Source organism: Semicossyphus pulcher, unplaced genomic scaffold (assembly GCF_022749685.1).
Source record: "Semicossyphus pulcher isolate SPU_LCO1_2020_fin unplaced genomic scaffold, fSemPul1.0.p SCAF_10, whole genome shotgun sequence".
Lineage (NCBI taxonomy): Eukaryota > Metazoa > Chordata > Actinopteri > Labriformes > Labridae > Semicossyphus > Semicossyphus pulcher.
In genome coordinates this window covers 24746160-24875478 of record NW_027211604.1, presented here as the reverse complement: position 1 = coordinate 24875478, position 129319 = coordinate 24746160, and the positions used below count along the sequence as shown (strand labels likewise).

General features: G+C 42.0%; 4 protein-coding genes across 4 annotated transcripts in view; 1 reads left to right on the top strand and 3 right to left on the bottom strand.

Annotated features, from left to right (window-relative positions):
- The window catches only part of ywhag1 (3-monooxygenase/tryptophan 5-monooxygenase activation protein, gamma polypeptide 1), a 17143-nt gene extending 15170 nt beyond the window's left edge, over positions 1-1973 (bottom strand). The window contains exon 1 of the mRNA XM_069666151.1: positions 1744-1973. Coding sequence (XP_069522252.1) covers positions 1744-1830 — 87 coding nt within the window. The 5' untranslated portion in view covers positions 1831-1973. The remainder of the gene's footprint in view (positions 1-1743) is intronic.
- A 5842-nt stretch (positions 1974-7815) lies between these two features.
- Positions 7816-18526, bottom strand: LOC138605111 (scavenger receptor cysteine-rich domain-containing group B protein). Its single transcript, XM_069677210.1, has 11 exons — positions 18391-18526; positions 16608-16640; positions 14911-14949; positions 13442-13744; positions 13249-13317; positions 11594-11908; positions 9830-9898; positions 9468-9536; positions 9043-9357; positions 8236-8319; positions 7816-8132 (listed from the first exon to the last, which is right to left on the bottom strand). Exons 1-11 carry the CDS (start codon positions 18524-18526, stop codon positions 7816-7818), a joined length of 1749 nt encoding a protein of 582 aa, XP_069533311.1.
- Positions 18527-30280: 11754 nt separating this feature from the next.
- On the top strand, positions 30281-96889 carry LOC138597770 (peripheral-type benzodiazepine receptor-associated protein 1-like). The gene is made up of 33 exons (XM_069669276.1): positions 30281-31129; positions 37113-37331; positions 56116-56223; positions 56560-56688; positions 58829-59005; positions 59634-59843; positions 69201-69368; positions 71839-71922; positions 72071-72160; positions 72306-72428; positions 72518-72622; positions 72839-72889; positions 73627-73659; positions 75628-75808; positions 76183-76272; positions 76724-76929; positions 79636-79742; positions 79836-79945; positions 80033-80908; positions 82911-83062; positions 83191-83667; positions 83900-84277; positions 85959-86114; positions 86397-87209; positions 88113-88212; positions 89842-89984; positions 90090-90258; positions 90962-91030; positions 91643-91690; positions 93601-93719; positions 93816-93887; positions 94379-94498; positions 95009-96889. The coding sequence occupies exons 1-33, from the start codon at positions 30281-30283 to the stop codon at positions 95345-95347; spliced, it is 7071 nt and encodes a 2356-aa protein (XP_069525377.1). The 3' UTR covers positions 95348-96889.
- Positions 96890-109925: 13036 nt separating this feature from the next.
- Positions 109926-111693, bottom strand: supt4h1 (SPT4 homolog, DSIF elongation factor subunit). Its single transcript, XM_069675652.1, has 5 exons — positions 111531-111693; positions 110947-111053; positions 110806-110861; positions 110291-110344; positions 109926-110150 (listed from the first exon to the last, which is right to left on the bottom strand). Exons 1-5 carry the CDS (start codon positions 111597-111599, stop codon positions 110083-110085), a joined length of 354 nt encoding a protein of 117 aa, XP_069531753.1. The 5' UTR covers positions 111600-111693; the 3' UTR covers positions 109926-110082.
- Positions 111694-129319: the final 17626 nt, after the last annotated feature.

The following is a 129319-nucleotide window of genomic DNA, read 5'->3' as shown; positions in this document are numbered from 1 at the left end:
ACCCCGCTGCCCAGTGCTGCAGAGAGACTGGCTGGGTGAGGGGCAGCTCTCGCTCTGACTCGGCAGAAAATGGGAAAGGGGTGGAGCCGGGCCCCCTCTGGCATTACCACTACAGCCTGGTCCTAGGGAGCGGCGCACAGCGTGGCCCTTAAACACGCTGATGGATTACTTGTTGACTCTTGGAGAAGGAACTGATGTAGAAAAAGTAGCTTCTACTAATATTTGTTTTGTCTTCTATTAAACACAACCAATGGCCTTTACAGGTTGAGTTCACTCTGTAGCTGCTGCCTTAATAAGCAAACAGATACCAGATGGTAGAAATAAGGTACGTAATTATAAGGAAAATATAGAAATTTGACATGAAAGGCTGCTAAAAGAAACCCATGTTACCACTGAAAGGTCATAATTAGCCATTACAGATATATGAACCGCTGCACAGATATTAGGGCCTTTCTTTTCTTCTCACACTGCACAACGACTCCCCTGCCAACCAATCCATTACCCCATCATCTTATTGTCCACACAGTGCCCATACAGAGAGATGCAGCCTTTGTGGAGCTGTGATAAAACGCTGCCTGTGAAATGGTGCACTACGGGTGGGCCTGTGCTGCATCTTGGCAGATGCTGCGGCACGCCTCTGTGTGGGAACCTGCTGGAAGAGGTCGAGGACGCAGGGATGCGGTTGCTACACACAGCATCGATTAACACAGGCGGTCCTCCATGCTACAGATTGCACACACACACTAAAAAAACCCCGAGCCATTTTTGCTGCAATATGACATCCACAGAGCTTTCTGGAAAGCTGTCCGTCCACCAACACCCACGTCTGAAAGAAAGGTGAGCGCTCGGTAGGTTTTTGTGCGCTGCTTCTGCGCAAATCGATCAACCTTCAGCCAACATTGCTCTTCGTCAATGCGCCAAATGTGGAGCAATATGAGGGACACTGCCTTGTGTCCTTGTTCTCAGCAGCAAAATGAGGAAAATAGGTTTTCCTCAGTAAATCAATGGAGCTGAGCCTCATGTAAACCGGAACACGACCATCAGCTCAGCCTACAATGTTACTCTCATCATCATGGTACCACCTAGCCCGTCCTCTGCTCCGCCACTATGCGCATCTTTCGACGTGATAATTCTGACACTCTTTCCTTATTATGAGCATATTTGATCGGGAAAGGCGGTTAAATGGCGTCTTATCTCATTTTACTGCTTTATTTCCCTCTTGTTCTTTCACAATATGGCAGCCTGGTCGTTTGTAAAGGAGCCTGTCGAAAGGCACCGCCCCAAGATCAAACAGACCGCAATTCAGACAACCACAATCCACCGCAGCACCAAGACAACCAAACCAAATGATTCGCCGTCAGTTAATGATTTTAGTTGAGCCTTAAGTTTTTTAAATGGTTTCACGATTACATCTAAAATGTATGAAAGAAATGGTGTCATATGTAAGCGCAGGCTTTACGGGCCTTGCAGTCCTGTTCAAAATGATGTTGCCCAAACCTTATTATAACAGCCCTTCATCCTGCCCACAGGTGAGTATTTCTTATAAATGTAGTCTTTAATCAGAAGTTTAATACACCATTTTTGTCTGGCTTATCCGCTTATGTGGAAATGTGCCCCAACACAGAAGCTCGTCTGCGTAACGCTGCCCCTCAGGCTTTTACACATTCATCATAAATAAGCCCACATATGTGAGGATTTTTAAATGTATATGTATAAAAAAGGAGAAAGGTGGTTCCTACTCACCGATTTCATGGCAGCTGCCATATCATCGTACCTCTCCGCCTGCTCGGCCAGCCTGGCTTTCTGCACCAGTTGCTCGCGGTCTACCATTTTCAGGACTGTGTGTGTTGCTGCCGGTGTGTTTCGGAGCTAAAAATCGTAATATGAATGTTTTAATACAGAGTAAAGGGTATCGGTCCTCTCGCTGCAGCTGCTGCCTGCTGTCTGTGTGCCTGCCGACGGGACACCCCTCCCCCTCCGAGCACTTTCCCTGCGATTGTGTCACCACCCAAAAAGGCGTGTCTTCACCGGGTGATGTAACGAGCCAGGCAGTCCAGGGAGAATGACATTACAGCCTATTGCCCTACAGTCAGGCAATGTAGGCTTTACACTACTGATATCTAAGAAAAGTAGGTGTTTCATAAAAAGATTTGGTTGTAGGTCCTTTGCTTATGCTTTCAAAGCACAGTTTTTACACGCCAAATTCAAGTCCTGTCAACCAATCAGGCAAATGCTTACTCCTGGACCCTCTTGCACCATATTCACGCGGCAGCCATCTTTCTCTGACCTTAAAGGGGACATTTTTTAGCTCCAACAAAGGCTCAATTAATCTTGTTTTTAAATCATGTTGGTAAAGTTTGTTTCGTTATAAAAATGGTATACATATCTTAATTTAATTCTTTTTCTGAGCCTCTCCTTCCTCCTGAAACGAACAAGCCATTCAAAGGTTAGACCTTAGCCACCAGTGGCTGACAGTATTTGGAGTGACCGCATGGCCCCTGTGCGATCCCACGTGGGGGAGTGCACGTACTGCACTGTCACTCCAAAGTTGTAGAAAACATGGCTGCTCAAGGATCGGTTATTCAGCCTTATATGTACGAGCCAGAATCAACAGGAGGTATCAGAATGGTATGTTGAAATCTTGACAACGACTTGACTCGAAGCTAGTGCAAGAAGGCAGGTGAATGCCGGTGAATGACGATTGGTCGGTTTCTGCAAAAGAAAGGTTCTACGTAGAAACCTGCAGCCATTCTGGAACGGCCCATTTCAGAGGCGACCTTTTTAATCTGGAAAAACTTTTTTCACTGTGAACAATAAACGCCCAAAAATGTGAAACCCATGCAAAATATGAGAATATCCATTTAAAAGATATGGCCCTGTTAAGTTAGGGTGGGAAGCTCAAATGCTCTTTACATGTTGTAGTCCACAGTTTGAGATTTGCAAACTGTATGAATGTGAAGCATTTGGCCAATCTTCACCATTTCACTGCTTCTCTAATGATCAGCCACTGAAAAGACAATGGTCAGTGTAGGAACATCCTCTGAACAGGCTAAAACAACAAGTTTAATTCCCTGGACTCCCTATCTGTCTGTCTGTCTGTCTGCCTGTCTGCCTGCCTGTTTCTCTCCCTATGGCACTTTCTTGGCCTAGCCGGGTGTGGCAGATACCATTACACAACAACTAACATTAGCATCAACACTTCCTAGCTTACATTGCTGTTTGACAGTGTTATGCTACACTTTGTTATCTAACTGTCCATATTTGGTTGTTTGATATGTTTGTCTTGTTTCATCTCTGTCGCAGTCTTCAGTTATCTTTTCCTGTTTTATTTTGACACTCACCCTTGCCTCTCTTTTATGTTGTACTTCCTGCCTTTGTGTGTTTTCCCGCTTGTGTGAATATGTGCCCGACCCATTTTTTTCACCTGTGCCCTGATTGTCTCACCTGTCCCTGATTACCCTCACCTTCCAAGTGTATTTTGTCTCTATCTTTTCGTTTCTGTGTCAGTTCGTTTGGTCACACCTTGTGCCGTGATGGTTGTGTTGATGTCTTCCTGCCTTTATCTTAATGTTCCCTCTAGTGTTGTTTCTCTACTGAACCTTGTTGGTTTTTATTTTGGAGATCTCATGCTTGCCTGCCTCTAATAGACAGTTCAGGAAGCCTTTTTGTTTCGCCCTTTTCGTTATTAATTTCATGTCATAATTGGCCTTCTATATTTCAGCATTGTCATGGTTACATAGTTGCTAATCCTCATTTAGTTTGGATGTAATAAGATTACCACACACCCATACAAAGATAGTAGCCTATATAACAAGTGGACATTGCAAATGTCATCCATTGCATTGTGTAGTAGGCTGACTGTTTTGATACCTCTGATTTGGCCTTTTGGCAATCACCATCTTGGTATTTTGGTGCCTGAAGCGACCATATTTGGACTAGAGGGTGGAGCACGAGGGGTTAGCAAACACTAAACTTGGGGCTAGCTTGGGTTATCTTAATTAATCTGTAATTCACTGTAACTGTGATATTAATATGCATGCTAATGGCCAGCAAAAGCATTCTTTAAACATAATTTACTTGCCAAAGAATTAACAGCCCACTCCTAAGAGTGTTTTAACTGTGTCAGTCTGAGTATCATTGTCGATAATCCTAAATTAATTTACTTGTCAGCTGATTAATCACACCAAAGCTCGTCATGCAGTATCAAGCATTTGTTGAGAACTGAGAGAGGTGGAGGGAGAAAAAGGGTGTTGATAGGAGCACAGCAGCTGATCTCAGTCAATGTTACAGACCTCATATACTCAGGTGTAACCGGCTGAGTCAACTCAGACTGTGTAGCTGATAAAGACACACCTGAGACCATAAAGCAATTCAAAGCTTATGTTTGACTGCAACATTGTCACTTGGCAGACGAGAAACATGTAAAAGCTAAAGTTTATAATTCATCATAGAAGTTCCTTAGTATTATTAGTGCTGTATTTTGAATGTTGATATGAAAAAACCTATTTGAATGTTTAAGACAAATTAGTTTTGTTTCTCCTGAGTCATCAAACACACCCTACTCTGCATGCTGTTTCCTTGCCTTGTGCATGTAGACACTGCATGTGTCTGAAAATGATCAGTCAGCTTCAGCTTTGCTGTCAAGCCTGTCAGACCAGAAAAGGTGGAAGAAGGGAAGCTTTTTGAGCATCCCTAAAACGCTCCGTTAACCACATTCATTCTGAGTGTATACACTGCTGTAAGCCATTTACGAGTCAAAATGAAAACTTGTTGTACTACTAAACTTGTTCAAATATTGTACATCAAATTGTGTTTTTTGTGTTAAATGCTAATGTAAGATGCAGGATAAAGCTTTAAGTACAGTCTGATTAATAAAAACTAAAGCTCCTTTCACCATCACAGTGTATGAAACCTCCAGTTACAGGTGGTTCCACAGGCGGATTCAACCTGTCTGAAGGCTGGCTTGTCCCAAAACGGACAGCCTGTCACTGGCTCTTGATATTCACATATTTTGCTTGTTTTGTAACCACTGAAGGTTCTCTTACCTGGAGGGGTAGGTGAGGGGAGCAGGTATCAGTTGTTTGCAATCTGCAACCTCAACACTAGATGCCACTAAATCATACACACTTTAAAGTCAGCATTATATATATCTTATAACTTATATTAAAACTTATATTAATCAGGTTTTCTCCACTGCAAGGGCACCCTGGGGCTACCTTATGACATTTTCTTGCACATTTGGCCACAGCAGAGGGCACTCTACTCCAATTCATGTGGAGCTAAACACAGGCAAAAAGTGAATTTTGGTTTTTCTTTACCTATATTACATTTCAAGCACTTTCCAGTTTTATTCCTTCACTATTGGTAAAAAAAACAAAAACTTTCTGTTGTAATCAGTCTTGCAGTTTTTCTCAGCTCCCCTGCCCACCTCCTCACCTGTTCCACTTCAAACTCCAAACATCATCACTCCAAACATACCTGACCATTTTCTTTGTTTATTTGCCAATTTATACGTATTGTTTTTCACATTGTGTTTGTGCTTTCTTGTTTTTTCTTACTTGGGCCTTCCTGCCTGTTTCCTGTGTCCTGTTTCCAACAACTGCAGACACAATTCCTGATGACTATCCAAACTGATTACTGACCTGATGTGCATCAAAAACATAAGGGAAAAAGTATACTCCGAACATCACACACTTGATTAGTGCCCCTGCATCCCAGCCAGCTAACCTCCAGCCTGCTAGCCTCCAAAATGCTAGCCCTTAGCCTGTACATAGGCCATCTACCATGCAGTCTACTAACCTTCATCCAGCTTTTCAGCCAGCTCTACAATCAGTTCGGCTCCGTTTTCTGAGCCTGCAGCCTTTTTCTTCTACCCTGAAATACAGCTATCTCCTTGGGGCAGTACAAGTTCATCATCGGCCAGTACACCAGAGCTTCCGTTGCCTACCTGTTCCCAGTGCCCTATAGGCAGTTGGGCAGACACATGCTCCTGGCTCCCTGTTGGCAATTTGGCCAACACCTTTTCGTGGTGCCCCGCAGCAGTCTGGCTGGAATCTTTTCCTGGTTCTTCCTTTGCTGGTCAGGCCAGGACCTCCTCTTGGATCATCATTTGCTGTTCCTGCCGATGCAAAGCCTAAACTCTCCAAACCCAAGTCTGCCATCCCTGCTGATACCCTACCTGACAACACCGTCGGTCTTTACTGACCCACAGTGTTTCTTTTCCTGCTGTTCTGAAAGTTGTCCCCTGTTCCTGGTGTTCTGCAGTTGTCCCCTGTTCCTGCTGCTCTGCCACAGTTGTCCCTTGTATCTGGTGTTCTGCCACAGTTGTCCCCTGTTCCTGCTGCTCTGCCACAGTTGTCCCCTGTTCCTGGTGTTCTGCAGTTGTCCCCTGTTTCTGGTGTTCTGCCACAGTTGTCCCCTGTTCCTGGTGTTGTGCCACAGTTGTCCCCTGTTTCTGGTGTTCTGCCACAGTTGTCCCCTGTTCCTGGTGTTCTGCAGTTGTCCCCTGTTTCTGGTGTTCTGCCACAGTTGTCCCCTGTTCCTGCTGCTCTGCCACAGTTGTCCCCTGTTCCTGGTGTTCTGCAGTTGTCCCCTGTTCCTGCTGCTCTGCCACAGTTGTCCCCTGTTCCTGGTGTTCTGCAGTTGTCCCCTGTTTCTGGTGTTCTGCCACAGTTGTCCCCTGTTCCTGGTGTTCTGCAGTTGTACCCTGTTCCTGCTGTTCTGCCGCAGTTGTCCCCTGTTCCTGGTGCTCCGCAGCCGACCCATGTTCCTGCTGCTCTGCCGCAGTTGTCCCCTGTTCCTGCTGCTCTGCAGTTGTCACCTGTTTCTGGTGCTCTAAATCAGTTGTCCCCTGTTCCTGCTGCTCTGCAGTTGTCCCCTGTTCCTGCTGCTCTGCAGTTGTCCCTTGTTCCTGCTGCTCCAGTTGTCCCCTGTTTCTGATGCTCTACAACAGTCTTCCCCTGTTTCTGGTGTTTTACAACAGTTGCCCTGTTTCACAAAAAAAATTGTTTGTAGTTTGATGTGTCATGTGACAGTTTAAATGACATCTCTTTAATAAGGTTGCGTTTTGGGGGAACATGCTTGGCCAGATGAGTAAATGAGCTGTCTGTAAAGTAAAAGAAGGTAAAAGAGGACACCATCATTGAATAAGATCTGCTTTTACATCAAAACATATGGATATATCAAAAAATAAGAACATTTATTTTGTCACATGTAAAGGATTATAAGTTACATTTATTTATGTGTTTGTTTACAGAACACAGGTAGCACATAATTTATTTGCAGATGAAATGTATATTGACAAGATATAACACATTTATAAATCTGTTTTCATTTTCTTTAATTCTTTTTGTAGGCTTTAAATTTTCCTTTTTATTTCTCAGTTTCTTTTATCATACAAATCTAAGCTTCTAAGCTGGTCCACAAAATCGTCTCCTTTTATCAAAATAATACAAAAAAATTAATGGACTTCTACCATTAAACTGTACTTTGATAATCATCACATATACAGTAAATATTTTAACATTTTGGGGTAAAAAACAGAGAGACTGTTAAATGTTTTGTTTTTCATTGTTTATCAAATAAAAAACTGTGTACATTGTATTTATATCATATATTTACTTATAAAGTGCTTAATAGGCATAGATAGTTTATAGTATCTAATCATATATTGTTATATTAATTATTTGTAAGTTGTTGGTGGTGAGGTAATCCTTCAGCAATGTAAAAGCTGTTATTTACATAATGTGTACAAGTCCCATGTTGGTACGCCCACTTCCTGTCCACGGTGGAGATGGGAGTGTGGTTCTGCTGAAATCACGAGAGTGAGCAGGTGACGCCAGCATCCTCAGAGTGGTCACAGTTGTGCACTTTCCAGGATATATGGGAGCAATTCTGCAGGGAGACTTCTGTCCCACTGCACTTCAGATTGTCCAGCAGGATGGTTCCTGTGCCAGGTCCGAAGAACGCTTCCCCCCGAGCTGCTGTGGCATCTCCACAGCCCAGTTGGCGACACACAACCTGAGCATCAGGGAGGTCCCAAGCATCATCGCATACTGTGCCCCATTCAGAATTTGAGTACGTCTCCACTCGACCCTCACATCGGTGTTGGCCATCCACCAGTCGCACCATTCCTACAAAAACAAAAAACAAAAACAAAAGTCACATGAATTCAGACTTTGAATTGTTACTGAGGTCAATTCAACGGGAAATGAGGTTAAGGTTTTTTATATCTACCTTCGGAGGGCGGAGCTGTGGTGGTGGTGGGTATCCTTTCTGTTACTCTGAATTCTCGTCCATATCCAATGTAGTATTCAAAAGCTAAGGAAAGCAGAGGAAAAGAAGTGATGCATCTTGGCTGTGGAAATATTTAAGAAATTCCATGTCACAAAGGTAGTTGCAAGGCTTTGTAGGTAGCCTATTTCAGCCCAAAAGGCCACAATGCAGAGGCATACTTTGCAGCAACATTTTTCAACAATTTCATCACCTGTTTTTTTAAAATATGGTGTTTATAGCCCATTTGTAATGCATCGATTATATCCCATTTGCCAACTGTGATTCATTTTGTGCCAGGACTACCTTTTAAAAGAGTTTTCTCTTGTTTCATATAAATGGGAATATTCCTGGTAAAAATTAATTTTAAGTAAAAAATGAAAATATTTTCATCCTTAAATTAAGAATGTACTATCTAAGTAAAGTGTAGTCTGTATGTGCTTTTGGTTTAGCCTCAAAGCAATGAAATTTTGCCTGCAGGCATGCTGTGACACTGATGTGCTTTGACTCATCCACTGTATTTTTTATGCTCCTCCTCCTCCTCAGAGTACTACAGTCATACATTGCAACTGGACAGCTCAGCAGGGCGGGTACAGATGACTGGATGAAGAGCAAGCTCTCAGTGGAAATGATGACTACAGATAGAGGTTTGTGATACAGACATTCCCTATGTTCAGTGTTTCTGCTTGATATAAATGTAGGCTTAAAGGAGCCTGCTTTAGCCGCTCCTTTAAGCCTACATGTTGTTAGAAACGTCCAGTCACTACTTACGTAAACAAATGACTCCAGCATCCTCATGATGGCCGCAGTTGTGCTGACCCCAGCCCAGGTTAGTGCACAGGGACAGATCCACTTCATTGCCGTTACACTGCACGTTGTCCAGCAGGATCGGGCCAGAACCATAGCCGAAGTGGGCCTTGTCTGTGGCTGCTATAGCCGGGCCACAGCCAAGAATCCTGCACACCACGTTGGCGTTGGCCATGTCCCAGCCGTCATCACACACCGTCCCCCACTTTCCTCTGAAAAGGACCTCTACACGACCCTGGCAGCTGCTGTTACCGTTTGTCACACGGATAGCTGGTTTGCCTGCACAGGAATAAATAACCACACTGCATTAAACAGTCTAGCTCAGTCGAGTATTAAAACATACTGTATTTGGGTTTAAAAGCAGTTTAATATTGTATTAATATTGTTACCTTTTGTCTGAGCAGTTGTGGTTACAGTTGTTGTAGTTGGTGAATCTGTGACTGGAACCTCCTCTGTTGCTAAAGGAAAACATTCAACATATGACAAAATGACTTGATGTCTGAATACACCAGAGTACCTGTTTTTGATTAACATGGTGAGGTTACACTTTCACTGCCTTGTTTTGTAGTGAATTTAGAAACCATTGAGGAAGAAATGGCTCCCCCTGATGGCCATTTGACAAAATTACAGTTTCATTTTTACAAAGGACAAATACCAAGCTAAAACAAGCTGACATGCTGATGCTAAGGAGAATTTTTTTACTGTGTGCTTGCTTACAGATAAACACCTGCGGTATACAATGTATGAGTACCTTCAGTGTTGACTGTTGCCCAGAGCCCTCTCTTTAGGTCTGTTACTGGAGGAGAAACAGTAGAGATTCCTAAAGTGGGTAGAAATAGAAACACTGATACGTCACGGATCATTATGATGTCTTTTCTTTTTCCTTATTCAATATCGACCTGAGAATCAATACAAATATTACATTTCAGCATATTTTGATCCACCAGCCTTGCAAATGTAATCATGGTCAACCGTAATATTTCCATAAGTCCAAAAGACTAATATTAACTACTGAGAACTTCTGAATATGGACAGAAGAAAAACAAGTTCACAGTAGAAAGTCACTGTAATAAATGGTTCTCATGCAGTTTATATTCATCATATTGAATAGATTTGAATGAAATGTTGTACAGACATGTATCCTCAGAGCAATATTTCTCCTAAGTTGCACTATGAGTTAGTAATTATCTCATGCACACCAAGTAAAAAAAAAAAACAACCTTTGGGGCTTGGTAGACATTATTTCAGGTAATGACATTCTCTTCGACCAGCCTCAGCCATACTTTGTTATAAGTGTAGTTAGTTTAATTTTTTCTGTATTATCAATTAAAAATACACATAGAAATTACATAGATTACAAATTACAAATCATTATTGTAAGCATGTTTGCATGCTGAGGTTAGCATTTAGCCCAAAGCTCTTCTGTGACTAATTAGAAACTTCCAGAGAAGCTAGCACTGCTGTACGCTGTTATTTTCATTTAGTTATCTATAATAATAATTCCTGGTTAACACCTGCATTTTCTATGTAAACACAGGCAATTTCCTCTGACCCTCTGTTTAGGATGGACAGATAAAATACTGATAAGATGTCTAACTGTTCCAGGTTGCATAAACTTTGGGAATTTGACGAATCTTTTTCTATTGCTTCATTGATCAGAAACGGAGACAATGGTCAGTGAAATCTGAAGAGACGTCGTCTGGCCAATTTCAAACAACATATTTGATTCCTCCTACAATAGGACAACAGCTAACACTAGTTTCAACTACTTTTTTGCAAACATAACCGTTTGACACGACTGGAAAGGATATTTAAATTCATAGCTAATGGTATTGTAGGCTAACTAACATTGTTAAACAAAATATATGATAACTCTTTAGCTAGCCTACAAGAAGACAACAGCTAACGTTAGCCTTCAACCACTTCCCAGCTAATTAAGTCTTCAACTCCTTCCAAGCTAACACTACCATTTGATACTTTATAAGGACTTGAAATGATAAACTCATGGCGAATGGTGTTGGAGGCTAGCTAACATTGTCAAACAAAATATATGATAACTCGTTAGCTAGCCTACAATAAGACAACAGCTAAAGTTACCCTTTAACCACTTCCTTGCTAACACTACCATTTAACCAGACTGGAAATGATACGTAAATTCATGGCTAATGGTAATGTTGGCTAAGTAACATTAATGTTATGTATGAAATGGTTGACATAGCTGTTGTCTACTGGTAGCTAATGGGTTGATATGTTGTTTTAACTAGAAATATGGCTCTATGTTCCTCCAAATATTTTTAGTTTTGATTGTCTTTTCAGTTGCTGCTCAATCGAGAAGCAATGAAATGATAAAAACATGTCAGATTCCCGACAATTATACGATTCAATTCCAGAAAAATGGAGTATGACGTGAAGCAGTGTTGAAGCTTTCCACCATGAGCGCAACAGAGAAAAGTGGCTGCTGCGTGAACATGATGTAATACTAGTGTTGTTGAATTTATGACTGAGATAAGCATACCAGTACATGTGACCCCAGCGTCCTCATGGTGGCCACAGTTGTGTTTGCCCCAGCCCAGGTGTTGGCAAGACAACAGGTCAGCTTCATTGCCTTGGCACTTGACGTTGTCCAGGAGAATCCGGCCAGTTCCATAGCCAAAGTAGGAATTTGTGTGTGCGGAGACGGCACTGCCGCAGCCTATCTGCTGGCACACCACCATGGCGTTCTCAATGTACCACTCATCGTCACACACTGTCCCCCATTTTCCCTGGAAGTAGATCTCTACACGGCCCTCGCAGGAGTGCTGTCCATTCACCAGACCAATGTTGCCGTCTCCTAAACCAAGAGGGAGATTGAGAGGAGGTTACAGCGACTGATGTTTTTATGCATTTCTTTAGATTCTGAAGATTTTTATTTTTATTGATGTCAGAGAAAAGACCAAGAGAGATAGATACAGAGAAAGGAGTTGGGTGTGGGCCTGTACAATACAAACTATGGCTCCAGACCAAAACCAAAGCTGGACAGTCAAGGTGAGTATCTGGTGTTGCTCTAAGCAAGCACAGATGTTGTCATGGCTTGGTCCAGACAAAAACCCACCCATAACTGAGACAAAAGACATTCTCATGTGTCCATAGCTTAAAAATACTCTTCACCTGAAAGGAAGACGTGTACCTGGATGACTTCACTGCACTCGCATTGGGTTTTATGAAGGCCTCGGGACAATTGGCTTCAAACGTCACAAGTTAACTAAATTAGATTCTGTTCAAGTCTCTCATGATCCTCTTGGGAATTAAGGAAGAAAAACAACAGGGAGGCTACAACAAAGGCAAGCCCAGCCAACAAAAAGGGCGGCCTGGAATTCAAGAGGCCTTTGAGTCCTATTGTACCTGAAAATGTGCACAGATGCCTTCTACTGAATTGAAAAGCCTTTGATGTCGGCTCAAATGTGCTTAAAGTTTCGCAACACTGAGAAATACATCAATTATTTTCAGTTAAAGTTGTTCTTCTTATTGTTAATTTCACAAGGATTTTTGAATTTTGGACACACACGATGACAAATAAAACCATCAACATTATTTACTTTGGTCACTTTGGTCCACTGAAAGGGTTGTTGTAAAGGGCTGTATAAATAAAGAACATTTACATTTACATTTACATTTAATGAAAGCTGCCCTCGCATTACTATGATCTGGCATGGCATCTGTCTAGATTTGTGTGCGTGTTCATGTTTGATACTGATCATAGACCATACAAATATTTATCCTCACAGTGAAAAGCTGCAAGTTTAATATTTCAGACTAAATAGTTTTTGAACATTTAGTGCTTAATTATGTTTGCTAGCGAGTTGCTAACTCTGCCTGTATGCTGTTTGGTGCCGGGAAGATACTGTTCACTGGGTTATTTTGAGCTTTTTGCTGAACAAAAGTCAAATATGACAAGTAGAGTTATTTCCAAGTTTAACTACTGTTTGACTATCTGGGCTTACAGTAACATATCTTGTTTACATCAGTTTTAATGTTTCACGTTGGCCCTGGTTTATTATCTCTAGAATTATCGTATTTGTTTCTGGACTTTGGCCATTTGCCTGTATACCTTTTCCAAAGGTAATTCGTCCCTATGACATTTCAGGTTGGCAGTAGTCCTGTCTCATTTTGATAAAAGCAGAGAACACTTACGTAAACCAGAGTTCTCCTGGGGTGGTGTGGTGGGATCCTCAAACCCTTTAGCCCCCAGCACGGCTGGTTCTGGCAGCAAAATGAGAATGAAGCAGGAATATTAGTCACTTTGTTCTCTTTTGCTCCCAGGGTATTACATGAGGAGATGATTCATCACTACCTCAGCTAACTTTAAGTCTAATAAAGGCTTTACCTCTGCAGGTAACACCCACATCCTCATAGTGGTAACAGTTGTGGATGCCCCATCCCAGACTTGGGCACTCGCTGAGGTCAGTTTCACTTCCTGTGCAGTCCACGTTATCCAGCACGATGAGTCCTGAGCCTTGTCCAAACTTAGAGCTGCTGCCCACCGCCACAGCCACTCCACAGCCAAGCTGCTGACACACCACGTTGGCATCCACCATGTCCCACTCGTCGTCACACACCGTGCCCCAGGAGTCATTGTACTGTACCTCCACTCTGCCCTCACACCTGTTGCGTCCATTCACCAGTTGTACTTTGAAGAGATGAGCAGAAAACGTGTGTAAGTGCTTCTTTTTAACAGATACAAATGTATGTCAAATCACAACTACATAGTCTGGATGAATTATGAACCCTCACTTATGTGATTTATTTTATTTGTTTTTTTGATAGTGACAGAGCATGCAAATACCATTTACCACTGTCATAAACAGGATGTAAACATACCAGAGTTAGCAAGAATGCTCAAATGTGTAAATTAAATATTATAGTGTCTGATACAATTTTGCATGACTTTTAAAGCTTAATGTGAAGTCCAAAATGACCCAAAGATACTTGATCTTTTTAACAATGTCAATCTTATTCCCTCTCAGTGACACATTACAATGTGGCCCTTTTTTAAACATCACACACACCATTTTTTTTGTATTCAGTACAAGAAATTATCAAGCAAGATGCCCTGAACATGGCTTATTGCAGATATGAGAACTAAAGAGGCTTAATTTATGCTTTTGCACCAATTATAGCATCGTCTACTTACATTTGATGAGTGATTTTTTTAGGCAAGTCAATTATGTAATGTGAATAGAATTGGTCCGAGAATAGAGCCTTGTGGGACCCCTACAAGACAGTCAAGGTAAGGCGATTTCTTGCCGTCCACAGTAACAAGTTGCTTTCTATTGGATGGATATGATTTTATCCACATGATAATTATTATATGTTAAATTCAATAAGAGAACACTTTTGTCAATGTTATTAAATACATTCTTTAAGGCTAAGAAGACAGGACTTACAGTCTGAAGCCCATTAAAGCTCTACTGTCTGTGCAACATGTAATATTTTTCTATTAGAAAAAAAAGATGAGAAAAGAGAGTCATGTAATGACAGTTAATAGCAGCACAAAATCCTTCTGGACACAATAAGCCAACATGACTCCTTGGAAGTGAGTGAGGTGGATGCAGGAGGGTGGGAGGTTACATAGCAAATAAGTGGGGATTAGCGAAATGGAGAGCTGGGAAAGTGACCTTGTTTTAAAAAGCCCCAGGCACTGATCTACCTTCTGTGCTCTGTTTCAGTGACACATAGCCACTGATAGGTTTCCATTCTGTGGCCTGGATGCAGACATCTTTTTCTGAACAAGAGTGTCTGGGCAGGTGTGGGGGTGGAGGTGGAGGTGGAAGTAGCTGTCTAGATCATGCTTACCTTGGTATTGTGTCTTTACAGAGGTTTGCACACCAGTGGCTGAAGGGGGAGAGAGAGACAGAGAGAGAGTATTGTGAAATGATTTGTTGAAAGGAGGCTCTTGGCCTTCCATAGTTACTGAACTCTAGATCTACTATATCTATTTTCCTGTAACACTAGACTCAGACTGAAACCACAACAGGATGCCTGTTCAGACCAGTTAGTGTATCAGCAACAACAGCAATATGTTAGCTATTCTATTGTCAACACGTACTGGATGGATTGCCTTCAGTTATTGAGCAGATATTTATGGTGTCCAGAGGATGAATCTCATAAAAATGTGGCCATCTGTTGACTTTTCGCCTTGCGCTACCTTGATGATGACATTTGTGCTTTGAGTCAAATTTCTCAACAACTATTGAATCAATGTCCATGAAAAACACATAGCATGCTAACCTGCTTAATTACGATGGTACATAGTAACAAGGTACCACATTACCTGCTAAACATTGTAATAGTAGCATTGACACTGTGAGCATTACAGAATGCTTACATTAGCATTTAGCTCCAAGCATGACTGTAGACTCTGAGGAGTTTTATTTTGAATGTGAGAGACAATTCTGTGACACTCCAGCCCTTTTTACACTGGGGCGCCGCCTCAGCGCCGTGACGAAGCTCCGCCATCATGCACATGTGCACGTACACACACAGCAACACAGAACAACTTCGGCCCACCATTCTGCCTCTGTGTGTTTTACACTGAAGACGAGACGTAACAGAGGTGTAATAATCCTGCATTGAGCTGGCAGTGTGAAAGGGGCTTCTGAGTGGGGGTATACAACATCTTATTCATAGACTGTATATACAGTATGTAGTGGTTTATAAGTGAAGTCAACATGGAGGGGCTTCTAACTTGACTCCTCTGGTTGCAAAAAGAAATAAGATGTGTGGAGTCTAACGATAACTATCACCTAAGTGATCTTTTTCCGGATGAGTTTATGGTCTCCGTGGCAACAGTCTTCTTCAGTAAAGTATTATGTTCATTTTGTAAATTATGGTATGCTTTAGGCGTGGCTAACTGTGATTGACCACATGACATCAACATAGCCATTTTTATCCAGTCTCTCGACCATATATGGTCACTAGTGGCTCCCAAAAACCAAGATGGCGACGGCCAAAATGCTAAACTTGAGGCTTAAAAATGTTTGTCCATAAACCAATGAATGATGTCACAGTGTCCACTTTTTAAATACAGTCTATAACCTATTCCAAATGTTTCAATACCACTTTTATTATATGCTTTTCTTTATCTTATCGTATATGTATTTCTTTATTTGCAGAACATAGAGGGTCCATACATAGCTCTCCTGTTTGTGTGATACATTTCTCCGATGTTTTGAGGAACACATATTGTCCCGGGTCTCACACTGAAAGATTCTGGACCAGTATGGAGGTCAGTCTCACACCTGAAGAATAATATCTCAGGTTTCAAAGATTCAAAAAAAACACCTCAGGGACTTTTCTTAACGTCACACCCAATCTAGGTCAATTCACATGCTTCTCCCATTTGTTTGTGACACTGACACATGTACATTACACATACAACTTCCTGTTTTAGCTCAAGGGGCTGGTAATACATCTGTTTATGGTGTCATGACCACACAAGAAGCTGTTTAAGAGGGTCAGAAAAGTCAAACAGGATTAAATTCAATACTTACTGGTTACAGCTCGTCTGCTAATTTTCACATCTCCTGAAATATTAACACAAAAAGAAGTTAGTAAGGCACTCAGCTGCTGGCTTTATCAAGAGACAGAACCTACACACTGCAGTCAGCACATTTGAATAGGCTGTTTTCTATGTATTTGCGGATCATTAATGTCCACTGAGTGGAATTGATCCTGTCTCCCTTTAAAATAACTGCAGGGCTTTTGGCCAGCTGTCTGTAACAGTAACTGTGGACACAAAAGCATCATCTAAAGGGAGTTCAGTTGCAGGTACACCTGGTTCTTTAGCATTAATATGCCACAAATATGTGGTTAATCTCCGACACACAAGGAAACATCTCACGTGTACAATGTGGCCATCAAAATGTGGATGGTTAAAGACGAGAACAAACGAGTTTGTTGAATGATACAGTAGAAGCTCAGATACAGTTTGGGACTCTGTTTCAGTCTCCGACCTCTGGTCCTGAGCCAGAGTATGAACATGACCCTTTGAGGAGAGCATGTAGTTTAATAAGCTGGTCTCTCACTTGCCACAACTTGATCAAGTGCACCACACTAGTTAGGCTTACTACCTTTCCTTATATTTCACATTGTTCCATTTATCAAAGAGAATGCGACACAATCCCTTCCTTTAATTAAAGGGTGTAGTTTTCATTGTAACATTGGTGGGGACGACACATTTTTTTACGTTTTTGTAATTATAATTTTTTTCTATTATTCTATTATAGAGAGAGAGAGAGAGCGCATGCATGTGGACAGCACGGACACGGTGCAAACAGTGGTCATTTGAGCATGAGACACGTTGTTCTGCTGAACTGTAGACTGGAGTCCTTGTTTACAGTGACAGACAGAGTCTCACATGCACGACTCCTCCGCAGGGTGAAAGTGCATCAGTTCCGCGTATCATATATTCATTTTTGGACAAAATTATTGGTGGGGACAATTCGGTCGTTTCTGTATATTGATAGGGACGTGTCCCCACCATCCCTATCCAAATCTACACTCTTGTTGCAGACCTTTTTTACTTCATAACTGCAGGGTAAAATACAAATGCCAAAAAAAGAGCATATCTCCTTAACTGGATCTATTTAAGACTGGGGTTACTCTAATGCCAGTCAGTTTACTTAATCACTGTGTGAGAATGTGTCCCAAATATCTGACTCGTTCCAATAATAATACAGGTATTGAAAATCCCTCCCATACAGCCTAAAATGTCGGATCCATTATCAGCGAATACATCAATCAATTTACGTTGTTTATCAGGCATGCCCATCAGGCAGTTTAGCAGAATAAAAAATGTAAGTTAGTTTCAATGTATCTGATCACGACGATGAGCGAATAAAATGTCTATAAAAGGATAAAGCACTTTCATATTCAATATCAGAATCTTTTAATCTTCATTCTATTTGTGACTGTCCAGCGAGACAGTAAAAGACATTTCAGTGGCATTCATTCCTGTTTTATAAAGGGTTTAGCCTGAGACAGGCCACACAACAATGAGCAATCATTTCCAGGCCACACAGGGTGAGTATAATGCAAATGTCAAATTTAACAATAATAATGTAAAGTTTATATTATTGGCTTGTATGCTGGTATCAGACCAGTATGGGTCAGAAAATAATGCTCTATCTATGCACCCAAATAAAGAAAAGCATCTTTTGTCTGAGTCAAAATGCTGTGTGGCAGGAGGTCAAGCAGAAAGGACCAGTCTTGAGCTGTCACAGTTTTTCGGACAAATCCAACATGGCGGCCCCTGCCCCCAACCCACACACTCACCGAGTCGCAGCAGCACGCTGAGGGCCACCAGGACGAGGGATCCCAACAAGGACACCAGGAGCCAGACGGCCGGGTTCCAGCACCTGCACTCGCTCTCCACCACACGCTGTCCTCGCATGGCTGCCTGGCTGACCATCCGCCTGCAACACACACATTCACACATCGTCAGTCCTCAGCTGCGTGTCTACACACTTCTACATGTAGTAGGCTGGGTAGTAGTAGACTATTTTCTACTACTACAAAACAATCGCTATTTTCTGTCCTGGTTTAGAGTAGCCTAATTATAGTATTGGATTGTTTTCTCTAATGGAGCCTGCAGCTGTTGTTATTGTCCTGTAGTGGGTATTGATGATCGTCTGGGGTCAGGCTTAGTGTGTTGTTTAAAAAGAAATAATTTCCTCAGATCATGTGATGTACATCGTTCCCTGTGGACGTTGGAGAGCTGTAAGGAAGTTTGAGAGGCAAATTCACAGTGCAAACCAGGAACACCCCAGTGTCCGAGTCATGGGCATGTGTCACCAAAAAGTGCTACTACTGCAACAAAACACCAGGAACAGGGAGTCCAGTTTCGCTGCTGTTTTATAAGCACAAAATGGCCGCCGTGCACCATCCTGGCAGCAGGAAAGATGAGGTAACAGACCTCTGATTATACGAGATGAGGAAGTTTAACTTCCAAAACTTTCAGCTTCAACAGCTGGGAAAGGCTTGTGTTACAGACAGATGCAGGCACCTGTTGGGCGTTTGTGATAATCAAGGGGATTTTCCCTCAGACAAGGAATATTGGGATTCACCAACAATCACTCAATAATCAGAGGTAGATAGTCAGACGGTGAATTCCCTACATTCCTTACAGGTCAGAACTGGGATTAATGACATTTATCTCATACTGCAAGGGATTCAAATACTTCAAATAAATGCTATAGTAAGAACATAAAATGTTTTATGCAACAGTAACAAGCAGGTATAGTTTCCATGATTCTGGGATTTTTAACTGTATGTATAATCAGGATTCTTCAGAACCGTTTATCAACATTCTCAGAATCACACAGGCCAACAAAGCAACGGTCAGTCGACTCTGGTTGCAGATAAATAGACTCATACAGATAAATGTGCAGTGGTTACATGTAGACACACAAAGTATCAAGAGTGCAGCAAATGGTTTGTGTTGATGAGCAACAGTCCACTTCCAGTCAAGCTGAGGAACCAGTTGAGGAGTCGGAGCCAAAAAATATTTTTCTGTTAGTTGTCAGTTTTTTCCTGGTGTTTGCTGTTTGTAGAACTGTTGTATAAAATCGATATCAAACTACAGGTTGTGCTGTTATACTGAATATCGGCACGGCTGTCTATATTCAGTACAACAGCACTCCCTCTTGTGTGATATTTCTTCAACATCTGCCAAAAGAAAAAGCAGTACAGTATATTTTTAATTCTTTTTAGATTGTAATGAGTAAAATGTCATAAATTCTTTCAAAGCAAATATCCATGAAATGATTTGAGCAGTGCTGTTAGAAGCATGCTGTCATGTGGAGACCACAGTGTGTGGCTTGGCCTCGGGTTGTTTGTCTCTTGGCTGATGCAGAATTCCCCCTGACCTTACACAGGAATGTGTATTAGGGGATGATGAGGGGAGAATTTGATATTGGCCCCTCGAGATAGTGGACATTCCGAGCCCAGGGGGCACAAAAAGACATTTCTGCTTTCTGTGGTCCCCATCGTCAGGAATAAACGCTGCTTCCTGCAATCTGTCAATAGAACCCTCCAAAACGCTTAGGCACCTGATGACACTGCAGGGGCGCCTCTCGTCTCCTTGGAGTGCAGGAGGCGGGGGGAGAAGGGGGGATGTTTAAATCTTGAGCCAATATACTGTACACATTCAGTTTAATCAAACCTGTGGAGGTGTTTTTAAAACTCTACTTTCGAGGGTTCTTTAAAGACAAGCAAACACTCAAAAGCTGCCACAGCAACAACTCTGGGCCGTGCAGTCTTCATCCAGGCCCCGTTCATTTTCACTGCCCTGTAGCATTGTCTGAAAATGTGCAGCACAGAAGGCCAGAGGCCCACAGAGAGGTCATTGTGCGTCCAATTGGGAGGTGGGGATTTTAACACCAGCACAGCGCCCAAGAACCACGGCTGTCTCATTTGCAGACTGTACCAACAAACCACTCGAAACTCCGGGACAAATGGCTCAGTTATGAGGGATGAAAAATAATCTAGTCCCCAATGTTATGTTTTTCAATACTCCATTCATAGTAGGATGTAGCGCAGATCCGCTGGGGAATAATGTTGCCTTTTGTGTGTCAGCTCTGCTTCCCCTCCCTTCTCACTGCCCTGCGCTGAGAAATAGCTGAAAGATCTCGGCCCCACAAAAATACCCCTCAATGCCTGAGATAAACCAGAGAATAATACTGTCAGTCTCTTTAAATGGGAGATTTTTGTGCTATTCAAACAGAGAATGAGTGCATTTGTCAGCATGTATGTCTGACCACAGCCTTTTAGCAACAACATACTTTCTCTGCCAGAAGTATTATGTTTGTTTTTTTGTGGAATTTGATAAAAATCACAGAATAAAAGCATATTTTTGAAGATAATGGAAATGTCCATGTTGAGTAAAAGATTGAATTTAAGGTAATTTCAACATGTCTGACATTGCATAATCTCAAATTATGTCTGACATGCAACAAAATAATACAATATGAGCATTTAAACATGTTTCTTCACATTATATTGATGCTAAATTTAAAGACTTAGCTGTCCTCTGATGTGTCACAGAACTATGTTAAATTAATCATGATCAGCAGTTAAAGAAAATGAATAATAAAAAGCAAAAGAACATTTTATAATAAGTACATACCTGTTATAAAAGTAAAAATCGTCAGCCACAATAATAAAAAAAATTAATAAAAATAAAATAGGTTTCCTCACCCTTAAAAAAGTAGAAAAAAATGTCCTCAGAGCTCAAATAGCAACCAAATTAATTCCACGGGTCACACCGAAAACCCAGAAAGTTTGAGTAAATATGGAGGCAGGAAACTCAGGGTGTCCAGCACTACTTTAAGGTCTTTCATCTCCTTAACCCTGCATGACTATAAGTACGTGGCTTCGGTGACAGAGATTACGTAAAACAATAAATCCCACAGCATTGTATGTTAATATTCTAACGCCCTGTACCTGTCCACGCTTAAAAGCAGCAGGAGGGGCCAAACAACAAAAAAAAAAGACAAAGACAATGAAAGCTAACCCTTCACTGGTACCCCCGCATCTCCAGTTTCAGGTAGCGCTCACAGAAGGTGCGGTCCTGCTCATCTCTGCACACACTCGCAGAGGGACACAAGGCTGGGGCTCAGGTCCGGTGTCCGTGTGTGTGTGTGGCTGAGGTTGTGTGTGTGTGTCCAGAAGGAGTCTCCCACACTGTGGTACTCTAAAGCAAAAGATGTGCAAGTATTAGGGTTTTAAAGTGAGGAATGAGAAAATAGACAAAATAGTTCCTCGAGAGCTTTGAATGTTTCATTTGTATACGCACTGAAAACGGGTGACTGATGAAAGACACTGAAGCTACCAAAGAGAATGGAAAGACAAGGCAAGACAAACATGAACATGAAACATGATGGTGTCTGAATGTTTAATTAAGCAGCTTTAAACAGCTTTTTGTTTAAATATTTTAAAATATTGTCAGTGTGGATTCCCTGAAGTCTAAAAGTTAAAGGAAGGAATGCTAGAATCCTAGTTTTTACTGTCACATAGATATCAGCATGACATCCCCGGGAGAGAAATATAACTCCAGAGGCTCCATATTCCCTGAATTCCAGCAGTCATACTTGTTATTTGTTTCCCAAAGAGACTCCATTGAGCCACAAAGAAGCTTAATATATCACAATGTGTTGTATTTCAGACATACAAGATATTCTAGAGTTCTTTCATGGGTCCTCAAATGGAGAGGCCTCTGAATTGTGTGGCTGACTAATAGCAATTGCTTCCAAATGCTAATCCTTCCTGAGCCGTGGAGAAGCGTGCAGGCTGTCCGTGGCCATTGATGGACTTTTCAAGGACCAATTCAGGGCTCCTTCCCGGGGTGTCACCCGAATCCATGGTGGAGCCAAAACACTAGGATTGTGTTACGCTAATCTGAACCCCTAGGATAGCATTGGGAAAACACCACAAATCCAGAGTTACAGCTTTACTATCAGCCGTGTGTTGCTTTAAAACCTTGCACCTTTTTCTTTACCAAAAAACAAGCTAAACTGCTAACAAGTTACCAGTGAATGAATCCAGTTTAAAGGTTGAAATAAAGCCTAAGAAATATTAATTTTAATATGTCCAGTATATGGCTTTGAATACGTTTTTTTCAAAGAAACTTATGCTACGGTTGACTAGCATATAGCCCTGAGTACAATGGCATTAGTTACAGTAGAAATACCATCCATTGCTAACATTACACACACATATACAGTACACATACTTATCACTGACTTAAATGATTACTTTATAGCAATATATTATATATAGCAAATTGCTAGCATACAGCTTATTGAACCTGTTAGCAAACAGCTGCCCTCACACTTAAAGATAATATGAAGCAACATGAAGTTGTTCCATTCATGGAGTTATGTTTGTGACCAGCTGATAAATGTTAGTCCTATATTTACTCTCTGTTTAGTTCTATTTTTAGTCCGGCTCATAAGGCCATTATTTGGCTATTTAGCTGCTAAAGCTACAATATCTACTAGCTAGCGAAAGTAGCTAACTTTGTCTATCGGCTGTTTTAGTGCTGGTAATGTAGCAAACTGTTGGTTTATAGCAGGTATTTTAAACAGCTGGCAGCTCTAGCTGCAAACAGAGCTAATGGAGCAGTTCCAATGCATAAGAAAGTTAAGTTGTGGGCCGTGAAAACTAAAACATTAACCTAAAGCACACTCAGATGCTTACAAGTGTGGATGGATTGTGACTTTGTGTGACTGCTTCTACACTACCAGTCAAAAGTTTGGACACACTTTCCCATTCACTTGTATGAGAAAAATGTGTCCAAACTTTTGACTGGAAGTGTATCTCCCATATAAGTCAATTGATCTCTATTTAATTAAAAAAGAAACATTTTAGTCACTGTAAAGTCACATTAAATGTACCTTGGTCCAGGTAAATGACACACTTATATAATAATCTATTAAAATATTTGCTGTAGGCCTAATAAACCTTTTATTAATTCTGTGTGTGGATAATCCTTCTTACACAAATCAAGAAAACTTATATGTAACTTCATTTGGAGTCATGTCTGTGGCTGCCTGACGATCACCAGTCCAATTTTAGCTCTGTTTATGGTCTCTACCATCAACATATAAAACCAAATATTCTTTAAAGATGTGTCACTAACAGAAATACAAACGATAAATGTAGTTTATACTAGCAGTCGTAAAAAATATAGATTAGGATTGGGGGCTTATTGTACTACGCAATCTGTTTACAGTAAAGACAGAAACCAGCTGATTCTTAGAAAATAGAGACAAACGCTTAAAGATTCAGACCATTATATTCTGCCCCCAACATACACAAGGGAAGATAGTGTTTCTCTGCCTTTATGACTTCTCTGTCTACTGAATAACAACACTGCTGGCCTTTTAGACACAGAATAACCGGGGTTATAAATATGATGTCTCAGAAAACAGTCCTCAAAAATAATTTTCATTGATGCCAGTGCTTGTTCTTTATTGACAAAAACTACATAACACACAGTGATATGTCCTCCACAGGTGACATCCCCCTCTTACAGTTTACATTATACAAATAGTACAAGAACTCTCAGCTGTACTAAGACATACAATAATGGAAGATGGTCATCAGCGATTAGATTGACCTTATTGATCTATGGCTGTGATTTGGAGTTTAAAAGCTTCCTGTCTATTTAAGTTCTCTGAAAAGGAATCTCTGTCAGATAGACATTTTTTCCTCTAGCTCTATTCTGCTGCATTCCAGTTTATCGACCAATTTGATATGTCAAATATGTCAAATATGCTTAGATGTTATAAATATTTTGTTCAGCTGTTTGTCGACTGAATGAAAAGAGGAAACAAAACTGCTGCAAACTAAAGGCCTGTAAGGAGAAAGGCTCAAGGAAGACCAGTCGCCTTATCTCCCAGTTGAATTTCCGAGCAGAGACGAACACAATGTGCGCTAGCGGGCCACTCTCACTGGGGAATTAAGAAGTTTCCGGAACAAACGTCTTGTTAGTGATGATTTTGTCAGGTCGGATATTGTACATGCACTTGGCCTCTGTTTTACATAACTCGAACAGAGCAGGGGGAAAGTGTCAGCAGGTTTATAGATCACCTTGGGTTATATGTCATGGTGTCCATCTCTCACAGTGTAACAGGCGTCTTGAATTTGAACTTGACACAAATAGTGCAGGGTGACATCCTGTTAGCTTTGTCTGGGACCATTCTTTAAAATGGGTCACGATGACAGGTAGTATTCTGTATCGCAGGTGGTGAACACTGTGACACTGATCTGGTCATATCATTCAAATGTCAAGACTCATATGTAAAGACAGTGTGGATTTAGTGCAGATTGCAACTAACTGATAGCAACTAGTCAGTGTTTGCGCAATGGTTGTGCAACATAGTGGACATGGAACAATCCCCCTCCCCTCTGTAGAAATATATAACTCATTCTGATGTAACAAAAACACAACACTTCTTATTTCAGGTGATTATACACTAATGAAAACACACTGATGGATACAATATTTTATTGTTGCAACAAAATCTGTCTGTGGATCCACTGATTTTACACCTGAGACCTTTTGATCATTTATTAGCTAGAACGTGCAGCTTTAGCTCTGATTGGTTGTTTGGTTGGTAGAAACAAAAAGGCTTTAATTTGGCATGGATGTCAAGTGTCAGTTTACAGGAAGTTGAAGTAGCATCTTGGTTTCAACCATAAAAATGTGGACAATATGACTACCTAAAAGAGAAGCCAGAACATCTCTAGCGCCCCCTGTTGACTGGCTGCAGTATAGGTCATAAAGCCCGCCTCCTGCATGTTAACAGATGGGAATTGGTTTAGACGATAAAATCAAAATACACTTCAAATACATTTTTGGTTCCCATCATTAAAGCTGGTTTTTACTGTGACGTTTTATGTCCAAGTGTTTGTCAGGGATGTTCAGTTTTAATACATTTGTACGGCGTACAAATACAACTCCTGTCCCTGAGTAGCAGAGTAGAGGAGGAACAGCGGGAGGGACGTAACTAAAACAATCACTACAGTCATTGAAGTTTCCATGGCCATGAAGATCTGCTTCAGACCCACACAAGAAGCTGTTCTGCTGCAGACTGAGACACCTAAGGGAAGTAAAATGTTTTAGATGGCAGAAGGGATGGGACGTCAATATTGCAGCTCCAGATAATGTCAGATAAATTTGAGCCAACATTTTTGATTGATGATTTCAGCAACCAAATGCTGCTGGTATATTACATTACCTCCTGGGTATTATGGATGAGGTGAGGTAAGAGGCGTGGCACAATATATTCATTTGAAGCCTTATGTCCCACACAGACAGTGCAGGGTAGTGCCATCACACGACAGGATGCCCGCTGAGTCATGAGGATAAAAAAAGGAGACTCAATAGATTTTGATATAAAGGAGCGTAAGAGAGCACCAAAGCGCCTCTGGTCATTGGGCGTGTGTGAATAAAACAATTTAGGGGGACTTTATTTGAAACACTGTAACACTATAAATTACTGATTGTAATACATCATGTTGAATCAAATGTGGAGACAAAAAGGAAAAATAAATGGTAACAAAAGACCCTTTTCTTCTCGCAGGGCATCAGATGATATCAGATTGAACCACAGAGATAATGATACACACGTTTCAAATACAGGAAAAGATATATTCAGTGTTTTCAAATCATCAGAATTGTGTTGTGGATGGGTTAAAAATAAATCCAACATGTGCAGTCATGGATGTCACACTTACATAAATACAGAAAGATGTTCAGAAATTAGTCTGGGTACATGTGGGCGGATTGTGCTCACAGATGGTCTCATACTGAGTAGTGTCCACTAATGCAGAAGCCATATGTACCAGGACACATTGCATATGAAAATATAGGGACAGAAATATGCATCTTCATCATGTGCATGGCCTCAGATCAAACTGCAGAAGCAGAGCAGATGCATGGAGTGTGCAGACAAACAATATGTCTAAAAATGTATATAAGTTCAACAAGAAATACTGTAGGTAAATATACAGTGAAGACACACGTACAGATACAAGATGTTTGCAGGGAAGTCTTCAGGAGTGTCATTTCCGTGGATGTAAAATGCTGTTGGAAGCAAACTGTGTTGAATGATTGAGGAGCTGCAGCAGGGAGGCAGTGTGTGTTTTTTTTGCAGTGCCTCTGCTCTCCCTCTCTCTCTCTCTCTGTTTCTGCCTCTTCCCAACAGTCTGCCGCACGTGAGCAGACAGAGATGGAAATGAGAGAGGGAGCAGCCCAAGGACACCCTGATAACACACAGACTGGTATGCTCAGTCTCTCTCTGTCTACCTCTGTCTCTCTCACACTCACAATGTACATAAAAAAGCTCTCGCCTAAAATACACATTAGTGATGTAAAATAATTCATACTACGACTAAAATAAAGCGTATAAATACTTGGTTATTCTTTGCTTTTATGAATGCCACCTAGTGGTCAGACATGGTACACTCTGCCTCTTTAGCTGTGGCAACATGATATTGAAAAGGTATGTACATACCTCTGAGGATTTATGCATTTCAGTATCACTGACTTTGCCAAATAATCGTATTAAACAGCACATTCCTGCTGATGATATCCTCACATGCACAACACAATGAGAAAGAACATTGGGATTGTAGTAGAAGAAATAACATTTTAGATTAAATGCATATTGTAAAATGTAGCATATAAAGCTGTAAAATATAACTGTGATCAGAATGTAAGAAGCATAAATAACAAGCATAAATCATTCCCTATTATCTCATTAATAAGAAATCAGAGATGGTATTTAGCCCTCATCCATCTGATGAGGTAATATAAGTGATGAGAAATCAGGCCTATTGAAGAACAAGCTGTCATGGTGATAAAAGCACTGTTTCTCTACTGCCACCTTCAGGCTTTCTCTCCCTCTGCATGTCCTGTTTGTCCTTAGCTGCTCCCCATTAGCCACTTAGCTTCCCCACCTGTCTGCCGTTAGACCCTGAACTTTTTTCCTCTTTCTAGTTAACAACACAGCTTCATAATCCTGTTTCCTCCCTTCTGATGTTTTTCACATCCTGTTTCCTGCCAGTATTCTCCACAAACTTCACTTTGAACTTAGATTTAGTCAAACTTACTTTCATCCAAGCCTGCTGTTATTAGTGTCTGCTGCTTGCTTTCTTCCGTCCTGTTTGCCAGTTATCCAAAACTGTGGCGCAAGGGACATTTTATCAATGCTATGAAACACATGCTGGTATTCCTCTGTCATGAAACACTGTGCAGACACCTGACATTGCATTTCAGTTTTAGTGTTTATATTTACAGGGAAATTTGAGTCAACAGAAGAGGCCCTTTTTACATGGCAAATTATTATTTACACCTGTGCTTCTCTTGCTGTATCAAAAAATAAAGACTTCTGCGGTCCTGCTGGAGGTATAACTGAACACTGATTCAATAAAATCAGATACTTCGATTAATCATTGTATTTTTTCATTAAGTGCATGTTCAAGCACTTTCACAAAATGTTTTTTCTCTCTTGCATACATTTATCATGAAAAATGCATACAATGCAGCAAATCTGTCTAACAATTAAACAAACATAAACAATGTATTGTAAAGTAAATGATGCATAAAAACGCTCTGATTAGGGTAACATATCCAGGCAATTTACAAACTCTAACAGCTCAGCACTAGCAGCCTTTCGCCACTAGTGGTCGTTCTTCTCACACAGGACGATTATACAGTGTTCATGTTGCCTTCAGGGATTGTCGGGTTTACTGCAAAAATAATTAAATAACAAATAAGCCGCATTAACAACTCCATAAATCTGCAAATGTAAACAACAAAGGAGGAAGTTAACTTAACTTAAATTTACTTGTAATTTTTGTAGCACTGGAAAACAAAATCAGAAGGAATTATTTATACAATAAATCCCGAGAGATTACATACTGATTAAAGTACAATACACATTCTCGTTTTGATTTTCAAGGCAGTGAAACCCCATGGCAATTGATTCTCAAAATGTAACATGAAAAAATGTGTGCGTTTTTTTTTTTTTTCTAGTAGGGGACGCACAGTATTACAGCATGTGTGTAATATGCGAGATCTGAGCGCACCTGAACGCATCACTGTTCCTGACCGGGCCAGCAGAGTGACGCTGGACAGGGACTGTGAATGTGACACTGGTGCCTGACAGATAAACAAACCCGTCGTGCGTGGCTCTGTGGACCTAAAACAATTACCATAACCAGTCTCAGTGTCGCTTGACAGCTAATCTAAATGTCGACCATATGACTTTGTTTAATAGAGAATTACTTCATTGCTGAAAAGTTAAATGCTTAAGAGTTGAGTCCGCTGAGAGGTGAGTTGTAGAAGTTGTTGCTTGAAAACTTAACGGTTAACGGTTAGCTAAAAGTCGCTAACACAACGTTGGTATGTAACGGTTAACAGCTAGTAGTCAGGACCTACAGCTCTTAGATGCTACAGACTCTTATTCGCGTTATTAAAGAGCGCTACTTACATTAGCAGTAGCTACTCTATCATATAATAGTTGGCGAATTTAGGCTAGTTAATTAGCCATAAACCAGAGACCCCATCCTCTGTAATATGACCCGTGTCCCAGCGCCCATATGGGACCGCTATGTCGAGCAGGTGATGGGTAAAATTGGCTACAGTATAGATAGCTAACTGCATCGCTGTTTGTGCTTTTAATTGGAAGTTCAGCAGTTCACTTGTTGCCACCTCAGCTGAGTGCTCCTAAACATAAGCTGCATTAATCTTATCAACTGAGGACATTGAGAATTGACAGTTTGTTTTTATGCTCTTACCTGTTTAAAAAGGTTTGTAAGTTAGATATGTGTTCATTAAGCCAGGTTTAGATAGAGGAAACTCCAAATTATCAGGCATAAATAAATAACCTGCAATTATTTTACGGTATTCAACCAAAAAGTAACACTATTGAATTATCCACTTTTGGACCAAACAAAGCTTAAGTCGCCTTTGCCACATAAATCACTGCTTCTTACCGCACGAAGATGATTTCTACAGCCTAATTCTCCATTTTTCACCTAAAATAAGTTACAAGTTTTCATTGTTTTGTTTTTGTGCTTGCTTTCTAAAACTTTTTGGGGTGCATCTCCTCTTTTATTTCCTGACTCCTCCCTCTAACTGAAAGCATCAATACTGTAACCATCACCTCTGCTTTCAACATGCTGCAAACTAGAGCCAGATCAATGTTTTTTTTTCAATACAAATACTGATTGGAGGGCTGAAGACAGTGCTGAGTTTATTGTAAGCTATGGAGTTGGAGCTGGACAAACTATATGATGTAAACATTTCCAAAGCATCCCAAACATCATCCTTTACAAAGCTCCGTAATATCTGTGATAGACTCATATCGGCCGATAGTTTCAGGCAGCCAATATATCGGTCATGCTCTCCTGGAAGCACTGCATTCTGTGTAACTACATCTAAACATTTTAAAAACAACTAACCATTTCTCCAATCTTTCTCCCATCCTCTGCTGTCTCATCTTTCCAGTGACCTGGTCTGATAATTGCATGCTGCATGTCTGATAACCACCCATCATCCACCTGCACATCCTCTCAGTTGTGATGCATGGCCCTTGTTTAGAAATGAATACCTCTCACCATTCTTTGCATGTTGTGCTGTGACTTTGGCATCATGAGGAAAGACAGGGATAACCCTCTGGCACTGTCGTCCAAAAATGTGTGCCAGGGCCAGACGGACTATGGAGGAGAGATAGAGAGGCTAAGAGCTGAATTGCAGACAGAGAAGGGCCGAACACAGCGGGCCCGTGGACTTCTCTGTGTGGAGCTTAGGCACCTGCGGGAAGAGGCAGAAAGGGAACAGCAGAGGGCCGTGAAGGAGCTGACTGCACGGCGAGGGTGCCAAAAGGACAGGCACTGGTGTCTGCTGGCTAAGGAGGTGAACATTAAAGACAGCGGACAATACAGAGAGTCCACAGGGAAGGAGGCTTTTTGTTTGTACAGTGGAGAAACGTATGCAAAGCTGGAGCAGTTGCTGCTGACGCTGTATGAGAAGATAAATGGTGAGCAGGCAGATAATAAACTGCCTCACAGGCAGGAATTTGAGCTAGAAAAGGCCCTCTTCCTCTGCCACCTGCTAGAGGCCCATGGAAGACTGTTAAAGGGGAGGAAAAGAGCAGGACACCCCAGAAAAACAACTACGTCAGACAGCATCACCTCCTCTCAGACAAAGCCTCACCTGCCCTGCTCCAGGGCCCTGCAGCAGACCTCCCAGAGAGCCTTCAAATCACAGAAGAAGAAATCCAAGCAAGATCAGCAAAGGCAGACCTCAGTGGGTGCCGTCAGTGCAGCTGACCCCTGCACCACCGTGGCAGTCGTGGACACCTGTTGGAGCAGCTCTCTGAAAATTTGTCACCCTACCGACACTCCCCATGCAGGCTGGGACGACCAGCCCCCCTGCTGCTCTGAGTCCACTGGGTCACACGGGTCACCACCCTCCAAATGCATGGTCAGAAACATGGAGGTAAGCTTTTTCATGTTTTGAATTCCACACATGGCTTCTAAATGAAATACTTATTGCTTGCATTTCCTCTTAATTTAGAAACTGCACCCGAGTGCACTGACAGACTCTGATGGCCTTGCTTCATACAGAATATGAAGCCCTGAGATCTTACATTTACTTAAGGAAGATTCATAGGAAAAACAACTCTCCTTCCTCTAATTGTTTTGTCACATGAAAAGAGGAAGTGCCTAGATCGGTTTGCAGTGTTCACATTAAGTGTTAAGTAGATGGAGCCAGAGTGGTATGCAGATTATGACCTAAAAATTACATATTGGCATCGGCAGATATGTCACGCATGAAGACGGGTGCAAGGTATCTGCGCCATGGGCCACTACAATAAGAGTAGAAGTGATATCAAATCCACTACAGGGGAGAACTGATGTTCTTTGCTATTAGGTGGACAAAACATGTGCCTAATATATCGGTAGAGAAATTGGCAAAAACGGTTGGACAATATCGTCATATCGTGCATCCCTGGTTATAAGCATTAAGATGTAACTCTATATATACTACAAGTGAAATCTATTGAGTAAACATGACAATTTAGTTAAAACAAGAACATGAGTTTTTTTTATTGTAGCACGCTTTTATGTTCATCAAATCATCAAATGATTACAAATCCAAACCTCTTATCTTGAAATGTATGAAGCATCACAGAACATAGCAAAGTGTACATCATATCCATAGCAAATCAATGACCAGCTTTTAATCAATAGATATTGGCCTGTACCAGGAGTTGTTGTGATCACATTACATCACATCACATGTGCTAATGGGATAAGGCAAAGAAAAGCATTAGAATATATTAAAAACACAGCAGGCAATGAAAACTACAATAAAATCAATGGACAGTTTAGGCTGTCACAGTTCTGTCTTATTATTTCAGCTTAGCCTCAATCAAGTGAAGACAGTGTGTCTGTTGAGCTGAGCCTAGTGTGTGGAATTATTTCAAGGCAGCATAATTATGTGTAACCAGCAACAGTAAGATGGAAAGTATTTATGTATTTTCTTTATCTTTTTTTTGTAGCATTTGGAAAAGGACTACATTTTAGATCAACAAACACAAGCTCATGTTTCAGCCTCTTTAGTTTGAATGTTTTTAAAACATTTAATAAGACTGGTGTGGTTTGGTGTAAAATACCTGTTAAATCCAGCTGTCAGAAAAGGAGAGCTGTGCAGGGTATTAACAGAGCGGGGTGTTTGCAGAGGCGGGTGTTTGCACGTGTGGGTGTCGGTGGATCTGTTTATGCCTCTCGTTGGAGTGGCAGAAGTGGGTCAGTGTGCTTCCGTCTCTTTAATTTTGGATCCTGTTTTTATATAAGGAGATTGAATAATTAATCAAAGCATCATCTGTCTGAACAGCAGTGCCAGCTTGCCACACCTCATAGTTGTTGCATATTTCTTGCACAGCCCTGCGTCTGTAAGGCATCTTTATTATTGAGCAACATTTTTTTTTTTTAAATTAGACTCCAAACCCATCTGATGTCAGTCATGTTAATCTCTGTTGTTTAGTTTTAGACACAAACATCCCATTGCCAAGTGTGAAACCCTTTTTAGACAACACATTTGTGACATATTTGTTTTGATCTTCAGTCTCATGACAGGATGACAGGGAGACTTTGTCAAAATATGTCTCTGTGATAGGAAGTCAGTACCACTGACCTGACGAGTAAACGCTTCGTTACATGATGCTGCCTGGAAGCTTCCCTTTGTTGTATGCTCAGTGAGATTTTCTGCATTAACTGTCACGTGATAAGAACAGTTGCTGGTGGCGGTGGTGATGTGTGCTTGTTTGGTTTTTTTGTTGTTCTGGATCAGGGATTACATTTATATTACCAAAGGAGCTCGAGCAGAATGAAAATAGTGTTTGGTGGAGTTCACCTCGGGGTTGGTTTCAGACTTCAGGCTAGTAAAGCCCTGGTCTTGTGAGCACACTGTAATTAATAAAGGAATAGACCGCAGCTTTGAAATGTAGTTCAGGGCAAAGTTAGTGTCTCTTTTCTGTGGCATGAGCTTGATTTGTCTGGTCTAGGCTTCTGTGTAACAAGGGAGAGTGTTTATATTGACCACGCCTTCCTGTGCATTTTATATAGCCTATATATTATAGACAGTAGTGCTGTGTATGCAAGAATCTGACGATACGATCACATCACGATACACGGGTTAGGATTCAGTATATCGCAAATATATTGCAATTCCGTAAGCAAAGCAATATATTGCCAGTTTTTAATATTAATCCAATTTTAGAATAAATGTGATATATAAAGAACAAAACACAATATAGTATGCACAAAAAGATGACCTATATCTGTAAAAAATAAAGTAAAATCTCTGCATGTAAACAATCAATACAGTGTTTTTGAGAAATAGGCCAAAGTATAATTATAGGTAAAACACAAACATAATATCCCGATACTCCAGTGCATTAATATTGTCTTACACCAACCCTAATAGAAAGGAAGGAAAATAGATATCACTTTGGTATCATGAAAGAAAATAAGGGAAACTGTCTGTTTTTTAACTTTGCAGCGCACAGCTCTGAGTGCTGTGACCTTTGAAGGAACAGCAGGTAGACTGGTGCACTTCATCAAAGCAGCTGCACTCTAAAGCACGCTTTGTGACTGCAACAAAGAGGTCACAAAGTATTAAAAATACATCTGACCTTCTGTGTGTGAGTTAAGGCTGGAAAAGAGGTGTTTGGAGGGATACCTGAGATGGATCACTGAAACACTATTCTACTACATTTGACTTATTTTGACAGACAATATAGCTATTTATAATCGCAGTGTGCAAGAGTACATCCTTAAAACATGGTATCTGTAGTTTTATATTTCGATAATGTAATAGTACCATTACATATATTTCTGTTTGTAAATAGAATAGCTAGATGAGACAGCCTTTCCTTCAGTTGCAGGAGGCTCACAATGGCTTACAGATACGTTTACTCATGGTATATACTGTGTCCTATTATGTGAACAGTTATAATCCCATTCGTAATAGCTAGTGGTTGCAGATTCTCCCTCCATTTCTTCCCATGTAAACATGACAGCAGACATGCCCCTGCAAGGCGAGAGGGCTGCTGCCGCTCTTGTGAACACGACTGGCTGTTTGCCGCTCGAGTTGATTATTGTTTAACTTTTTTCAACGTGCCATTAGGGATGCACTGATCCCATGCGCCTGATCGTTTTCTGCCCCCATGCTGACCTTATTAAGTGTTTTGGCTATGGGCCATAACATGACCGATCCACATTAAATACAGTTACTTTTGTCAGTTCCACTATAGATCAGTGTTTAGTGTTTTTCCAGTTGCATTTATTCAGCTACAGCCTCACGTAACCTTACATGAACATGAGTCTCATCCAGTGAGATGTACATCATATAAAAGAAAGAAAATCACTGTTTTGATTGGTACTTAAAATGAGTTCAGGTTTAAATTATGATATGACAAAATATACATCTCTTCAAACGCAGGAAACATTCACCCTTAAAATGTGTATGATATCTTCTTAATGATTAGACTAGATGGATAGCAGCAGCCTGTAGACTATTGTACTTTACTCCCTGCTGTTGCTCCTTCAAAATGCACCTTAAAGTAATAATCTCAAAGATTTTCATTTAAATAAATGTCTGTAAGTCTCTCTCTCTGAATGAGGCAACACAATGCTGACTGAGCCTATGGCCCACTGATGAAAGCCTTTGCATTTGCAGTATATAGTATAATTATGGACTGGGTGTCTGTGGCGGCGCCCAGTTAGTGACGCGTTTTCCATCAGCCAGCAGTGGTTGGTCTGCCAGAGAGGGTAGGCGGAGCTAACCGGCTGCTTTTCCGCTCTCTGCAAGTGTTGCGAGTAAACAGTAATCTACTATGGCTGAACAAACAAAGAAAAGATGGATGACTACAGATACAACTTCAACAAGAAGTGAAAATCCAAAGAAAAAGAAACAAACTCGACGCTCAGATGAAGCAAAAAGTCTGAAAAGGAAAGCGACCGTCAGCCAGGAAAATCGACAGTTACAAATGGAGCCAACCGTGGACGTCTGGTTACATTGGGAAGTGTGCTCCCGCAATTACCGTATATCGGTATATATTATGGGGCGCTCATGAGAACAAAACTGAAATCTTCGAGTTTGTCAGTTTAAGTCTTCTATGTAATGATTTAACTGCTTAACTAATGATCCTGTGCACAGGCTGAAACCAAAGGGTTCCTGTTCTCGATCCCTTTAGATTGAAGTCTAGGTTTCTTTAAAAGACACCTCTTGTTTTTCCTAGTCACAAACTCAGAAGTACTTATGGTGATGGGGAAGCTAATCAAGAGGCACTAACATGATATAATGCTGTTATTATTTTATTTGTGTTGTATACATGCCTGTCGTAAAACAGGCGACTTTTACCCTAATATTAGTGTATTAAAATATTTTTTTTCCCAGCTAGAATGTTCCAGTGTGTTTCAGTTTGAGCAAGATTTTAACCAAACATTATCCCAAATAACTTTCTGAACCTCCAGGATGCAGACCACTGCTTGTTAAGGGGATTTATGAAGCTGCTGTGCTCATTTAATACACAATTAGCTGGAGTTAGGCTACATGTCAAGTTAATTTGTAAACCTGCATTGACTTGTGATGAAGTTTGTCTTTTGTAGCAGCAAAACTACAGCTGCAGTGTTTTTCGAGGGGATGAATTACTGCAACATTCATCACCTTGTCAGACTGCTCATTTGTTGCTTTAGTATAAAACTGCAGTAAAACACCAGAATGAGTCTGGACTGGACACACTTGTTCCCCTGCCTGCCTCCTGCAGCCTCCCCTGTGTTGCAGTCTGTGTGCTGCCTCTTCAACAATCAATAGGCAGGCAACATCATTCCAGCGTCATCTCCATGGAAACGAGCCCTAGTCGTGGTAATGATTGGGCCCCGTCTCAAAGCCTGCCTTTTTGTGATAGGACGAGGGGAAGCAGTCCTCCCTACCCCCTCCTCCCAGTGACACTCGCCGTCTTACACACACACATTTTTCCCTTCGTCCTCTTTCTTCACCTTTATGGCGCTGTAACCGAGACGGGATTAAGCTGCCTGTCGAGTCTCATTGAATCCGGATGAAATGCTTTTTGACACAGCAGCATCAATGGGGACAGACTCGCGGCTGAGGAGTCAACATGCCACCCACATATCAGGCTCACTGAGAGAGCGGGGACTGAAGTGGAGACCTGTTAGTTAGATCGCTGTGTTGTTTTTCTCTACATCGCACGTCTCGTCTTGTTTGCAGTTTCAGTTGGGCCTGCCTGCGCCGTTTAAGCGAAAAGAAGAGGCTGGTTTATCTTTTCTCGCTTCTGGACAAGTACCTATGACAACCCCCCTCAGACGACAGAGCGGTAAGGCATGAAGAAGCAGGCTATGTTAGTGCAGCGAGTTGGACTCTGAATCTGAAATGTAAACCACAGTTTGTTCAAGAATGCTCCCAGGACGATGACTTTCACTGAATTTCCTTCATAAGCGAAGGCCGGAAATCTGTAATATCCCTTTGGAGCTGGTCGTCCTCGTTTTGGAAAACGTCACAGCGCAGAGAAGAAGGAGGTACTCAGGGTTTATATGTTACACAGATCCATCCTATAACAGACTGAAGGCATTGAAAAACACCTTTACAAGTCAGCTTAAACCCCAACTTTACAGGGGTTTACACATTTGAGGCTTACTGACAACCACGGCTATCACAGTCCTTGCTGTGAAAAAACCCTCCTTCTTATGAACTGTCAGAGACAGAGAGGACAGTGACATCTTCATTATTTTGAAGTCAACCTGCCACCGCTGATCCCTGTTATTCTCTTCCAGCAAATGAAAAGCCTGCGATGGCTTGGCCTCGGCTGGTCACCCCATTTGATCATATTGATCCCATACACGCTGTGTGACTTTGACTCAGAGTGATGTATGACCTGTGCACTCGGCCCGAGCAGCCCGAGCCTGCACCGGCCAACGCAGCGATGGAGAGCAGCGAGGTGGCCGACGCTCAGCAGGAGTCGAGGAGGTCTGAAGAGCAGGATAATAAGCAACATGAGCTCTCAGACAAGGCAGTCCCAACCACGGCCAATATCACTTCAACATCACTGTTGGGAAAAAGACACCACTCACTTTATGCAAACCTCAATGGTTTTGAAGCAGAAGGGCTACGCAAGGTAAGTTTGGAGTTTTGCTGTGTTTTCCTTTTTTGGATGATTTGAGGCCTGGAGACACGCAAGGGGCATCTTGTACTTCTAGCGTCAAATTATCTTTGTGCTTTGATGAATTTCTTCACACTGCAAACTATAACATAACTTCTGTCTTGTTCCTCATAGCTCATAGAAACATTACATAGAAAAATCCTAAAGTTAAAGTTATTTGCAGAGTAAGTTTTACCCTTTGACATCTGAAAGCAAGTCGTTGGAACTTGTGTTGCATTACAGTAACATTGACACTAAACTTGTGTGCAGCACATGTTCTTGACATCAACTCTGGGACAGTGCTGAAGCTGCTGTGATAGAAGCAGAGGGTTGCAAGGTAGTCTGCAGACCAGTTGTGACCTTGTCGCTAATTTCACACCTCTGTTTATCCTGTTAGTGTGAGCAGAAGATCCACTTAATGGTAGCCAATTGAAAATCAATGGGGAATCAATGAGATTTCCATGTAACTAATGGATGCTCATATGGCTTGTACAGTGAGGGACATCAGTGCAAGGAACACAGAATATCTCTGCTTTGCACCATCACGGCGGCATGACAGGGGGGGGCGCGTCACCGCTCCTGTGTGGGGTTTTTTTCGTTTGGAAAATGTAGCAGGCGGAACTATGTTTTGACGTTGGACAACCCGGACTCATTTTCGGGTGGCACACTACACAAACGCGTTGCCCTGGTGATTTCCATGACAGATTTCACATTCAGACACACACAGAGAAAAAGTCCAGCATCGCCAATGGACAAATATATTACAGGGGCGAAACAGCTGACGCGTCAGATACCAACAAGACGACGTCGGCTGACGTTAACGCTGACCAACCGCCAAAATCCAAGAAGTCAAGACAATATGATGAGGCTTGTCTCGCTCTTGGATTTACAGTGAATATGGTCGGAGATGCAGAGAGATCTGTCTGTGTTTTATGTCTGAAAGTCTGACAGCTGCAGCAAAAATCTGTTTTAGCAGAGCACAGATTGAACTTTATTGTTATTGTTCTGAAAAAGTTATTGCACATTTTATTATATTTCTTTTTGAAAAAGTCTGATGGAGCAACTGACATTTTTTTTTTTTTGCACAGCAAAGCATCAGAGAAAAGTGAACAGAATGGTCACGATTGACCTTCTTTCAATAAAAGTTAAACCCATTTGTGACAATTTTGTTGGGGCCTGGAAGTTTTTGTCTTTCTCCAAAGGGGGCATGACAGAAAATGTTTGAGATCCACTGCTTTAATGTACCAATAAGAAGTAAATAAGTCGACTTTGGTGCACACAGCTGTGAGTGCTGTTACCCTAACACTTAAAGTTAAATCATTGATTGTAAGTACTATAATTGGTCTAAACAAGGCGAGCAGATACTGTCTAAATGTTGCAAATAGTGCCCTTTTAGTTTAACAGGCAGTGCCATATCATCATACGAGACTGTGAACAGCAACACATTAGGCAGCTTCATTCTGTATCTATGTTGACAGCCACTCATACTTTAACATGTACTTGTAAGTGTTTCTCTACACGGTTCATTCATAGTGTTTTGGTATTACATTAAGTTTATTCTCAGCTAATTTTGGTGTTGGCTAATTACTTGGCTAATAATAGGTAAAGTGCTAATCTCGAAGACCTCAGTATCGTTCTCTTTCACCTGTGGTGATAAACAGTCATTACAGGAGCACACTTCCCAGATATCCAGACAGTGCTGCATGTGTGACGTCCATGGTTGGCTCCGGTTGTAACTCTTGATTTTCCTGGCTGACGGTCGCTTTCCTTTTCAGACTGTTTGCTTCATCTGAGCGTCGAGTTTGTTTCTTTTTCTCTGGATTTTCACTTATTTCTGAAGTTGTATCTGTAGTCATCCATCTTTTCTTTGTTTGTTCAGCCATAGTAGATTACTGTTTACTCGCAACACTTGCAGAGACTGGAAAAGCAGCCGCTTAGCTCCGCCTACCCTCTCTGGCAGACCAACCACTGATGGCTGATGGAAAACGCTCCACTAACTGGACGCCCCTTGTGATTTTTTTCCATGAAAGTCGCTGCAGAGTCCGTAACACTGTAAATGTAAAGGCTTTCAACAGTGGACCGTAGGCTCAGTCACCATTGTGCTACCTCATTTGGCGATAGATGGAGACTTAACATTTATTTACATGAAAATCTTCCTAATTATCACTTTAATATCCATATTTTTCTTGCAAAAGTACTAAGCTATTTTCCATAATAAGTATTTTGACAAACCCTCAGCCCTGTTTTCCGTTATTTACCGGTTTGTATGTATCCTTAATTGAGGCAGAATTTCATCATTTAACTAAGGTAGTAATCTGTGTGCAACGTTTCCTTCTGTCTCCCCCACCCCCACCACTTCATTACCCAATCACCACAATCACAGTGTAGTAAAACCCCCTAATGAACTGTCAACAACAACATGGGAGAAGATCCTTTGCCACAGAAGCTGAGAGGGAGCAATAAGTGATGCATTAGAAATGATTATTTGGCCATTTCTGGCCAGTGGGGGTCTGCAGTCTTTCAGCAGGGGGCTGTCACTCTTAGACTGTTTATAATTACACCATTATTTATAGCGGGGGTGCCATGATTGTCCTTTTGTTTTTCTTATCACCAGTTCCACCCATGACTGATGACCGTGTGCAAGTGTGTTTATACTGCAGGTTGCATTTAATGAGACTACAGTGAATCTCCTTTGTGACGGTTAAACATTGCTGTAAGGAGCAGGTATTGTAGGGCAGAAGGAAAGTGGGTGAGACTGGAGCTGAAAATGGTATCAAGCTCAGCAAACTCCCATATGAATACTTTGGGTTATAAATGGAGTATATAGAAAGAACGCTGGTTTAACTGTGTAGGTGATGTTACTCATCAGATCTCTATGATCCAGTGTGGCTGAGCCCACAGAGCAGGAAGTTGTTACATGTATTGTATTCCGTATAAATCTGGTGAAGGACTGTTTTGGTTTTGTTAATTAGCTAAGTGTTTCTTGGTAATATATATTTAGCCTCACACCTCCCTATCACATGAAGTAATGAACATTTTTATCATTAGTGTAAAGCTTTGTCAGGATATTAACTGGGACATGATGTGAATGAAGCTTTGCAGAAAGAAGAGCATTCTCCTTTGTAACAGTAACTCTCGACTGTAAAGCATCATCAGCCAGATTTGACAGGTTTTTAATTCTGATTCCCAGCACATCTTTGATGCTTACCATAATAGTTGAAAAGGGTGTTTTATGACAACTAGACTTAAGTGTATACTATGTCTGTAGGAGCCATTTTGAGCGTGTGTGTTATGGTTGTCTTATGTTGTAAATAGTTTGATGAATATGTTGTTATAATGATTTACTTTGACGACTAGGGTGTGTATTTGAGTTGGGTAATTGGTCACATGACTAGGTCATGTGTTTATAGGTCACAGGTGTATGGAAGTTAGTTGGTGTAGGTGGAGGGAACATACGGTTCTTACCGTAACACATAGACATAACCACAGGATCACAGCATCATTGGAGCATTAAACATTCATCATCAACTGGTAATCACCACTCATCTGTACCACCATTGCAATAAACGGGAACATCACCCAAAGGCAATATCAATCTGGACATTTATTATTTGGATACGCGTCAAAACCTGTTTTCATACACCTACGCATGGTGACTAACTGAAGGTTGGAACATTGGGTTGGATAGTCACTACAATGTCACATTTCTGCATTAAGAATGTGTTTCATTTGCCCCCCGCCCTCAAGGGAAACAGGATAAAGCAGATGACTTTACAGAAATGAGGAAGGAACTCTGTAAACTGTTTACGTCCGCTCACGTTTCTTTTGGATATTTAAATCAGAAATAATACTTCATCAATGTGAGTAAACATGACTCAATGAAACAGGACAAGCATTCCCAAATCATCCCATTCATGGACATGGTTTTGGCCTAAATCGTATCATTAGAGAATTATTATGGCTGTTTCACAATGAAGACAACAATTCCCATGATCCCATGCTGCTTAACACCATCCAACTTTATCTTTGTTTTTTCATTTGATAGAGAGACCCCTGCTGACAGAAACAACATACTTTGATGAAGACGTACAAAAGTGTTCACTTGCTGCAGCTGTATGTAGTTATCTAGAGCCACTATAGAAAACCTGAATTACCTGTGTAAACCTGTGTGTTAGTGCATATGACATACAGCAGTTGCCAGTGTCAGTCTCTCTACCTCGTGGAAGAAAGAATCCTGGCGCCTCTGGAAGCTAATGAGCTTGTTGACTGTGTGGTCCTCTGTGATCCCAACCCTTTAACACCTGTCTGGATACCATATGTTCTGCTGCTCTAATGATTGTTGGGTTTACACACAAGGAGCTACAAATGGAGCTACAGAGAGATGATATAGAAACAAAACCCTGTTTCTCCGCCTCCACACGTTTTATTCATATTGCCCCTGTATGGTCATGTCATTATGAAGCTTTGAAAGTGGTCTTTTGTTTTGGGGTCTTGCTACCTTTGACGCACAGTTGAGCTTCTGTCGCTGCCCAGTCTGTCAGTGAATACAGTTATTCTTGATCTTACTAACATCTGGTTACACTGACAGCCCTGTTAAGTAAGTTTCAGCTCTCAGAAAACACTGAAGCTATTCTGTTTACACATGGGACTCTTCTCTTCATACAGGGAATACCTCTGCATGGGTTGATCCGGTTAGCGCAGCCTTTCCTGCCTTGTAAAAAAAAAACCTAGGAGGACTTGTCAGTCAGTCTGGCATGAGTCGTGCTCTACAGCCTGTAAATATAGCTTTTGTTACCTTGTTGTCAACGAGCTTCCCCCTGCTGTGGATGTCATGACATAACTCATGCTCAACAATTTTGGAGAGCTGTTTTACCCTCTCCACAGCCGCTCTATATCTGGTGCAGTTGGATTTCTAAGGGTGAAAGGCTGCATTGAAGGTCAGTAATGGTACTGATCTGTTGCTACATGCAGAGTGTTGGGTGTTTTACGAACTGACAGAAGCTCTACAGGTCACAGCTGTCCCACTTTGGACCTATGGGAGAACTGAAAGTGGAGCAGTGTGTCTGCATAGGAGGCCTGATGTTACTATAAGTTTGCTTGAGTCTTTGAAATGTGAGTCATCCATCGTTCTGCTCCTGAGTTACAAGATGATGAGCCTCGTATCCATGATGAGCACGTTCAATAAAACTATTCACTTACTTGTGATGGATGTCTTCATTCCTTTGCAGATGATTAAACCAGAATGTACTTTAGTTTTGTTATGGGACATTGTTGTGCCCCTCTCAAAATATATAATTCCCCAAACTGGCTGCAGAGTTGCAGTTAAAAAAAAAAGGAAAAACAGATGCATTATGTTATTTACCATGAAGTGCAATGATTATTGATTATGCAAAAAAACTGTTGCGTGTTCATGTGAAGGGGGCATGTTGAATACAAACATGTCTCTGTGTCTCCTCCTCTTCATTGTGCTGCTGTAGAGCTGAACTAGTAGGACTGCCACATAATATCTATATTAATCCATAAAACATAATCAAATGTAACCAATATCAACCTCAGTTTTCGAGGTGAAAGCTTTTGATGTTTTGTTTTGTTTCATTAACAGCCCCAAACCCAAATATATTCAGTTTACAGTGTTATAAAACACAGTGAAGCAGCACATTCGAGAAGCTGCAACCAGAGAGATTCACAATTGATCCTTTGAAAGAGTCTGCAGATACATTAATTAATTACATCAACTAATCATTAAAGTTCTTATATAGTCACAGTATTATGTTTTCGGGACATTTTCATGTAACAATCCATATAAAATGAACATGTAAAATCTATCCCTGTTGCTGCTACCTCTGTTTTTGCCTCAAGGTCTTATTTGTATGTGTGTGTGCACGTGTGTGTATAATATATGAGTGTTTTTTCTGGCTGGCGATGTAATGACTTGTGAATAATTAATGGAGCAGTGAGAGGAGAATCTCTGGAGTGTTTGTCTCTCAGCAGATACCAGCCACAACATTTCTGTCTGTCTGTCTGTGTATGTGTCTGTGTGTGTGTGTCTGTCTGCAGTGAGATGCAGACTCTCTCTAGGGAGCAGGGGTCAAGACATTGCTTTCACTGTCGCAGCCACTCGCCTCTGTGGAGCTAGGAAGGGTACACTGCACTGTATGTAGGATGTATATATATTCCGTTCATAAGCAGACCCTGAGGCATTGACTTAGCTCAATGTTGCACAGATTTTCTGCGACAAAGATTGAAATGAGAAGAGAAGTTGGAAGCTCCAGATCAGAGGAAAATCTTTTAGATATGTTGAACGAGGCTGGAGCCCGAATATTTCACTTTATCATAGTTGTGTTATCTGTTTCTGATCCCTATCCCACACGTTTGCTCCCTCGCCTTTATTAACCAAATGGGTTCTGTTTAAGTGCACATTTATTGTTTCCCATTTTCCTGTCATGGCTGCACCTCCTAATACTCTCATAAACCTAAATTATGACACCTAATTCACTGTGAAACATAAACAACATAGTAGTTACATGGTGGGAAATAGTTAGTGTTACCCTGTGTGTGCTCAGACCTGACCCCACACAGACTGTTGTTTAGACTCCATCCTCACATTTACATTCACCAGCATGCGTCCAGACTTCTTCGTACTTGGCATCCTCTGAGCACTCTCTGCTGTCTGTGACATTTCTGCATCATTTGGTCCGGCTCCCAGACCGCTGCCCAGATTAGACCCATGATTACCTGTGTTGTCCCCCCCCCCCCCCCCATCCCCACAATGGGAAATGCTTTTTGCCTGGAGGAGGAAAGGGAGACTCATTTAGATGAACTGCTGAATGTCAGGAAAGGTCATTTAGGCATTTCATTAGTGGAGTGCCTCGATACCAGATGTACATTAATTGAATGTGAGTAGTAAAAAGGGTTTGTGATGGGAAACTGTATCAGAGTTTAGACATTTGAATGGTGCTGTCAGAGATGTATTGACTCACTTGATTTTCTGCTGTGTTGTCCTGGACGTGTCTCTGTGTGTGTGTGTGTGTGTGTGTGTGTGTGTGTGTGTGTGTGTGTGTGTGTGTGTGTGTGTGTGTGTGTGTGTGTGTTTTATTAATGGCCCTTCCTTCTGGAAACACATTTCCAAACCTGTTTCCCAAGATTAAAAGAATATCTTGAATTTACAGTATTTGTCTTATGTCAAAGCCTCAGACCACAACAGTGGTTTTTAAAACGTTCTTCCATTATGTACCTTCTTTGAAATGTTTTGTTCCCCTGACCAGTGGAAAACATTTCTGGTAAAAGGCCTGAGCAGGGTTTAGAACGAGCAATAACACATCTTCCTGACACTGACGGTATTTGTAGGCTCTGGTTTTGTTTTGCTTTTGCCTAAATGTTAACTTAACAATCAAACATAAACTTGAACTTCATTCCGTTTGTTTCGACAGTTTGTGGCAGTTAACTAACGCATTGAAAACAGGAACATTAAACATTTTTTTCATATTAGCATTTTAAATACATCTTACATCACACCCACACCCACCTGCCACTTCATGAGATACACCTGAAAAATCTGTTGTAATCCAAAACACCAGCTCAGCCAGAAGATCTGCTGTCAGGTTGCCTGTAATGTTCAGGCTCTTCTCTAAGCTGTCACAGAGGTGTTAGTCCAATGAGATTTCAGAGTCAAACTCATAACTGGTGGTGGGGCTGCACTAAGCTGCTTTGTATTCAGAGGTGTTCCTAATGCTAAAATTAATACAAAATTAGAGACACATCTCAGTATAATGTAGTTCAGTACAACAGCACCTTTAACTGCAGCCTCAGTGATAATCATTGAATTTACACACTTCAGACTGTCAACAAAAACTAAACTTCATAAAGCAGAATCCATGTTGGATTGAACTGCATCAGATTGTACAGGTGTTCCTAATGAAGTGGTCAGTTAGTGTACATCGTGGTCGCTGCAGTTCTCTAAAGAGCCCCTTTGGGTTCTTGTGGAAAAGCAGCCACTTAGCTCCGCCTACCCTCTCTGGCAGACCAACCACTGCTGGCTGATGGAAAAAGCGTCACTAACTGGGCGCCGCTTGAGATTTTTTCCATGAATTTCGCCACAGACACCCAGTCTGTAATACTGCGAATGCAAAGGCTTTCATCAGTGGGCCAGAGGCTCAGTCACCATTGCGTTACCTCATTCAGAGACAGATAGATGCTTACAGACATTTATTTACATGAAGTCCAGTCACTATTTTGTAACATTGCTGACGCCAACAGAGAGACTATACTTTAACCATCAATAAGCTGTGCACTTGTCAGTAGATAAACCACTGAGTTAACACAAGTGTGATAGCACTCAGTCATTTAGTATGACATTAAAATGCCTCTGTAAATACCAATGGTCAAGCATGTTAGCACCTGACTGGTGATAGGTGAAGGGGACTTTCCGGTGCTCACTAAGATAATGTCTCTGCAGAGGAAACATCCGGGGGAATTTTCCGGCTCTTTATCAGTCAGCTCTGGTGATGAGACGCTGGCTGCAGTGATGACAGTGACAAAGCAGGAGGAGGGATTTTTGGCAACATCTAGGATGGCAGCAAGGTCCATGCGGGCCTCTTTGGATGAATTTTTCAATTAATTTCATGCACTTCCATTCCTGGCAGAGTGCTTTGTAGCTTTGGGATGTCAGCCCAATCTGTAGAATGAAATTGGCTGAGGAGTGTGTGTCCATTTTTGTCATTTGCTCACTTTGATTTTTTTTAATCAAAGCTCAAACAAAGGCAGTTATCTCTGTGTCACAATACGTTTGGTCCTCTGCTCTGTGGCTGCCAAACATACCTGCACGCCAGATGAATGTCTCCTCTGGATTGCTTTTCTACCCATCATGTCATGCCAATTGAAACTTGTTTTGAGCAATGCACAATATTCACTCCATGAGTAAATGTGTGCTTTAATAGTCCATTGTGATGCATAAGCACAGCAGAGTTGTGCAAAGAAGCATGTGGGCACAATGTGGATGTACTTGAACATGTCATCCTCCCACTTAATGAAGCTGAATACTGCCTCTTTTCCCCTTTATGATGACTTATGTGGTTTTAAATGTTAAACACTCTCAGAGTGTGTCTCTTGTGCTGGGCCACAAATAACATTGTTGCTGTTAGTATGATGGAGGAGGGGGTCGAGGGGCTCGTATGCATATGGAATTTTCTCTGACAAGATTAAGGGTTATTTTCTTTCGCAGCTCTCCGGGTTGACTCAGTGGAGGGTCGGGGGGGGAAACAAATCATCTCCACTCTTCTGTTTCCCCTCTGCCTGTGTTCTGCTGACACTGCACTAAATGGAATAATGTGGCGGCCCCTCCCTCTGTTCATCTTTTGACTTCTTAAAAAGCCAGATGTTCTCTGCATGTCTGACACCTTATTAAGACCTCGGAGGCTCAGGGGATTATGGCATTTTTATGTGCAGACTGTGAGATGATGAGGCAGCCAGGCCTGTATAGATTTTAATTACTGTATGTGTGGAAGTGTTGTAATGATTTGTAAGAAATGAGCTGCAAGCCATAATAGAGACACGATCTGAAGGCTGAGACGATGTGGTATCATAATTAATGTCACACCCGCCTGGCAGATATGGCAAAAAAAATCTTTACTTTAATATATATCAATATTTATCACAACATATGATTGGATATTCCTGCCAGTTTGATCATGATGGAGGCCTGAAGAGACTTTAGTTAATAAACATTAAGTCACACAGTATAAGGCTGTATTTTGTCTTTATAATCTAGATTCAGAACTCTAAAAACACTGAAAAAAAGGCAGTTTGGGGTTAAAAATCAGTGTGTTTCCGCTGCTGTTTAGAAGACACATTACATCTGGTGATGGGGCTTCTACCTTTGCCTAGCATTAGCTCAGCTTGTTACTTGGAAGTAAGCTTGTTTTGGGGTTTGGATGCCTTCAGTGTTCCATCTTTCAAGAGATTTTAACAGGAGCAGATTTATCAGCAGACATTTCCTCCTCTTCAGATCAAATGAATAAGTTGATGAAAGTTGCTGAAAGAATCTAAATAAAGCAGCTTCACAGTAGAAATCAGTTTCTCTCCAACGCTCCATATAACTGATGTTTTGTGAACAATTTTATCAGCTTTGAAGGATTAATGCTCAGGAGTTTACTTCTTCAGTCACTTTGATTATATTATATTTTTCCTCATCCGCTTTCTTTGCTGGTAACTCAAGCGATGCTTCGTGGTATGCAATGGACGTGGACTTGGCGTTACTGTTGTTTATTTCCTCTGTTTGATAGGCTGCTAGACCTAGCTGTATCTATACTTCAAAGTTAATCAATATCATCAACATAAATGTTATCACAACCCTATTGAGGTTGTTTTATCACCAAGCCCTCGGCTTTTCTTTTGTAAACAGAATCACGACTAACTAGCAGAAGTAGCCCGTTGCAACATAATACAGCTCGACATGACTCTGATGTTTGGCAATCCCATCTCTGGATGTAAACCTTTTTTTTTTTTTACCATTTAAAGGTCACATTCTGAAAAATATGCAAATCTTATTTTCTAAACATATGAAAGGAAAAAAGCTCTAACAAGCATTTCCAGACACCGCAAGTTATTTTTCCACAGCCTCGCTAACAGGACGCATCTCTGAGAGGTGGAATAGGTAGTTTGCTGGACGCCTGAGGGGAGCAAAGGGGTGTCTCGTGTTGGTTCTTTGTTCTCCAACGCTGCAAGAGAGACCCCCTAATCTGTCACCGCCAGGTACCCTGGGGGAGAAGAGTCGTGATAAATACAGGAGGGGATTTGAGAGGACACTTAAGAGGGCTTCTTCATGACTTATATATGAGTATGAGGAGAGAGCCGCTGTTAATAGAACACCTCAGGCCACAAACAGCTTTGTGTGTAGATTTTAAAGAGATGTTTTTCTGCTTTGTTTGAGACCAGTGTCTATAGCAGCCTCCATTTCTGAGCATTCTTTGCACAGGTGTATCCATGTGCACAGCGGAGCAGAAACATGTAGGTGGTCGTAGGGGGAAAACAACACTACAAAGTGTTTTCTTTCACTGAAGAACAAAACAGATGCATCCTTCAGCTTCTTTTGAGGATGTGTGACAGCAGAGCAGTTCAGCAAACCTCATTAGAAAAACCACTGATGTTGTAGGAGACGGAGATAAAGAGTCATTGATTTGGCTCTAAATTGTTCCGCCTCACTGATACTGTGAAGTCCATTAGTTTTAATGGGCAGCAATTCCCAGTGTCTGCTGGTTACATGTTCTGTTACTCACCTCTGCTGGTGATTAGTGCTCAGGAGTCATTTGTTGACCGTGTGGAGTTTGAGGGTTGGGTCTATGGGAGGAGGAGGAGGAGGAGGAGGAGGAGGAGGAGGAGGTATTTCCCCTTCCATTATTGCTTGGAGCAGACAAGGCTCAGATTAATTAGGGCAAATTTCCAGATTCAGCAGGCTTCGTGCAAATCTGCTGAGCAGCACTAGCGATGGAAGTCCAGCAGGTTTTTCATTTTTAAGATGAATTATTTTTCTGAAAAGTAAGAGTGAAAAAGTAAGATGATCATAACCTAACTCCAGACGCTCTAAAATACTCATGGCTGTCTGACAGAAGCAGCCTCCGGGAGCAGTAAAAACAGTGATTATGGTATTGCCTAAATACCCTTTAATGCTTCAGTCCTGTGCTTTCTTGTATGCAGGAAACAGTGCATTATCCTTTTTCCATCCAGAGCTAGCCAAACGTGAGCTAGTGCTGCTTCTGTTGGAGTGGTGGAGGAGCATTGGATACCTGCTCTGCCAGCGTTAATAAAGGTTTCCATATTTTTTAAGTCCCAATCTACAGTTGGTGTATTCAGTGCTCTTTGAATGTACTGCTTCAGTAGCAGACCCTGTTACTGCGTGGGTTGCGGTTGTAATAGAATATGGACTTTGATTATGCTGTAGTGTACACCAGTCTCACATTGGAGGTCTGATACTGCCTCTTCAAATATCATGTCCAGGTAACAATGGAAGTGTGTTTTTGTGTGTGTGTGTGTGTGTACCTCCATGCATGTCTGTATCTTTGTCTGGCCGTCTCCTCGGAGGCTGATGGTGGGGGATTTCTAGCTGTCAGCTAAAAATGCTGATGATGGTGTTTCTGTGAAACCAGACTGTAGACATTTCCATACGCCGTACAAAAGCTCGCCGTGGATCCCAGACAAAAGGATAATCTGGTTGTGAGACCTTATGAATATTTAAGTCCATCCATGGACGTTTAATGATGCATTCAAATCTTTGCTGATGGGTAACTAAAGTCCCCTATTGTGTCAAAAATATCACATCTGCTGTTTGCCTTTCTTACAGCCTTTGAATTGTAAATATATTTATGTCAAAATCCTGCCATTACCTTTTTTTCTACTAAATGCACCATTAAGCGATCAAGTAATACTTCAAGGATATTTATGTAATATTGCAGTGTTTGACAGTTTTTGCTGTGTGTTTCTGTGTTTTGTGTTTTTGTATTTGCAGCCTCAGAAAAGGGATGAATTCCAGGAAACCCCTAAGCCATTTGGATTCAGACCCACAGAGCCTTCAAAACAGCCACTGACCCAGATAATCAAGAGGCAAATTAGCCTGCTCTCTTTACAGTCCTCAGTCGTGTCACTGTCAGCTTGTTATAAGAAATCTAATTAATGCATGTGGATAATGAGTAACAAGTCACTTCAGATGGTTCCCTGTAATGTGTGCCTTTTATTTTAGTTCTTTTGACTGACCTCTAAAACTAAGTGTGATGATAAATGGCATTAAAGTGACTCTGCATTGCTCCAGTTGCATTTCCTAACAAGGTCAGTAACATATGTTGCTGGAACAACCTGCTGTGTTGCCAAACTGTGACAGCCTGCGATACTGGAGTTTGTCCTTCAGTGTGTGTCCTCAGGCCGGCCGCACAGTACCGGAGTTTTGGGCTGATTTCTACCCGTTGCAATGCTCCTGAGGGTTGGAGGTGAAATCTGCAGTGGGACCTTTGTCATTATTGATGTTCTGGTGGTGTGAGGAGTTTACAGGTCCTGTCTTAAACCTCCTGGTCGGCTCGCAGACTCATCCGGGGCCATCTGGATAATATCAAACTTGCTTTCATACTAAGGATTTAAATTCTTGATCAATACTTCTTAAGAGGAACCACAATAGCCAATGAGAGAGTGAAGGAGCAGCTGATGGTGTAGCCAAGCAACAGTAAACAACCCCTTAAGCTAACGGCAAATAGCATGTTACTATTGAACCTGGCATTTAAAATCTCACCTTCAGGTCTTGCTGACGAACGTGTTAAACCTTCTGCTTTTGTTTTTCTCACCGTTGCATCCTTTCAGTCTCTGTTTTGTTTTGCTTCCCTGTGAGATCACACGGGATCACATGAGGCCTAATGTTAATGATGACGAGAATATCTATGAATCTTCTCATTATGTGCGTGATACAAACCAACTTTTATACAGGTTAGGCTTTTAACTCTCCTGCAGTTTTAGCCAGGCCTCAAGGTACAATAATTGTACCTCTCACAAGTGGAACTTACAATACGTTGGACTAAATTGTCTGGTGGTGATAATTACGTGAATGTAGGTTAAGGTGTTTGTGTGAAAGTGGCGTTTGAACTGTTGATGCGGATTGCAAAGTGTCTCTCCCTTCTGTAACAATCTGAAAAGCCCAAAGTGGTTAAACTCTTATTCTTAGAGAAAGCACCAGGCAAGAGTGTGTGATGGAAGCTGACCCAGATGCTGAAGTTTTTTACAGCACTAAATTCTCCACACACACCACCCTGCTTTTAGCTGCAGTCACTCCAGAGCTCTCAGCAAACTCAGTGTAACGTACAGGGAACGGGCAATTTTGGCTGACTGTGTAGTTCATCTTAGGGATTACATAATCACATTCTGATGGATTCTGTCTTCATAATTTATGGGTGCATACAAAAAACTATTTTCAGTTAAACAATAGAAGCTTTTCCGTATGGACAGCTATTACAGTGAAACAATACAATGAAAGATTAAAAACAGTTTGTATAAGATGATATCACCCTGCAGGCTGTACCATTACAGTTAGCAGTGCCAGTGTGGAGGTCCTGAGTTTGCCTCATATAAACAGTAACACCCCCAGTTATCTGCTTGTATCCGCACTCGTTGCAGACTGATTCAAACAGAGCAGAGGGAGATGGCTCCATTAGGCCCGTCTGCCCTGCCTAAGGCTCAGGCTCTCCTGACAGACGTCTGTGTGCAGACCCCTGCCCTCATGCTACTGAGCTACATCTGCCTTGCTAACTGAGCCAGGCCCATGTGAAACCATCACTGGTGTGAGAGAGGAGAGCTGGCTGAATGCTAATACGCTGGCCTCGAGTGGACCTCACCACCTGCAGCCCTTTTCTGTGGCAGCAAGAGGAACAAGGGCAGGGTGGTTTTTAGTTTGTAAGAGGCCAGAATTACCTCATGCCTACAGAGGAGCCTCCGGTGTGTTTCAGTGTGATTCCCAGGGAACAATTACAAGACATGGACGGACTCCAACATCATTAGAATGAGAATTGAGGCAGGCGGAGGCGGAGTTCACTCTGGCTGGCCTTCCTGTGAGGTGATTGATGGTGCTTTAGCATCGTCCTCCGGGGAGGAAGACCGGGACATTGGGACCGGCTGAGTCCTCTAACTGATGGCAAAATAAGTCTCAAGGACACAAAGGCTCATCTGAGAGCTGTGGCTAACTGTCTCTGAGCTATTTAAGAGTATGTGCTGAGTAGAAACTGCTCTGCTTGGATCTGAAAGAATCATGTAGGGTGCAACCAATTCTGCTAGTTCGATCCCTTCAGTCACATTTAGCGGCCTTATTAAGAGTAGGTGTTGTCTTGCGTCGTTTTGCCATTGGCTTTGCATATCATACTTTAATAATAGCATCCTGCGGTGTGTCACATCTCTATCATCCCCACCATGCTGCATTATGAAGTCAGACTAAAGTTAGACAAAAAGTACAATTTCTTTAAATACTGCTTTTCCACCTTCTTAGGCCTTGATGTCGTCTCTCAGTTTTTCCTGACTATCCTTACCTTTATCTCACAGATGACAGCCTCACTCCCCCCCCCCCGTACCATCAGAGCTGTCATTAAGTCTGCTAAAAACTGGTAATTGAAACTGAAACCTTGGTGCTTCTGCTGGTATTTAAACCTTCCTGTTTCCATAATTAGACCGAGATCAATCATTGTTACTCTCTGTAGGTACAAACAAGACATCCCCTGTCTTTCATATTCTTTTTATTTTGAATTAATCCTGATTGAATAGATTTTGACATCCTTGACTTTTCACTGCTCCTGTGTGTCTTTTTTCTAACAGATCGATCTGTTTTTGCCGTGCTGCAAAGCAATTCTTCCATGCAGGACAAAATAACAAAAACAACAGAGTGATCCATTTAAACAATAAAAAGAAAATCGATCGAAAATGATTTATGGTAGTGAAGGTGGAGAAGCAGCCACAGTGAACTGTGTAGATGATGTGTTGCAGACATACCTGTAACTGCACAATGCCAGTGTTAGAAAGTCTTTCCTGTGACAGCCCCACAGCTGCTTGCAGGAGGAGTGCAGCGAGCTTGTTACTTTAATATTTAACCCTCTGGTGTTAATGCTAAGCCTGTCCTTAAGTTGCATTAGAAGTAAGTAGTAGTATTGTGTCAGGATGCTTTGATCTGTTTCCTGAAGATATAGCATATTCACATTGAAAACAAGAAACATCACATATAAGAATGTACTTATATTTAGCACTCCCTGATCTCTAACATTACACTACAATAAATCAAACTATGACAGACCTATAAGGAGCGTCCCCATGTCCCTGAGGAACTCATGTATTGTCCGAGTAGTGTGGACGTGTGCTGTGCATATGGTTTTGGTGGTGCTATATGTGTGCAGTTTCTCAATGTGCACTAATGCATTATTTAAGGAGGATTTCGTTCCTGCATGTGATCCTTGCCTGGGAAAAGGAGTGTAAAGAGAGTGGGTGGGTGGTTTTATTACTGTAGCAATAGTAGCGGTAGTGGTTTTATTAAAGTACCAAAAATGTGTTTTTAATCTCACTTGCATCAGTTTCAATAACAACAACAACAAAAGACCCATAAACACAAGTTATGATATGTCTGTGTTCATTTTAAATCAGGCAGCTTTCTTTATGTGCAGCTTTTAACTTTCCATTAAGAAAGCAAAGAAAAAAAAGTGGAAATTAAACCACAATATGATCGTTTGTCAAACAAACAGCATTTCCTGTGTGTACTTTGCAGGAGCCTAAATGCCATCACCCGTTTCAATAGTTGAATGTCGTTTGTTGCACAGCAGCAGTAGAAGTAGTAGTGATTTTTACAGCACTGATAGGTGTGAAGAGATTTTATAGTTCACAGGGAGTTTGTTATCAGCGAGACTGTACTGTATTACTCTTTAACTCTTGTGTTTGGTAGGCAAACTAAACCAGCCACTAATACAACAGAAATTACTTCAACTAGATGGCTGCAGAAAAAACTGTTTGATTTTGAACATGATCAGAAATGTAACTTCAAAGTAAAGTAGCTCCTGTGGTGTCCCTGCCATATATCAGAGGCACAGTCATGCCTAACCTGTATAATGAGATGACGTTTTGCTTACAGTATCTTCGCAGGTGTCAGGATGTGCCCAAAGAGAGCAGTCAAGTTTAAGGAGGATGTCCTTGCTGACTCACTGCCTGTATTGATTAGAAATGTCGCCCGTGAAGCATCTTTTTCTGCCTCCAGTGACTGATAGTGATCACATCTTTGCCTTGACTGCAAGCTTTTTACAACTCATTTAGACAGTATTGGAAATTCCCTAAAACACAGACTTATCACAAAGTGGCGGCTGCATTGTGTCCCTGCTGCTCTGCTGTGGACGTTTGAGCTACTTTTCCACAGGTTTTAGTTCATTCTGTCTTGTAAGTGATTTTCCTCTCCAGATTATATTAATAGTTTCAGACAAAACATTTGGTCTGCTCGTCTGTGTGTAGTCTCACCATCACAATAGCATAGGGAAGATGAACACACAGGAGCCTCAGCTGCTGGTTTAGTAAACAGCTGGTCATTAGTGTTGACTTAAACAACAGGTAAAGCAGCATTTAAACCCTCCTGAGAGCCACCAGATTGCTCATCATCTGCAGTTACCAAGACAACGTAATCTCGAGATGACGGTCGCACCATGTCATCTGGGTTTTTCTCATAAAAATGAGTCTTTGCGTTGTTATAGAGTTGTTAGTGTGGCAGAGGGCTGTTTCAGGTTAGTAATGAGATCCCCTGAGTATTATGGAGACATAATGGAATTCATTTTGACAGCTTTACTGGTGATTCACATGTGGAGCTGTCTGTGTGCCCCTCTGATGCTGACGTGGGTGTGTCCACTACAGTCAGCACTTAGAATAGAATTGAATGCCTTCATTGCAGACTGGACAACAGCAAACCGGTGTGCATCTCTTAAAACAAATCAATCACTCTGCGTTTCACACTCCAACCTCTATTTCATCTGTCCATCTGCTCTCACTGCAGCCATTACATTACTGTGTGCCAGGTCCACTCCTTCTCGCTAAGCATCAGGGCCCATTAAGCCCCCCGTCACAGAGGCCGGACATCACTTCCATTCAAATCAGAAACCAATCGGAGGTTTCTACCACCAATGACAGTCCTGATCACCACATTGACTATCTGTCACATCCACTGTCTGCCACATCGACTCTCTGTCCAACAGCTCCAAGATAACAAGCTAATTTGTGTAACACCCGGCCGTATAACACCATATAAAACTGCTATAAAACCTCATAATGTGTTTTTATAGACACTGTGTTTGTGAAATGTAGATAGGAAACAGTTTAAAGCTTTTCTCTACTTTAATTCGAACCACATAACTGTTCACAATCTGTCTTCAAGCTTGAGAGAAAATCCTCTCTCTCACCAAATTACTTCTCGTGGCTCGACCGAAGAGCTGCAACCATTTGGTAGTGATCAAAGAAAATTATTTTCTATCTATTTGGATTATTGGTTAATTGTTTCAGTCACTTTCCAAGCACAAAATGTGAATGGTTTTCTGCTTTTCTTTGTAAATTGTGATAAAATGAAGAGCATCAGTAAACAGGAGTGAATTAAGCTGAAGGTTCATCTGTCTTTTGTCACAAACACGAGCCAAAGCTCACGGCGAAATCAGCTCCGAAGTGGCTTTGGGACAATTAACTAAATGCTCTCTGGAGGGGCAGCTAAAGCCTGGACTTAAGCCCAACCAAAAATCTATTAAGAGACTTGAAGACCCTGACCAATCTGAAAGAGGCGAGTGCACGTGCATAAAGACAGCAAATTAGAGCATGTCAGGCTGGAGAGTGATGGCGAAACAATTTGCATTAAACGTATAAATGTCTTATCTTAAAATGACAGAACAAGTAGAAAGGAATCCACTGACTGTGTGTCTCTCTCTGCCTCCATGTCTCATAAGCGAGCCAGGCTCTCCTCCCTCTTATGCTGAGTTAGTGTGCTATTATAGGTGTTGTGTGCCAGTGGAAGGCTGAGTGAGCTGGTCTAATGAAAAGCCCTTTCAATGCACTGTCATCTGTCTGCCACGTTCAGATAGAAGATGTAAACACTGGCTGACAGCTGAGGAAGGCTTCTCTGTAACTCAGACATGAACAATCTTTGTTTCAGCCTTAACAAACCAAAGATATGCTGACACTTGTATTTATTTCATAGCTGGTATTAAACTCTGCATCTGTGTTTGATGTGCTTCTTTTTCAGAACGGTACTGACTACGGGTTCCTGGTGCGTCAGAACTCTGAGCTCCTGCGAGCTCTCGACGAGCTGGAGAAGACGTGTACCACACTGAGGGAGGAGAATGGCCTGCTGGTAAGACTAAAAATAACCAAGAGTTTGTAGTCCTGACTAAAGGCTTCATAGAAAGTAGGGCAGGTGCACAGGAAGGGTGAACAAAACATTTATAACCAGCATTGTCTCAGTTAGGCACTGAGACATCGCTCTGTTTTAGTTTGTTAGTGTGTTGGCCTTTTCCAGAAGTTTCCTCAGAATATCCTCTGCTAACACATGCAGATGATATGTGACAACAAAGCGTGCTACTGAATCCCTCTTCCAGCCATTAGTAAGCCTTTCTGACTAAGTGTTTAGTGTTGGTGTTATTTGCTGCAGGCGGTGTCTGATGATGATATTTGTTTCCCCCATGTTTAGCGGAAGAGCAGCGCCCCAGAGACCGAGGAGAAGGTCAGGCGGCTGAGGAGAAAGAACACAGAGCTGGCTGTTCTCGCTAAGAGGCTGGAAGAGAGGGCGAGAAAACTGCAGGAGGCCAACCTCAGAGTGGTAAACCGCACATTTAAATACCTTAAACACTTTCAGAAGCGTGTTTTTGCCCTCAATGTGACCCAAATACTTACACCATGCAAATCACCAAATCACCATTGTGTTCAGCAATGAGTTAAATGGAGCAGTTCAGCATGTCATGAATGGAAGCCTTGTTGACAAATACCAGCAGCATCCTGCTGCATCATTTAATACACGGCTAGAATCAGGAGGAAGTCTGTTGTTACAAGGCTGAGAATGACAGCCTGAACAGTTTAAACATTTGTAATTCTTCATGCAATCTCTTCCAGATCCATTAAAGCTTGTTCATTATTTATTAATATAACCTTTATCCATCCATCCATTATCTATACAACTTATCCTGCTCAGGGCCGCGGGGGGCTGGAGCCTATCTCAGCTGTCATTGGACGAGAGGCGGGGTTACACCTGGACTGATCATCAGTCAATCATAGAGACAGATAACCTTTCATGCTCACATTCACACCTACGGGCAGTTTTAGAGTCACCAGTGAACCTAACGAGCATGTGTTTGGACTGTGGGAGGAAGCCGGAGAACCCGGAGGGAACCCATGCCTGCACGGGGAGAACATACAGACTCCACACAGAAAGGCCCACTACGTCTGAACTGGGATTCGAACCAGGAACCTTCTAGCTGTGAGGTGACAGCTTGCTCAATCTCAGAGCAAGACACTGAGCTAAAAAACAATCATAGGTTACAAATTTGGATCCCTTGTCAGCAGAAGCTTATTTACAGATTTTTGCCATCTCATAAATCTCATGTTACCTTAATCCCTGACTATTCTAATTTAAAGCCACACTCCAGTTAAAATCCAGAGTTTAACCATGGGAACATCTCCATGTGGTGTTCTTCATGTGCTACAAGACATATCAGGGACAACACCAACATCATCTCCATGGCTGGGCCTGTCTGTTTTTAACCTGCAGTGTACCAAGGACAGGCTGAACAACACGTGTTCAGATTGGCAGGTTTGAGACGTCACAAACCTAAGGAGCCAATTCCATTAATGGACAGGGTGACGCTATGCATATCATTATGTGTAACCTATGGCAACCACTTCGGTGATGCTAGAGCCAGCTGTAACCGTCATTTTTGCAAACTCACTACTGACTGCTAACGTTAACGTTACTACTACTAATTATGTAGTGGGCGGGGCCTCTGCAGATTCAGGACTTTTTAATGAGGGAGAAGGAGGAGACGCCTGGGGAGGATTTTTAAGGTAATTAAACGTATTTTGAAGAAAAAACAAAACAGACACAAATTATCGTTTCAAGCAGAGCATTTTATACGTCTGAAAACATGACTGGAGCTGCTCTCTAGAAATACTATCTACAGGTGACCTAAATTAATACCTGCCACGGCACACACTTACCCTGCATTTTGCCAGTGGCAGGGTCTTATTTCATGTCCTGCCACACTGCAGTAGTATTGTAATGAAAAGCTGTATGACGCACAGTGTCTCTGTTTGATTCTGAAGCAGGCTTTTAACATTACAGCGTAGGGATCCTGCACAAGTCGAGTACAGTCGTCTACAACACATTTCAAGGACCCCCTATCTCTGTGCTGGCTGCTTTGTATTCTGAGTGCACCTGTTCACCAGACTGAGGCATGACACACCCCACCCCCACCCCAACTCACCCTCTCCTCCTGCTGCTCACTGAAGGACAGAGCAAAGTAGTTCTGATAAATCTACACCAACAAAAACTGTTTTTGGACCGAATGTAATCACATCACTTAATGGTTTTCTCTTCAGTTTGGTGCGGCTTTTAGGTCAAATGAGAGCCATAAATACATACATTAAAATACAAAATAATAATAAATAAAATCCTCACAAAACCCTCAATGTTCAGTAACTGGACAGCAGCATTTGACAACCTAACCAGGGTGTTTTTTTAATGCTGCCCCTGTCTGATCGTGTGTGATTTTCTCACTGTTCTTTGCTGATGTTTGACTGTAACCGCTGTCTTCAGCAGGAGATGAATTGCAGTCATTTGAAAAAAATGTTGCTGCTTTATTTTCCTCCCTTAGTTTCAGTCCATAATCTGCCAATAAGAGTTTTCCTATGCTTCTATGAAATCTCCTCTGGTGATTCACACATATGTCCTTCCTGCTCTTGTACAGGTGAACTCCCCGTCACTGATGAGACCCGGGTCGGTGGAGCAGTACAAGAGGGCGTTCGCCCGGCAGCGAGCTCGTGACCTCGCCCAGCACGCTGATGCACTGCTGTCTAAAGACAAAGAGATTGCTTCTCTACAGCAAGAATGCAGAGACCTAGAGGCTCGGCTTGGCACCACTAAGGTACTTGTAACATGTAGCTAACTCAGCCTGATTTGAGCTGTGGTCACTAATTCATACCACACAGACAGCCTGTATTATTATAGACCTCTGCTCTTCCTCACATATCTCTTATTCTTACTGATCCACCAACTTTTACACTGCACATCATCTCTGCTTCAGCCTCATAGTGCCACAAGCTCGCCCTCTGCTGGACAACACGGGTACTTCTCATCCTGACAGCCTCTTAAGCCCTTATTACAAAGGCTGCGTCACTGCTGATGACTAGATGACAGTGCAGAAATAGGCTGCCCTTCTAAGTGCCTGTTTTTAATTACTGCTACAGTGAGCTCATTCTCCTGAATGTGAACATCTGTTGGCTTTAAAAATGAAGGGTCTTACAGGGTGAGCTGTGCATTGATCTAGTGAGTGTCTGTTTGATCCCATGTGTGACCTAAACGCATTTAAACATGCGATAAGGCTGACAGGAAGGGGGAGGGAAATTGTCTTCTTAATATGAATAAAAGCTTTTAAAGATAAAGTGCAGATAGCATACATATAATGTTATTAACAGGGATAGATACATGAAAAAGTAAAGTGAATAACGGGCTGAATTGATGGCGTTACTGTCTGATTACATGTGTCTGTGCAGGGCTCCCCTGTTCCATCTGGCAGGGTGGAATTTGAGCGGCTTCTCAGGGAGTCTCAGAGGGAGGTGCTGCGGCTCCAGAGGCAGCTGTCCGTCACATCATCCAGGCAGCAGCACGACCAGAGTCCCGACCCCGGTGGGCCGGAGAAGTGTGGGGAAATTAAAGAGGAGGAAGAAGAAGAGAAGGAGGAGGAGGAGGAGGGGGAAGAGGAGGTAAAGTCAAGCCCTCATATCAGAACACAGCACAGGACTACACTGACCCCTGCTGGTGTTAAGCCACTTTTAGGAATAAACCATGTTGGGGCTATTACACGAGAGCTGGTGACATCAAATCAGCTGGACAAGATATTAAAACAGCAAAGGCAGAAAGTTCCATCGTGTTTTCTGTGAAGTGAGGATGCTTTTTGTGCATAAAAAGATAATGCTTCATGCTTATAGTGTACCCTAAACCAAATGACCAAACCCTGACAACTTTGTTATTTGAGGCTAAGTGTGTTATAACAAGTAAACAGAGAGCAGAGGAGCGTGTGAGTGTAGGTACCACAGTACAGCTGGGGTCATACAATGGTTGGTAATGTAAAATGTAGCCCAGTGAGTTTTTCTCAAACTGTGTGTGTGTGTTTATGTTGGCATGGATGCTGTTTTGCAGCGTTATATAATGGCTTGCTGCTGGACCCGATACTAATCTGCCACAAGCCATAATGAGTGATTCCCTGTCTTGAACTTGGGCCTGATCAAAGATACCAAAGTCACACACCATCTGATCCTCCCTCTGCAGTTAACACTGATCCTCTCTCTATTCAGTTTCTTAGAGGAAGCTCTTCACCCAGGAGGTGATGCTCAGATATGTCCGTCACTGGCCTAAGAATGCACACATATCAAACGTGTGTGAATATATTACATAATGTTGAAAAGAGAAGCCGAGCTGTAAAAGGAGGAATTGCCACTGGCATATGTTTTAAAAGGTACTTTTTCTGACCAGTTTCCAAGACTTAAAGAAACATCTAGTTCATGCATTTTATCGTAAAATTGTCCTGCCTGTGAAGTCAAGTGAATTCTCCGCCTGTGAAGCTCGAATGAGAATGCCGATTGTGGTAATCTCTCGTTTGTGGGACGCACACACGCACTGCCAGTGGCACGCGCACACCCAGAAAGGGGCCATGTTGTGTGAACTCTAATCCCCTCCAACAACAGAATGGTACAGTCCAGTAATCCGCTCTCTGTTGCTGTGGCAGCGGTGAGAGGGTTTTGGGTGGTAGGTAAGACTCCAGCCGCACTAAAGACTTTTCTATCTCGCCCTGCTCTGGATAACTAGCAGGCCGGGGGAAGCCTTGACGTTGCCACAGATCACACCAAAGGGGTAGGTCATCTTCTGAGTTTTGTTGTCCGTGCATGTTTGTAGGTTTTAGTGATCCAGTGCAGGTCTCCTTGGCTAACCTCCTATGTGTCTGCTTGGCTGTGACACTGAAGCCCTGCAGGACCCAAAGTTGAGACTTAACACTGCAAAACTAATCAGTGTCATGACAAATCAGGAGTGCGAGGGAATTGGCTGAAGGCAGTGAGTGTTGCGTTTGCGTTAGATTTTAAATCCTTCGGCTTATTTTGAAAGATTATTTGTATCTTTCAGGCTTGATGTTAGTTTAGCAACACGACTCACAGCTGTGGGGATTTTACTTTAAGGTCTCATAGCTGTTGTTTTTTAATATTCATTTCAGCAAATCCCGCGCTAAATCCGACCCTCGTCTGGGATGGACTGCCACTTTTCTTACAAATGCAAAAGACGGGACATGCATGAGGCCTAGTCAAGGGCAACCTGTCAGAAACCAGGTTTTATAACAGTCATATTTCGGAGCATCCAGATTTTACAGCGACAGATTTAGTGACAGGGTGGCAGAGCGTTTGATTGGTGGACATCGATATGCTCCGTATTAAAAAAGGAAAATCAACGGCCAGGCCAATCCATTAAGGTGCTTTTAAAAGAAGTGATCCAGTTACCCGTTTCAGTAGTCTGCAGGGATTACACCAATGTGCTTATGGCATCCAGGGCCTGCTGAATGGGATCTAACCCTGCTTTAGTACGCATGGGCCCAAGGTGTACTTGATCCTTTAGTATACATGGACCACATCAGTGTGAAGTGTACACAAAAGAGGTGAGTAGAGCAGAGGTGAGCCTGCACGGGCATCAACATGAGGATAGACTGCTGACATGGCTGCTCCTTCATCAGGCCAGTTAGTGACTAAAATGTATGGCTGTCTTTTTAAATGTTGTTATGCAGGAATTGTCCCTTTGGTTTTGTCACATCCCCTCTATATGATTCAATGAGAAGCCAATGACATTATGCTAATTCTTATACTAACCACCAACTTCATGAAATACGTTTAGAATTTAAAATCAAACGTGCTTTTGCAAATAGCACAGGGAAAGATTCTGATCTCCTGTTTTTTTAAAGTTCAGATAAGCACGCGCTCTCTGTCCTCTCAAGCTGAGACATTCAAAGTTTCCTCTGTCAGGTACAAACTTGTGTAATGTAACTGAAAATGCACACCGAAATAACACCGAAACAGCCTGGAATCAGTCAAACTGGAACTGTTGTTCAAGACCAAATGTCCAGTTATTATTCATCAGCATTGAGTGATAGCATAGGAAACAGGTAAACTCCCTGGAAATGCTAAAGCTCATAAATATAAAATATAATATAAAATAACTTGTATAAGTTATATTCACAAAACTTACTGTCTCACCACTTTGTATTCCTTCATGTAAATAAAACTTATTCACATCACAGGTTAGTCATTTTAGCATCCCAGCTCCTCACTTAGCGTTCATCAGTGGAATATTAATTAGGGATGCATGATATTGGATTTCTTGCAGATATCCGACATGCCGATATTTTCCAATCCTTTTTGCTGATTGCCGATTTCGATACCGATATGCACATGTTTTTTCTTCCACCTCATTGCAGAGAACATCCAGTCTCCCCTGTAGTGGAACTGATATCATGCCTGCTCTTATTGTAGTGGCCCACTGGCAGTTTGTAGTGTTGAATGAATAAGATTTGGTCCCTCCTCGCATGACCGATGCTGAGCAGAACGTTGCTGTCCGTTTTGGAAACATTTGAAAAACTTCCATACCGCAGACATCTTGCACCCTTTTTCACGCTTGACGCACGCAAGCTTTTTTAGGGAATCATGGAACGTTTAAGCAGAATTAAAGCGTCGTTTTATCGGCGGAAAATATCAGCAGAAAAATGACACATCTGCCAGTATGTCATTTTCAAGCCATAATCTGCAGATACCGATAACGTCTCAATGATATTGTTCATCCCTAATATTACTGCTTGTTAGCTGTAAATAATTATATTATAAACTGTTACATATATTTATGGACCCAGCACTCATCAGAGCTGCAGCCAGCTCTTTCTTTTTTATCATTGATGAACTCCAGTGGCTTCATGACTGTCTGAGTTTGTTGTGCTGCTCAGCAAGCAGAAAAGGAATTAATATTACTCAGGTAAAAATGAAGGCAGCCATCTGGCATGGTCTTACTGTGTGGTATTCATCACACTTTGAATTTAATTTGACAATAGATTATTAAGCTAGCGTCTCTGAAGTTGACATTTACCCACGCAGAAGTTACACATCCAGGCTGGTCTGTTAGTTGACAAATGAACCATCAAAGATGCAGTAAAGAAGTAAATCAATGTGCGGTTTAAGTTTAACTTTACATTTTAGGATGATGGCCCGATGAGTCCTTTCAGGGGCAGGAACCATGCTGACTATGCACTTCTCTTCTGAGGCCTCAAATAAATGCACCTTTTAAAATTATATTAAAAATCATATTAAATTAACTTCCTGTCTGTATCTGAACCTTTAACAATGTTCATTTAAAGGCTGGCATATTTTTCTTTAAAAATCAGTTATTAATTCTGCAACTGTGTAATGATTAGTTATAGTGATTTATTTAGAACAGTGATTAATGGTGTATGATGAGTTAAGGCTGTTCAAAGCACAGCATTCTAACATATAAGCTCAGTGGTGCTTTTGGGACTACACAGTTTGAACAGTAAAGATGTCTTTTAGGTATTTTATTACAAAAAGCTTTTGCAAAGGGGTCAGCAATGTATCTCACACAGAGCTCGTTCCAGACGGACAAAGAAGCCATGTTATACCTTTGAGAAAGAACACCCTCACAGAGACAGCAAAGAGTTATTGTTACGACTTTAGCTGAGGCGGCTGCCTATCTCCTGAGCTGAGGCGCCAAGTTATCTAGAGCTTACCCCTTGCCACGGAGCTCTCCTCCCCCGGTAAGGTCACTAACTATATCTCTAATGGACAGAGGAGAAACAGTAAATCTTGAGACACTAAGAAACTACGACTCTAATCATGCTCTGTGGCGATGCACCTTTTAGCCTTTCATAAAAATAGTTCAAATATGGATGATTAATGTCAGATGAATTTTTTCTTCTCAAATATCTGAGCACGTATACACTAACACATATGAACACATGGATACTACTCACACTCAAAAGACCATACTTCTGCACAGGCATGACTTTAATGTAAAGTAGGTACAGAAATTCAACATTGGCCGTAAGTCATGTCATAAAAGGGCATGTTCCCTAAACTGAATATACACTTGATAAAAGTTGTGCATTTTTGTCTCTTTGTGTGTGTTAAGCTCTAAAACAGTTCCTAAATGTTTTACAGCATTATAAACGGGACACGCCTCTTTGTGTTTGAGTTTTCTTGGAGCGCTGACAGTAAACTCAGCTGATCTTTTCTCCTTCCATATGAAAACCGAGGATTAAACACAGCACCATGACCAAGTAAAATCTGTAAAACATGCACAGCTTGTTAGGTCAGACAGAGTTTTGTTAGGTTACTGTGTTGGCACATAAACCTTTGAAGTGATTCATAATAACCTAAGCCATGTTCTAATGCTCTCTATGACAGTCCCTTTATACCTCATTACATTGTATAAATCAGACATTATGTAATATCCCCCCCCATGCTCATTCGTCAAAACCCTGTCAGAATTATATCACATGTGGCCTGAACCTGATTATGTCTGCTTTGAACTCAGCATTGTGAGCTCTCCTGTTATAGAAGTGATTGCTCTGTTTAATCTCAGGTGACAAAACTGCTGTGTTATTTTAGATTCAGAACTTCAAGTCTCATAAACAACACGTCAGAAACATAGCTGAAGTTTGACCATCTGTGGACCAAAAAGGTGCTAAAACATCTATTTGTGCCTTAACTTCAGATAACTCGATGACTGTAATGCCTTTTTAACTGGCCTCCCGAAAAAATACCAAAGGGAGATTTCAGCTCATTCAGAAATTCAGCTCGGCTGTTAACCAGAACCAAGAGGAGAGTGCACGTTAGTCCAGCTCAGGGCTATTCATCTTCCATAGCAAGTGGTCAAAATAGGAAAATCAATCAATCAACAATCAGAATACTTCCTTAATTTGTAGCTACAAAGAGCTCCGACACTTACAGTTAAGTGTTAATAGAACAAACTAGTCATGTGCATTACTTTTCTTTTATTTGAAATGATGACAATGCTAAATAACCAATAAGAACCTTGCTTTATTACTTGTTGTGGCTGTCCCTTTAGCCATAAAAGAGACATTTTGAGGCCTGTTGTTAAAGTTGGCGGACATTCGATTTTTTTCTGAACAAAAGCGCAGAATATAAAATGAGGGTTCAACAAGCAAGAAGAAGGTGTAGCCCAGGTGTTCTCCTGCTAATGCAGCACATATAGGAACTTTGTTCTATGCTCTAAGTTTAGATCATACAGTCCATGGTTCAGATTGATCACAGTAGCTCAGTGAGATGTATGTTACCTTTGTATTGTCTATCATATCATAGTTCACACCAGCCTGATGTGTAGGCAGCCTCTTTGGGTCCTAACCACAGACTGTATAAAAAGATGGCCGACGTGACAGCTCCCTAAAAGTGAAGCCAGACCCTCTCTGTCACCCCCTGCTGACTGGCTGCAGTATAGGTCATAAAGCCCGCCTCCTCTATGTTAACAGATGGGACATGAGTCAAACTATAAAATCGAAATACACCTCAAATACATTTTTCTCAAACATGGTTTCTGTCATTATAGTTAGTTCTTATCATGCTGATTTATGTCCATGTGTTCATTTTTCTGACAAGTTTATTTTTAATTAGTTATTTGATGCTGTAAAAATGATGATTGACAGCTCTGTTGACAAATCCGGCTCCAGCAGCCGATCTGTTCCTGATTAGCAGAGTGGAGGAGGAACTGTGAGAAGAGACGTAACTAAAACAATCACTACAGTCACGTGTGAACGTTAACTTCAGACCAACACAAGAAGCTGTTCTGATGTTAAACACACCGACATGAGGGATCTTTGACGTTTTTTCCAGTAAGTTCAGTGTGTGTTTTGGTTAGCGGAAGTAGCTACAGCCGCTCCACCCGCTCCACCCGCCGATCTCTACTGCACAACTCTGGCTCCAAATGACATCACCATTGCAAGATGGCAGCGCCCGTCACGGAGGCTATTTTGGCATCAATTTCATACAATGACACGCGTCTTCCATCTTTATATACAGTCATTGGTCCTAACCCATGGAGGGCTACATGCTGCAAGCTACATTGCTAACTTGTTTGTTAGCTTTTTACCCTTAAGAACACTGCGATCATCGGAAGTCGGTTTATGAGATTGAGCCTTTGTCAGTTACATCAGAGCTATGGAACACACTTCCTATAAATATCAGGGAAACAAGCTCACCAAATGCTGTTTAAATAAAGCGAGATATTTATCTCTTCACTTCAGCCCTCAGCTAGCTATCTCCCTCCTGATACATTGTTTTCTCCTTTGCACTGCTGCACTTCTTTGAAGACTTGATTTTATGCTTTCTATGTACTGTAATATTTTACTTTGTTATTACTTTTAGGTCAGTTTTAATTCATATTATGTCATGCTTACACCTCTTATAGCTTTTCCATCTGGTGCATTCACTTCCATTCTATTTCTGTACTTTCATCATTTAGCTTTTCAACTTTTTACTTTTTGTCCTCAGTAGGTGTGTGTGAGTGAGGAGCTTAGAAAATGAGACGAACTGTAAAAGCATTCTAATAATAATGACCTTCTATGTGTCACTTCCTTCTTGGTGCCAGACTGTAGCAGCAAACTCCACTCACTTAAGCCAGCCCACTCAATGGGTATGAAGTGCTACGAGCTAATTAGGAGTCACAAGAAGACGGACTGATTTAACTGTGACCAGACAAATACAATAGTGGGCCGTTTGCCAGCCAGCGTAGATCACCTGGCACGACTTAGCTTGCGATGGATTTGACAGGATGACCACCAACTGCAATCGTGAAGAGAAAAATCAGCAGAGCGCTTGTCCAAAGCTCTCATTCCTGTGCACTGTTTTTTGTAAAGGGGCCAATGGAATTAGTGCCTCCTGCCGGCCTTTCGTCACCACTACTAACACCATATGGTCTCCTGTCCAAAAGATAAACCGGGGACAGCCTCACTTCACAGGCCTGCGGCTGAACTGGTGCTAACCTGTCACAATGACTCATCCTTCCTATATTCAGGTCTCTTGTATCTGCCATGGTGCTTGAACATACAAAAAGTCTTAGAAACGAAAGCTGCAAGCTGGTTCACGTGAGAAAAGGAGACAAGCCTCCAGCTTTAAGCACCTGCACGTCAGCTGGGATCGGCTCCGGCCCGCAGTGAACCCTTTATGCGGTAAAGCTAATGAATGGACCCATGCCAGGAAACTTTCACATGGTTTTCAAACTGCAATTACAATAGTTCAGAGGATAGATTTGATAGGTATCTTAGTATATATGATATGATATATGGTGCATATAAGGTGATTTTGCTCTATTTATGTGCAGATGTTGAACTGTATTGGAGATCATGTGCTGCTATAAATGTCTGTTTTCCAAGCTGTACTTACATAGTTTGCTCACATGCATAGTTTCTGCACTCGCAGCTTTTTCATTTGAATTAGGTCCTAATTAAAGCTGCAGGATTATGTAGGCAACGAGCAAGTACATCATCTACATGAGTAATTGTTCTGCTGTGCTTCATTCCATTTGGAACTGAGTGGATGGCCTGTTTGCACACGGAGAAGCTTTATTTAATTGACCTTCATCTTTTAGGAATCAATGAAGACATGGTGAAAAAATGAAATGAAAAAAAATCATCTTCCTTCTTCATCAAACGAACTGTCTGGATTCAGTTTGACACGTCTTAACAAAATGCCTTTGAGGAATATTTAGTCTTGATTGATCCAGTGTTTAAGGGGAGATCTGTTTGGAAGTTTTCAGCTGAAGCATGGATGCATGGATGAATCCTGTGCTGTTCTGTGCAAGGAGCAACGCTAATGCTAAATAATATTTAATAATAAATAATAACTGAGAAATGCAAAACAAGCATCTCTGGATTTTGCCATGACATATCATTTTTACAAAAACTGTTTTGGGATCAATGCAAATCTTTTTTTTGTTGTGAAATTTTTTGCTGTTTCAGGAGGCCTAAAAAACATCTGGCAAAAGGGATTACAAATGAAAATTAGCCTTCTGGCTAAATCGTGTGCATTTACATTTTGTTCAAATGTTCATCGTCCCTTTTCTTCAAATAATCTAGTGAAGTTAATTAATTAAATTGCAGGTTACCAAGTGAAAACAAATATTGAGTGACATTTGCTCGATTTGTTTTCTGTTGTGTTTTTATGTTTAAACATTAGATATTAACATTTAATGGAAATCTTGACAGTACAGATCAGAAAACAAATAACAAATTGGATAATAATAATATATTTATATTCTTTATCTTTTTGCAAATGATGAAGTGAATCTCCAAAAATATGTGTTCATGTTTTTTTCCCTGGGTAGCCCTAAATAGAAATTGTCAGTATAGTATACAACTCTTTCCACACCGTGTTCTGACGGTCTCTAGAGAAATACATTCTGTAACCAGTGTACCTGAAGTTTGGAGTGACATACCTTTGTAAAAAAGGAGAGATCCCCTTTGCAGCACGTGGCAGAGCGCCCTTGATCCTGTTATTGGGTCATGGCCTTGGCTGCACTAGCACAGTTTTACTCTGAGCATAAGTAGGTTTGCTCTAAAATTAGATACTGATTCCCGACTCTTAACCCTTAACCAATGCCAGCCTGCCCCCCCACCTGGGTCCAGGTTGGACAAATCAAACAATTAACAATGAGTTAATAACGGGGCGAAGCTAAAAGTAGCCCACTGCGAGGCAATGAGTTCTTTACGCTGCAGCCTAATTAGAAAAACGAAGTATCCTGCTAATGTGCTGCTGAAGGGATTCCCCCTGGATTATTCATTGATTATAGTTGGACCACTAGGAAGGAGGATTGCTGCTAATCCGTCACTCACGGGGGGGGCGTGATGTGAAGTGTTACTCTGCTGGATAACAATCATACATTCACTCCCCTCTCTCAGAAGCCTGCATGTTTTTAAGATAAGAACAGGGGCTTGTCAAGACGTACCTGTTGCTGACCTTTCAATAATACCTCTGTAAAATGACTGACTGAATGATTGTCTCTATCAGGTTGTAGGAGAGACCCCGAGTGTGGTGTTAGATGAAGCTCCATCCAGGTGTGAGAAGACTCCCGGAGAGGAGGAGGAGTCGGGGCTGCAAGTGACGCCCCAGCCGGGCCTTAGCCCGCCCCCCTCCCATCAGGAGGAGCACACAGAGGAGCAGCGCCTACATTTTCTGGTGAGAGCGTCTGGCCTCTTTATATTTGGCTGATATCTCATAATGACACCGTCATGTAGCACAAGATTCAAACCGCATTAAAACACATTGTTTATCTTGTGCTAACATGGCGTACTTGGATTTTTTCTGTTTGATTTTCAGCAAAACACTCAGCTTAAAATTGCTGACATGAAAATAGATAAGGACTTTAAATGCTTCAGTTTGTAAAGTAGAGGTTTATTTAATGCCACAGGCTCAGCTCTCAAATCAGTCCTTTTCCCCAGACTGTCATTCATGAAAGTCCTTCAAACCACTGGGGAGCAATGTGTGTATTTTGTGTATAATTGCAGATGCTAGCTTTGCTCTCTGCTTTGCATTTCCATGTGAAACTGAAGCTCTAATTCAGTGCTGCTGTGCCTGAGCTGCCTGCCGCTGAAGGAAGAACTATGGTCAGATTGGTTATGTAATGCTGGGATTATTTTGATCTCGTCCCTTGGAAACAGGAGAGTATATTGCGCTCGCTGATTCTACAAGAGGGTCTCATGGCTTAAATAGACCATATTTCCTCTCAGCTCTGTCAGGATGCAAATAGGAGGTTGTGGACATTGTTTGTTTTTAGAGTACATGACATCAGTTAGATTTAAATAGTAACAGTAACAAGCTGCGTGTGTCCATGCTGATCACTGAGCGTGCACATTTTCATGGCTGTGCCCATAAAGGCCTTATCTACATTCTGCACTACCCTCACACTGAGGAGCAGTTTGAAAAAGCTGATTTTGCACTTTTCTGGGCTGCCATGTTAGCGTGCAGATGTACCACTGTTTATCTAAGAGATACATTTTGCTCAAATGCAAAGTTTCTGCACTCGCAGCTTTTTCATTTTACTTAGGCCCTAATTAAAGCTGCAAAATCACATAGGCAATGAGCAAGTACATCATTTACATGAGTAATTGTTATGCTTTGCATGATTACATTTGCTTGCATATGGAGAAACTGAATTTATTTGTCTTTTTAGTTTAAAGGGGGGGCATGGTGAAAAGCTTAAAGGCTTTGGTTTGTTGAAATGATCTTAGCCTAACATGAAAGACGAGCTGTCCCTCACAGAGTCAGACAGAATCACTGGAAGAGAGTAGGTCACTGTTATCTTTGATAAATGTGACAGATGTAGACTAAAGTTAATCATGACGTAATCCCAAATGAATTTTATCAGCCCAGAACACATTCATTTGATATTTTCAGACAGGCCACTGTTGTAGTGCTGTAGTGTTGTCGGCCATTTGATCCAGACCAAAATATCTCAACAGTTAGAAGACATTTAGTTATGACAGTGTTCTAACTTTAGTGATCCCTTTTCCTTTCATTTAGCAGCGTCATCAGGTTAACACACAGTGTGTCTATCTGTAACTATGCAGTGCTGACGTTCCCAGCAGCCTCAGCCGTACTTGTTAGCAAATGTAAGCATGCCTTCACACTTAAGATCGTCAACATGGTTCATTCATTTCTACCTGCTAAACATCATCATGTTAGCATTGGCCTTGTGGGCGTGTTAGCATGCTGGCATTAGCATTTAGCTCAGAGCACTGCTGTGCGTTACTACAACCTCACAGGCTGTTGATGTTTGTTTTTATCAGGGAGTACAGGGATACGAGAACTGCGTGCTCATGGCATCTGTTTAATTTAGCCCCATTTCAAAATCCCATAAATTAGCCTTTGGGCATGATTCAGATTAGATTAAAAAAGAATTCAGTTAGCATGTTAAGAGCAAAACAAAGCGACTGAAAAATCAGAAGAGAAAAAAGAAGTTGGACCCACAACAAATGAAAAGTTTAGTAAGAAGTGTTTATTGTGTAACAGTTTTTAATTATTTTTTGCTGCAATCAGTGGAACCGTCGTGCTGGTTTAGCCTCACAGTCATGTTGTGACTGAACAAAATCACATCATCGCTTGATACGCAGAATTCATTATCCAGGTCTTTAGAGCTGCGACTGATGAACAATCAAGCAAATCAGTGCACAGATTGCAGTTTAATTATGGTTATTGTCTCGCTGTGTCATCACTGGTGAGTCCTGTCTCTCCTCCAGTCAGCTGCCGGTGGTCTACAATTAGCCTGTCTGTCCTGTAGCCTCCCCCCAAACAGCTACAGTGGTAATACTTGCTGAGGCCCAGAGGCCACGCTGAAATAAGCTGATCTCTGCAATGCTGCTTCTGCATGTAAGCTGCATTTAGAATAATTAAAGGATGCTAAGCTTTGCAATACCTCATTGCCATAATGTCAGAGGTCAATATGGAACTAAAGCCAATGTGCTCTGCATTTGTCATATTACATATTGTTTGTCCTGGTTTTTGCTATAATACACTTTATCCAGCTGTTTATAATACAGTAATACAGTTTGTTCAGGTTGAACCTTGTATAGAATAAGATGTAGTTGTAGAATCGTTAGAATAAGGCTTCAGTATGTTTATTTTTGCTTCGTATTCGTTGTTTGTTCAGGAAAGTGAGCTGAGCAAGAAGAGAAAAGAATGTGAAAACCTTGAGCATGAAGTAAAGAAGCGACAGAAGAGATGTCTGGATTTGGTAAGCTGTCCTCTTTTCTTCCTCACACACTCTCTGGTGGCTTTCCAGTCGGATTCAAGCATCAGCATAGTTGACAAAAAGCTGACCTGGAAGTCATGGATTTTCCTGAGCTTTATCTGAACGTCATCTTGTGTCTGTTTGGTAACAGGAGAGCCAGCTTGAGGATGAGCGAGGCCAAAATGTGCAACTGAAGGAGGAGGCAGATCTCCTCAGGAGGAAGGCACAGCTGCTCGACCAGGTCAGTGTCTCACTGCCCTGTCAGTTTAAGCCAAGATAGACGAGTGGTACAGCATACAAAGAGTTATGGATAGGAGTGAGGTTACGAAAAAGTATAATTTGTCTTTATAATGACGTAAGTAAGTAAACCTGCTGTTGTTTCTCAGACTCGGGCTGAGAATGAGGAGCTGAGGGAAGATCTCTCTGAAGTGACCGCTCAACACAATTCAGTTCTCGAGGAGAACCAGAGACTCCGTGCCAAACTGGAGAACCTAGAGCAGGTCCTAAAGGTGCCGCTGCGGTTAATACTCTGTGTTTCATTTCCAATCTCACATCTCGCCATGCTCCTTTACAACATGATCTCCTTCTTTTTGAACAGCATATGCGTGAGGTCGCCGAGCGAAGGCAGCAGCTGGAATTGGAACATGAGCAGGCACTGGCTATCCTTAAGTTCAAACAGGATGAGATCAAACGCTTACAGCGGGTAAGGACGTCAGCCTCTTGTGCACTTAGCACATTCGTCAAATGTTGTTCTTGCTAAAATTAAAGTCCCCAGGCTGCTCTACGCCTAATTTTGGAACATTTGGGGCTTTGTCCAGCAGGAGGCAACCTTTGGATGCAAATCAAGCAGCTGGCTGTGATGTATTTTAGACTTAAACAGCCAACATTACCCTGACTTTGATGTCCTTCTAATCAACAGGCTCAGTTATTTGCCAAGCGGGAGCATGAGGGAGTGGTTCAGATGCTTGAGGTGAGTGTGTATTACAACACTGTGAATAAACAATTGTTTTGCCACTTTTACCTGCCTCACAGTAGAGCCACGAGTTTCTTTCAAGAATGTATGATAAGTTATCAACACAAAAATCAAAGAAGGCAGTTTCTATTACAATCACAGAAGAGAGAGGAACTAGATTTACTGCCCCAACATGAAAGAGAGGAGGAGTGTTTGTCAGACTTCCTCAGTGTTTAATGCACCGGTGACTTCCTGTCTGACAAGATCAAATGTAATTCATTATTAGAGAAGGTGTTTCTTATCTTTAGCAAAAAGAGTATAAATATTGAACAATCCTGCTGCTCTTAGTAGACGAACGACGTCCCATTGACCCTGCAGCAGCGTGCTCATAGAGTACAATGGGCTCTTTCTTCTTATCTGCACACCTGGCAGAGACGCTGCTGCACAAAATACGTAAAGCACTCATGGGCCTTGAAAACCGTTTGAACAGATGGCGTCTCCACTGCCGTGTGACGTTTAGACTTGTTCTTGGTGTGAGTGTAACGCACTTTGAATTCAAAATGAACCCAGACAGTTGAAGTTTCCCTCCGTCTGATTGGCTGCTGAGTTTGAATGGGGGGGGGGGAAGGAAACCTCAGAAATTTCATCATCCACACTTGATGACTGTATACGTTTGTGTCTGTGTCTCAGTTTTACACACTGTGCATGTATATAAGAAGAGTTTGTCCCTAAATGAGGCTTTTATTTTATTTTAGGAGTTGACTCAGCTTGTGTTGCGGAGGGAGCTGGTAGAGTATAGCTGCTCCTGTTTTTAAACGACGCTCGTTTCCTTCCTCTCGCTTTGTGTCTCTCGCTTTCTGTCTCTATTTCAACCCAAAGCATCACAGGAGAAAGTCTCTTTCCCTCCTGAGAACCTGAGCTTTGGTGCCAAGTCAACACACACGCCTTTTCACAATCTGTTTAAAACAGCCTGTGAAAGATTAAACAGAATATTTGTGTTCATTCAGTCGGCAGATGTTGGCTGCAGAGGGCCGGGGCTCGTCCTCGTGATTCTGATTCTTGCCGAGCTATTCTCAGATTGCTGTGTTTCTGTGTTCTTAATATTTTCTTTCTTTCCCAGATTGTTTCACAAGCATGTCTTAACTTCTGAAAACCTTTTTTGTCCTTTGTGTTATCTTTTGGCTAACCAGAGTACACTGGACTGCATGCAGGTACTGTTAACCTTTAGCCTGCTAGACCTCCTGTGTCAAACTATGTTCCTTCAGCAAACCCTCCCTCGCTCCTTTAAATAACTCCTGTTGCTTTTATTTAAACCTTTAAAATGTTTACAAATCAGTGTAACTGAAAGCAGGGGTACAAACATGTGTCTCTACATGTGTGTTTTTTAGGTTACCAACATGTGTGTTAATCAGGTCATTCACATGAGCCCCACAATGTGTGTCTGTGTTATCACTCCTGGCTGCACACTTATCAAGCATACTTATCGTGTGACTTCATTATATTAAGTATACAATGTCCACATACCAAGCACATCACTGAGCCTGGTTGCTGTTTGTAAGTGAGGATTCATTTGAGCTCAGAGTAGCTCGATAAGAACAGACTGCAGAGCTGAGAGCTGACAGGAAATGTTGTTCACACATGTTCGTGTTGAGGCTTCTGTCAGATCAGCCTGCCAGGAAACTCCCACCGCAACCTGAAGTGAAATAAGCCACATATAGAAACTCAGTGTTGCTAAGAGAAACCTGAAGTGTTCTGACAAAATACCCTGCTGTGTAGCTAAGTGAATGTGTAAGACAGAAGCACAACCTGTGCTCCCCCCTCTCACTGCTGTTTACTCCTGTTTCCCATCTCACCAGAAAACCACCCGCCTTTATTTCCCTCCATTTTTCTTTCCACTGAACCTTCAAATCTTTTCTGTTAGCGGGTTATCACGAATGTGTCACTATTCTCTGTCTGTCTACAAAAATGACCACATGTTGCAACACTCCATTTTATGATTTATTAATTAAACATTATAGTAGAAGCTTTGCATTTGTTTCATGTTTAACCTCTGCTTAAGTACCAAATTAATCACAACTGTGTAAAATCAGATGTCATAAGTTAGTGGCTTAAAGCTTCTGCAGGACACTGAAAACATTATTAACATGCTGGGCCCGACTTCAATCATGCTAGCACATTGTGTGGGTCTCTAAACGCACTTACTGTTTTGGTTCATGTACGTGCAGCAGCACAATATGCAAAAAGGTCAACATAGATTGGAGGATGCAGTGGTTAAAACAACAGCTCAATAAGTGATAAATCAGCCTTTTCAGGATGTGATATTATTGTCCGGTTGGTGTATAGCGGCACACACATCGGACGAGAAGGCAGAATCATATCTACTAACAGAGCATGGCAGGAACTGGCTTTGTAATGCAAGAACAAAACATTCACAGTAATCCAATGTCTCTGTTATAAACGGGCTGAATGCTGAGTTATAGTAGTCTGATGTGTGCACCAAGTGTGTGCACCAAGATACCAACAGGTTACTTTGTGCTGCTGCGTTTGACAGAACCTGTCCACCCGTGCTCGTTGTTAGGAAATCCAAAGCAGTCCCAGCGTTACTTTTGCTGGTTGCTTAACTACCATAAAGATATTGTCTGAAATCTGTTAGGACTTATGTTAAAACACTTACTACGTAAAGTATATTGAAAACAATAAAACTGAATTATAATGTATGTAATGTGTAATATGTGTGTGTTTTGCACCATGCGTAGTCAAAGGTACGAGACCTGGAGGAGAAATGTCGCAGTCAGAGCGAACAGTTTGGCTTGCTGTCCCAAGAGCTGGACAAGTTTCGACTGCAGGCATCGAAGGTGGACCTGGCCGGCTCGAGCCTCCTTAACAATCCCAGCCTCTCTGTTCTGACCAATGGGGTGGGCCTGACTACAGAGAGAGGTGAGCTACACCACCATGACATACACTCACAACCAGAACTCAGACCTGTACAGTCAGGAGAGTATTTGTTGTTGAGGGCTTTTGGTTTATTAACAAAGAGGATTCTTTCTGCTTTTCAGTTAATTCAGTTTAATTAAATGGCTTCATTGTATTGCATTGTCAATATATTTTCTTTTCCCTTGCAAAGGGTTTAACAACAGGGTGAGGATCATCTTTATATAGATGTTTTAGAAATATAAATTTAGCACAATCTCTTCCTTTCTTCCTTTTCACCAAACAAAACAACATCCATTATGCTTTTAACAACAGTGCAATTCTAGCCCAAATCTTTCCTGCTTTCTGTCTCTTTCTTCTTCGCTCTTCATGTGTCTTAGACTGCACAGGGGGCTCATGGGATATGGTGTCTCTGGGTGAAATAGCCTTCTGGAGTCTGGAGGGAGGGGACACTCTCTCCTGCCCTGAGGGTAACGATCCGCTCGGTTCAGTCTCTGTCGTGTTGGACACTGTCACATTGAGCATGGCATGTTCTAACCCGTCATCTTACCCACACCATCACAGTCCAGCACTGTCACAGAGCTTTTCTGTCTCAGAGCTTTTCTGTAACGCTCACAGTCTCATGAGGGTGGACGCTCGAGGGCTGCGGTGAGAAATGAACCAGTTAAGCCCCTTAACAGTGCTGGTGTGACACAAGGTAGTGCGACCTCTGACCTCAGGCAGATGGAGAAAGGATTTTTCTTCCACTGTTTAATCAGCCAGGTTCAACCTTGAGCCGCCTCCTGCATGTCGAGCGGTGACCTCACCCACCTAGCTGCTCATGGATTGCACCAGGTTAACCAGTGAGAGGGCCGGGGGTTGTCTGTTAAAGTCTTGGATTATGTATTTATCCTCCTCCTCTCTCTCTATCTCTCCTGCTAGATGTGGCAGCTGCACTGCGGATGGGGGCCACCCCCCACGCTGCAGGGCTGTCCAGGGTGGAGCGCTCGCCCGTCACCAAGCACAGAGAGCTGCCCACCATCAGCGTCAGCAAGTCAGGCTCCACCTCCAGCAAGTCAGAGACCACACACCTCACCCCCAAGTCCGACACCCACCTCAGCCCGCACAAATCAAGCCCCACACATGAGGTACTGGCCTATGAGATGTGCAGTACATCACTTGTTACTCATTTCAAAATGAATGCTGAATTTTTAATTTATTAGGAACAACAAACGTAAGTCAGCGTCCATGAGGTGTAGTGTAGAAAAAAAACATTTTCAGTGTTTGATTTAAATTAGTTATTTTTTGTCCATGAAGCAGAAACTGCTCACTGTACTCATATTGTGATAGAAATACTAACTTTGCTCCTGGAAAAATTATTATGTTTTGTTATATTGAAAATGTTTTTCTATCATGTATCCCCTTTGAAAACTTTTCAGCCAAGTACCCCCTTCCCAGCGCAAAATATTTCTGGTACAAATAAAAAGACTGTAAATTAAGAGGTACGATACAGTGCTGCGCCGTTGTTGTCTAATTATCCAAACGATAACCTGGGAAACACTTCATGAGTCACGCTTTTCAAGTGGATATTTTTCTTCCCCAAAAAAGCACAGAGCCTGAGAAGGCTTTAAAACAAGCGTTAAAATGTGTTCTTACTGATGGTATTTTTTATGTTTACCTTTATTTTCTTTATTGCTGCTCGACTTTAAGCTCGAATCAATTTGCTTGATTTTTATATGTCTTTCAGTATCGGCACTGGCTTTCTGCAAACATTAGCAACATAACAAACAAACGCATTAAAAATAGGAATATTAGATATAAAGTGAGGTTTATCAAACTTCAGTTTTTAATACGGTGGTGCAGTGGTTAGCGCTGTCGTGTGAAGGTTCCTGGTATGAATCCGGTCCGGATGTAGTGGGCCTTTCTGTGTGGAGTTTGTTCTCCCCGTGCATGCGTGGCTTCCTCCCACAGTCCAAAGACATGCTGCTGACATTCATTGGTGACTCTAAATCGCCCGTAGGTGTACATGTGAGCGTGAACGGTTGTCTGTCTCTGTGACTGACTGGCGATCAGTCCAGGGTGTACCCGGCCTCTCAGGGGCATGTCCAGCAGGGTGTCCTGGGTGGCATAGGCCCCCCCTGAAATCTGATTATCTGAAATCACCCCAAAATCCTGAACTATGATTCGCTGTTTGCTCTGTCAGATGCAGGACTTATGTTCAAACCAACTTTATGGGCAGCTAGTAGCTGTTGTGGCATTTTAATGAAGCACTTTTTCTTTTGTTGGTTCTTTAAACTGACTTTGGAAATGCATCTTTTATTTTAATCCTTAAGGAATTAAGAACAGAGGATTTATAAAGTTAAACACTCTGTTTTTTTTAATTCCTAAATTAAAAACCTTTTCAAAACAAATATAAGATCTGTGTGATACCTTAGTGTTAGTAGTTATATGATTAGTGGAGACAGAAATGGTAAATAATTGCCATCTGGACGTGTGTGCGCATCCATACTTTAAGCCCCCCTGCATCAGTCAGTGTCCCAGATGGGCCACCCCCATCAAAAAAAGGTCTGGACACGCCCCTGCTGCCTCTCGCCCAATGACAGCTGGGATAGGCTTCAGCCCCCGCTACCCTGAACAGGATAAATGGTATAGTTAATGGATGGATGGATTAAAAAAAATATAATATAATTACTCAAGTATTGATGCATGACTGATCCTGTTAAACTGTACGCCCGCAGCAGTGTTGTACCCCCTGTTAGATTGTTGTATTTTATTGACTTTACACACACAGTGTCTGTTATTGTTGAATATACTTGTTACTACTTGTTAAATGCACTCAAACTGAATGCACATGTTAGTGATATTTAGTGTATAACTCTTGCAATGTATTACAGTTTGTAGAACTGTGAGCTGCCTTCAGCTCTTAATGTCTGACAGCTTCGATGGTTGTCTCTTCACCTGCGTGTGATGGGTGTGTTAGTATCACCTTTAAGCTCTGGCTGTGGGATTGTATGGATACTCCCTTGTCCTATAAATGATCTTCCTGGTTATATCATTGTGCCAGCATTCTGCCTGCAGCTCCTCTCTTTCTTTGTATCCACAGAGACAGGCAGATTGCTCATCAAGATTACCAAGACGGCCATGCACGATCACATTGATTGTGTGGATTTAATGGATTAAAAAGCCTTCCTTAACCTCTCTTTCATCTCACGCTAGTACACGCTGAGTATGCTAACGCTCTCTCTGCTCATTCTGAGAGTCTGTTAGAATCTGCAGCCATGTTTTAGGATTTCTGTTGTTCTGTGTCTGCGAAGAGTCGGTGTCTGGACTTGCATGACAGACAGGTCGGTGGTCTGTTCATCTAGTCTGCACACAGTGAATAAAGCTCATATTTAGTGAGATAATCCACTCGCCTCTGTGGATTATGAAGGTTATACAGTAGTAGTTGTGAGTGATTATCCTTGAAAAGGTTTTCCCAGGAAGCTATAAATAAACCTCTCTTATTGTGTTGTGTGTAACTGCTATGAATGAAAATCAAGGTGATTCTCTTGTAACAGCGAGCTATTGATAGTACCTGATGGCACACAATAGCTGAACTGTCTCTTTCTTTAGATGGAGGAGATTCTACCTTCAGTAACTTTACAGTCAGTGGTTATTGTCTTTACTGCTCTGCCTTTTGACAGCTTTAATTTATACTTATACACTCATCCAACACTTATACTACAGTTAATAGCAAAATCCAATGTTGAGAAAACATGAACTTTGGGAATAAACAGCTTATGTGAGTTTCTAATGCAATCAGTGAAAGATTGCCAGAGGTCCAGGCGATCATCCTGTGTTCTTGGTGTTCTCAGGTGGACACTGCCAGTGAAGTGGAGGAGCTGGACATCGACGTGGCCCCGGCACCTTACACAGCCAGCAGAGGAGCAGCAAAGCTTCAGGTTTTCATTGCAAGATACAGGTGAGTGTTAAAGTAAGGCAAGACTTGACTCACTATATCAACCATTCCTTAATACGTAACGAAAATAACTTCCTGTTAATTAATGCTCAACAGCTATAATCCTTACGATGGCCCCAATGACAACCCTGAAGTGGAGCTTCCACTCACTGCTGGAGAATACATCTATGTGTACGGAGACATGGATGATGATGGCTTCTATGAAGGTAACTCTGGAGTATAAATTGTTGTGTCTATAATTTCATATCTCTGTCTCTACGTGGTGGTAAGTGTTCTACTGGTGCTCCTTACAGGCGAACTGATGGATGGACGGAGAGGGCTGGTCCCCTCTAACTTTGTGGAACGTGTATCGGACGACGATGTCATGAGCGCTCACCACCCAGAGACAGGGGACGTGTCCCACAACTCCCTGCTAGACAGCAGCCTGCACAGTGCCAGCCACCAGCATCACCTCCACCTGGGCGTCAGCGCCTCAGGAAGGACAGAGACCCATGCCGCCTCTGGACCTGCCTCAGCCCCCTCAGACTCTGCATCGGCCTTGGCTGTCCCAGCCCCCCTCACCAACGGCCTGGACTTGGATTTGGAGGAGGTGGGAGTGGACATTGTGCCTTACCCACGTAAACTCACCCTCATAAAGCAGCTTGCCAAGAGCATCATCATCGGCTGGGACCCTCCGCTGGTGCCGGCTGGGTGGGGCAATGTGTGGAGCTATAATGTGTATGTGGACCAGGAGCTTCGGCTCAATGTGCCCTTTGGCTCCCAGACCAAAGCGGTGCTGGAGCGGCTGGACATAAACCTCAAGGCCTACCGTGTGTCAGTGCAGAGCCTGACGGAGAAGGGCCTGTCGGACCAGCTGCGCTGCAGCATGCTGGTCGGACGGGACGTTTGCGTGGCGCCAACACAGCTGCGTGTGGAGAGGATCACCGCCACCTCTGCCAACCTGACCTGGCTGCCCAGCAACAGTAACTATGTGCACATTGTGTCCTTGAACGAGGAGGAGTGTGAGCTGGTGAAGGCTGGCTGCTACTCGCTGTGCCTCAATAACCTCTTGCCGAGCCTGCAGTACACAGTCAAAGTGGAGGCACGGCCGCACCGCACGCCATGGGAGCTACCTGTGGAGCGACGTGAACACAGAAGCGCTACAATCAACTTCACCACGCTGATGGCAGGTCAGGATTTAGTTTTTCTTTTAATATGAAATGGACTCTTGAGGTGCCATGATAACGACACCTGCACGCAGTGTATGGGTCATGTATCTGCGAGATTAAGAAAGTACTTACATCTACCATGAGCTACTAACACGAGAATAGTGACAAAAAAATCACAGATAACCCAGCCCGATAAATACATTCTTATTCCACCGTTAGAAATGCATTCAACTCATTTCAGTTTCATGTAGAAGCTCTGGTGGGGTTTTGTGTGAAAGAAAGAGGTCTGAGATCCGGTTCAGATCTGGCTTGACTGTTGAAGAGTACGCATGCTTTGGTCCATCCAATGCCAGTCTTTTGGAGATAGTATATATGGGGCCACCTCAAGTGTCCTCAGCAGTGTCCTCCTTATCAATTGACATTTATTATCTGTAGAGCTATCTGTAGAGTCTGTCCTCGCATGGTGTGCTTGAAGGTGTGTAGATTAGAGGTGTTGCCTCAAGATGCTGCCACTAATCTTCCACTAATCTAGAGATCAGCAGTCCGATCCTCACCTTGTCAAGTCCGCATGTCAAAGTGGCCGCGGGCAAGATACTGAACCCCCAATTTCTCTCAAAGACAGAGCCTTCGGTGTGTGAGTGTGTGTTAGTGTACTTTAAGTCACGAGTTCAGCATTAGATCTAGACAGCAGTGTATGAGTGGTTTTATGAACAGGTGAATGTTGACATCTACCTTGAAGCGATTGGAGTTTTCGGAAATTCTAAAAAAAAGGCGCAAATTTCCCTTCCCCACACTTGCCTCAGTGACGTCATCACATGCTGCATTATGATTGGTTTTAAATCTGATGTATTGACAAATTGACTCCTTTGCTTTTTGACAGCCAACGCTCCACCACGTCTTGTTTTTCTCTTGTTGCTCCGTTTTATATTTGACTCCTGCTACTCTGGGCTGCGACTCTCTAATATTATTCTCACGCCATCACTGAATTCACCATCATCTACTCACCTGAGCAGTTTATGATGTTGTATGTGGTATCGTTATAATCCATGAACTATAGGGGTAGACATCACCTTTTGTGACTATCATGTCGATTTCAGGTGACAATATGCAAATGACATCATTTGGTTATGACGGAAAGGGAAATGGTTGCCACGGCGACCATACATCTTTTTGCCTTTCTCCATTTCTAATATCGATTTAAAATTGGCAAATATAGATTAACTGACCGTCCACAGCTGGTTCTGCCCAGCTCGTCACAACATATCTCTGAACAGTTGGGCATCGGTTCTTCGCTTAGAACAACACAGTTAGCAGAGCTGCGTGTGAGTGTACGTGACTCTGTACCTTCCACACAGTAGCCAGAGCACCTTGGCACCGTGTTCGCTTCAATGGAACTGAAAAAAGGGGACTTACATTTTTATGACAGATACCATCCTCTACCACACCTACAGATAAAACATTCCTACCTCAGATATGATTCCTGGTTTTGTTATTGTGGGAATTTTAATCTTGCAGTACACTTTGTCCAGTGGTTTGGTATTTCACTTGCCTGCCCACGAGGCCCTGCACAAGAGTAAAAGCAGAGGCTTAAAGACTTTGAATTCTTTGTGATGGAACTGAATTAATGATATGTCCTTTTTAATCCCATTCGCTGGTAGTTTGTGGTACCATACTGTCATTATTACTTTATTTTCCGTGAATAACTCGCAGGCCTGTTAGATGAACTCTACTTGTGTTGATTGTCATATTATATCTGAGTGGATATCTCTGAATGATCATTCAAATTTGCTTAAGTTTCATGCCAACTGTCTGGGAACTCAGGTATATGGATTCTGAATTTCTTACTGTCCCTTTTTTAGAATATTAGTTCAGTATTATTTCCTAGTAGATTAACATGCCCATTGTGATAATCACTTCATACGCACTGTATTCAGTGTGATTAATTCACTTGATGTCATATAAATATAGAAACCTTTCTGTTTCTTGCCTCTGACTGTGGTGTGATGTTTATCACCCCCTGCAGGCCCCCCCGATGCTCCTCTGGACGTACAGCTGGAGCACGGCCCCTCCCCGGGGATCGCTCTCATCAGCTGGTTGCCTGTCACTATAGATGCTGCTGGGACCTCCAACGGAGTCCGTGTCACTGGATACACTATATATGCTGATAGGAGAAAGGCAAGAACAGTCCTTTTAACACAGCAATGCTTTGTGGTTTAATTTCAGTATAGGTTTGACTTTCTTTGGCTTTGGTTAAGATGGTGGTGTTTTGTAATTCCTTGTAATGCCTTCTTCTCCTATCCAAGGTCCTCGAGGTGTCTTCCCCGACAGCTGGCAGTGCGCTGCTGGGCCCCTCTCAGATCCAGTCCCTGCAGGTGGCTCAGGAGCTTACTGTCCGCACAACGTCCGCCCACGGGGAGTCCTGTGACTCTTTGCCAGTCAATGTGCCCTCCAAGCTTTCTGCCATCATGTCAGGCCCAGCCGTCACCGCCCCAGTAGTGTCACCCTTATCCTGCACCCCTGCAGGGTCCAGTAACCTGCCCCCTCCGCCATCTTACGGGAACTCTGCTGCCAAAGTGTCCGTGCTGCCCAGCTCTTTGCCATCAGACTTACACATCTCTGGCCTCACAGTGGAGACTGCTGCCAACCCTCCTCATGCTCTCCACTCAGAAGATCGTCTCTTTTCTGCCTCGTATGTGAGGGCCTGGGCCAACCCGTCTTCTGCTGCTGCCTTGGCTGTGTGTGAGGCCACATTACCAGTGGCCTCCACCATTACTCCAATGGTAAACCTTACACTGATATCCTTCTTTATATAAGAGACATGTCTTTAGATCAGAGGTTTTCAAACTGTTAGCCGAATACAACAGGTCCATGATGCTCGAAACAAAAGGTTTCCTCTAACATGTCTGAATCTTGTCTGATTTGGTGCCCACATTGTTAGACCTTAAAAACCCATGTTCTAGAACAATAAAGTAAACTAATAAGTGTTGTATTAACTGTGTTTCTTGTCTTCAGGTTCATGTGACCTCCCCCATCACCTCAGTACCTTCACCATGTCCTGTAGCAGCACCAGCCCCTGCACCACCCGTGGCAGCAGCAGCAGTGTTGGAGCAGCGTAGAGACACAGACAGCCCTGGAACAATACGTCCTTTCCCATCTATCACAGAGTTCATAGACGACCCCTGTGCCAAGCTAGGGACACCTGAGCGCATAGCCACGCCACCCAAAGCCCCGATCACAGACCTCCTTAACCCTCAGGACAATGACCTCCACCGACCCCCTGTTTCACCGCTGGAGTCAGAGACAGAGGAGGAGCGAGAGAACACCCGCTTGGTCTCCATAGAGGAGTTCTTAAGACAGGACCAAGAGCCGGAGTACATCAGGAGGCAGCAGGTCAGCCCCAGTTTATTGACACTCTCCAAAATAGTTTTCACTAAAGGAATGGTTGAAGCATGTGGGTGAAGTGGAATCACTGCTGAGAACTGATCAGACAGGAGGAAGTTTATTATGCTGGAAAATGAAAGTTATGTGCAGATTATACCAGATTAAATCACCCTTGGTTATCCTCATCTGTTTGATAAGCTGGAGATTTAAGGGAACGTCGTCATCTCCATCGAAGTTTGGGAAATCTAACACATTTGAAGGAAGAGAGCAGCCATTACATTACGTTACATTAGCCCTTTTTACACTGCGGTTCCACCTCAGCGCCATGACGAAGCTCCACCGTGATGCAGCCTTTGCCAGTTTTACATTGGACCAAGCAACCGCCCCAGTGTGTGTTTTACATAATGTTCCAGCAGTGTGGAAGCAAAACGTGCGCGAGGCGTACACAAACAGCGCATGCTTTTAATACACACATGCAGCGCTGTTCCGCCCTGCCGGCTCTGCTGGTTACAGAGACGCCGTCTCACCTCTGTTACTGCCTCTGATGCCGGCTCTGAGGCGGAGCGACTTCGCCCCCACCATCACGCCTCCGTGCGTTTTACATAGAAGACGAAACGTAACAGAGGCGTAATAATCCCGCCTTGAACTGGCAGTGTAAAAGGGGCTATTGTTTCTTAGGCTTAGACGGGTTAAAAAATCTTCATTTGCAAAAGTCTTTAATATTTCATCTTGCATGCCATCCCTCATAACGTTATTGATGTAGGGGGCTGGAGCTGTTATAAACCTAATAACAGAGAGGGGGGTTGTTGCTGCAGTGGACTGTCGTGCAGGAGGCCAAGCAGTCGTTTCAATAAAGTTTCAGTGAGCACGACTCGACCTTCAACAACAACATCACTTCTACTAGCAGTACTAGCATTATGAGCTACTAGTTGCAATAATGAGCATTATGAACTCATCATTATGTTTCACAATGGGAAAGTTATCACAAAAACTAATGAAACATATTTAAGTTTTTGATTTTTAATTGGGTAATCCATCCATCCATTTTGTGCAGCCCGGGTCAGTAAACTGCATTCATTAAATCATCAGGAAGTATTGCTTTATACTGCTGGGAAGTACTGACGAATTGTGATGTTTATGAATAATTCAAGCGTGTATCTTTGCTCATTGTTTTCAATCATTCCTTCATACTTTGGAATAACTGTGTAACAGGTATTAATTATTGTGTTATTAGAAATGGTGTTTTTAAAAGTTAAATAGAACTTTGTGAAGCTGCAGAAACCCACATTAAGACATACTTCATCAGTTGATAAGATTGTCCCCTTGTCCTGATGGATTAATGGACACGATGCATAATGCAAAGTTTTAAGCATTTACTTCTTGACATTTTTGCTAACATTAGAAAAACTATGTGATGAAAGTTAAAACATTCACTTCATTTTTCAGTGCAGTGAGCTCTCACTCGGGCTGTTTATCACAGTGTACGCACCAAGTCCAGAAACAGGCCATTAAAGTCTAGTTGTGTACATCAGATAAGTCTGCACTGCAGCTTTGTTTCAAGTGTGCTTTGTATCGGCTACATGTTATTGCTAACGTGCAGGTTTATTTATTTTACTGAATATGCAATGGAAGGACAAGTGATTATTTAAATCAGTAGTTAGTTTGAGAATGTTGATCTATTCTTTTCCAGAATTACGGCAGAGGGCTCATTGAGCCTCCCGGTGACTACAACGCAGACAACAGCCGCTCAGATCTGTCTGACATCCTGGAGGAAGAGGAGGAGGACCTGTACTCTGACCACCTCGGAGAAGTGCAGGCGAGGGGCTACACAGTTGCAGCCAGCAGGGTAAATAACAGAGAAATGACTGCTCGGCTTTGTGAGCTGCTCTTTTTGAATGAAGGCTGCTTCTTTCAGTTTGTTTTGCTTTAAGTTCTCACTTCTTGTTTCTTATGACACATTTTCCTTTATGCTTGATTGAGATTCTTTTTGTTTTTCTTCCTCTTTCTTTTCTCTTTCCTTGCATGGCCGGTTTGTCCTCTGTGTTGTTCTGCACTTCCCTTATTTTCACTGAACCATTCCCCCCCTCACACACTCCTCCTTGCTCACTTCGACTTGTGGCACTTGTAGTTCCGTAAGTTGGAGACTCCTGACAGCGATGAGGATGTTCTTGAGAGGATCCTTAAGTTGCCTCCTCAGGCCTCCCTCAACAAGCAGCTGTTCAGCATCCCTGAGGTGACCGAGGAGGAAGATAGCAGTCAAGAAGAGCCTTTAACCCACCGCTGCCAGCCTCGACCTAGACCTGGCCACCTTTACCCCAGTGACTCAGAACACCTCTACCATGCCCCCCAGCATTATCCGCATCACCCCAACCCACACCCACAAGTCCCCCCTCACCACCACCACTTCAACAGGGATCCCAGATCTCTAACCAAAGAGCCTTCACTCAGACAGGGACCCCCGCAGGTCAGGCCTAAGACGCAGCACAGGGTGCACTACGCGGACACAGTCGACACCATCAGCTATCCTGGAGAAGAAGACATGAGTTCGTACGAGGGTCCCGGCAGGCGGGCCCCAGCCCACCATCCTCCCCAGCTGACCCCCACCAGCAAAGCACTGCTCAGAGGGCTAGGGGACCGCCTTAGGAGGGAGGCCATGCTCAGGAGTCAGATGGCTGTCGCTGCAACAGCCAACCCCGGCTATGGTCCTCCTCCCCCGCCAAGACCCTACCCGGTCAGCAAAACAGTCCGGACTGTGAGGTCACCCATCGGTCGCGGTGTGGAGATCGACGTAGAGTACGGCACAGATGATAACGAGGATCCTTCGGAGTACGCTCCTGGGGAGGTGGTGGTGGAGCAGATGAGCTCTGAGTGGTGGTTAGAGGGGGCTCAGGTGGAGCACTGCAGACCTCCTCACCGCAGAGGCCTGAAGGCGGATATGCCGGTAAACTTGGCTGCAGACCAGCTGCAATGGTCGTTTTACCCCAGCCCCTTCATCTTCCCCGTAGCAGTGTGGCTCTAACCTCTGACCTTTAGTGGAAAACAGATCTTTTCCATCATCACTGATGCAGTGGATGGAGGAGGGCAGGAAGCACATTTTGTGCCAGATGGTTCCAAAGAAATCAAAATACAATCAAATATAAAGTAATGACAGGTTTTTTGGGTCACCAAGATGTGGCCAGAAAGTGTTGGCAGACTCGTTCATCATCACTCAGTGACTTCAGATTTGATCCGTTGTAGATTTTCTGTCAGCCAAAATGTAGCAGAACCCGAGCCTCCTCTGTCTCACTGCACTATTAAACCCTCCTTGGGAACCCCTCAGCTCTTAGTCAGTACCGCCTCGTCCTGCTTTGCTAACATGTAATAACTGAATTAAAACGGCAGCACATGTGCCTTAAAATTCAGTCATTCAAACTTTTTTAAATAATCATGTTTGTATTTGTGAAGACAAAATAACACCAGTGTTCAAGTTAACTTCCTGTTTGGGTAGATTGGGATGTTTGGTGCGTGAGTGCTGGCTTGACAATCCTAAATAAGTCTGGCCACATAAACACATGCAAAGTTTGAATATAACTTATGTGATAACAGTTTTACGACCCTGTATTTACATAATAAACATGCAGCTTTCTATATTCTGCTACGGTCAGATATTGTCTGTAAGTTAAAATTCAAACTCATTATTATCCCATGAAGCACAGTTAATTAAAAAGCCTTTTACAGATTAACCAGCTGCATTTGCTGCTTGTTTTCTCTAACCCCCCCGGGGCTCCCTCTCCTCCCTTGTAGTGATTGTGATTCTCTCTTATGCTTTCCTTATCGCCTTGTTTCTTTCCTGTATGTTGCGCAGGAGCCCAGCCAAATCCCTGCAGCTGAAGCGGGTCCTTCGTGGGGAGTCCAGGCTGAGCTCTCTTCTAAACCAGGGTGCTTGCAGGCCAGGCAACCCAAAGGTCAGACACTGTTTCCTCTTTTGGCTTCCCGTTTCCTCTGCCTCTCTCTGCTCTGAACTATGCAGTGGCTCCGTGTGATAGGCTGCTGACACACCTGTGCTTTCTGTTGGCAAGTCGTCCCCTCTTACACATGATGGCAGTCAGATTAGCACCTTGTGTAGGGAGGGAGGGGGAGGTGCTGTAGCTGCGGTGATGAAGTGGGAGAGAGCCCGCTAAGCTGAGAACCGGCTTAACCCAAAGTGGCTTGTCATGACAGGAGGAAGTGACAGACATTAAAATAGTAACCTCGATTAGCCAGCAAACAAGCGGCCTACAGAGTGGACCTGTGAGCTCTCCTCTTCCTCTCTCGCTCTCGTCTATTCTTGTCACTTGCTGTGGTGACGACACAAGCGCCACACTCATTTCAGTAAAGCCTGACCTTTCTGGTACATGTGTGGGTGCAAAGTCGACTACACACACAAATGCAAAAGCGTACATAGAGGAAGGGTGCAGGGAGAAGTTCCGTCCTATCTGCTAGAATATCAGTGAGGATGTGAAAGTGTGCTGCCTGTGACTTTTGCCACAGATGGGCTTATTCTCCCTAATGAGATAGAGAACACTTCTCCTCAGTGCAGCTTAAAGTGTCACTACAGCTCTTCAAATTTATCGCTCGCTGTCAAACAGTTGTAAAGCTTTTACCCACACCGGTGTCATACCTCATGTCTGCCGTGCTGTGACAGTGCTTCAAGCCAAGTGATATTACAAAGGCTGCTTAGCCTGGTGTGTGACGTTCCAGCTTTCATTATTGCTCCTTTTTTTATGTTTGCTTGTGTGTTGCCAGTAAATGTCCTTTAGGTAAAAGAGTGACTCAATGCTCCTCCACTTGCTTGCTCGCTTCAGGTCATGAAGGAGTGCCCGTTTGTCAAACAGCTCACTAATCTTAGGATCAGTGGTTGAGCTTGATTACCTCTTTTAAGGACATCCCTGGGCTCTGCAGACGCTGTTCATAGCCACACTGCAGTTTGCAGGCAGCAGGGGAGGGGCGGGCCCGCTGTGCTATTTGTAGAGGTTGTTGCAAGCTACGCATGGCTTCTTTGCAAAGTAGGTGTAGCGTAATAGTCGTGACAATGAATTGTATTTGAGTTATAAATATAAATCTATAAAAAAATCTATAAAGCAAACAAAAAAGGGAGAAAAATGCCATAAAAAAAGGAGCAGCCCGATCGATATAGGATTTTTGAGAGTCTAATGTGGTCTATGGTCTGCTGAGCTGTGAGGCTCTGCTGCATGTGCTGCAGGCCGTGCTGATTGTATGTGAAACTATGCAGACAAACTACGTGATGTCACCTCTGCTGCCCGAGGCATTGTTTCTGCAGGACGTTTCATATTCACGGATACCATGGAAAATACATGTATGTATCCTGATACCGATATATCTGTGATAGGCCCGTATTGGCCTGATAATATTGGCCGACAGATATATCGGTCAGGCTCTAGTCAGAAGAAAACTGGAGCTCGTTTACTGTTAATCAGTCAGCTTAAAACACATCATCATGTGTATCATTTCTCTATATCAGTCCTGTGTCGTGTGTTCCTGGTTATGGGCTGCAATGAAGTATTGTGAGCTTGTGTCTGTATGTGTGTCAGTAGGTGGTGTTGAACCACCAAAGATGAAAGCAGACAGCGACATACGCATCTTCGTGGCCCTCTTCCCTTATGATCCTGCCACAATGTCGCCTAATCCCGATGCTGCTGAGGAAGAGCTGCCCTTCACTGAAGGACAGATCATCAAAGTACGTCCCCACACTGCTCCGACACTCTTGAATAGCCCTGACAGCCACACAGTGTTACATTTGTGAAAGAATCCAACAGATACAGTTTGACTGTCCTGTCCTCAGGTTTACGGAGATAAAGACCCGGATGGTTTCTACAGAGGAGAGTCTGGTGGCCGTCTGGGCTTTGTGCCGTGTAACATGGTGTCTGAGATCCAGGTGGAGGACGAGGAGACCCGGCAGCAGCTGCTGCAGCAGGGCTTCCTGTCCACAGCGGCCTCCATGGAGAAAATAGGTAGGTGGAACTGTCAGTCAGGGTTGCAGCAGCTGCCTGGAGACAGACCAAATGACACACAGTGGGTTCTTAAATATGTTCTCTCTCAGAGGAAATATTTACATTTTGACATATTTTGTCGTAGGTGTAAAATGTAATGTTTGACTCATGAAATCATTGCTGTTCATGTTGAAGTGTGAAGTGAAAATAGCAGCACAAGTGTGGCAAAATCCATTTACTTCAAATAAGGCTGGTTTATAAAGAGACACAAAGCTGAGCAGGTCTCTGAGGTGTGTTGACCCTTTGATCCATCAGGAAACATAAAGAAAACTAAAATCAAAGTCACATGTTTTCGTGGGTTCTTGTTCCTTGTGTTGCTATGAAAGGATTCCTAACCATCTATTCTCTCTACATATAATCATTCACTGCATTTTCATGCAGGTGAAACACAAACTGAAGTCAAAGTGTTTGCCTGCAGCGTGTCACACTTTGCTTCTGTTTCCTGCGCTCTACCCAGAGCGGTGCATACAGATGGTTTAACCTTTTCACTTCCACGTGTTCTCACTGCTGTGTCTGCTGCTCACTGGTTGTCATTTTATAAATTGCTCTTCACTGGCTTCTCATTGTCTTCTTTGTCTGGTCTGCTTCTCTCAAATATATTCCACCTCTGTGTTCCCTTTGGTTTCATTTTTTTTTGGTTCTTCCTTTTTAAAACTCCATAAAGGCACTCGCACACACGCACAGCTTCCTCGTCGCCCTGTTCCACCGCCGAAACCGAGACGATCCAAGAAAGGTGTGTCTCGCTGCAGATTGTGGCTTCTCGTCTCCCCTCTTTATTCTTCTCTCCGGTTTGCTTCTCTTTCTTTCATTTTTCAGCTTCTGCTCTTTCAGTTGCTGCTTCTCACTCAGCGACCAGAGGGGATTTTTAGGTTAGCCTCTGTGGTTATGAAAGCAAACAGCTACTAAGCGTTATGGTGAAATATGCCTGCTATGAATACTGTACACTTCTCTACAGAAGCTTCATATTCTATGTGAAGACCTAGGGTCACACTTTGTTCCTTATTGCTCTCAGGCTTCACAAATATCATCATGCACATACATGAGTGCTGAGTCAGTCCTGTCAGCTCTCAGTGGATACTCATGTAACTCATTGCAGCCATAGCAGCAGAATGTGGCACTATGTTGCTTATTGACTGAGTGAAAGAAAAGTCCTTGTGCCAGTATTCTGCTTCAATGTCACCAATGCATTACATGATCACCTAAAGTCCACCTGAAGCATCCATCCCCTCTGATCTCCATCTGTGACTCTGTGCGTGATGACTGAGACGTGTTGTGTCTTCAGACAGGGTTATTCTCTTTTCATTTGGTGCTTATGCTTTTTGTCCCCACACCGTCTCTCTTCCAGTGGAGTCGTCCGCACTCTGGGAGGAGAGTTTAGACTCTTCCAGCCAAGGTTTGTAGTTAGTCTTTGACTCTCAGTTTGCACCTGCATGACCAGATGACTGCTTCAATGTCCGCTGGAGGACAGCATGTGTTTACTCACAATACTATGCATTTATTTGACCTCTTTTTTTAATCCTACATAGTCACACAGCGGCCATTTTCCAGTGAAATCTGTTTGGTTTGAAGCTCAAGTGTTGTTATAATGTCTTTCTTCTGTGTTGCAGTTAAACATGGGTAATCTTTATTTCATCCATCCATTTTCTTCAGCTTATCCGGGGTCGGGGTGCAGTGGCAGCAGGTTAAGCAACTGAAAATACAGGGAATCATTATTCAGTCATTATTATTTCACAGCTTTCAGCAGATGAAAAGACAATATACATTAAAAAACAACTATATTTTAAGGTAAAACAACATATTTGTTTACCAATTAGCTACTGTTAGACTAATGTTAGCATTTAACCACATCCTTGCTAACACATTCTTGTGATAGTGTTTAACAATAGGATAGGAAAGGCTTAAATTAAGTCTAAAATTGTGTTACCACAGTCATGTAGTTAAAAGCCCCCCTCCAGTGAGAATCCAGAGTTTAACCTTGTAAACATCTCCATGTGGTGTTCTTCATGTGCTACAAGACATATCAGGGACAACATCAGCAGTCATCTCCATGGCTGGGCCTGTCTGCTTTTAAACTGCAGTGTACTAAGGACAGGCTGAACAACATGTTTTCAGATTGGCAGGTTTGAGTCATCGACGCTATGCATATCATTATGTGTAACCGATGGAAACCACCTCAGTGATGCTCGAGCCAGCTGTAACCATCGTCGTTACTTTTGCAAACTCCGTGCTGATTGCTAACGTTAACGTTACTACTACTGATTATTACATTTCAAGCGAGCAAAGTTTCAACAAGTCGCCACTAAACGATGGCAGAGACGTGATTTGTTTTCACCACAGAGGGGGCGGATGGACATTAGCATAGTGGGCGGGGCCTATGCAGATTCAGGAATTTTTAATCAGGGAGAAGGAGGAGACGCCTTGGGAGGATTTTTAAGGTAATTAAACGTATTTTGCAGAAAAAACATGTCAGACACCATTTATTGTTTCAAGCAGAGCATTTATACGTCTTAAAACTGGATTTATACGTCTTAAGACTGGAGCTGCTCTATAAAAAATGCAAAAATTCTCTTGCCACACTCATGTAATAGACTAAACATTAATGTAAGCTAAGAAATGGTTGATGCTAACGTTAGCTGTTTTCTAACAGTATCTATTTGGTTATCAAATGTGTTGTTTGAACTTGAAATACAGCCAGATGTCCCTTTAGACTTTTGCAATTTATATGTTTTCCGTTGATAACTCACAACAGCTACCGGCTCTGAGCGTGATGTAAGTGGAAAATGGTCACTGTGTGGATATGGTGTAGCGTGTGGATAACACCAGGGCTCACCTACATTCATCCTCTTTAGGGACTGTTTGATTGTGTTGATACTGAGAGTATCCTGAATCAAAGTATGAAATCTAATTTCTTTGTTATCCAGTTCTTCATTAACCTCCAGTAATGCATGTCAAACCGTCCCTCCTCCTAACTCACAGTTTAAGTGGCATCTTTCTCTCATCAAATAATTTATTTTCCCTTTATTTTACTAACAGCGTTCAAGGTTAGGTTCAGTCTTCATCCACTGCATATGTTTGCTCTGATTAGTGTTAAAATAATAATCCTAACTTCCTCCGGTCCTGCTGTTTTCTGTTTCCCTGCAGTGGTGTGACTCTTCCTCAGCTCAGCATGGCGCTGAACGAGTCACACATGCAGACACGACGAGCTGCATGCAGACGAGCTGATTGGAATTGCAGACACGCGTCACTCCTTTAATTATCCGGATGTCACACTAAACTTTTGGCCCCTCTCTGTTTGATTGACAGATCCCAGCCAGGCTGCTGCCCCTGCTGCAGCTGTGGGAAACCCCACCCCTGGAGCTCGCAGGATGGTGGCCATCTTTGATTACGATCCTCGGGAGAGCTCCCCTAACACTGACATAGAGGTTAGAAATGAGCATGCATAATATATTTTTTACAATGCATTGTAATGTATGTGTAGTGTTTGCTCATTATCTGCCTCATTTTTCTGACTGCTTCAGGCGGAGCTGACCTTCAGTGCAGGAGACGTCATACATGTGTTTGGTGACATGGACGAGGATGGCTTCTTCTACGTAAGTATTAGCATAAGTTATATTTCACCATATGATAAAATGAAATAAGACTTTTACAATACAATTAGGAAGTGGGGGAAACGGAAGGATTACTGTATACAGCTTTTGTACAACATCTACATTTAAATTGACTACAGGTATAGGAATCTATAATAAGTACTTTAAACATGCTATTTAAAAATTTTTTTTTTTTTTATATATCACAGACACATAAAACGTTATAAAATACAATGTATAATACATAAACAGTGTAGAGTAATAATCCAATACTACGAAAATGGTGCAAAAAAATTCTAAGAATACTTTTATATAATAGGCCACTTTTATTTTCATGATTGATTCATCTTTATATTATTGTCTCCATTAAGCTTTGGTCTATGGAACATTATTATACTGTGGAAAATGTGCTTATTTTGTATCCCAATGTAACAGTTCTGTCCAAATCTGTTGTTAACAGGCTCCCTCATGTCTGTGTTGTATTTCTCTAACAGGGAGACTTGAACGGACAAAGAGGTTTAGTGCCGTCCAACTTCCTGCAGGCCGTACCGGAGGACGCTCCGGCAGAGCTCCTCTCTGCTCAGCCTGCACCAGAGCCCAAGAGAGAAGCACAGGTAGCTCAGCATGCACTGCTATATATGGAACTACTGATTATGTGTCATTTTTCTTTTTTAAAGTCGTTTTTTTTTCATCCCTTTCAAGTGTTGCTGTTGTTTTCTGTTCTGTTTCTTTAACTCTGCCTTGTCACATTTCTTTTGCCCCGCCGTTTCCTGCATGGCCTTTTGCAGAAACAAAAACGAACTGTTCACTTTGAGACTTGATCGTAAGTGTTTTTCAACGGGACTACTGCAGCTCAGTGTTCAAAGTAGCATCCCCCATTCACTTCCTGTTTATGTTCTCTCCCCTACACTTTAACTGTTGCTATACCCAGCTCCTGATGACCTTCCTTCAGTTTACACAGGTTAAAAAGTTGAGATCTCAAAGCCACGTCCCGTCCTTCGTGTGTGTGCTTGTGTTTCCCTTTAATTCTAAGCATTAAAAGCCTTTAGATGTTGTATTTTAGGCATCAAGAACAAAACATTTTCATCATGCTTGTTCTAAAAGTTTGACTGTCTTCCTTAAAGGGGACCTGCACGTCGCCTAAAGAGCCACCAGACCCTGGGCCCTCAGCACCAGAAGAGGTTCTGCCCACCCAAACAGATCCTCCTTTCCCTGACCCGACAGAGGACACAGAGCCACAACCCAAACTGGCAACCCCTACTTCAAGCTCCACATCAAACCCTGCTCCTCGTCCAGCTCTTCCAGGTCCGGCTGCAGCGGAGGCCTGCAGCCCCCCTCCAGCCCCCCTCCCTGCAGACGGCCCCACACAGACAGACTGCTCTGCACAAGGGAAGAAAAAGAAAGGCTTTTTCTCCAAAGGCAAGAAGCTGTTCAAAAAGCTGGGATCCAGCAAGAAAGACTGAGAGTCAGGACGTCTGACTCTGAATACTCGCGTCACATTGAAAGCACTTTTTCTTCACTGTTAGTCTCAGATGGTAGTCTGTGCAGTTAGTGGCTGTAAATCTAATAACTGATGCTTTAGAAATAATACATTCGCCTTAGAGCACTGCTAGACCCGCTGGTTCATGTAGAGAACTTTAAAACATCAACACACAGCTTACAGCAGCATTACAGCATGTAGACGCGCATGTTGAGGTGTGCAAACTCACAGATATATTCTCTAAATACTTCCTAATAATACAAGCATTTACAAACTCAGTAGAGGCTTTAGCGCTCAATATGAGACACTCTGGTATGTTTCAGTGGATCAGGTTGATTTAGAGCGGTGTGTTAGAGAACGGTATGAAGCAGCAGAGCAGACACGGCTAATGAAACATTAGCTTTAACGTTCATGTACTGGTGCCACTTTATTTATCTGCAGCATCTCTTCCTCTGTGGGACTTTAACAAATGCACTAACCATCCAGAGTGGATGTTTTTTAAATATCTGTCTGCTCGTCCCTCATGTGTTTCTCGTCTTTAAGAGTATTTATACACTACTTTGTATAGTTATTTATTTGTATCAGACTCCTGCCCGTACCGTGGCCACGTTGCATGAAGTGACATCAGGGCAGGGTGTAGTCATGTAGAGCTGTCTGAGACAGTCACCATCCTCTTTGATATGTGTAGGTTAGATCTGAAGTATGAGCTTTGAGGTTAACAGTCGAGACTGTTGAACGGTTTAATGTAAAGAATGTGAAGGCCTGACCTTCTTTGGGTGTTTAGGTGTGATTGTTTAGTACGTCTGCCTGTGTACGTGTGTGTGTGACTCGGCCCAGTCCGCTGGTGAGACTGAAAACAGATGCCTTCTTAGACATTTAACGGGAACTCTTGATGTTTGTGACAGAGGTTAGAATGGGCCTGAGGATTGAATCCGACATGTTTTCTGTCTGTATGGTGAGATAGAGACCCGCAGTGTGTGCTAAGCTAACCGAGTATCCGGTGTTCAGACGGCTACTATGTAATCATTATTTTATTATTATTTATATATTTTTTTATTAATTGTTTGGTCCATAAAAGCAACATCAAGTAACAGTGAAAGATGCTCCTCAGAGTTTCCCACAGCCCACAGCGATCCCATCAAATGTCTCTTCAGTTCAAAACACAAGTAGATTTAATTTGGGTGATGTGAGAGACGATCGGAAATTCTGACTTTAAGTACTTTTAAAAAAAAGAAACTGAGCAACATGAAAAAGTGAATAATGTTTCATTTTAATTTTGAGGATAATGATGTAAGTTTTGGGTGTGAGCATGTAAACAGGAAGTGAATTCAGGGAGTAATCTTTAGGCTACAACTTAAACACCATCGGGGCCATTAAAAGCCGAATTAGCTGTAGGCGTATGGCAAGCCCTTTGAACGTGTAATCAATAGGGCTGACTTGTAGCAAATTAGTTTGAACTAGTCAAAATGTTCATTTAAGATATTTGTAAAACAATTTTTAACAATGTTACAAATATTTGTAGAAATTAGATATCTTCAATTTAATTATAGATATCTTATAGTCAACTTGGAATTATAACATAACTGAGTGATAGATATCAGAGTTTGAACAGAAGTCAGCGGTAAAAGTTGACTAGTTGTAATTAAGTTACAGATATCTACACTGAACATTATAGATATGTTGGCTTCAAACTAGTCAAAAAGCAATTGTTGATATTTACAAGTATTATTACTGCTACTGATTCAATGTTAAAGAGGCTTGCCATAATTGGCAGCTCCTGTGGTCAGTGTACTGATGGGAGTACAGCTGAAGAGAAGTTAAAAACATGACTCTGTTCGGTTCCTTCGTGGATCTCTGGTTTCCTTGCGACAAACATCAGAGATCATGATGAGCCATGGACTAATTGTTTTAATGGTTGCAGCTCTAACTAATTTAGACTCCAAAATCAAATGATAGAAAATATTCTAGTTTGACTTCATATCAAGATAAGAGTGAAGCAACGTCGTCAAAGCTGTTACCACAGCAGTTAGCAGCCTGATGCTAAACATCCAGTGTTATAGCCTCTGGGGTTCAGTTGTGTTTGAACGTAACATGATGCATGTTTTACACATAATTACACAACATTCAGTACAATTGTATTTAATGTGAGCAGTTGTCAGACGTGGGACGGCCGGCCTGTGGCTCTGCTGTCAGACTCTGCACGAACCTTTTCTTTGTAATCATGGAAAGAATCACCTGGTGGTGAGCAGACAGAGACAGGCTGAAGAGTGTCAGAACATCTCTCTCAGCAGTGTGGTTGTGAGAAGTCTTTTTGTGTGTCCACATGTTTACATCAAATTGTAGACTGTTTATGAAGCTAATAACGACATCTTTATAGCGTAGTGATAGAACCATCCTGTATCTACAGGTACCAGTATTCAGTTTCTGTGTGAGTGTGTGGACCCGACCTGAGCGCTCAGTTACAACATGCAGTGATTTTTCACTTCATCAGTGCGACATGGGACTGTGTGCGTAACTTCTCAGGTTTTCTTGTAGTTTCTTATTAACATTGAGCCACCTGTTGACTCTGGTGGTAAGACAACACTGCAGAATATGCCAAAATCTTAGGTGCTTTCACCTGTTACCATAGCAACGAGAGACCAAGCACGGGGGGCAGTCGGCTGACTAGTCCGGGTTGAAGATCAGAACTGTTTTTCACACCATTTGTAGAAGTAGTCACACCTGAGGACACGTCGTGAATGTTTAGTTGTCAGTGTTAATAAAGGGAGCATGACGATGCCAAGGATAAAATAGGAGGGCGGGTCGACACAGACACTTTAGATGTGAAGTAGCCGGGACAGAGGCAAGACTGAGGCTGTACTGTATATTTAATTTATTTATATATTCTTTTTGTAAAGGGGGAGTGAATGCTCAAAAGTTGCCGAAATGTACAGCGAATATTTGTACTCATATTGTATTTGACGGCCTTTAATGCACAAGTATTCCTCGACCTGCTGTGTAGTGAGTAGGCGGCTCCGCTGTGGACTGATAGATTCATGTAGGTAGTGTTATCATGTTTAGCCTTACAGGAAGACCTTGTTTAGTCTTAATATGTTGTTTACAGGATGTTTATTGACTGCATGCATACCAATGTTATACCCATGTTCGGCCTTATTTATGTTACTGTCATGTTTCTGTTCTTGTAGGCCGACTCGTCTACAGCCTCCGAGTTGTACGCGGTCGGTGCAGTGAGAGGAGGCAGTAGGAGATGTGTGTATATACTGAACAGTGTTGTGTTATATTTTCTTACAGCGCGGGAAACCTCTTTTTGTTTTTCTTTTCCTGCATTCATTGTTTGAATCCCTTTTTATATATTCATGTTTTTATGAGCCTTTTGGAAGCTCATCTGTAAATATTTTGTTAATATTGTTTTTCAGATCGTTTTGTTCTTTGCATGTCCAGACATTGTGGGTGGAGGAACAGTAACTTAAGATGTAGTGCACAGAGGACTTGAAATTGTGATGGTTTCTTTCAACATGTAACTTTTTACAGGAATAAAGTATGTATATTTTCACAGAAAACACTTTGTGGTGCAAGTGTGTTATAAGAAAACAGTTAACACAAGATTCTTTCTTACTTTCATCTTTATTTCAGATCACACAAGTTACACTTCATACTTTCTTTTTCACTTCTAAAATGGAGGAAGAGATCTGCTCGCTCTGCTCCTCGCCGCACACCGCCCATGTGAACACACTGGAGCAACACTGTGGGTGATGCGTGGCCTTGTGAGACAAAGCAGCTTCCTCCTTTTGTGACTTCCTGCGCGGGCTCCTCGTCGGGTTCCTCTCGTCTCCCTGAAGAAAACAGTACACTCATCCATAAAGTAGGAAACACTACACTTTGGCGAGGAGTTTAGTAGTGCTTTCTACTTTATGGATGACTGCACTGTACATCCACCGCTCCTCTTCTGTCGTTTCCCACTTCTCTCTTCTGCTGCACCTGCACAGACACCAACCCCCCACCCAGACACACACACGTACACCAAACTGAAACCTCTCGACGCTCACCCAACGCTCCAACAGCCCCTGAAAAAGCACACTTCCTGATTTGTCTTTAAACATTTGCATGCTCGGTTTTACAGGCGGTTTGTTCAAATTTAAGTTAACATTTTTGTACAAGACAAAAATCATCCAAAGGACGTCACTTATAAGATTCAAACTGCCCCCTCGGTGCAGCTTCAGAGGCAAAAGTCAGAGTTTGACTGCGTACCAGAGGAAGCGCTATCTTGAGGAAGCCATTTTGGCAGGCATGAGTAAGCTTTTCTGTCTGAGAAACAGAACACTTTGTACGTTTAAAAGTTCAGCTAGAAAAGTCCTGAAATAAGTGCCGAAATCTTAACATTAATAAAAGATCAGAGACAGGTTGGAGTGAAGGCAAAGATCCAGCAGATTCACTGAACAATTACAAACTCAAGTTAGATTTACATCAAAATTTTAAAAATAAAAAAGGTCAGTTTAAAGTACAAAGTCTGTTTGTCCAAAAGCTTCTGAATGGAGGACAGGAAGTTACATTTAAAAATGCAAAGTTTAAAATTTCAATGTTAAAACTTTTCTTATCTAAAATGAATTAACAGATAATTTAAACCAAGTTGTAAAAAATAATCCTAGCATTAAATAGTCCCTGTCGTCCATCATACTTCACCTCACCCTTCCATGTTCTTTCTCTGGTTTTAAGCGACGATGGTCCGGGAGCCTGGCAGGTGTCTTCTGACCGTCCTCGGAGCGGATGAAGAAGAAGAAGAAGAAGTCGTCTCCTTTTGAACCCTCCACAGCCACGTGATGTAACCACAGGAAGAGGTCTAACAGTCACAGCCGCTCTCTTTTCTCTTCTTCCGTCTTAACTCTGAGCCTCCTGCAGACGCCTTTTTAAAACGCTGACAGACGTAGAGAACACTTTTTACCAACCACACGGCTTCATTATGACACAAACTACAAGGGAAACAAAAACTGACAACATTTGAGAGGTTTTAAAGTTGCGTAAAAACACTTCAAACATCCCAGATTTCACTGTAATAATTATATTTTCTCAATCAACTTTAAATCAAATGCTTTTAAGTTTTGAGCTCAGTTTTTCCTCCTGATCTTTGTGTGTTCTGCTTTGATGCTGTGCTGCAACATGATGTCATTAAACTTGTAGACTTTGTGTCCGCAGCACAGAGAAGGGTTTAGTTGGGCCCGCGATGAAGTGGAGACAAATTACAACCCTCCTGTAGTGTTCCCTCCAGGTCAATGTGAACGTCTCTCAGTGCATCTGATTTTTAGAGTTTAATTTAAACCCAGTTTCATGACTTGTATGTGTTAGGCATATTTAGACTGCACATCATCACGTTGTGTTGAAGTGCTACCATCCTGTCTGATCACAGGAAGCTTTGGGTGTGTACATTGAGTACCTGATAAGTAAATTGTTTCCTGCGAGACGACAGTTTCACTGATAATCTGATGTCTGACATCTTCCAAGAATACTTATTCTTAAATGAGTTCATCTTGAGAGAAAAGCGTTGTTTGTTTCTGACTGTAGCAAAGTCTCCACCAGCTCTGATGGTGTGAAGATGGTAGAAGATACCGGAAGGGTTGAGTGCGTAACAAGGCTTTTCTTTAAGTTTGCTGAGAATTCAGAAGCCATTTAGACGGAAATGAGACTGAAAAACACCAAAATCTGTCATTAAAGCAGCGCGTAATGTGACCCAGACAAACAGCGCACACTCATACAGAGCTCACAAGCTCATCACAGTGTTGCAGGTGCAGGAGAAACAATTACAGTGTGTACAAACTGTGACTGTATCCTTTAATCAGAAACTCAAACAGCTCATTTTATATTTAAATTCTCATGTTTAAAATACAACTAAATACATGTGGAGCGACATTAAACCACCACGATCACCGCTGAGTCTCTGTGGCTCTACACTAGTGGAAGGTTTCAATTCCTCCTGACTGTAAATGTCCAACAGACACCGTGTGGTTTCTCATCACTCGAGCTGCAGGCTGACGCCGTGTGGATGGTGGATTAAAGCCACACTGATGAGCTTTACTAATGTGGGAACATCTGCCTGTGAGTTTCACTGACAAACCACTGAGTCCTTTAGTATGTTCGGTACGTTATAAAAGTTCACAGTCCTGAAAACAAATCTTTCTCTGTGCTCCCTCGGTGGGTCACACTGTAATCTGGGTCACTGTCACAATAAAGTTTAGTTTATTCTACAAGCAGAAATGTGCTCTGTATTTCTGATTATGATACATTCCAATTTAAGACTATTTATTTAAAACTATTTACAGTAAAATCAAATAATACAAATCTATATAAATACATAAAAAGCAGGAAAATAATAAAAACAAATTATTTAAGAGGTTTAAAAAAAAGCATTAATTTCCTTTGCTCTTTCTTGACCTCTTTTATAATGTTTCTGTTTGAGTGTTATTTTTTAATTTCTACATATTCTCTCAAGAGCACATTCAGTATGAAGTTAACACAGAGGTAAGCATGCTGGGGCGCTGGTTGGGTAGAGCAGGCGCCGCACATACAGAGGCGAGAGTCCTCGACACGCTGATCACGGCCTCGACTCTGTGATCATTTGTTGCTCATCATCCCCCGCTCTCTACTCTCCACATGTCCTGTCTCTCTTCAGCTGTCCTTTATAATAAAGGCAAAAGACAAAGAAATAATAAAATATATATATACTCTCACCGGCCACTTCATTAGGAACACCTGTACAATCTAAAGCAGTTCAATCCAACATGGATTCTGCTTTATGAAGTTTAGTTTTTGCTGACAGTCTGAAGTGTGTAAATTCAATGATTATCACTGGGGCTGCAGTTAAAGGTGCTGTTGTACTGAACTACATTATACTGAGATGTGTCTAATATTTTGTCCTCCCTATTTACATACATGAGGGGGCCAGAGTATCAGGAACACCTCTGAATATAAAGCAGCTCAGTGCAGCCCCACCAGCAGGTATGAGCCTGACTCTGAATGAACACCTCTGTGACAGCTTAGAGAAGAGTCTGAACATTACAGGCAACCTGACAGCAGATCTTATGGCTGAGCTGGTGTGTTGGAATACATCAGATTTCTCAGGTGTACCTAATGAAGTGGCCGGTGGGTGTGTGTGCATGCCACAATCTACTGATTTTTAGCTTTAACAACTGTACAGCTACATTCAGGTGTGTCGTTCAGCTTCTGGAGGTCTTCTGGATGAGATGGACAGACTGGAGCTTGTGGCTCATCGCTCGTCTTCCCTCAGGTCCGTCGGACAAGCTCTGTGTCGAAGCACTGATGGAACCTTTCATGAACAGAAACATGTTTGGAATCCATCATGTAGAGTAAATGTACCAGCGCCATGATGTATACTGTGTGTACATTTTATGTAAAGTTTGAAATATGACATATGACTTAGTTATGTTTAAACTGCTGCATCACTGTTGAAGTTACTGATGGAGCCAGTGTAAACGGAGGGGTCCGGCTCTGCCACAGGGTCACATGATTCATCTGACTGCTCGTGAGATGATTCTGATACACACATTTAAATGTACACAAGGCACTGCATTGTACTTTAGAAGCTTATTATATTTTCTCAATGAAAATCTTAATGTAAAACTATATAATTGTGATATATGTAGTTAAGTACAGGTTTGTTCGCCCCTCTGGATGTCCAGCAGTGTGTGCAGGCTTTGGATGCTTTCTCACACAGCTCCCTGCTGAGGATTTGAAACAGCACGATGTCTGTTCCTGTGGGGAGGTCGTGTTGGTTAACGGCTGAAAATAAAACCGATCTGCAGTTCACAGCAAGAGAATCAGAGAAAAGACGACACAGTGATGATCAGACATGAGGAAGGGGCCGTCAGCTGGGCTCCTGAGGTTAATGTGAGATCATGTGAAATACATCATGCTGAGCATTCTGGGTATTCAAAGGCAAGGGTCACTATGATGCCCCTATTACAAATGTGACTTTCGCAATTAAAGTCCTGTTGAGAATACTCAGCATATGGCGTCTTAAAGAGCCACTCATATTTTGACCTTTAACCCTTCAATCTCCTGACCCCTGCCCTGTCCTCTCTAATCCCTGCCTGCTGAGTCCCAGACCTCCACCACAGACCTGCTGCACCTGACAGACCTCCTCCAGTGTGTGTGTGTGTGTGTGTGTGTGTGTGTGTGTGTGTGCGCGGGTGGGGAAGTGATCCTCTCTCCCTGCAGAGTGAGCTGAAGCTGGGGCCTTCTCCAGCCCACGCTGCCTCCTGTGATAGACGTTATCTGAGCCGGCAGCCTCTTCCCCTCCCTGCCTGCTGTGTGAGCTCCTCCTGGGCCGCGGCCGGGTGTTGACACCGCACAGACACCCAGAGGCTTAAATCCCCCCACAGAGCAGATTTACTCAAGAGGTTTAATCAGGTCACATTTTGAGGGAGTTGTAATTAACTATAGTCTGTTTGATGTAAGGTTATACTTGTGCTCGCTGCATTAAAGAGGGACGTGAACTCGCTCTTTTTACTGCATTCATGTGACAGCTCGAGGTGCTTTTTAGATCACTCTTTCACATTGAAAAATATCAGCATGTAAAAAATAGCACATGGTTATATTAAAGTGTGATTATTTAGATATGAAACCAGTGATCTGCAACCTGTAATATTTCACAAAAGGCCGTCTCTTCTTTCAGACGGCTCTCAGAGACATTTCTTAACTTCCCACATGGTTTCATTTCACACTTTTTAGCCTTTTTTGGCACCTTTTCAACTCGCCTGGTTCCACATGCACGCTGTCCTTCCTTTAAGATCAATCTAATTTTTTATAAGGTTTCTTGTTTCTGCCTTTATTTGACAGGAAATGTGGGGAGCAGAGAGCGGGGGACGACGTGCACCAAATGATCAGCAGACCAGGAGTCGAACCTGTGGTCGGTGTAGCCTCTGTACACGGGGCGCCCGCTGTGAGCTAAACCAGCGCCTCAGATCAATCACATTGTTAAGTCGGATTCATCATTTTATTAATTTAATAAAGTCTAAAGCTGACAGGAACACACAATACAAGAAAAATGACTCGATCACACGTGAGCATGTACCGCTGCTGAGTGATAATGAAACATTAAAAAAGAACAGATCGTGGTTAGCCAGAGAGAAATACTTTAAATAAAAGTATAAAACACTCATTGTGGAGCTTGTGTGGAGTCCATGACTGCCTGTGAATCAGTAAAAATATTAGGGATGGGACAAAATATCGATACGGCAATATATCGTCATCCTGACTCGTGCAATACAATTATTGATGGTGTCAAATATCCGTATTTTAGTTTACAGATACACAGCGCTCTGAACAGACTTCCCTGTGATTGTGAGTCACTGTGTCACTACGTCAAGACTCCTCGAGGCGGTGCTCATCACATGAATGAGGATAACGTGAACAGAAATATGCTGAAGAAGAAGAAGACAGCGGGATAATGTGGGACAGTGGTGAAAGGAGAGCCAGCCACTGTCAAATCCAAAGTCCACATTTGTTCTTTGGTTCTGTAAACTTAAATCACAGACTGAAAACATGTTCAGTGTCTCAGCTCAGTTTGTGTTGAACCCTGTCACACTGACACCAAATGAATGAATGCTTTAATCCTGCAGGGCACCTTCATCAGACATGGTGATGTGTCATTAAATGATTGTTTTATCAATTATCGCAGAATCACTGTATCGTGATATTATCGTCGTCGTGGGCCGCGTATCGTGAGTTCCCCACCCCTCTTTAATGTCGACATTAATCATTCACAGATTTAAAACGATCCTCCACCAGTGAGAGGATGTGTGAACCCCTGTCAGCACATCTGAACATTATATAATAATGTTATGTTGTATATAAACCACGCCCCTCATTTATCTAACAGTTATTTGGGGACCACTTGGAGGGTCTGAGCCCTGTGTTGCAGCCCACATCAGTATTAAGATCTCTGAGCGTCATGTATGATCATCAAACACACGGAGGATATCTTTATGCTGTTTTGGCTGATGATACTTTTTTAACTCTGCAGAACTTTTAAATCTAAAATGCTTGTGCGTGAGTAAAGGCTGAGAGCTGCTCCCTCCTCGAGTGAACGCCATATTTAACATCCGCTCTATACTCAGCCAAGGGAAACTTTGTTCTGTTTCTCTTCTGCACATGCCAGATGCATCGTGTGTAAAAAGGAATTGAAATCTTAAACATGACGAGCTGCTCTCGCTTCTGTAGCTGCCTTCTAGTCTGGAGGAGAGGAAGTATGTCAGCCTTATGAAACACTCACACAAAGCAGTGTGAGAGTGTGTGTGTCCTGTTGATAATGTCCATCCCCTTTACTTCCCTATCTCCTTCTCTATCCCTGTCACACTGAGCTCATTTGAGTCGAAGCGAGCACCTTGTTCCTTTGTCGCAGATCTCACCGAGCGGCAAACACACCTAAACCTTCAATCAACACCTGATCAAACACTTTCCCTTCAGCTTACAGCCCTGATATTTCCAAATAAGGGCAAAAGCCACGACTGAGAGCACCAATGAGGCCGTGGCAGACAGACGGGCAGGCCCGTGTGTTCACTGTGTGTGAAAACGAAGGGCGTGCTTCATTTCTGTTCGCTCGGATGCTGCTTCAACGTTTGATGTGCAGAGAGAGTGTCGGGGCGGAGCTGGCGGCTTCCTGACAACGCCTGTGGTTGTGGAAGTCTCACAGAAATGAGTCCAGCTCTTGGTTTTGTTTTTAGTTTGCAGCCCTCCTGAAATGACTTGATACACATCGTGCAGTCTGAGGAGACTTAAGTTTAAATCACAGGGGAAGACGGTGACAAAAAGCTCACAAAGTTTTATCTAACATGCAGAAAAGGGTAAAATGGAGATATAATGCAGCTGCACTCGTGTTCGTGCACTCAGCTCAGCTGTGTTGAGTTACAAACCCACATGGATGCACAAACAGACTTGTGGTTAATTCTCATTTGATTATAAACTGCCTCCAACCGCCGAAGGCAGATCTTCAGTTCAGAAAGTCTCTGTGCTGCTTGTGATGGAAAGAATGAGACGTATTTACAGCTGTGCATATTAACAGTGATATCTGATGTGTGTTTATTTTTCAGCTCAGCTTTTGAGTAAGGTGAGTCAGGTTAAAAACTGTAAAGAGTGTGTGTAACGTTTCAGATGAAAGAGGGGACCTTGCTTGTAAAACAGATGATATTGTTCATGAGGTTTTGTATTAAAGATTTAAGAGTTGTCTTGGTTTCTAACTTCTTAAATGTGTGACCTCCAGGCACCTGGCAGACATCATGATGGGTGTCAGGTTATAAAGCAGCCTGTCTGCTTTTATTGAGCTTGCAATCATGTTAAAACACTTTGTTTTAGTAGAAGGGACTTCATACAGCTGCACGTGCGAGGAGATGTTAACAGCCAGACTTGTGTTCCTGTTTGGACTCACAGGAGTGAAGGTGTTCCAGAGCGCTCTTGGGGTCCTCTCCTGTGAGGACAGCAAGGGCAAAGAAAGCTGCTCTCAACTTACACAACATTAAACTGTAAAACCTCTTGAAATGATCGAGGTCACAGGGTCAGTCCCCTCTTTTAGAGGTCGGGGGGCGACCCAGAAATGTGAGCAAAATATCAGGATCTAAAATTAAAAAAGGGAAAGAAGAAGAAAAAACTGTAACAACAATAAAATAACAATAAATAACTGAGCTGAGCTTGTGCGACTGACCCCACTGACCCGGCCTCGAGTTGCCTGGGGAGGCCCGATTCTGGGTGAGCCGCCAGTGGACGGAGCAGCACTTCCCCGGACTTTATAAAAATATGGCTCTAATTGTTGTTGTTGTTGTTGTTGTTGTTTTTACCCATTTTATTATGTCTTACTTTTTTTGTAATCACAATTAATATCAGCAGTAGCACTCATAAATTCACTCATTCATCTAGAAACCGTCTCCCCAGCCAGCCACTTCCCCACCCTCTTTATATGTGATCCATTTTTATATCATTTTTAACAGCCCCTCTCTCCCCTCTATTCCCACCCATCTACATACACAAACGACTTTTATTCTAGAGAACCAATCAAAGTACACACACACACACACACACACCAACATCAAACCATCCTGTTTTTCTCCATGCTCACCGTTGTTGTTTCTATTGTGTTGTTCTGTTTCTCTTTTGTCTTGAGATAACAAAAAACATCAAGAATAAAATAATCTTTAAGAGTACCATGAAGACCAAAAAGCAGGAAATAAAACGATACAAATCACATTTTCCGCAGGCTAAACTTCCTGTTGAGCTGTGTGAGAGTCAGAGCTGGTCAGTCCTGTCTGCACTGCAGCACCACGGCTGACTTTAAATGAGCCTCAGTCCTCTGTTCACACGGTTAACTGTTTCAAGTGGAAACTGCTGCATGAGTGTTTCCACTGAACAACATGACTCCAGCTCCTGTTTTACCTGCTTCTGAGTGGAAACCTTTGGTGACTGATGTATACGAGCCGCTCACACACATCCTGCTGTAGGAGACACCTTCTGAAAGCAGCTAGTGCCCTTTCGTCTAACTGCTTGCATATCTCATAAATTGTGGTTTGGCTTATGACCTAGTTACAGTATATTTGTACCTTATTATACAAACTGTATATATATATAGCTGATATATTATTAAACTGATCTCACATCCTTTGTATTGTCCATCCACCGCCTTCTGTTGTGTCTTGAAGTTCAGACAGCATTCCTGCGTATCAGAGATCTTTGCCTTTTTTCGGCTATTTTCACCGTATCCGTATTTTTACCTCCCTGCTTGGAATAAATTGTCTTTTCTTTATATATTTGTGGTGGCAAAATCGCTCTTATCTGTATCTCACATGTACTGAAGCCCTTGGCGGACATGCATCCATACATTTTATTGGCTGTGTTCGAATCTGATACTAACAACACCCTTTGGCAATAAGTCTCCCCAACATGCCTTCGCCAGGTGCCCGCTCACTGAAACCCTCCTCCAGGAACACAGCAGATCATACTGAGCTCGCTTACACCGGGTTAAAGAGCTCGTAGTGTTCGTGACCTCGATCCTTCAAGTTACAGTGAAATCGCAGAATGCACAGGGCCTCTGGCTACAAACAAATACTGTTTGTACATAAAAAGTAATATAAGCCAACAAAAGAGTGCTGCAGGTGAACAGCACCTGATACACACACACCTGCTCAGGTTGGCAACCTACATACCTAAGATGTTATTACAGGCTGCTGAACAATGGAGCAGAAGTCAGAGCAGAGACGGTAAAAAAAATGATGACAGACAGTGTGGTAGAATCATGCAACTAGATTTACATCACTGAAGTTTGACTTATGTGTCCCCCTGCTGGCCATATTTGGTACTGCACGTAGTTCTGCTTCTCAGTGAAAAGCACCATCTTGTGGGCAACATAAACTAGTACAGGGATGTTTTACAAGCTAATGTCCAAACCACATATTTAAAATGACTGTTTAGTTCCTGTTTCAGATCAGTTGCATGTTCATTAGTGAAAGAGTTCAGTGCTTTCTCTGTGAACTGGAGGATGTGGATATAGGCCAACATGTTTTAATCCTTTGAGTGTAACAGGAATCTATCACTCCTCAGCTACGCGAGCAGCTTAGGGAGTCACAACAGTGGTGCTTTGAGCTAAATGCTAACATGCCTCTGAAGTTTACCTTCTTAGTTTAGCGTGTTAGCATGCTGACTTTGATAATATTAATAGATCATTTGCAGTAAATACAAAGGACAGCTGAGGCTGATGGTAGTGTCATTTGTTTGCAGGCATTTGGCCTAACTTCATGAAAACTGTGACCTAATGATGCTGCTAAATTAAAGGTTACGAACTCAGCAAAGTGGACTGCACAGTAGGTGTCGTAGTGGTTAGCTCTGTCTCACAGCTAGAAGGTTCCTAGTTCGAACCCTGGTGCCCCGGTACTTTCTGTGTGGAGTCTGCATGTTCTCCCTGTACATGCGTGGGTTCCCTCTGGGTAGACCGGCTTCCTCCCACAGTCCAAAGACATGCTTGTTAGGTTCATTGGTGACTCTAAATTGCTCGTATGACAGCCCTGAATAGAGTAAGTGGTATAGATAATGGATGGACTCAGCAAAGTTATTACAATTCATCCTGTAATTAATAAATGTCTGAAACAGAAGTCATGGCAATCCATCCAAGAGTTGAAATCATTTAGTCTGAACCAAAGAAGTGCAACAGTTGCTATGAAATTACCTTTTCCTTGAGATTCACTGTTAATGTGGCAAAAAGAATATTTGTAATGACGTCGAGTCTGCTCTCTCTCTTTATTCCACCAAATTATGTGTTTGTTTGAAGGCTGTTTTTTTTAGAGATACTTCCTGGGAGTTTCTTATGTATAATGTCATCTTTGGCACTAAGACACGCAGCACTGATATTTCTGCTTGGAGACTCACTCAGAGTGATCATTTGGAATGAAATGCAGACTTGCAGTTCATCATGGAGTTGTTTCTTGTTTCTGAATCAGCAAACCCACTGTTTCCAGAGATTGATATGAAAATTACTCACGTTTCTTATAAAACAGAACTTTATTTTTCTCAATTATTCAAAGAAATAACAAACGTCCACTTCTTCTCCCCACATAAGAACCCATACTAATAATTGTAATCGCAACACAAAACACAAATTGAACAGTTGAAAGTAGTTCCAAAAGACATCACAGACATCATCAAATGTAGTCCCACTGGAAGCGGTCAGGTTTACGACTTCACGGCTGTGTCTCTGGATTTGTAGATCACACCTCTGCTCTTCAGCTCTCTCACCACACCTTCAGAAAAGAAGAAAAGAAGAATAACCACCATTAAATGTAATGCTTAATCAGGGATGAATTCCAAACACACCCTTTCTAAGTGTGTGTGTGTGTGTGTTTTTCTTCATATGGTGGCAGTGTAGTTAAATATAGTGTACCTGGAGGTAGTCTGCCGGTCACTGACACTGCATATACACCTGGTTTGAAGTTTCCTGTAGGATGGAGATAAAAAATAGACACAAGTTTAATGACTCAGAATAATTCAAATTAAAATATTTTCAGCAACACGTTTGAACAAGGGCCTGATTAAGATTGCTCTCAATAGCTTTGAGGGTACACTAACTTAATATTTTTAATCAACAAATCACCCTATGTTAAGTCAATAGCATGTTATTGACATCACACAGAGTGATGAACCAGAACAGAGTTTCCACCTCATCTTTTACACTCTTTTACTAAATATTTTTTTGCAGATTTCCTGTGTGGTTGCATTTTAACTCTGACACTTTTATAAGCTAAGCAGCAATAATAAACCCGTTGTGCACTTTCTGCTCAGCAAAGAACAACAGATACACTAAGTTAGAGAATAGCTACAGAAGAAGTAGTCTTAGTAGTTTGTAAATAGTAACCTTGAGTAAACAGGAAATGACATGGTTTAGGCGTACATCCTTACCTATCCTCTGCCATTTAGCTACCCAGCTGTCCTCAGGACTCATCATGGCTATCACACTGTGGACATACAGACAGTATTGCTTTAGCTTTAAGGAAACAAATGCATGTGAAACACTATGTTGTATGTTATATCAACATTTACCCATCAAAGGAGGAACTTGTGCATTCATAAACCATCTCCCGGTTCCCTTTCATCTGAAGATACGACTCACAGTTGTCACAGCCGTCGTATTCAAACTGGTCAATGGTCTAAAAAGCACAAGATTTAAAGGTGAGAGTTGGTAAAACACTGCATGAATCCACCAAATCATAAGAGAGGTAATAAGAGATAAAACATTTTAGGTAAGATACAGACTTATTCTGATACACACACAGGGTTGGTTCTCGAATATTTAGCTGAGTGTACCAAAACTTCTTTTAATCATGGTCAACTTAACCCACTGTTTTGTGAAGATGTATTCTAGTTTGGGTGCTAGCATTTTAAGCTATAGTTAATGTAGCTTGTAGGGTGGCCAAGACATATTACCTTACAATAAATAAGTATAGAAAAACTTCAAACATTCGTTTTGTAGTATTCAGTAAATAAAAATCACCATGAAAGCACTACGTCTATAATGTTTAGCTTTTATATGAGACACACCAGAAGAAAAAATGCTCCGCACTAAGCGGCTACACGTTAGCAGAGAAGCTAGCTTGAGTGTTTTTCACTCTTAATTCAATGTTTACCTTCACTAAAGAACAAAGAAGACAAGCTCGCAGATGGCGGAGGTCTTTAGGGACAGTTTCCAATGCCATTATATTAAGCTCTTAGAGAAACTTCGTCAATAATACAGAAATATCTAACGGATTAATGTTTTGAAGATTTCCTCGTCGCTGGGGAATTACGTCACTGTTTGTGAGGACCCAACTAGGCCCAGAAGAGAGGCGTCCCTCTGTGCGCCTGTATGAAATCTTTTTATCTTCAATCGTTTTATATTTTTATTATCATATATAATATTCATACAAATATGTATACTATCTATACTATAATAACAAATTATACTTACTTATACTATTTATTTTTTATACAGTCTTGAAAAAAAATAGGCACAGCATAATTCCATTTTGTTGTAAGTGTCTATTTAGTCACAAACCTTATTTTTTTTCAATATGTCTTAAAAATCAACACAATACATAATGATTATAATTTATTTGCTCATGCTTACAAGTATTTCAGGCATATCCCTGTATATCCTCACCAGTTAAAAAGGTGGGATTATTCTAAAATAATACAAATGCAAATTAAAGCAAAGACGTGTTATAGTTATAGGGACAGACGGAGGGATTGACACAGAAATTAATGGATAATAGTTGGCTTTATGTTTTTTTTTCTGTGTGTCTAAATTTAAAACCATCAGAGTGTTTTTAAAACATATGCCTATATCTTTAATCCCGGTACATTGGAGCAATTTTAATCCCTTCCTCCTTGAGAGTCCTTCGCAAGATTGTAAAATCCTTTATATTCAATGAACTTTCACTGACTTTATTAAAAAAGTTTATTTATTTAGGTCTTTGTTTCAAAGAAAATTGTGATAACTCAGTATTTTTATACAATAAAGCAATGGCATCCAAATAAATTCCAAATGTATATATTGTACAGGTTGTAAGAAAGTTTCAGATTAAACCTGATCTATAATACAAAACATTGTGTTGTAGATTAAAATGCCCCAAAAGGACCAGCTGCAACCCATTCGATGGTACTGTGTCCTACTGTGAACCTACACCAATAATCTATTCTTTGAGCTTTTATGAACCAATGAGAGCCGATTCCCTTTTCCCCCTTTGGGAAATATGTGTCTGAAGGCCTACAGAGTTTTGATATTATTTACTAACCATATTATTAAGTGGTGTGTTACTTTTTTAAGAAAGGATAGCTATTCTTGACATATAGACAATTCCACTTTTCATCAACATGACACGATATTTCAATCTACTAAAGATAAAGAATCTAGTAGTATCTAATTACATATAGTATCTATGTAATTACTACTAGTTGTTTTTTGTTTTGTTTTCTCTCCCTTTATATTCATCTGTGTCTTCTCTTTTTCTTATTTTATAATTATTTTTATTATTATTATTGCTATTGTTACTATTACTGTTAATGTCGTTTTTGTTATGTCATCTCTTAAAATACAAAAAAGGAATCTAGCATACCTTTTTCTTGCAACAAATAAGAAAGTTCGTAATCGATCAATACAAAAATGGAAGAATGTTTGATATTATTATTTTTATTTATTTATATTTTAATACGATTTTATACCAGTCATAATTTCAAATTGTGGTATTCTGGAAATAGGAATAAATGATTAGCCTATATTACCTATGACTTTAGGTGAAATGTGTACACACACAGTAATAATAGGTCAAAATGTCAATTTGTCTGAATCATGACATTCAGAAGTGGTACTGAATAAAAAGCCGTTTGGAGCCGAAAGGGCCGCATTATATTGCTGAGCTGAATCAATTGAGAGAGCCAATATTTCCCATCATTAAAAAACGGTCCTTTCTTGATGAAACACATTATTAAATCCTGACAGTTGGCAACAGAATCAGTGTCAGACGATGAAACGTGCAGTTACCAACAGTTTCAACGGTCACGAACTTGGAACGGTTCTGAGAACAGAAGAGGATCAGCGGGTCATCTTTGGCGATCCAGGTACGGTTATCACTGCGTTTGCTTTTCATGTTGTGTTACTCAAAAAACACAAGGAAACACGAGAAATTAATGTATGCAAACTATCATAATGTTACTGCGCGTTTTATTTTGTTCAGATACGGAGCAGTTCATGTGTTAACATTAACCTAACGTTCGCCTAACGCTAGCTAACGGCTCATGCCAACGTAACTTGTTCAGTAACGCGAAAAATTAGCATTTTTAGGTCATGAGTACAGCTAGCAATTTACATTTTAATGTTTAAGTTCAGACTATACTTGACGTTAGTTAACATGAAGTTTCATAAATGATGCTTGATTAACTCATGCTTATAAGGCAATTTCGACAGCTACGTATTTTACCTCTGCTTTCTTTCACATCCTCCACTTAGTTAAAATAAACAATTAGCAATCTTAGCTAGGTAAGTTAGCACTTAAACCACCGCAATCTTTTAATTTAATACAAATAAATACATCTGTAATGTTAGAATAGGTAATGCAAAAGCCTCGGGAAATGATTATAACAAACATTGGGTCACAGAATGTATGTTTTAATTAATGTGAATTATGTGGTAATCAGCAGTCAAAGAGCCAGCAGATAGGAGAGTGAATAAGTTCATGACTATATTTGACTTATAATGAATAATAAAATCCAATCCATTCTTCCTTAGCTCTCAGGATACAATTACTCATAAAAACTAGGGATGCACGATATTGGATTTTTTGCCAATATCCAAAATGTCGATATTTTCCAACCCTTTTTACCTATTGTGGATTTCGATACCGATATATTAGGCACATGTCTTTTTTCCACCTAATTGCAGAGAACATCAAGTCTCCCCTGTAGTGGAACTGATATAATGCCAGCTCTTATTGTAGTGGCCCACTGGCAGATGCAGAAATAACATTCAAATGCTTTTTAAAATGTGCACATTCACTGGGCAATATAAGAAAAGTACTTATACTTAAGTTATGTACAAAATGCCATATTTATTTGTATGTAACATTTTCTTTCAAATAAAACTGTAATATTCGTACAACTTAGACAGGCTTGGATGATGAGCTTTGGCCCCTCTTCGCATGACCGATGTTGAGCAACCATTGCAAATAGCAACCTTGCTGTCCGTTTCAGGAGCTCTGAAAAGCTGCCATACCGAACCCAATTTGCACAGAGGCATGCACACTTGCAGCGAGTTAATGTCTTAGCATTACGTAAAGCTTTTTTAGGGAATCATCGACCAATTAGGCAGAATTAAAATGTTGTTTTATTGGTGGAAAATAACAGATCTGCCGATGCCGATAACATGCAGATAATATCCCAAATAAAAACATGACTATGGTATATTTCAGTGCATAGTTTAAATGATTATGTGCCTCAAAATGGCCAAAACAGTCAATCTAAAAATAATAATATTTAATGATATCTGAAAATAATATAAACATTTGCTTACCTACAGGAAAATGATCAGAGCAAAAACATGCAGAAAAATTATTAAAAAATTAGAATGTCAAATCACAATGAAGAAGTAGGCTTATTTGAACAAGATATTAGGATTGCAGGAGCAAGAATACAACTAGGAAAAAAACTGTTATGGCCATTTAATGTAGAAATACCAAGAAGTCATTTGTGTTTTGCAATTTAAAAACATTTTAAAACAAGATATGCACATTTTTATTTCAGTTTTATTCATTGCATGGCTACCTTGGTAGTTTTAGTGTAAAGATGCTTTGTAACTGGTGGATAATTACCTAGCGAGCATTAGCTAACAAATACTTGTCAGTTGGTCTGTTATTCAGATTAGGTAAAGCCTTGTATTCAGGAACTTTAACGTACACTACCTCTGTGTCCAATCCTAGAGAGAAAAGCATGGATGTTGGTGAAAGTGCACTGCCAGATTGCATCAACCCGAATCACTTTCCTGCCAAACTGTGGCGTTTGGTGAACAACCCGGGAAACACTGCTATTCGCTGGGACAGCCTCGGCGAGGGGGTCATCATTAATAAACATCTCTTTGAGACACAGGTCCTGTCTCCATGCAACAGCATCTCAGACAACACCGATGCCTTCAAAACAACCAACTTCTCAAGCTTTGTCCGTCAGCTCAATCTGTATGGCTTCAGGAAATCCGACCCACCCAAAGACAAGAAACACATCATCGAGGGCATTGGGGAGTATCATCATTTTAACAACCCTGGCTTCAAGCGAAACCACCCTGAACTTCTTGCGAGTCTAAGGAGACTGACTGCCGACAACAAGGCCAGGATAGAGGCCGGTCAGGAAATTAATTGTCGGCCCCCGAGTAAATTCAGGCGACTCACTTGGGGTGATGATGCTAAAGTGAAAAATGGGAAAAGAGGCAAGTTTTACGACATGACCCCGGTTATTTAGCAATAGATTGTGTAAACTATGCCATAGTCACAACTATGACACAACAGTGAATGTACTTTAAAATCAAACTATTCCTTAAATATTTCAATGACTGGAATGTGCCCACAAACCCCACTATGAAAATCACTATAAATCCTATAAGTTATCAGTTGAACACTAAATTAGGTTTCAAATTTCACAATCCATGCACTCAGTGTCACTGTAATAATCACTGTTTTAACAGTTTGTTGTTACGCTTTGCTTTTTTTTTTTGGTCTGTGCAGAAAGTTCTTTACTGCTCAACCCCACCCATCAGGAGTTAACTCTTCCTTACTTTACAAATAAAGCCCAGGCAGGGACGGCGCACAATGGAACCCCAGTCCCACCACGATACCTGATAAGGAGTGCCGGCGCAGCTCTTTCTCCTTCTTTCTTTGCTGCAGACAAAGGCATGCCAGTACCTTTAAGCCACCACTACGCTGGAGTAGCCTCGAGCTCCAATGCTCTGCACGGTCAGCAGGGTTTACTGGCCCTTCCAAACCATGGAAATGCACAATATCAGCCTGGCTACTTTTCCCCAGGTGAGCATTACATCAGATAACCCGTTAGACAAGTTATAAGCCGGACCTGTTACATCACTTCACACATCTTGGTACATGATTAGAAAACAATACTTGAGCTGAAATGTACAAGAAATTATCTGTATTTTTAATAAAGATACAAACTTAATAGATTAATTATGAATGCAAAAATGTAGCTTTCAGCTTAAGTATTAGCTGACACAAAAAAACCCTGTAATGTCTAATCTGGAATATTTACTTTGCCCTTGTAGCAGCATGCCATTGCCACCGCCTGAACTTTGGGGCATCACAGATTACCTTTAATGGGCTACAGAATGGGTCGTTCTCTCCCTACAATTATTACCAGGTAAGTGACTGATCGTTCCATGATGATGAGTAGTTTTTCCATGAATATTATGTGTAAGTGTTTTTAATGTCACTCTTTTTAGGCCAGCTATCCTGCTAATATGTTTCGTGCTGGACATCAAAACGAGGACCCGCAGAAAGAGGTGGACCAGGAGGTGAAAAAGTGTGACATTAATCTGGACACAATTTTCCAGATGGCAGATGAGGTGATGCAAACACCGCCGAATCGCTGCCTGGTTAAAGTTGCCACCCCAGAGAGGCCGGTCCCTGTGTTAGTGGAGTCCCCCAGCATCTTGAACAGCAGCTCAGTGAAATCTAGCCCTCTTCCTATTGGACCCATCATAAGGGCTGTCTCAGCCAATGCTAGCCTAGTTGAATACAAACCACCGGAGGTAAGTCTTTACATTGTAGATGCCTGAAGGCCTTTAGCTTTATTTTAACTTGTAAAACTTTCCTGGGAAATGCTAGGTGGGTTGTTGTGTATGTATTGCATATGTTTATACCTATATATCATTTGCTGTGGTTCCTCTGTGTCCTGGCAAGGTTGACAGTGATGATGCAGATGACACTGAGGTCATAGATGTTGAGGTTGGCAACAATGTCAGGGATCACAGTTAGTCTGAAGGCAGCAGCTGTACAGGAAGTACACCTGATCTTTAGGTAAGACATTACTGAACATGTGAGGAGCACATTCAGAACAAAACTGGTCAAAGGAAAGGCATGCATGTTTGTAGGTCATCACTGCAACACATTAAGCGCTTGTTGTATTTCTCGTTTTAGATCTCAACTTGTTGATTCGATTGGCATGTGACAGGGAGGCTTCATTCACCCCAGGATGATTTCCTCTTTAATGATTCTTAGTTGTTATGTTATTAAGCTTATTTTGAAAAAAAAATAGCAATAATAGTTAAATGTTAAATTGTGTGTGTTTTTCCTTTGGATAATACGTGAATGTGGCTCACACAGTAATATTTTTGGTTTCTTTCTTTCAGAATTAGAATGTACTTGTACCACAGTACATTTTTAAAAAGTGTTTTACCTCTACATTTTAAGAAAATATTATCTCAAATGTTTTAAATACGAGACGTTTTTAAAGATCTAATATTTTAAGTTTTTGTACAGATTTAACGTGGTAAGCATATATAAACTCACTCTCCCTTTTTAAACCTATGAGAACATTTGCTGCTGCAGCTGTTAGGGAGAAGTATTTTAAAAACCATATGCAAATGCTTTTATTTGATCTGTTAGTCACTGATTGCTTTGTGTTGTGACCGTCTGGTTGCATTTTTCCGCCTTTTAACTTTTCACTGCATCATTTCAAAGCTGCAGTGTTTTCAAATTTTTGAACTGACTGTTTTTAAAGGCAACTGTGTTTAAGTATTTTCATTAAAATTATATTTCATAATGCAGCTGTTTGGTTTAAATGTATTTTATCATCTTTGAGTAACTGCAGCTGTTCACTAAAGGTTCTGGTTCTGTAGGAATTTGTCCACTAGAGGGAGCCACTAACTTGTCTTTGATGAGCGTTGTTGTTATGCGGCTGCTCCGCCCTCATCATCCAGTGTGGCCTTCAGGTGCTACTCAGAACTTCTTTGATGTTATTTCTTAAATTAATTTAAATCTGTAACATTTGCAGTTTTGGGGGTTAAAAACTTAGCCTGAAACAAAAGTGATATTTGCTAAATATCTGTTGATAGGGATTACAATTTGACATTAAATTGCATGTAATAATCCGTAAATACCTGCTGTAAATAACTTTGATAGTCTATTGTAGCGTCATGATGATTGGTTGAAAGTCACTGTAATTTAATCTCTTGTCCCTATTTGTCCATGATAAACAAGTCCATCTCTCTCCGAAAAATGTTCGGTCATGTGCATTGTATTTATAAAACCCCAATCTCCGACAGCACGTGAAGGCAGCAGGGCAGTGAGCAGGTAGAGACTGTCAATGAGATCCCAGGGGAGCGAGAGACAGTCCGGGAGGTAGACATTTGGGACGGTGTCACAACTGTAAACGGCGTCTCTCCACTTTGTTAACTTTATATGGAGACCACGAGGAGTTTGGACCACTTTTATTCCGTACTTTTTGTAGAGTTTCTACTTTTTACGCGTTGATAATTTTGATAAAGGATTTATTTTTCCCTCGGTGTCCTCAGAAGGATCGTGTCTAATTTCTCACAGCGCAGCGGAGGCACTGAACTCGCCTCTGTGTCTGTGTGTGTGCTTTTCCACAGCGAGTAGGTTCAAATGAAGAGCGACTGTAGAAAATAAGTTGATGTGTCTGTTACAGGAGTCGGACCCCGCATAATTACAAAGTTATAAGTGAAGTAAGGCAGTTGTCCGTTTGCTTTAGTTAATAATTAGATAAAACTGAATTTAACAACTTCTGGAGGAGTATTTTTCGCAACTCCTTGGGTGTAAAATTATTACCCAACTCCTTGGCACTGCTTTATCTGCCAGCATGCCTTATAACTTTCCGGCGGCAACCTGTAACCCAGCCTTTGAAGTTCACGTCGTCGCTTTTCTTCTTTTTTTGCGGATTTATCCAGAAAATGTGTCGCACACGGGATGTAATGTCTTCTGAAGGTGTTTGTCAACGCGTGTTTGGCCGCAAAATATAATTGTATTGTGCAGTGACTGGTGTACACTGTAATATTAAGTTCGGATATACGGATAAAGATCGATACTCTGTTTCCAGGACCTTCCCTTCTTCGAGAGGATACAACAGTTCAACTACAAACACGCTACAAATGAGGACATTTGTTGTGTTATCTAATGAAGACCAGGCTGTTGGAAACCAGTGCACACTTCAGGCTCTAATACAACACAACGTGTCTTCACGGTGCATTTGAGACTACAATGTTTCGCCACCCACATTAATGACACTGGATAAAAGTTCATTCACGCTTATTTTATCCGGAAGATACGGTTTAGTCTAACGAAGCGCTTTGCTCCATGTGGGCACTGAGTGTGCATTTCTATAACGTGTCCAGTTTGAATATTAACTCTGCTGCTGAATGGAAGTTTTAGGACATTCACGCATGAGATATGATGGCAGTGCTCCAGCTTTAAAACTTTGGATTGTATCTGTTTTGCAGTAGTCGTCGAGGCTGAAAGAAGAAGTGGGACGCTATAACATTTATTCGTTTTGTCTCTCCGCGGTGCTTGCCTGCTTTGAAGTCCACCATGTGCGGCCGGGCACCGCCGCTACAGCCGAGGCCATGACCGTCCCCCAGCGGCGCCTGGCCGGGCTCTGGCCGTGGCTGCTCATGGCGGCCCTGCAGGTGGTGCTGGGCCAGCCGGGCCTGGAGTCCGAGCGGCCGGCCCTGCGAGCGGTCATCAAGGTGGCACTGCTGAATCAAGACCCGGCGGGGAAGCCCATCACTCTGGAGGGGGTGTTCGTGGGAGGAAGCGCCGGCTACGCGGAGGGAAAACTAATGCAGGTAAGGAAGGTGTCACAACGCATCATGTGCAGTGTATGACCACGCTGTCGCTCATAATTTACCTTCAATCATACTTTTAAAGAGGAATCATCTCAGGTGTTTACAACTGAGGGTTACAGTGGTGCGGGTGGGCACCTGTTGTCTCAGTTGTGCAGCTGTGGCCCAAAGTTTCTTCCGGCTGCCTTGTGAAGTGAAGGGCAACTTTAAAGCTGTTAAGAAGTGAATGTCTCAAAGAGATTATAAATCAATCTGGATCAGTGAACATATTTGGTTTTCAACACATGTATTGCATTTGGAGGACAGACTTACCACTGGCTAACCTTTGTGCTTTGATATACATTTACATCGGCCCGTTGCTCTGAGTTTGCCCCTGGAGCCCCTCACATGCTGGTGTAGAGAATACTTCTATCTGTGAATGGACAGTAATATGAAATCAGAGTCTCTAAATTGTCTGAGGATTAATAAGTCGTTTCTTCGACAACATTGGGAAAAAAAGAGCCTAATGATGAAGTTAATGCTTTAGGACAAGAAACCAACTGGACTAATCTTTACTATAACTGTACTACAACATATACAGTGCCTTTCATAGCCTAAGTATTGACCCCCCTTGTACTTTTTCCATATGTTGTCATGTAAACTGCAAAATAAAATAGATTTAATTGTGGCTGTTTGACCAACAAAAGATAGTCCACATAGTTCAAAATGATAACAAATATGATGATAGAAAACTTTGAGCACTTTGCTGTGGGACCCTAAGATCAGATACAACAACCTCAGGTTATATTATTGACCAACAGATTTTTTGGACATTTAAAAGACCAAATAAATCCAATAAAATGCCTGGTGTAACACTGTATAATGTGGAAAAGTCCAATGGGAATAAATACTTATACAAGTTAATATAGAGCCCACAGATTTGAAGAGGAGGAAAGAGATTGTAACTTAGTTTTCTGAAGAACACGGTGTCCTGCCTCTCAGTGCATCTGTCCCTCTGTGCAGTGACTGCTGGCCCTGCATGTTTCTCTAACCTAAAAAACAGTTTACACTGCATCCTCTGTCTGATAAACCAAATGATGTTAACACCTGTACTCGCTGCTTTGTGCCATCAAAATACTGTAGTGACCATGGGATACGGCGCACTGTATGTTTCCGAGGGCTGCTCCCAACACTCAGCACTCAGCATGTGGTGACAGAAAATCTAAATTCCTTCAACAATAGCGCTGACATGCAGGTGTTTTTGAACTTAGTTTGTTTTCGGTCTATTTTTACTTATCCCTGAAAAACATGGGTTTGGCTGTGGTTGCCAGTCTTTTTAGGTGTATCCTTTGTAAGGTGTCAGCTTTGTTTTGCAGAAACTATTTATGGCATCAAATGTTCTTCCAACATTTTTAATATCAAGGTGTGGTTGAAGACAGTTATACAACACAGCAAATCATGTTAAGACCCATTCGAACCCTTAATTGAAGCAAAAATGTGTTTTCGCACAATATAGAAAGAGGCATGCCAGCACCCTGCAAATGTAAAGTATGTGCTCTATTCAGCGTGCATATTTAGGATTCAGGAGTGGATTAGGGTTCCCGGGCCTTAAAGCTGCGGCTGTGTCAATTTATTTACCGTCTCCACAGAAACGGGACGACAGATATGAGGCACTGTAGGATCTTGTCTCTTCTCACTCAGCAGGCGTGGGAGGTTTTGTGAATGGCGAGCCAGATGCTGCAGTTTGCCATAATTGATAAGGATTTAGGTGGCTTCTCTGCGGAGAAAGCCCAGTATTAAGCACCATGAAAAGCCATTGCTGTTTTCCTCTCCTGTTGGAACCAAATGGGCTTTAATGTGTGTGTTCGTGTGGGACGTTGACAACATGTTATGGATGTGTATCACAAGTCAAGCTGAGATCAAAGACACCTCAGGCTTTCTGGGATTTCCAGCTTTCTGTAGTTATTTTCCCATAAAACCTTGCAGGCTATTTTGTGCTGTTCCATTGGCCAAAGTACAAAGCAGCAAAGAGCTTCAGAAACACACAATACACTTTAGGGTGCACATAGATGACTGTAGAAGTGATTTTTCTAAGGTATGATGAAAGGTGCAGATATTCAAAATTATTTTACCCCCGCCATCGTCAGGACTGTGCCTTTTCTCTCTCTTTGCCGGCTAAACAGCCTGTGCAGTTGGTTTTGTCCACTCCTCTGTTTTCTTGTTGCCCTTAGACAAACCTGTGATTGTGGTTCTGTCCGAGGCATGGAAGGTATACTTTTGTCAGACTCTCTCTTCCCAGGCTGTTCCCACAGTGCACAGAGGTGGTGTTATGCTGCAGGATGCTCTTTGTTGAGGCTTAGGCCTGTTCCAACAGGTCCTCACTGCTTCTGCAGGCTGCTTTATGGATCCGCTTTATGTCCATGGCTTCCACTGGATGTGGGGGGGTGAGGGCTGGAAGGAAGTTTGAGTTCTGTAGAGTTCTCTGCCTTTCTACAAGTTACGTTAAAATTGTTTCATCCCAACTTAACATGTTAAACAGAAAGTTAATTTCAGCACTATATAAGTTGAACAATGTTGAAAAAGTTAAACTTAAACTGTGCTGTTGCGTGTTGCAAGAAGACTCTAAGTTGAGTTCATTAGTCAGTAAGGCGCAGAATAAAAAGGCTCAGACTCCTTCCAGGACCTGTTACTTGACTTCCCCTTTAAGAAAGGCGGCCCTATGGGTAACATCTGTATTAGCCGAGCCAGAGGGAATCTCTGCTGGGTGTGTGATACAGAAAAGTAGCAGGATCGTGAATAGATCGTGATGTGTTCACTGCACTGTGTGAATAAAGCTACTGTTTTGAGGTTGTTATCAGGGCATCTCAGCTCGTTAGCTCGTAGCAGCTACAAGACAGGCTAAAGCTAACTGAATCTGCCTATAGTGACGCTATGTCTTCCAGCTAACATTTGGAAGATTAAAGCTGGTTAGAGGTGATTTTATAGTATGCTGAAATCAATGAGCAGTATTGCTGCTCATTTCTCACACATTCAGTATCATAAGCACTTTTTAAAACGTTAAACTCAAACCATTTTCTGAAGCCTCAAAAAATCTATATCATCAATGTGCAGTGACTGGTTGACTATGGGTTTAAACTACGACTACTTGTTATCCAGGACATTTTAAAGCCAGGGGCCGCTCTACTTCAGGCAGGATCAAGGTTTTTGAAAGGTAGAATTGTTGTGTCTTTTCTAAACCATCAGGTCCTGTTTTGATTGATTGCTACATATATCAGGAACAAACAAGAGAGTGCCAGGGACAGACGATGTTCCCAGTTTCTCTCTGTGTATTCAAGTCATAAGACTTTGCTTCAGTACGTATCTCCCTCTGATCCATTAAACTGTGATCTCCCTGGAAGCTCGCCCTGTCCTCTGAATGGACACGTTCATTGGAACACTGGCTGGGGTCTGGCCAGCACTATTTGGACAAATACAAGTGCTGAGGAATTCTGACTCTCCCCCGTCCAAAATGAAGCTTACATTGTGCGTAGAGGAGAAGTGCAAAGGCTTCTGGGATAGCTTTGAACTTGAGAGGATTGTCAACTGTCCTCTGGCCTCTGTTTGGAGAAGGAGTTGGAGTTTATCCTCCATCTGGCTTTGTGCCCTTTTGAAGCACATCATAAAAGCTCCAACTATTTTCGCTTTAAGCCATCTTGACTTTCTTTTCTTACTCTGAATGTTGAATTGACCTTTGAGAGCTCTCTTAAGTACATCAGCTATAATTAAGGCCGGCCAGGCAATTGACTGAACACCAGTTAACTCTGCACCACTTCACATTCTTTCGTCTCCCTTCTCAGTGTCCCACAAGGTACTGAATGCCTCCCCGTCTCTCTCTACCCAACCCTCCGCTGTCCGAGGACGCTATCTGCACGATTCCCCGTCTGGCCCTCAGCGCGGCCGTTTGGGAGCGAGGGATGGGAGGGCGGAGGGGGCGCTGAGGGAGAACATCAAAGTGCGTCCAGTTCCGAACGTGAGCTGGGATGATTAAAACGGAGACTGTTTACTCTGCACTTCCCATATGGGCCCTCTCCTCCCCCTCCCTGTAGATTTCCTGTCCATACTTCCTATCTCTCTCTGGTTGAGATAACAGCCTGGACAGGGCTCCTCGGGGCTCCTCAGTACATAACATTTTGGAGGTGCTGCTGTGTGTACTTTTGCATTTGTAAATGTGGCAAAAAAAACGACATTTTTGGGAAGTTGCAGGTGTAGTACCTTAAGTAACTACATTTAGAGGGCATTATGGCCCATGCCTCTTCGTGGCAGTGTTACAAGTCCAGTTACTCGTCTGTTTCCCATCTGCTCCTATCTTCCAAACAAGCCAATAAATGTGAAATACGCAGGAAAAATAATCATGAAGTATTGCTTCAAATCTGGCTTGGTGTCACTGTGTAAAAGAGTCTGACTCGTGCATGAAGTTATAGGAAGATTTGATTTACAAAGCAACAGTCATTTGGATGAAGTGCAGTGTTGGAAGGAAAAAAGTGTCCACACAAAATGTCATGCTTTGCTCTCATCCGTAAACAATGAAGTCCTTGCTAATGAATCAGGACCAATCAAGGAATAAGCCCACACATTAGGCCAGTTTTATGTGTGTTTATCTTTGTGTTTATGTGTGTGTTTATGTGTGTGTTTATATGTTTATTAAACAGTTAAAGTGAGATTAGGGGTGGGAATCGCAGGGTAACTCACGATATGATACGCAATACATGGCCCGCGATAACGATAATGTCACGATACGGCAATTCTGCAATAATTGATTTATTGCAAGATACATCACGATATCTTGTGAACGTCTTCTTCGATCAATTGAGGTCCGTTCAAGTTACCCTCATTCACGCCATAAGCGCCACCGCAAGGAGTCATGAAGTAGTGACGTGATAAGGGAAGTCTGTTTAGCGGCCAAATAATTGTAAATTAAAATATCGATATTTGGGGCCTTTTGATCATTGTATTGCACAAGGCATGACGACGACATATTGCCATATCCATATTTTGTCCCACCTGGAGTGAGAATAGCAGTAGAGTTGAAGTGGCCTGTTCTGACCTTTGCTGCATTGTCTCTCCTTATGTTTGGCCTGCAAATCTGTGCCATTGTCCACTGGTATGGACACCATATGAGACCTGAACGTAACAATAGCAGAATCCATGTTCTGCCCGTTGGCGACACTGGCAGATATATGAAAGCATGAATAAAGTCGCTATAAGCTCACAATTTCCCCCTTCTTTGCCTCAGCGCCTGTTAAAAAGAACACAGACTTTTATGAGATTTATTTCTGTGTGTGTCAAAGGAAGCCATTCAGGGACAAACTTTAAAGCCAGCATATATAACATAAGAATCATGCTCAGTGCTGTTGATTCAGAGATGATTCACTGTCCTTTATGTGGCCAGCTCGCACAGATCTGCCGTCAGGACATGTTTGTCTTATACATTTCCATATGGTCATCAGCTCAGCCTGTCTGCTGGTGCTTTTCTCTCGTCTCCTTCCTCTCAGTGATCTGAGACTTCACTCACATGCTGCCTCTGGCTCTTTCCTCGAACAGACCCCCATGTGTGTCCGACCTATCAGACAACCTCTGGACTAATGGTTTCTCCTGAGCAGGGATCTGACAGAGCTGCATTTGAAGCAGGGCTAGCGCTGTCTTGTCCGCTCGCTTCCACAAGAGATGCTGTTGAGATGTTTCTCAGGGCACATGGAAGAAGGGAGAGGCAGGTAGGGGAAACATGGCAAATCTCTTAATCCTGCCGGCCCCCTTCTTTTTAAGTCATTAGACCAGGTCTGGAATTCTTGAACGTTATACAACACATTCTTTTCTACTTTTCATAGCTCTCCTCATGCAAATAACAAGGGAGGCTCTCTGTAACTTCTGTATACACTCTGTAAGTATCACTGCTGCTCCTCGTGCAGAGACTTGCATACTTTATTCTGCAATTTTTGCCAACCCATGTAGAGTGTGCATGCTAAGTATGCACAGACGCACACAATGCAGTATGGTAAAGGCATTACCACTGGACTTATCCTTGCACCGGCCCACAGACGGGCTGAGCTACAGCGGACAGACCAGGAAAAAAGAGCAAAAACAAACAACATAACCAGATCTCACATTAAAGTGAGCCCTTGTCCTTCTGCACCACTTTGTTTGTGTGTCAAACACTTCATTGATCTCAGACTGAGTGGTGGAAAAACTTGAAATCCATACACACATAAACACTTGAACAAAATGTTAATGATACAGGCCTTGCCTCACTCTTCCTTTTGAGCACTTTTATTGTCTGCTCCCTCTGAGAAACCACCGGGCCGCTGAAGGAGCAGCAAATGTACGAAGCTCTTTTAAGCTGTGCCATTATGTGGCCACGCATCCATTACAATGGAGAGGAGTGAGTCACTGCTGGCTATAAAAGAGCACATGCACACCCTCACTTCTACACACAAACACACACATACGTTCTTTTCCCTTTGAAGGCACCGCACCTGACACAGGGCCAGGCAGGGCAAAGGGTGCGTTCAGGGTCAGTGGAATTCAATTATGTAAAAATGTCCAGGGTTAAACAGTTGAGAATACCTCTGCATTCCCAGTGAGATGGGTATCTTGTGCGACCTTTCTGAATTTATCCTGACAGTGCAGGTCAAGTGAAGCACCTGTCCTAAACCTTCCAGTTGAAACCGATCCACCGGGAGTACACAGGAAAGCCTGCTGATCCACAGCGAGTGTGCAGGCCAAGCTATCCCTTCCCCGGGGATCAAGGGCACATTTATAGAGATTTACAGAGAAGCATGTTGCGACAGATGAAGATTGCACCATGTGGCGGTAGAATGCTTTTGCTGCTGATGGGAAGTTGACTGTGTTTGTATTCTCCTCCAGGTGAAGGGTTATTATCAATGGAAGGGGGCTGACCTAAATGTAGTTTCATAACCAGCCCTACATTTTCAGCAGAAATACAATGCTGCGTTTTCAAATAATACGACAACAATACAGAAAATGTTTTATTTCTATACTAATAATCATGTACTGTAAAGTACTGGAGGGTTTAGAACAGATACATGGTCTATCTTGCCCTCTCTTTCAGGCTTTTAGACAAAGATACATCAAAAATAAACACATCACAAATAACGATTCTGATTCTTAGACATGCTACTGGTGTGGCTCTTGGGACGGCACTCTATTGGTTGGTTTGGCATGAAATTTGGTACATCCATTTATACTCCCAAGAAGATGAATCCTAATGACTTGTGATTTTTTATATGGCGTCACCAGCAGGTCACATTTCATAGGTGATACATTTCATCATCTAATTGACTAGTACAGGCATTCTCTCGCACTGTCAACATTTCTCACCATAAGCTTCATGCACTTGGGCAATCTTCCACCATCAGACTGCCACCTTATCTAGGTACTTGTGGTTAAATGATGTGGTATATAATCAATAACTACTAGCATCCCATCAGGTTTAGTGTAGCATGAAGTCAGGACTTGGTGTTAGCATACTGTTGTTAGCGTTTATTTCAAAGCATTACTGTGCTGAAATACATCCTCATATTTCTAGCATGGGTTTGGAAAGATGTATTTATTTGAAAATATCATTGGTTTTCTTCAAATTTGAAAAAATGTACCGTAAAATCTGGAATATAAGTGGCAACGGAATATAAGAAGCAGTCTGTTTTGGGGGGTATCCCAGGGAAAAAAAGGTTTTCTGTAGCTATTTATTAATTAATTAAAACGTATATTCAAGTTAGTTCAACACATTTCAATTTATTTTCAATTGAAAGACGTTCAAAACACACAAATTACAGCCTACCAGCTGATGTCGCCATGTCGAGTTTGCAATCCTGCTAGCTACCGGTGCGATAGTTGAGCTCAGCCTACGGTAACGTTGATTGTTGTGAGGATGGCGGCTGCACCGGCGATCATGACTGTCCATGTCCATGTGCGTCTTATACACCGAACATTACGGTACTTTTAATGACGTTAAGACTGAAACTTAAATCCTTCCTGTAGATAAAAAGCATGTCAGCCTGTTTGAAGTTTAAGAGAGAGTTTGTTAAATGATTTGGCTGCTGTTAACATTTGGGACGTCTTTTGTGCCTGCTGTCTTATCAGTAGACAGATAATATTCTTTTAATTCCACCTAAATCTAAGTGTTGACTTTAGTGAAGTCACTCACTTACAGTACTTATGCTTCTGCCCCGTCTGTAGCGTCCGGAACAGCCTCCTCTGCTCCCGCTAACATCAAAGGCTCAGACGCTTGTGCTCTGTTTTTTCATTCCTCTGTTTGTCTCGCTCCTCATTCTCCCCACCGCGCAGCTTCAAATTCCGCCTCCTCACCTCCTCTCCTCTAACCAGCCCTCTCTTGTTTCTTGACAGCTCTTTAAAATGGTTGTAATTCATTGCATGTGCTTTAGTTTCAAGGACAAATATGGCTACGTGCACTCAAAAGGCAGGAAGCGCTCAGTTTGCTGAGAGCTTGGAGGAAAAGAGTCATCACCATACCACAGATAAATGCTCCCTGACAAACTCCCTCCCTCTCTCCGGCTCCCTGCGGCTCCTTCACTCACTTTCTTCTCTGCGACTTTGTGCTCGCTGCTTTGGCCAATGCAGCGATAACACCTCCCAGCAGTGACATTTCATACAGTTATTTGATTCATGTACAAGAAGCTAAAAGTATTTGTACTACATGTTTATGACGGTAGATCTGCAGGTTGATATTGTTAAAAGCACAATCTGAGCAGTGTTCTGAGAGGAAGCACATTTTCTACTTTTCTGCTTGAACGCTCGGCTCAACGATCCGCAAGAAGACGAGCTTTCACCTGTGCAGCGCTCTGACTCTTTATGTGTGTGTGCACAAGCATGAGTGAGTCTTTGTAAGTGTGTCCTGTGTGTGTGCAGGAGGCGGAGCTCCCACACTGAGATCATTTACCAAACTCTATTAAGCAGGATCAAAGTGACTTAGATCTTTCAGAGCTGCATGACTACAAAAGCCATATTGTAACCCCAGATCCAGGGAGATAACTCTGCTGACAAAAAATGCTTTATGTCTCCAAAAGTCACATGGTCACTTCCAAACAGTAGCCAGCA

What these genes read in the sequence shown, in the direction of transcription:
- LOC138605111 (XM_069677210.1), bottom strand. Translation starts at nt 18,526, where the DNA reads ATGGTCAGCCAGGCAGCCATGCGAGGACAGCGTGTGGTGGAGAGCGAG. An exon ending in TGTAAAGACACAATACCAAG is followed by an intron (nt 13,745 to 14,910) that starts GTAAGCATGATC and finishes ATCTCTTCAAAG; the next exon opens with TACAACTGGTGAATGGACGC. An exon ending in TGCTGGAGTCATTTGTTTAC is followed by an intron (nt 8,320 to 9,042) that starts GTAAGTAGTGAC and finishes TGCTTTCCTTAG; the next exon opens with CTTTTGAATACTACATTGGA.
- LOC138597770 (XM_069669276.1), top strand. Translation starts at nt 30,281, where the DNA reads ATGAGGAAAGACAGGGATAACCCTCTGGCACTGTCGTCCAAAAATGTG. An exon ending in GTTTTCATTGCAAGATACAG is followed by an intron (nt 79,743 to 79,835) that starts GTGAGTGTTAAA and finishes AATGCTCAACAG; the next exon opens with CTATAATCCTTACGATGGCC. An exon ending in CCTCCACCATTACTCCAATG is followed by an intron (nt 83,668 to 83,899) that starts GTAAACCTTACA and finishes TCTTGTCTTCAG; the next exon opens with GTTCATGTGACCTCCCCCAT.
- supt4h1 (XM_069675652.1), bottom strand. Translation starts at nt 111,599, where the DNA reads ATGGCATTGGAAACTGTCCCTAAAGACCTCCGCCATCTGCGAGCTTGT. An exon ending in TTCTTTGTTCTTTAGTGAAG is followed by an intron (nt 111,054 to 111,530) that starts GTAAACATTGAA and finishes TGTGCTTTTTAG; the next exon opens with ACCATTGACCAGTTTGAATA. An exon ending in AGCTAAATGGCAGAGGATAG is followed by an intron (nt 110,345 to 110,805) that starts GTAAGGATGTAC and finishes TCCATCCTACAG; the next exon opens with GAAACTTCAAACCAGGTGTA.